The following is a 108,233-nucleotide window of genomic DNA, read 5'->3' on the forward strand; positions in this document are numbered from 1 at the left end:
GCTTTAACCAATGAATATTTATAAAACTGCAAGTGGTTACGACTTAACCGTCTCTCAAATATGGGATTTGATATTAAATAGCGGACAATTTTTAATGTCGATTAATTGCTTGTGAAAATCATATATATATTGATAATCCAAATACCTGGATCGCAACAGGTTTGAGGTTTGGTTCGATACTTGTCGGCGAATATGTAGTAAAAATTCAATGTTCCCCATACCTGCCCACATTGTTGTCCCATAATATTTCCAATACAGAAACACGAATGTCATTTCACTTCAAAGCCATTATTCCTAGACTTTCAATTACGAACAAACGCTGTAGAAGATGAAAATCGATTTTGAACTACTTTGATGCCGTCTCGTTTCTTATAAGCTATTGTCCAGCTGGGGACATAGTGATTGCCGAATTAAGCGTTAGAAACGTCAACCATTTCAGTCTCTGGTAGATTGCAATTTAATGTTATATTAATCATCACCACAAAAGCGTCAAGAAAATACCAACATGTCAATATAATCATAATCCAAAACCAAATGCCGTATAACTAGGGAATAAATGAATAAAAGAAAGAAAGATTCTGCTTCATCGACGACACATACCACGCAAAACTTAATACAATATACAACAGCTGAATAACCAGGCAAATTAAGAAGCATTAAACACGTCATGCTTCATATAGAAAAGAAATAGAAAATTTCTGTATGAGAAATACATTTCTTAAACTCGTGATGTTTTGGACCCAGGCACAAAGACAAAGTGGGAACAGTTTGCTGCCGAAGACATGGTCTGGAAACAACGAACACACAACAGTGGAAATCAGTAGACCATAGAGAGCAAAGGGGACTGGTGCAGAGTGAGATCAGAGTTCAGAAAGAGGAGGAAAGGCGGGGGAAATCTGTGGAGATGGCCTGCCATGGCGCGTGGATAAGACGGGACACAAAGGAGAGGCGATTAACTTGGAAGGACATCTGGCGATACCTATCTTTTCACGTGCAGTTCCTTCTGAGGTCAGTCTATGACGTCTTACCATCATCGGCAAATCTCCACAAATGGAGCTGTGCTGACAAGCTGTCAGGCGGCACTAACTCAGGACCGATACACGTATTAGTCGAGTGCCGGGATGCCATCGGAAAGGTGGATTATAAAAAATGTTAGACAAATGGACAATGGAAGTTGAAATGAATGGCATATGGTCTTTCCTTCTCATTGTCCAGATAGCTCTCAGACTAGACACAGTAATGTGGTCCAAGGAGAGGACGACTGGTAGAGCTGATTGTAACTTGGGAGAAGAGGAGTGGAAAAGCCAATGAGGGGGAAACGTGCCAAGCACGAAGACCTGTTGACAGAGTGTAGGGAGCATGGATGGCATAAATGGAACGTCCCTGTGGATGACGTTGGGTGCAGGGGGTTTCCCTGCACAATCAGTATGGTGAATGTTCATCACCCTAAGAGGTAAGGGAAGGAGAGGAAAGGAACAGTACATAGATTGAACGTGCCTCCAGATGAATGTGGATGAAGAGAAAGGATAGTGACTGACCGCTACTTTGGACACACTATCCAGATAGTGTTTCTAGTTAGGGGTTGAAACATTCAGAGAAGGACGGACTCGGCTGACGACTCCAATGGACCGGCAGTGCCAACTACTACTAATGGCATCTGAAATGGAATTCAGCAAATAAACAAACATGTGAAAATTAATTATTTTCTGTAGCAAATATGTTGACGCCTGAACCAATTAACACATTACTTTATTGCTTGTAAATAACATTCTAAAATCTAACCTTTCATCCAATAATGTTATCCATATTTGCGGATTCTTTAACATTTCCTTCTTACAAAACGGACCAGGCTTGCTACAGGACGATGGAAATTCTATCTACATGTTATTCAGCATTTCTAAACAAGATATACTGGCAAATATTTCTTCAGTATAACAATACTATACGTTGCCTATTAGTGGTACAGATATGGGCCTCCTCGTTTATATAGAATTCCTAGATTTTATACGACTTCATATTATTAACGTTTTACTGATGGTTTGTCTTGTTGTTCATCTTGTATAAGCCTCTTACTACAAGTTTTAAACTATTAGTAAACATATGTTGGACTGGTTGTTTGCAGCAAATGAGACAAAGGTAATGAATGATGTGTTCATGACTTATTTATTGATGCACTGAATTGACTTCATTTACTGACTTTGCCAATACTGTTTCCCTTTCATCGAGCCAGGAGTCCTCGAGTCCTTTGAATTATACAAAAAAGTATTCTCGTATACAATCGGTTATTATTTACACTTACATACACATCCTAAACTGACTTTATAGCATCTAAATCTAAGCATATCTGCATTAGATCCTACGATAGAGAAGCGCATGTAGCCTGTCCTGTTCTCAGCAATTATATATTCATATGCGCAGCCCATCATGTGGACAGCGAGTCTATTAGGTTGCCGTAAATGGATCTGAACAGCTATCGTTTGGAATATGTTCCTTTCAGTATCATTAATCTTTAATGACGGTTCGATCAGTAGGAATATGAGAATGAAATGACGTCTGGTTTTTCAGAAATCAGATATACACCTGGGCATCAAATCAAATTGAAGCATAATATTTCATCGTACGTTGTTGCAAATATTAACAAAGCACGAACATCAATTGTCATCATGGTTTTGTTAATGTTTGTAATATGTCCTTGCAATTGATTTCTATGAGATTAGAATAACTTCGGACAAAGTTTTGGTTTTAGTTGCCATGTCAAATTTTGTCATATTAATTCTACCTGAATTATTACATGGATTAAGTAAATGTTTTAAAAAAAAGACCATCTTAAATGATTTTGGGTACAATCAAATCATCATTTTGATGTTATCAGATCTACAGAGTTCACTGAGTCAAAATGAATTAGCTTCGTCCTATTGGTATTTGATGTAGACATGCTTTGCTCAGAAGATATATGGTAATGTGTTACCTTTGTCCTTCTGGGTATTATAATTGAACATATATACCAGTTTAAACCAAGCTATCGGGATACTTCATCGCACAATATCAGGTGTATAATGATGACAAAAATACTTTTAAGATTTGATGATATATTATGTATGTTTCTGGATGAACAAATACCCAATGAGGTTCATTTCAGATTCAGTCCAGAAATTCTCATTTAATTTCTGAAAATCATCCTTCGGATAAATTGATTCTGTTGATGGAATTGTTGTAACCATTTGTACAGCGATCGGAACTGAAATATGCAAACTGTGTAATATCTCAATCATAAAACTGAAATCGTTATATCGTAGAGAGTTACACCAGATAGTGAATTAAGTTGCCTAAACAAAAGTCAAAATTAGGCGGCAGGTTGTTGAATATATGCTAACATGCTTAATATTGGTCAAACGGGAAAAGCACAAGGTGAAAGAGTTCGTATTAAAATAGCAAATACATAAAATTACTTCAAATTCCAGTTTTCTTTAACATGATCAGTGTAAAAACCTTATCACAGAGACATGCATAAGCAGAGAAAATGTTCGTGAATATGATTGGTGCATACAACACACTGTTCTAAACTCGTCTTTCTGATGGTAAACGGACCAGAAAGATATATTGCTTCAGCATGGCCTTGTATGAAGTTGTATGAATGTTTATAAAATCTTTGAAATTCCCATTAGTACATATGTGGAAAGAAAAGAGTTTCGTTTTAAGCTAAAGATGTATAAAGGACTGAATAAGAAAGGGTTGTTTGAACACTGTTCTATATGTCACTTTGGTTTGATGTATAACTTTTATCTCAAACATACATTTTAATGATTAATTTTATGACGAGTTAAAGAGCATATTATAACAGCAAATTTTGAAATCAGAAGAAAGCATTTGCAGACAGTGACACCATAAAGGTATAAAGGTAGGACATCCACTGTCGAAATATGTCATTAAGGAAAGTGAACGTCCAACACGTATCTGAGATAGACTTGGTTTGAAAATGTAATTAGCTCTAACGTGAATTACTTTAAAATTCATACACAAATGATCATGCACTCGAGGACTCCTGGTTCGATAAACGAGAAACAGCATTGTCACAATCAGTAAGTGAAGTCAATTACAAAAAGTGCAGCAATGAATAAGTCATGACCACATATTGCAATATGATTCGACAGCACGTAGACCGTCAATGTTGTTCTAATGAATTATAGTCATATTGTTTGACTCGTGATTGTACTGTAGCTTCAAAGTCAGTGAACGGTAAATCGCCCCTGGATATCCCAGAAATATTGTCAGTTTTCTTGTATTGATGCATGGTGCTTTTGTCAAATATATTTCATAATATTAGCTTGATTTCTTTAAAACAACAACGTTTCTAATGTTATTCATTTTCAGTGTTGCCCCTAACTAATGGTTTTATACATAAATCAATAAACTGGGACGGATAATTTATCGATCAATCAATTCTAATTCTGCTTTTTAATTCAGTATTAGAAGTTCTATATTATGTCCATGGTTATGCTATTTTGTATTGTTCAGCTTTTCAAAAAACAGTAGGAGATACATGAATATACATGCTTCCATTGACACTTTGGGAAACAGAGTTTACAAAAGCAATTCTGTGTGCAATTACAAAAGAACAATAAATGTGAAATTTTGCTGGAAATTTGGATGATGTTATAGAATATTTGGTTTTTATTTTGTAAAGTTAGCTTCCATAATTTACTATTCTGGCGCTGAAGCCCCTCGTGATCTACTTTTACTTCTGTCAGGCTAATTAATCTAATTAGATGTTTATCCCAGTAGGATAAACTGACATTTACAAAATAAATTACAAAAAAACACGTTAATGAGAAACAGAGAATTGTTGTTCCGTTGAGAACATGACATCCAATTATCTAGAAATATATTTAACAAACAATGCACAGAGGTATATAATATTTCTGTAATATTAATGCCAATGTCGGTACTGTTTGTTGCCATATATCATACGCAGGGTATTTTAATTTGCTAATATATCGGAGTTCGTCTATAAATCATTTTTAGCTAGAAAAGATATTACCTCAAGGAAGGTGACCATCAATTAAGGTCATCCATCAGCACCAACAATACCATAAAAATGTAATTAAATATCTGTTTTACAACATACTTATGAAAAACATCCATAAACATATCGCAACAAGTGTTTTCTAATTCAAGACATAATTTTGCCGACATTGTTTGGCAATCCTAATTGAACACTAAATAGATTGACATTCCGGAGTGTTTTCATTAATATATGGTTTACTATAATTGATGTTAAATGTTTTGAATCTTTCTGAGTAAGGCTAAAGTATTCCATGCGTAACTTTTAATGTTTTGTAGTTTCGCCGACAGGGTTGTTATTTTACCAATAACTAAGCAGATTCACTGAAGACAGCTATCCTAGTAAAATCAAAATGCTGCTTCTGTAATCGTCTTTGTCGTGTGTTTGCAAAACGACTGTGAACAACAGAGTATCTATCAATACTAATATCGATCATGTTACCTTCACAAATTGTAGAGAAATGTACACCAGCAAGTGCCTGACACTAAAATGTTTTCATAACTATTTATCTTTAATCATCTTCCACTGGTTGTGTTATAACAACTTTTATTCTAATGCCATAGCAGACCTCTAAAAGGAATGTCTCGGAATATCTTTAATCAGCTCCCCCTCGTTCATCTTAATCATCATGTTAATTTCGTCCATTTCACATTCACTTTACATTGTTTGGATTGATACATTCCTCAATTATGTTATTTTACTTTCTTTTCATTTTGTTCACCTGTTTAATTATATTATAAGCTTTACATTCAAATTGGATCATGAGGTTTAATTTATAGGAAATTTATAAAATCCATCTTACACTAGTCTCATCTGAAATTAAAAAATGTAGCATTTTGACTATTTGACTATTTCTTTTTCAAATATTCGTGGAAATACCTCTTTATTACACTGAAGTGAGATCTAAATTAAAATAATAACTGGCTATTTCCCACACATTTGGTAACCATGGAACTGATGGAAAATGCCAGCCAATCAGAACTTTGCTGTGCATGTGCTATGAGGTCGTCAAAATCCCATTTAACAAAGTAGTTGTTGAAACTAGAACACCGATGAAATATATAATTTTGATCTACGATAAAACAAAAGCGCAAGACTGTCCTTGAGGTCTTTCTGCATTCTATCATAACACAGGTTTTCTATAAAGTGATGTATTGATTGCACTGATATTTTTGTTAGCATGATTCGTAATTCGTGAAAACTTGGAGGTACAGAATTATCCGAAATCATATAATTATGATAGAATAATGAATTATTTTGGTATGCTTTGTAAAATTATATAGTGTAACGTTGTACTTAATCCATCACCTACCTTCTTGTGTTTTTTTTCAAAATTTTGTTGATTGTGATGCCAGTAAATGACGTGAAACGACGAGTTATTCAGCTGACCATACTTAGTCATAGCGACCATGACATGTGTATTTATCGATGATAACAAACGGGATGGAACCTGTATGTACCGAGGTTACTGATAAACGTATCTATAGATAAGGTATAGGTTAATCACCATTTCACGCAGGATATTTAACAACATTTTACTTAGTTTTGACATAGCGAATATACACTTATACCTTACTGAATACCTTGGTGAAATAGAGAACGAGCACTTCTATACTCCAATTTTTAAAACAAAATACCGTGTGTAACGGGAAGTGAAACCTACCTTAGTTGAAATGTATATTCACAGCTTGTTCCGAGAGCAAAATGTCCGCCAACTCATTAGAAAGAAAAGGACCACTATACATTACACTTAGTTATGTATGTATATATATATATATACCGTTACTTTCTGTCACGTGGTCATACCCATAGGACCATTCATGGAAACGGAACAAAACATCGATGTAATATCGGCGCTAATAACTAATGCGTTATACTCAACACACGTTTTGTAAAATCAGTTGTAGTCATACAACACCTATAGTACATGTTTCTTAATTCATCGATTTTATAAACGAGTTTTGCTAAGTACACATTATGAGGAAAATATTTCGTTTGATTGTATTGGCGACTATTAACAAGTACATATTATGAGATAATATGTCTTTTGATTCGCTTATTGTATTGGCGAGTATTGACAAGTACATATTACGTGGAATATATGTGTTTTGATTCACCGTTTGTATAGACTAGAAGCGGTAGAATTCTACGATTTCATATCTCCTGCTAAGTTTGCTCGCTAGTCCGGTTTTTTTCTCATTACAACACCGAATCCTTTCTTCAGGTTTGAGGAACATATTTGTTTTAGCAGGATGAATTCATTAACAGAAAACTTGAATGCAGACAATATTGATGAGAAACAGAAACGGGATTTTAATTTCAGTTTAGATTGAAAACAGATTGATTTATAACAAATAAGGGGCGGTTGATCCACTCCTGAAGTGTTCCAAATGAATGAGCAGAATAAAATGAAACATTTGATGTTTGCATTATTGTCCCGTACGTTTCTGTATTTTTTTCTGTATTCTGTATTCTTCAAAATAATTACGACACTGGGGAGGATATCAAGATACTTTCTTTACCTCACATTTGAGTATAATATCATGAAATAGTGTATTTAGCATATGATAAGTTGGGGCTAGTGTACCTTCAATCTAGGTTTTGACATTCATTTCGACCAATTGATATTTCCCTTGGTCACTTGCAACACACGTCACATTAACTCAGACTCTTAACATAATATTTTCTTAACGAATTTGATACAATTTGTGTCTTTACCATTCGTACATCAACTGTAAAATAGATTTGCATCAACTTTGAAATAAATGTATGTATCAAGTATCGTCACAGAAGGACATGCAGTGGGACTTACTGTACCCAACACTTCTAAGATATTTAAACCCATGACCCACATATTTTATTCAATAATTTTTAATTCCTTAAAACACGAGTCGTTGTCCAGCTAATGATTGCGCTCTTGATCTTTGGGATATTTTCCAGGAAGAATTCAGGTCATCTGCACAGGTAGAAGTCAATGGTGATCTCACATTGTATTGGAATGGTACTCGTTTGCAGCAATCTACAGTCACTCTCTTGCAAGCTTAATTTTGGAGGACGCTATAACGTCATCTCATATGGTTTAGTATTCTAAACATAAGATTTGGTGAGGTATCATGGAAACCGTGAGGCCAAAGCGGGCGAAAATAAACTGTCAACGTTATCTTACTAAGCTCCTACAAACGTACTATCGGAGTGAAGGGTTTGTATTAAAAAAATATAAGCTTTCATGCAGAAATCCTGCCAATTAATTAACCCAACAAAAAGAGCAGTCAACATAACAGGGGGTTTAAACGATATTGCATAACACTTTCATTTAATTACAGGTAAAAAGTCCTGTAGGAAAAGGAGGAAAACTTATAGTTAAATCAACAAACAAGAGAGATGGAGCTAGCTAGGATGGAAGCTTCAGTTTGGATTATCATTCTATTACCATGTCTTTAGTTTCTGTTTGTACTTACAGCTCCACATATCAAGAGAAAATATTTAAGGTTCTAGGACACCCATTTTTTCTTTAAGTTTAAATAATCTAGTCCATTTAAGGAAACTAGCTTCAGAAGTGATGATGTATGTTTTAGTTTGTTTTCTGTCTTTTGTAAACTCCCGGAGATGGACGTCAATGTAAACTATCAATCGCTTTCTCAATCTACTATAAAATAACCTGTCCTTACCTCGTTGTTCTGTTACGGTCTGTTCTCTATAATTGTTCGTTAACCTCTACTCTTAACTTTACACTTCGCGATTTGTAGAGTTTTCATTTACTCTTGATTATATTTGAAGTATTATCTACTCTTTGTGTGATCATTCTTTCAAAAACAAATAAATAACAAATCCGACTCCTCTTCATTCACAATCATCAATTGTTGCATTCATAGTGTGATTGATTGTTTACAATTTTCCATTGTTTACACAATATTTCATTCCTTTTAGTGTTCTCACACTATTCCTAGTCATCAAAACAAACACATGCATATGTCATTGGATACGATACACGGACCCAGATAAATATCATATTATATAAACCTGAATATAATGCATTTCGTCTGAAAACTTATGTCAAATAAATGAGATTTTGCCGAAAAAGGTTTTTGGGATAAATAATGACTCTCTTTTTAGATTTGAAATGCTTATGTATGCAGACCATTACCAATTAAATAAAATATGAACAATATATCCATCAGTGTACGACCACTGGTTCTGATGCAAACTCTGTCTAGATCGTTATTAAATGTGATTGTCATATCTGTCAGCCCTAACGAAATCACCAGGCTATCGACAAACACTTGTATTGTTTCAATATCGACAATTTATATATCTATTGACCGAAATATTGATGGTCTACTTAAAGGTAATTACAGAAGAGTTGCATTTCTGGCATTGCATTAAACTAAAGAGTAGACTGGATGGTCATACCTTAACACAAGTGCAATTAACACATACATTGTGTATATACTAACGGTTGATAACAACATTGTCCTTTATACTACGTTTGTCTTTCGATGCTTTCTCTGACATTGATGACGATTCATACATATCAGAACATACCACTTTAATGACGGTTTTGACCTTGTTGGAAGGGTTTGTGATCTGGAGAATTTTCTGCAAAAACACAAACCGATGGCAATATTATCACTGAAATGATGTTGTATGTGGAACTCAATAGAGTCCTTCCAATGGTTCCAAAGAACCCTCATCGACATGGTAAGTGTAGGTTCTAGAGTGCATGTGATAACGTAAACGCATCATGGACGGCCAGCTGTTGTGGAGCATTATGGCTCGTCAGCACAAATGGCACCAGGCACTAGTAATGGGCGATGAAATGTTCGACCAGAAGCTCAAACATTGCATCTGATCAAAACTGGGAAACATGGAATTTAGACCATCAGAAGTAAGAAGTTTTAAAATCATCATTCGGAATTCCGTGAAAAAAAAATTTCTTCATCAACAAAATGTATTGATTAAATCCGATCGTAAACGTTTTACCTACAATTGTATAAAGAGGATTTTCTTTAAGAATCGATAACTGTGCTGATGTATTTTGGTTTTATCAGCAACTTGTAAACATAATGGAAAATGCAATGTATTTATCAGAGAATGAAGATTGGTTAAGGTTTATATTTAACGTGTAGTGATATTTGAGGAATCTGACACAACTCAAGTAGAATTATAAAGAAAGAATGACGTAGACATCTAGCAATATAATAAGAACACGGATTCAAAGCACGCTGGCAATTTTTATTTCCATTATTCACACCGATCATACTGGTGAATTTCATTTCCCTAACTACATCCACTCTTGCTGTGCTTACAAGCTTTAGATACGTTTGTACTTAAAAATTCTCGAAAATACCGTCAGAAAAAACACTCTAACATAAAAAAACGAGTCTACGAGTAATTGCCAACATCTATAAATTGTGTGAAACCAACGTCAACCCCACGGGACCATATGGTATCAATTGACATATTGATGACAAATGTGTGAATAATATTCAAACACATTTAGTTAAAGATTGCCCGTGTACGATCGTAAATTCTTGACACTAACTTCAAACATCAGTCCTATGCGGACATTATGTAAAAGTATCGACATGTATAATAAATGTATAGCTAAACTCAAGTTCCTCTCATTATGTAGGTATAACGTGAACATACAATGTAACTTTAGTAAATATATTGACATATGTACATCTTATACATATTGTCTAACATACACCCTGTTAACCGACACTTGTAGGCATTTCTACCGTGCATCTCCATCAAGTAAAACCAATGCCTACATTTTATATTTGATCGTACTGACTAACACTTGACGACTAGTAGACAGTTTGTATGTACCAATTTGTATCAAATACTATCTTACTAGTGATCATCTGCACATAAACATTGTGTTCATCATACAAAGTCATCTTTTATTCATCCAGGGTTATGTATTTCTACCTGTCTACGTTACATCATAGCCATGATATGCTGTATACTTTTAACTGACGATTGCAGCACTGTCTAATTGATATGTGACTGCACAAAAGGAAACTGACAAATTGAATAAGAAGTGTCTTTAAGATCAGTCTTGAAATCGACAATTATGGCAAAAAGCAATAGCAACTGTAACATAAAATCCATTATAGCTGTCTGTAAGCAATTAGGAATTTTCGTATCAGTCCGAAATGGACAATGCAACTTGATGGACCCAGGAAAGCTAGCAAATGCAATTTGAGAATGATTCATTCCGGAATTTCAAGAAATTGCGATACCAGTCTGATCTGTCCTAAAGATGGCTCAATATAGACAATGCGTTAGTATGCTTGTTTGTCCCGTGGTTATTTACCCTGTTCTCATTTGAGAACGTGAATTACTTACTTGGATTTTACATGGCGGGTGTTATCGATGAAGCAAAGGACTTCATGTACTTGTTTTTCAGGAGTCTACGTGTAAACCTTTTTCTTTTAATATTTTGCTCTAGTTTTATAGAATTTGATGTTGATAATGTTGATATGCCCATGTTTCTATTTTCTTGTCGTGTTACTCTCAACTAGAGGCAAAGGGACCTACATATGAAATTTGAGATGGATATTTCTATTACTTTTCTAGAAAATGCGCAACAACAGATCACGACTTTCATAATCAAGGATGGCCGTCCGTATCACTCAGATGTGGAGGATAACGCTCTCTATCAACAATATGACAAATAGCACATTGCGTCATTCAAGCATGACAAATATCACACTGTATCACTCTATAAGTCAAATTCCACGCTGAATCATTCATGTATGACAAATAGCACATTGCGTCATTCAAGCATGACAAATATCACACTGTATCGCTCTATATGTCAAATTCGACGCTGAATCACTCATGTATGACAAATAACACATAATTTCATTCCTCAAACATGGCAAACATCACAATGTATCATCAATGTACTATGTTACACAGTCTCAACAACGTATAACCAATGGCACACAGTATAGCTTAACCAATGATCGGTCGTCAAACTGTATTTTTGTCAAGTACCTGCACGATGACACATTTATTTCAGATAAAATCAAATCATAAATGTCTCCCTATTTGTTTTATTCACAGTGAGACCTTCTGAAAATCATACTCAAATGAATGATTAACGTTAAGCTATAAGGTATATTATTTGAGGCAGAGTGTTGATGTTAAGAAGGCCAATATGGCGCAAAAATGACGTCATCTGTTTGTCTTGAAATGTAGGATCTGTTTTATACTTCTATAAAATAAAATTACCTTAACATGTCGTTTATTGGAAGCAAAAATGCTACATCTATGCATTGATGAACAAAAGCATGATATATCATTCAGCTATGGCTACTGATACGCATTTGTCAACGAAGGAAAGTAAATATTGTACACCATTATGGGTTACACGGGGGCAGCTCAGACATACTTAACCTTGGTGACAGATTCAAAACAAATAATCTAACTATATCTTATACAAGGCACACCAGTCGTATTCTGACTTCTGTGAAACTAGAACGTTTCTACAGAACGTTAAGGAATTATAGAGTCTTTCATATGGTTTTATCTGAAGATCAGTATCTGTATGATATCCGTACTTGGTTCACGGACGCTGCAAAATTAGATATTTAAACCACATCAAATATTTGTCAGCAAGGAACTAGAGGTTCATAGCAGAAACACTTCCGTTCGGAACGTTTTCACAAAATCGAAAGCGCACCATCATGAATATACATAACAAAACACAGGATCATGAGAGCTCCGGGTATATACTTATGATAAAAGTCCAAATTTAGTAAAATATTTCAATGAATTTTGAGATATATGTCTACCAGTTAAAGGAGTTATCGAAATTTTTTCTAAGTATGTAGATTTGATTAAATGAAAAATAACTGAAATAGAAGTTCACATTCATTGTAAAACATAGAATGACTAGAACATCCAGTTATGTAAGGAGGATTCGTGTCATTAAATAATGATACACGAATCAGGAAATTACATTAATCCTCGTTCATCACACAAAAATGATAAAAAATCAGGATATCTACTATACAACATAGTATCATTTTGGACTCAGTCGTTATATGATGTTGTTTACTTCTATGAAATTTGACTTTTCTTTCTGTCACTTCTGATTTTTCTACGTCGTCCCATAGGATTAAAAATTTAGGCGCTTAGCATCACTAAAGAGTCCTAGAAGGACAAAACAGGTGTATAACGCAGCTGAATCCATTGTTTGGTTCTATCGTATCTAAATCTTTATTATATGATTATAATAACATGTATATTTAGTATAATTTAAGTGTTTTAGTGTATCTCAACAGCATCTCTGTCCTTAACATATATTAGCATGTTGACAGCAAGATACCAATTTATGCCCTTGCAGTGTGATAGATAATGAGAATAAATAATAAATCAGTACAAATGAGATCTAATCAACGCAAAAACAGCATTTACTTATATTTTGATATATCCTTCACGCATCTGACATGATGATGTATTTTCGCAAAACAAAGTAACGATTCAAAAGAGAATAACTAATAATAAGAGAACAATGCGATATCAAAATAGAATATGACCTGACACCGACTAGTCGTGAATACACACAGACAAGCGACAAGACACAATGTAAAGAATATCAAACATATCGACTGACCATACGTAACATATAGCCGGTGATCTTACAAAAACACAAAACAACATAGAAACATAACAAACAGCCATACACACAAACAAAACACGTACTGCATAATCTTACACCGTAACAAAGATAAGGAACAGTCATACACACAAACAAAACACGTAATGCATAATCTTACACAGTAACAAAGATAACAAACAGTCATACACACAAACAAAACACGTAATGCATAATCTTACACAGTAACAAAGATAACAAACAGTCATACACACAAACAAAACACGTAATGCATAATCTTACACAGTAACAAAGATAACAAACAGTCATACACACAAACAAAACACGTAATGCATAATCTTACACAGTAACAAAGATAACAAACAGTCATACACACAAACAAAACACGTAATGCATAATCTTACACAGTAACAAAGATAAGGAACAGTCATACACACAAACAAAACACGTAATGCATAATCTTACACAGTAATAACACATAAAGAACAGTCATACACACAAACAAAACACGTAATGCATAATCTTACACAGTAACAAAGATAACAAACAGCCATACACACAAACAAAACACGTAATGCATAATCTTACACAGTAACAACACATAAAGAACAGTCATACACACAAACAAAACACGTAATGCATAATCTTACACAGTAACAAAGATATCAAACAGCCATACACACAAACAAAACACGTAATGCCTAATCTTACACAGTAACAAAGATAAGGAATAGTCATACACACAAACAAAACACGTAATGCATAATCTTACACAGTAACAAAGATAAGGAATAGTCATACACACAAACAAAACACGTAATGCATAATCTTACACAGTAACAAAGATAAGGAATAGTCATACACACAAACAAAACACGTAATGCATAATCTTACACAGTAACAAAGATAAGGAACAGTCATACACACAAACAAAACACGTAATGCATAATCTTACACAGTAACAAAGATAAGGAACAGTCATACACACAAACAAAACATGTAATGCATAATCTTACACAGTAACAAAGATAACAAACAGTCATACACACAAATAAAACACGTAATGCATAATCTTACACAGTAACAAAGATAAGGAACAGCCATACACACAAACAAAACACGTAATGCATAATCTTACACAGTAATAACACATAAAGAACAGTCATACACACAAACAAAACACGTAATGCATAATCTTACACAGTAACAAAGATAACAAACAGCCATACACACAAACAAAACACGTAATGCATAATCTTACACAGTAACAAAGATAACAAACAGTCATACACACAAATAAAACACGTAATGCATAATCTTACACAGTAATAACACATAAAGAACAGTCATACACACAAACAAAACACGTAATGCATAATCTTACACAGTAACAACACATAAGGAACAGTCATACACACAAACAAAACACGTAATGCATAATCTTACACAGTAACAAAGATAACGAACAGTCATACACACAAACAAAACACGTAATGCATAATCTTACACAGTAACAAAGATAAGGAACAGCCATACACACAAACAAAACACGTAATGCATAATCTTACACAGTAACAAAGATAACGAACAGTCATACACACAAACAAAACACGTAATGCATAATCTTACACAGTAACAAAGATAAGGAACAGTCATACACACAAACACAACACGTAATGCATAATCTTACACAGTAACAAAGATATCAAACAGCCATACACACAAACAAAACACGTATTGCCTAATCTTACACAGTAACAAAGATAAGGAATAGTCATACACACAAACAAAACACGTAATGCATAATCTTACACAGTAACAAAGATAAGGAACAGTCATACACACAAACACAACACGTAATGCATAATCTTACACAGTAACAAAGATAAGGAACAGTCATACACACAAACAAAACACGTAATGCATAATCTTACACAGTAACAAAGATAACAAACAGTCATACACACAAACAAAACACGTAATGCATAATCTTACACAATAATAACACATAAAGAACAGTCATACACATAGGAAAAACACGTAATTCATAATCCTACAATAACACATATTGACAAGCCATACACATAAACAAAACACGTAATTCATAATCATAAAATAACACATATCGACAAACCATACAAATATACGTAATTTGACACCAGTTTCTATTTGAAATGTATTAAATGAAAACGAATTTGTTTTCAATAAATGATCAAACATGAGGTCAAGGCCGTTCTAGATCTATGGTATCCACTGCGTGTGAAACTATTTTGTAATCTAGAGTGACGACACAATTAACTCCATTACACGTGTGTAATGAGCAAAAATATGACAGGAGTATATTCACCGAATAAAAACGCAAAAAAAAAAAATAATAATAATAATAAATAAAAAATAATACGTATTTCATAGTCACACAAAAGTAAAACACAAAACAGTTTTACACACTAATAAACACCGAAACATAAAACATACAAAGTCATAACACATGACAACTACTCATACACACCAACTCAACATCTAACATATAGTCACACAAACTCATAACACATGACAACTACTCATACACACCAACTCAACATCTAACATATAATCACACAAACTCATAACACAGGACAACTACTCATACACACCAACTCAACATCTAACATATAGTCACACAAACACTTAACACAGGAAAACTACCCGTACACACCAACTCAACATCTAACATATAGTCACACAAACCCATAACACAGGACAACTACTCATACACACCAACTCAACATCTAACATATTGTCACACAAACTCATAACACAGGAAAACTACCCGTACACACCAACTCAACATCTAACATATAGTCACACAAACTCATAACACATGACAACTACTCATACACACCAACTCAACATCTAACATATAGTCACACAAACTCATAACACAGGAAAACTACCCGTACACACCAACTCAACATCTAACATATAGTCACACAAACTCATAACACATGACAACTACTCATACACACCAACTCAACATCTAACATATAGTCACACAAACTCATAACACAGGACAACTACCCGTACAAACCAACTCAACATCTAACATATAGTCACACAAACTCATAACACAGGAAAACTACCCGTACACACCAACTCAACATCTAACATATAGTCACACAAACTCATAACACAGGAAAACTACCCGTACACACCAACTCAACATCTAACATATAGTCACACAAACTCATAACACAGGACAACTACCCGTACAAACCAACTCAACATCTAACATATAGTCACACAAACTCATAACACAGGAAAACTACCCGTACACACCAACTCAACATCTAACATATAGTCACACAAACTCATAACACAGGACAACTACCCGTACAAACCAACTCAACATCTAACATATAATCACACATTATCATAACATATGCCAACTATACAATTATAACACATGACGACTATACAATTATAACACATGACGACTATACAATTATAACACATGACGACTATACAATTATAACACATGACGACTATACAATTATAACACATGACGACTATACAATTATAACACATGACGACTATACAATTATAACACATGACGACTATACAATTATAACACATGACGACTATACAATTATAACACATGACGACTATACAATTATAACACATGACGACTATACAATTATAACACATGACGACTATACAATTATAACACATGACGACTATACAATTATAACACATGACGACTATACAATTATAACACATGACGACTATACAATTATAACACATGACGACTATACAATTATAACACATGACGACTATACAATTATAACACATGACGACTATACTATTATAACACATGACGACTATACAATTATAACACATGACGACTATACAACTATAACACATGACGACTATACAACTATAACACATGACGACTATACAACTATAACACATGACGACTATACAATTATAACACATGACGACTATACAATTATAACACATGACGACTATACAATTATAACACATGACGACTATACAATTATAACACATGACGACTATACAATTATAACACATGACGACTATACTATTATAACACATGACGACTATACAATTATAACACATGACGACTATACAACTATAACACATGACGACTATACAACTATAACACATGACGACTATACAACTATAACACATGACGACTATACAACTATAACACATGACGACTATACTATTATAACACATGACGACTATACAATTATAACACATGACGACTATACAATTATAACACATGACGACTATACAATTATAACACATGACGACTATACAATTATAACACATGACGACTATACAATTATAACACATGACGACTATACTATTATAACACATGACGACTATACAATTATAACACATGACGACTATACAATTATAACACATGACGACTATACAATTATAACACATGACGACTATACAATTATAACACATGACGACTATACAATTATAACACATGACGACTATACAATTATAACACATGACGACTATACAATTATAACACATGACGACTATACAATTATAACACATGACGACTATACAATTATAACACATGACGACTATACAATTATAACACATGACGACTATACAATTATAACACATGACGACTATACAATTATAACACATGACGACTATACAATTATAACACATGACGACTATACAATTATAACACATGACGACTATACAATTATAACACATGACGACTATACAATTATAACACATGACGACTATACAATTATAACACATGACGACTATACAATTATAACACATGACGACTATACAATTATAACACATGACGACTATACAATTATAACACATGACGACTATACAATTATAACACATGACGACTATACAATTATAACACATGACGACTACACGATTACAAGAGGTAACAGATAGTCACACAAAAATATAAAACATAGTAATGGACTAGAAATAACCATATAACAACAAATAATAAACCTTCAAAAATATAACTAAAAAGGGGGCATACAAAAATATAAAACAAAATGACTTATCACACAAAATTAAAACACAAAATTATCACACAAAAGGCCGACTAGTTAGAAAAAAAACCCCATAATACATGTGTCTGTATTACTATAATTATATATGTGGCTTTATGAGATTCCCGATAAAAAGCAAACATATCAATGTTCTGAAATGAATCTAATCAATAGAGGTCTATACAGCACAATCAACAGTATTCATGCAAATAACAGAGTATAAAGTATCTTCGTACATTGTACTGAGTGATGACATAACTTAAATATCAGAAAATAAGAATGCAGTTCTAATATATAACATTTCTTTTAAACACTCCCGAAGCTATATAATAAACCAGATAAATGATTATCAAAGCATGTTCTGGGTCTGTGTGTAAACAGTCATATGGTTTGTATCTATGTGATTGATATTATAATCATCAAACAGAAGCAACACTAATGTATACCGTTAAAAATACATAAACTATGTGCAGTCATCGATCAAGATAAAAAGTCCGTGTTAATGGAAGGGACATAACTCTTCAAGTACAATCTGGAAAACATGAGTTATCTTTCCTGTTTGATGATGTGAAAGACTATTACTATACAGTTAGCTTATAATGTTTCAACATGAACATTATAGATGATAGTGATACAATCATACAATCAATTTATATAAAGACTGATCTCCCTTCTATTCCAACTCCTAACTAGAACAGCATATTTTGTTTGGTGTTGATTGACAAACAAGACATCTGGATGGCAGTTAGTGAAATCAACATGAAGATTACCATGATTTGGTAGTGTTATATTGATGGTAGCAATACGAGAAATTCTACTCTCAGGGATACGTCTACCATAACTGATCGAAGAAGCTGATTGATAAAGTTATGCTGTATGATAAAACATTTTGGCAGTCATTCCTTTGTAAATAAATCTAATGGAAGCAATTCAAATTTAACATGGCAGAATTTTAAGTTTGTTTGTTTTAATTGGGGTAACCCGTCGTTATAATGACTAAAATATTTACATATAGATATAATACAGACATTTAATATGTATTCTTTTCTTGTTGTTACGATTTGTCTCAAACCTAATTGGCATTAGCTCCCTTCATTCACTGAGTTGAATGACTCATATGACAACGGCAACGAACCCCTTAAGTGTGTTTGAGAAACATCGACTACAAGGTGAAGATAATGCCCTTAACAAAGTTGGCCTTCTATCGTCAATGAACGAACACAGACGAAAGTTAAATAAGATAATGATGTGTAGATAATACAATGACGTTCGAGTGTAAGGTTAAAGAAAAATACAATCAATATATTTGAGGCTGGAACTGTTGGCATTATAAAAATAATCTATACATGTATATATGGAACAGTTGATGCAGTCTGATAATACATAAGGACTGCTGTAAAGTGATAATAATTAACGTTATATTCCAAATATCGATATCAATCGAACATCGATGATAAAATCTGACATATTGTTAACTAACCAGAGTTTAACGACACTAAAACATAAAACTGTAGAGAGTACTTTCTTTCGTGGCTAAAGCCGAATGCATTATCTCCATGGTAAAATCTTTCGTGTATTTAACAAAAACTTGTTCTGTCATCTGCATCAAAAAGACAAATCTACACAACGACCACATGGTGTTATTCTGTAGATGGAATGTCCCTATCTATACTGCATACTCAACACTTGTGATTAGATCCTAAAGCTTGGTTTGTTGACGCTGCTGATAGAGTCGATATGGGAGAGACGGATGTATACGTCTGTCCCTATACCCTGCATGGTCTCCAGAGTTATACATCCTCCGAGGAACTCAGCGTAAGCTCTAGCTGTAGGCAATCCGAAACCATACCTGTGACAAAATATAGAAAGCATCGAAAACGTATAGGAAATCTAACTATATGAGATATAGCTTGCATTAGAATTTTTAGTTTCGAATAAATCCGCCCCACTGCTTGTCCTACAAATGAATCCCAAGCCATTTACTACCGACTGTATTTAAGAGTAACACCAACGTTGTACGGATTAACCATGGAATTGATAAGGGCATGTCCACGGCAACTGTATGTGAAATTTCATGAAAATATGCCACTAGACACAATCATTTAATTGATAACAAAAATCAGAAAGAAATACCAACATGGTAACATAATCATAATTCAAACTCAAAATTCCATGAAACGAGGGCAAAATATGAACATAAGAAAGATTTACACGGAGACTCCCGAAGAAGTACACCATATCTCATAACATTCTATCTTGAATAAGTGATTTTACTATCTAACCTTCGTATTTATTCCGCGATATCCCCCATTTCCAAATGACAGACGGCGACAATACATGTAATTCATATTAAAGTAATAATTTAATTAATAAAGACCAACCTACTTTGAAACTTAATCAACACAAGTCCAAGATAAACGCAGCTGTGCTGATTCATTGAAATATTAGATAAAAAACAGCAGCAGGGGTTTAAGACATGTAATAAAAAAAGAATAGACAAAAATAAACAATTGCTTTTTAAACGAATACTTCAATAATAAAGCATATGGTGAGTGTCACCGTTCAAGCGAAAGACCCGTACCCCTCTGGAACATCTGGGCTCTTTATCGTAGATTATGTTCACATTTCGGTAATTTCTTTTGTTGCTTAGAACTTCATTTAAACACTTACCCCTCTAGAACTTTATATAAACACTTACTCCCTAGAACGTTATATAAACACTTACTCCCTAGAACGTTATATAAACACTTACCCCTCTAGAACTTTATATAAACACTTACCCCTCTAGAACTTTATATAAACACTTACTCCCTAGAACGTTATATAAACACTTACTCCCTAGAACTTTATATAAACACTTACCCCTCTAGAACTTTATATAAACACTTACCCCTCTAGAACTTTATATAAACACTTACCCCTCTAGAACTTTATATAAACACTTACCCCCCTCTAGAACGTTATATAAACACTTACTCCCTAGAACTTTATATAAACACTTACTCCCTAGAACTTTATATAAACACTTACTCCCTAGAACGTTATATAAACACTTACCCCTCTAGAACTTTATATAAACACTTACTCCCTAGAACGTTATATAAACACTTACTCCCTAGAACTTTATATAAACACTTACCCCTCTAGAACGTTATATAAACACTTACTCCCTAGAACTTTATATAAACACTTACCCCTCTAGAACGTTATATAAACACTTACCCCTCTAGAACGTTATATAAACACTTACTCCCTAGAACTTTATATACACTTACTCCCTAGAACGTTATATAAACACTTACCCCTCTAGAACTTTATATAAACACTTACCCCTCTAGAACTTTATATAAACACTTACCCCTCTAGAACGTTATATAAACACTTACCCCTCTAGAACGTTATATAAACACTTACTCCCTAGAACGTTATATAAACACTTACTCCCTAGAACTTTATATAAACACTTACCCCTCTAGAACTTTATATAAACACTTACTCCCTAGAACTTTATATAAACACTTACTCCCTAGAACTTCATATAAACACTTACCCCTCTAGAACTTTATATAAACACTTACCACCGAGAACTTTATTTAAACACCTACCCATGCATACGACTTGCAGATTCTCCTCCTCTTCCAGCTGGACTAATCACTTCCCCGAAAATGCCACCAGTTTGCTCCTGATCATCCGTTAGAGAATCAGCAGTTGTATAATTATATCGCCATACCTTGTCAACGATATCGTGTGGAATACCGCCACCCCTGTCAGATATCCTGTATTAACAAACGGAAAACATTCAATGTTATAACGTTTAAAGTTACGTATGTACCAACACTACCACAGAGGTTGTGAAGTATGCTTATGTATGTCTAGTTGTGGTCATAGTGTCATACTAATCCGACAATATTTGATCGTTGGCCGATGGGGTGACTGCTTTTAATTTTGATCGGAAGCGGTCAATACTTAGAAGTCAGTTGCACTCCGTCTTTCGAGAAAAGCCGAAACCTCTGAGAGGAAAGTATGTGTAAGCTTCTTTCGGATTGACATAATTATCAGGTGAACGGTATCAATATCCTAGTCAGATACATATGTAATAGACGTTAGAAACATCACACTGACCTCAATCTTAACTCAGCAAAAATAATCATATTTTCTGCGATATGCAGCACCAGATTCTAGGTCACAATTTTTTTTATTAATAAACACAAAAGAAATAGTACACTATTTGACAACGATGCAGCGTCTACCCAGATTATCAAATCCAACAAAGACATTGCCATCATGTCAACAGAATCTTCATTCAAAAATTAAATTTGACGATAACAGGGCAAAACATCAACAAAAGAGGACTCCTGAACAAGTGAATAACATAGGGATTACCGATGGACACAAGAAATGCAAAGCTCTGGTATAGGTGAATTATTGGTGCAGATTAGCGTCATAATCAGGAAATTGAATGACGAAGTAGTAAAGTGTAAACGATAAACGCATTAACTATGAATGAAGTCAAGTCAAAAGTGCACGATGCTTTATTCATATATGTGTCCACAATGATATGTACATAAAGACACAAGAGAATGAAACAGTCGCATATAACACAATGTATATAACAACACGGGAAATATCCAATATCTTATTTATTGATGTAGTATAACGTTATATATGTCTCGACAATCTCTAACGTAATATTTAGAACTAACCTTACTATATATGAACAATAGAAAACCATTAGAACCAATACATGGGGATGTCTAACCCAATGGGTCAACACATGTACTGCTATATAATTAATTGGGTATAAAGCAGACATTTGCAGTCAGTATCAAATTTCGTGAATGATATTCGTTTAACATGGACTTGGCACCAAGTGACAGGGCACATTTCTACCCTGGACCCCAACAGAGCCGTAGCAGGTAGATTGATTTTGGCAGAAAATCCAGTTGAATGTACACTGTATAGGAAGGAACGATAAGACGGACTATCCATTCTGAACAGAACCACAGGTAAATACTGCATGACAACATTTGATCTAAATTTCCAAAACATTTCATAAATGTTAAATCATATCAAAGTTATTCTGTAGAAAGTGTAATTGTGAAAGGCATACCGCAACAATTACAAGGATATTATCGTTTACAGCATGATGTATTATATAAAAGTCTAAATCTGTATGGAATCAATGACACTCTAGAAAGTGTATAACTGGCATAAAGAGTTTAAGAAAAGGTTTCATTTCACGAGTATGGTACATTTTATGTAATATATAAGAAAACGTTTTACATTATAACAAGAAGGAACAATCTGTTCTTGTACACCATATCAAATATCCATTCCATTGATAATTAACTACAATTCATGCCACCTGATCTAGTCCTATTGTGGTATCGTACATATATCTTCATTCTTATGAACGCAGTCAGTGATACAAATCCTTCCTTGTCATGTTGATCTTACAAATGGTTGACACGTGTACTGTACTTTACCATCGATCCACGCTAGACGTCATAAGTTTTCCTATGTATTGATCGCTTACCAAAAATCTAGTAACTCGATACACATTTCATACCACTTCATTTCAAAAGAGTTTGGGAAATTTCAAATAAGTGAAATACAATGACCTGTATTCTGGTCGCGAATGCATTTTTTGAAAACGCACGATATCATTAATAGCCTACAGTTATTTAATAGGTAACCATAACGAGTTTCTAACATGTAGTTAGGAATGCCTTATTTTCCATTTATGTGTGGTAGCTAAACGATGATTAAAATGTTCGCTGTACGTGCGATAATAATGTAATGCATCTTTTCGCGTATGTATACAAGAGCAGTCATGCGTAACATGTTGTTTATATGTTACCGTCATGACTGACTGCTATTATGCAATGTATATCAGTGGCAGCTTTCTATATCAAATATATTTAATAGAACTGAACTAGTTCAATAAATTATAATCTTAATCTATAAAACACATGTAAGAATCTCTTTAAAGAAAACATCGCAGAATGGTTTCAATCCAAACTGCACTCTCTGTTCGTACTTGTAATTAATGAAATATTTGACTTACTTGAAATATCTTCACATAATCTACAATTAATCTTAAGTATTGGATTGTTTTAATATACAACAAAAAATGCTATATATGTCATGATTGAAAAACGATCGAACGTTTTGTGTGTTATGTTATCGACTACTCATGCCTTTCAGTACTTCCAATAAGAGACTTAATCAACAGAAATATATTTCCAACTTCAAGAACAGTTGCTCAACAAATAGCCCACGAAAAAGCATTAAGTTAGGTAAAAACATGACATTTCATAAGGGGAATGATACAATCGTATACCATCAACGTCTTATAACCAGCCAGTTATGAAAATGACCATATAAAACTTACACTATTTTTCCTTTCCAAAATACTAAACCTTTATTTTTTTGAACTCTAAATACATCCCAAGATGCAGCTACATTCAACAAATAGATTCAATCATGACAAAGAAGCAACCATATTATCTTCTTAAATAATATTTATCTCTAAAAGCTTACGAGATAAATCGCATCCAGCGATAAGCGTCAGTTGTGGTATCGGTGAAATGTTTCTTTTTATAATTATGATGTTGTCACCATTCCACCCCCCCCCCCCCCCACCCCAGTCCAAACTGAGAGAATTTATTATAAAAAGGATGTAAGGAATACTGGGAAATTATACCACGACGGATAACGAAACGGATGTCAAATAGGCACAATTTTCTTCCGGAACACCTGGTTTTATTCTTCATGTACTTTTCCAGGGGTCTGCGTGTAACTATTTCTTTTGTTCACATTTTGTACTAGTTCCGTAAGTTTAATATGTCGTGGTATACTCTCTCAATATCCCTAACATCGATTTCATAATAAATTATCTTATGGAATTTGAGTTTGGATCATAATCATGTTGCAATATTGATATTTTCGTGATGTTTCTTATGTAGGAATCGATGGGGAATTATGTAAACAAGTACCACGTCTAGTTTACTGTACAGGTACCAGTAAATGTGTGTCCTCGAGCGAACAGATCAGTATTCTATCCCATTACTTGTAACAAGTATGATGTCACGAGAAAGTTGTGTGTATATTTTAGTCTTTGTGAAGTTGGTCTTATCTCTTGATCTCGTTTCGTCTGTTTGGTAAAGCTCATAACCACTCGCATACACTTTTTAAATGTCTCCTTCTATATCGGTACTAATCCCCCGAACACCAACCTTGGTATGTATTGAAAACGTAATACGGGGTATTTAAACCCTTTCATTCTTATTATCCTGTGGTCTGCACGCCTCGGGATCTCGAACAATATCAAAAGACTGATATACAGCGTGCAGTTTGTACTGGTAAGGACAAATAATATAACAGTAATATTAGGCTAGTTTCCAACTGTGTTAAACACAGGACCCTCTGAATACCTATACATAGCCTAATACAGAGTATGAATCTGTTGGAACCTAGACGTCAGCGAGGAAATGTATCTCTTTGGCGGTCGGTAGGTTAGCTGTGTGGATACTACACAAATTGATTACCAATGGAAACCTAGGTATGTACAATGCACCTGTAATTACATTTATATATAAGTAACATTTATGCACAGTGTAAATATTTCATTTGTTCATTACACAACGAGAAAATTTACGTTAAAAATAAGGCCATTCACAACGGAATCAAAAGTATATATGCATTCTTCGTAACTGTAAAAGTACAATAGAATGTTGCTACTGGCGTCCTTTGTATTCATCCAATGCAACAACATACTGAATATGTCGGAACTAGGAACAATGCTATAACTTTGTATTGTTATGTTAAATACCAAAATTAGGAATCGTGAATTTTTCAGAATGAAGATTAAAATAAGTACAATATTTATGGATTGGTTAACATAAAAGATGGTTTTATATGTATCATATGTAAAGAAAAAACGTTAATACTAAAAGCTATGACATAGGTAAAAATGTTATTGACAAAGACACAGTAAATTGAATAACAAATTTAATCACAGACAATTGTGATCACAGGTAACATTTCGCAAAACTAGTAAAAAGATACGCCTTTGTTGGCAATAAAATATTGCATACATTTGTATGGGTTTATTGATAAATATGTACCTACCTAGGAATACCGATAAAGACATGGGGTTCAGTGTTAAGATTAAGTACCTCGTGCAATCCAGTGACATTTCTTTTCGATTTATGATAAAAGACCAAAGTACTCATACTAGTTTTTATAAACAAATATTTTATTTCAATTACCAATGTTTAATTGACACAACACTATTTAATTAGATTTTTTGAAATTTTAATTTGTAAGTTTAGAGTTTTCAAAAGTTATTCTTTATTTTGTTTATAATTTGAATTAAATGTCAGTCATGATTAAAGGTATTTTAAAAACAGGAATTTAAACGTTAAAACACATCAGGTGATTGAAATGATACATCTAGAGTTAAACTCCATTAACATTGCTTTAAGTTAAAATGTCGTTTCCTGTAACATTTGGATACATGCAAGGTTCTCGATTCTTATATATATATATATTTGATATGGATATGGATCGATTTTACGATTGAGTATAAAACCACTCTGAATAACGCAAGGTGGGAGGAGTTTGATCAATATAATGATTAATATCATTATGTACGACAGTCAGTTGTGTGTTCTTATTCTCTCTAAACCTTTACGCCAATTATGAAGCAATTATTAACACAAAGAAATCATATCATTCACATTGCACATTACATGCATTTCCTTTTGCCAAAATAATTGGGTATTAACATAAATCACCAGCGAAATAAATACGTGTCTTCATAATAGATAATCTCATCATTTCAGCGTGTGTGTTCGTGTAGAAACCGTGTTAATACCCAGTACTAGAATGAATAAGTGTGTGTCCCCATAATCAATATAATATAATATATATAAATATCAATAATTTTTTCCCAAACAAATCCTGTTTATCTGTTTGGTATCTCTTACATGTAGATATCGGGTCATACAATACATTTCACACTATAATTTGGCAGTAATACATGCACGTCTTTTGTTACTAAGTTATATTTTAGTTGGTTGATAGTTTGAATTATTCTTTTTAATGTTCGCATGTGTTCTGCATCCTCCAAATGTATAGATAATGCAATGCGAGTATTGCATAGGAACTAAATATAGCACAACTACTGTAATAGGGTTGCTTCTAATAAGTTAATCACATCATTTCCAAATACATTTCCAACAAATCCAACAGTCTTAGACAACACTTTTAGGTATGAAAACCTGTTAATAACGGCAGTACAGATATCTCTTGAAGAATATAACGCGTATAAATTACACATGCTACTTGTCTCCCCCCCCCCAAAAAAAAAAGACTTTAGACAATGATATCTGTTAACTAAACAAATACCGCGATCTAAAAATCATCTTGATATTCACTACTTTATGTTATAACTATTTTCTAACTCACGAACAATTCTTATCGTTATTGGGAATATTCCAAACATCTATGTGAATAAGTGTGTTGTCCATAATGTATGAGTCGTGGTTAAGAAATCATATTACTGCTGATCAAGATGCAGTGTCAGCTGAACAGATTAAAAAACAAATAACCATTCTTAGTGAATTAATACTAAACCCCTACAGATTGTCAGTGGAGAAAAGTCTAAATGAATATTTCTGTGGGTCATTACGCGATAAAAGGGCACCAAGTTTCAATAAATTATTACTTAAACTGAAATTAAACAGACGGACACCTGTTGACGTGACAAACGATTTGAAATATTGTAATAAACTAGGTTAAATTATATTGATGTGTGCTGTACTGAAGAGCACCCCTGAAACGCGATTAATTTTCATTTCACTATCTACGAGTTATCGTTTCTAAAATAATGTATAACCCTGACTTTAGTGTATAGTTATATTTATCGAGCACACGTATACCATCCATACTTTCTTTAATCAAATAAAAATTCACGAAAGAAATGTCCATTGATATGTCAAGCTGATTTTCTCACAAGTCTTTAATGCTACCAAGTTCTATACAAACAGCTCACGTTACATGTAGTACAATAGGTAACACAATATACTTTTTCGTAAAAACATTTAACCATAGTCAAACTGTGGTAGTATACCACATAATATAGCAAATAAGGTTATATTTGTATAAATGTATTTAATGGATGTCATATTTTAATAATTCAACATGTTAACAGAATATTGATTCAAACTCAGGTAAGATTTAACTTGGGTAATATTTACAACCCAACCACTGAAAAAGTACAAGGAGAATAAGATCACATCTTCTGGAAGAGCAAACGTCTTCTGCTTCATTCGCGACACCCACCATGTAAATATTGGTCATTATAAGCAATGTCACGTTCTTTTAGGAGAAAGAAGGGAAACAATATCGGAACCACCAGCGACACTGACACGTCCAACTTAATATCTAACACAGAATACAGAAGTATCTGGTTTATTGATCGGCTTCATGTATCTATACGCTATGCAAGTTTAAAAGACTTTCTGAATAGTTTGGTAATGACTGCCTGCAGCAGGTGTGTGACCCATGTTATTCCGAGTGTTAGTAGGGTTGAGTGTACACTGAACAAGTATTTTGCTTTAAATAATGTAATCAAACATATATATCAATCAAGCCTACATTACAAGGTAGTGTATATATATGTTACCACTTAAACTACAATCACATTCGGGAGATCAATAGAGACACCTGTTATCAGAATATTTCTGAACAGTCAACAGTCAACCCTGTATTTAATGCCAATCAACAGAGGTGTTGTCACCGTGTTCTGTGGTACAGATTCAGTTGACACAATTCCCACTGTAATCATGTTGGTAATGACTAAGACACAAGGTATATCTATATGTGGTTATAGACTGGACAGATCAACTGACTAGATATTGATAACCACTAATGACAGTACATAAATAAATAAGTACAGAATGGGTACATACATACCCAACTATTACCTTTATAGATAGAGTAGCTTACAAACATGGTATTTAAAGGAAGGCGAACACATCCATAGAACGAAACGAATATCTGTTAAAAATCGATATTCAATTATTATCACAAGGCATGGAAGATAGATTCACAACATGGTGTGTACACGTTTGTCATTAACTGATTATGATCTATATGCTTTATACATGCTATCTTGTTAGGCACCCTCCCATGTTTGTGTGAACAGGCCAATACGTGTATATCTTACATAGTGTTACAACCGAATTTACCTTTTCAAGATAAATCGAAATGATTTATGCCTTAAAAAACAATATCTCATCAATATTCATCGCGGGATAAAAAAGAACCTTCGACGTTATATACCTTACAATAATCGATAGTCAAATCTCCCTACATTCAAAATGCCATGAATGCAAAGGTAACATGTGTACAAGTTCAGTGAGGTATTCGTAATTAATCGTGGTTTTGTACCTGAAAACTCGTTACAAGTACAAACGAAACGTGATTCGTCAGATTGCGGTGTAAGGCACATTTCTGTTCAGTGAAACTTGTTCTTGTGGCGTATGGCACGGGTACTCTCGAGGTTGATTTGTACTAATCAATAACCACAAATATTATTCGTTGTTTTTTTTTATAAATTTACGATGTCATCATTGATAACACAAGACAAATATTTTTTTATAATCATTATGTAAGAATAAATCAACATAATAAAGCTACTGGTTCCTATTGTGTGAAGGTAACTGAAGGTGTTGTATGGAATTACATTAGTGACAAAAGTAGTTATACTTTAATTAAACCTATTAGTCTTATACATGATGTCAGTCTTGTCTATGTATATTTATGATAGATCTGATATCGGTGGATGCAGTTGCATAGTCCGAAAAAGAATTACAAATAATGAAAAACGTCTTTCAGAATATGTATGTACGACAATGTCAAACTGTACACAAGTAGTGCAATCTGTACGCGTGGGACATAGCAACATGAATCAAACCTTTCTGGATGTATTAACGTATTACCATGAAACAATGGTATAGGTAGATTAATAATTCTATATATTTCTTTGTTTGTAGATTGGAATCAATATCAGCACCTATTATGTGGTTTGACAAATATTGATGGATCCTATGTCGACAGCCAGTGGCTTTGTCAGTGCTTCATTGTCATGAGTCAATGGTGTAAACAAAGAAAACAGAAGCAATTAAACAAGGAAAGAAGAATACGCTGGAGTGCTCGCCCAATACACAACAACAAACACAAGTTATGTCTTTGATGTGATGTTTGCATTGTGGCTGTGCGTCCTACGTGTATACACTTAAAACACCGAGTGGTGCTATACAGGTATATATAACTCATTGTTGCAAAACAAGCACGGTTTATCAGGTGAAGAAATCTGACACCTAAGAGCTGTGGAATGATTGGCAAGTATTGACCCTAATTATGAAGAGGATACTTAATCTGTCTTCAGGGAATCCTTAGGACCGTCTCAACTACGTGCACAATGTTCCTAATTTGGAGTATTTGGAATACCTACCACAATTCTGTTTGTATTCACGGAGATTTGGAAAACAATCGGTGCCCTTCGTACGATAACAGTTGTAACAAGTGAAAGTGTCATTCTGTCTGTATAATTAGAAAGCTCGTTACAGAGTTACAAATAGCCGAGCTAATCAACAGCCGTGTCATAGATACTAGCAAGTGCCGGGATACTGTATCGTTCCAAGTGACCACTGGGAAATATTAATATAACAGGAATTGTCAGTCGACAAACGTTTTCTTCCATTCAGGGAATTCAATAGAAGATCCAGAGCTAAAACAATATTGGTAATACCGGTGGAATAATAGTGAAATGTGCTTGATAAAAATGCATCAGATGTGAGTTCATTTCAGTACGTCTCTCAAGGAGAATGTAAGCTCCCAGTAAAGTGTCTGAAACTGTAAAATTAGAATTACTGTATTGATTCTAGTGTGGTATTGATGACTAGAACAAAACGGACGATTTTGGGAGTGTGATAACTCACATGAGCTTCAAAATAACAAGCATGCATATTTCCAACACTATGAGTGAAACAAGCAAAGATTCCGGATACCAGGAAAATGGGACGGATGCAGACAGAATCCGGGACAATGGAGACTTCATGAAACTGGACAACGTCAATAATTCGTCTCGAAGATCCGTTCATATAGATGCACCTTCAATACATTTATCGGCCGAGACTACAAACACAAATATATCACTACATATGGACTCGGGTGAAGACGAACATGATGAAATGGATGACAAGTCTAGTGTGTGTAGTGTGGAACTCCCAAGCACTGCTATGAATCTGCCCATAAATCATATTGATAATGACAATAACAGAATCCCTATCATGGATACCTCGCGCCAAATGGCTGTTCCGACACCAGTCAATTTGAACTTGCGAGATATCATAGAACCCCTCGAGGAATGGTCGCGAGTGCAGAGTGGTATCCGGGAACGCAAGTACCCAGTACTGCCTAAAATTGGGAAAATGAAAAAAGAGTCCGGACACGACAAACAAAAATATGATATGGTGAATTACAACCAATTAGATTACACGAGAGAGAAGATGGAGAACGAAGCAGATTTTTTCTCAGACTATCGAATAAACACGAGTCGCGTTAAGGAGACTCCACGTCAAAATCCTCTTCCTCCCATCAGACAAAACTCTTCTATGGGAAGCTTGCATTCCAAAAGGTGATTGTGTTAAGTTTGTATTTCCATGAAGATATGCTAGTGTCATACATCATCTATAGGCTGGCTAGAATCTGGGGTGTATATCGCGCACAACTGTGTTATTCTCAACGAGGGAAAACACTGGATATATTGTCCACAGCTCGACACCAGTATGTTTTAGTTGTATAAAGCATTTACTAACGATTCCAAAAACTGCTGTTGACATTACAGTGGAAATTGAACTCCGATTCGACTTCACTGATATCCATTGATTTCATTCAGGTCTTTATCATAACACAATTTGTAATAATATTTCGGAAATTCATACTTTCTTTCGTTTCCAAGTGGACAAAAAACCCCAATCTGAAGATTTTCTTCAGTTCCCGAGGTCAACAACGTGACTAATGAAATAGTCAACTGTTGGGTTAAATAGTGCATTGTCTTCACGTACCATGTACACATCTTGTAAACCATCTAATATCAGTATGTATACAATGTGGTGTTTAATGTTCGCTTATCACGATCAGTTGCCAATAATTCCATGAAATATTAGAATATCATAAAAATCACCAGATTAAAATACATTAGGATTTTATAATACCATATAAACAAATGATTACAGAAAATAATGATCATGGAAATTTCAAGGCATTCTTTTTACTTTTAATAGTATTTAGAGAGCTTTGTAAATAAGGGTTCAGGAAGAATAACTTAATGTCAGCGGTCGTCGATAGACATGTTTCACACAATTGTAGTTAACATATAATGTAAGTATATTTGCTTTATTTTCCTCCAAAAGATGACGAATGTTGAATAAATGAAAAGCTTAAGACACCATATTCATCGAATTTGTGTAACAATATCTACTAATTATTTTAAAACAAGTCAGGTAAGAGCATTTGTTTGTTACATTCCTTTTTAAAAAGATCCAAATCTAGAATTCGTCCAGGTCCCCACTACTGACGGTGCAGCCATTACTGGATAAACATTTCTCTGTAGTGGGCAGGGATTAACATAGATTAAGCTATTGGCCGGATTTAGATTAGAAATATTAATAATTCATTTCATGTCATATTAAGTATTTGTTACAGGTGAAAGGTTAAATAAACATTCAATACCATTATAACTGATTGTTAAGTTTGTATATTCTTTGCTGGTTATATACAATGGAGAAATGTCAGGTACTGGTGTTATAGTATTAACATAATTACTTCTAATTTTACAGTACTATATAGTAACCTCAATTAACGAAGGCAGATAGTCCACGAATTACAGCACATTAGAAGGGGTTATGCACTCGTTTCCTAGTGTTCAAATGTTTTCAGAGACAATTAAGTGAACACCTTGTTTACACACACAAAACAAAACAAGCGAAATTACATATGTACATTTGTATAAATAATGTGTTACTACCATTACTGTTCAATGATAGACTTGTACTCCCTAAAAAGGATTTAAAATGTTAATAATATGGGGTCAAAATTTCAAGCCGAACAAAAACTTTGATGTTTAAATTAAGGTAAATATAGCATCATTTCAGTATAGTTAATTATTGGTAAAACATTGCGTGAGAGAAGCTGGCAACACATGGACAATTTGAAATGCATAGCACCAATGGCATATAACTGGACACCTGTGATATATCCTTATAATCTAGATATCAGTATGTTGCTTTTATATGCAACATGAGAGATTTTAATACACAAATGTACATAAGAGTTAAAAGTGATGAGGAACTACTGTGGCTGTAGCGTTGGTATTTTAGGATGGACCATCCAGAAAGGATCATCATCATCTCGAGTCCAAGGTTTATCAACGGTTTACATGTTTATGCTAGCGAGGTACAAAAGACTATGGATAACCTACCTATCAAACAATTCTGATGTATGTAAGAACGAAAGTAATCCAGGAGCTACACATTTACATATTCCATATCACAGATGTGAGGACTGGAAAACAAGTTGACACATACACCTTTAGTACAATACTTAATAATTGATATAAAACAATATTACAATTGTAACAGGAAACGTAACACAAAATAAAGTTAACCATGATACTCTAATTGTATGTCTCTGCTCTTAAAATCCACAGCCACACAACTTCTCTACTATATATAAATATACTTAATTAACCTGCATCATATGATGCCAGGAATTTTCAATTTTCTTAGATTTAAAAACATAAGATATTGATAACATGAAACAAGCACAACAATGATATGTCTATAGTTAACAAAAGGAGCATTTTCATGAAACAAAGAAAATGACTATAATATCTTACAAACATACCAAATCAGTTTCTCATCAACATGTAAGGACATAAAACCAGTAGATCTGTATTCTAATACTGTGTCAGGGATCATTCTGTCAGCAGTGATCAGGGCAGTTCAGTGTATTGAAGTGACAGACAATACACATTATGTTTATATAAATATTAGTATATTTATATACCACCTGAAGTGATCAAAGGTGAAGACATGTTGATCTTTAATACTGATGTAAATATTTGTCTTATACTTAAGACATCACTGTTATAGAACAGTAACCAACACCGGTAGACACACCTCTCCAGACAAGTAAATATTGACAAACATCTGAAGATAACCTAAAGAAGTTTCTAAAATATGTAAAATAGATACTAGGGTAAAACGATTTAGTGAAGTAATGAAAGGTTGTTATAAAGTGTTTTTTCACTGATATATCAAGTTGTCAGCAGTTTACTGACATGTAACTGTACAATTCATTCGGGGCTGAACTGTATATGATGATATGGGGACACATTGGTACTTAATTAATGATGAAGTCTTGTGTTTTGTTGACATTAAAGTCTGTGATATGTTGCTTAACTTACTTGATGATGAAGACATTTGTTTTGTTAACGATCACGTTTGTGTTAGGTTGCTGTGATTATCTGATGATGAAGTCTGTGTTGTGTTGATGATGAAGACTGTTTTTGTTGAAGACGAAGACTGTGTTGTGTTGATGATGAAGACTGTTTTTTTTTTACGACGAAGACTGTGTTTTGTTGATGATGAAGACTGTGTTGTGTTGATGATGAAGACTGTGTTGTGTTGATGATGAAGTCTGTGTTGTGTTAATGATGAAGTCTGAATTGTGTTGATGATGAAGTCTGTGTTTTGTTGATAATAACGTCTGTGTTGTGTTGATGATAAAGACTATTTTTTATGATGAAGATTGTGTTTTGTTGATGATGAAGACTGTGTTGTGTTGATGATGAAGTCTATGTTGTGTTGATGATGAAGTGATATGTTGCTTAACTTACTTGATGATGAAGACATTTGTTTTGTTAACGATCACGTTTGTGTTAGGTTGCTGTGATTATCTGATGATGAAGTCTGTGTTGTGTTGATGATGAAGACTGTTTTTGTTGAAGACGAAGACTGTGTTGTGTTGATGATGAAGACTGTTTTTTTTGACGACGAAGACTGTGTTTTGTTGATGATGAAGACTGTGTTGTGTTGATGATGAAGACTGTGTTGTGTTGATGATGAAGTCTGTGTTGTGTTAATGATGAAGTCTGAATTGTGTTGATGATGAAGTCTGTGTTTTGTTGATAATAACGTCTGTGTTGTGTTGATGATAAAGACTATTTTTTATGATGAAGATTGTGTTTTGTTGATGATGAAGACTGTGTTGTGTTGATGATGAAGACTGTTTTTGTTGACGACGAAGACTGTGTTTTGTTGACGGTGAAGACTGTATTGTGTTGATGATGAAGACTGTTTTTGTTGATGACGAAGACTGTGTTGTGTTGATGATGAAGTCTGTATTGGTTGATGATGAAGTCTGTGTTGTGTTGATGATGAAGTCTGTGTTGTGTTGATGATGAAGACTGTTTTTGTTGACGACAAAGACTGTGTTTTGTTGATGATGAAGACTGTTTTTTATGATGAAGACTGTGTTTTGTTGATGATGAAGAAACTGTTGTGTTGATGATGAAGTCTGTATTGGTTGATGATGAAGTCTGTGTTGTGTTGATGATGAAGTCCGTTTTTTAGTTGACGACAATGACTGTGTTTTGATGATGATGAAGACTTTTGTTTTGTTAACGATCACGTCTGTGTTTGGTTGCTGTATTTATCTGATGATGAAGTCGGTGTTGTGTTGATGATGAAGACTGTTTTTGCTGACGACGAAGACTGTGCTGTGTTGATGATGAAGTCTGTTTTTTATGATGAAGACTGTGTTTTGTTGATGGTGAAGACACTGTTGTGTTGATGATGAAGTCTGTATTGGTTGATGATGAAGTCTGTGTTGTGTTGATGAAGTCTGTTTTTGTTGACGACAAAGACTGTGTTTTGTTGATGGTGAAGACACTGTTGTGTTGATGATGAAGTCTGTATTGGTTGATGATGAAGTCTGTGTTGTGTTGATGAAGTCTGTTTTTATTGACGACAAAGACTGTGTTTTGTTGATGATGAAGACTGTGTTTTGTTGATGGTGAAGACACTGTTGTGTTGATGATGAAGTCTGTATTGGTTGATGATGAAGTCTGTGTTGTGTTGATGAAGTCTGTTTTTGTTGACGATTGTGTTTTGTTGATGATGAAGACTGCATTGTGTTGATGATGAAGTCTGTGTTTTGTTGATGGTGAAGACACTGTTGTGTTGATGATGAAGTCTGTATTGGTTGATGATGAAGTCTGTGTTGTGTTGATGAAGTCTGTTTTTGTTGACGACAAAGACTGTGTTTTGTTGATGGTGAAGACACTGTTGTGTTGATGATGAAGTCTGTATTGGTTGATGATGAAGTCTGTGTTGTGTTGATGAAGTCTGTTTTTATTGACGACAAAGACTGTGTTTTGTTGATGATGAAGACTGTGTTTTGTTGATGGTGAAGACACTGTTGTGTTGATGATGAAGTCTGTATTGGTTGATGATGAAGTCTGTGTTGTGTTGATGAAGTCTGTTTTTGTTGACGATTGTGTTTTGTTGATGATGAAGACTGCATTGTGTTGATGATGAAGTCTGTGTTGTGTTGATGATGAAGTCTGTGTTTTGTTGATGACGAAGACTGTGTTTTGTTGATGGTGATGAAGACACTGTTGTGTTAATGATGAAGTCTTTGTTTTGTTGATGATGAAGTCTGTGTTGTGTTGATGATGAAGACTGTATTGGTTAATGATGAAGTCTGTGTTGTGTTGATGATGAAGTCTGTATTGGTTAATGATGAAGTCTGTGTTGTGTTGATGATGAAGTCTGTGTTGTGTTGATGATGAAGTCTGTATTGGTTAATGATGAAGTCTTTGTTTTGTTGATGATGAAGTCTGTGTTGTGTTGATGATGAAGTCTGTATTGGTTAATGATGAAGACTGTGTTTTGTTGATGATGAAGACTGCATTGTGTTGATGATGAAGTCTGTGTTGTGTTGATGATGAAGTCTGTGTTTTGTTGATGACGAAGACTGTGTTTTGTTGATGGTGATGAAGACACTGTTGTGTTGATGATGAAGTCTGTATTGGTTAATGATGAAGTCTGTGTTGTGTTGATGATGAAGTCTGTATTGGTTAATGATGAAGTCTGTGTTGTGTTGATGATGAAGACTGTGTTGTGTTGATGATGAAGACTATGTTGTGTTGATGATGAAGTCTGTGTTGTGTTGATGATGAAGTCTGTGTTGTGTTGATGATGAAGTCTGTATTGGTTAATGATGAAGTCTGTGTTGTGTTGATGATGAAGACTGCATTGTGTTGATGATGAAGTCTGTGTTGTGTTGATGATGAAGTCTGTGTTTTGTTGATGACGAAGACTGTGTTTTGTTGATGGTGATGAAGACACTGTTGTGTTGATGATGAAGTCTGTATTGGTTAATGATGAAGTCTGTGTTGTGTTGATGATGAAGTCTGTATTGGTTAATGATGAAGTCTGTGTTGTGTTGATGATGAAGTCTGTATTGGTTAATGATGAAGTCTGTGTTGTGTTGATGATGAAGTCTGTATTGGTTAATGATGAAGTCTGTGTTGTGTTGATGATGAAGTCTGTATTGGTTAATGATGAAGTCTATGTTGTGTTGATGATGAAGTCTATGTTGTGTTGATGATGAAGTCTGTGTTGTGTTGATGATGAAGTCTGTATTGGTTAATGATGAAGACACTGTTGTGTTGATGATGAAGTCTGTATTGGTTAATGATGAAGACTGTGTTGTGTTGATGATGAAGTCTATGTTGTGTTGATGATGAAGTCTATGTTGTGTTGATGATGAAGTCTTTGTTGTGTTGATGATGAAGTCTGTGTTGTGTTGATGATGAAGTCTGTGTTGTGTTGATGATGAAGTCTGTGTTGTGTTGATGATGAAGTCTGTATTGGTTAATGATGAAGTCTGTGTTGTGTTGATGATGAAGTCTGTTTTTGTTAACGATCCCGTCTGTGTTGGGTTGCTGTATTTATCTGATGATGAAGTTTGTGTTGTGTTGATGATGAAGACTGTGTTTTGTTCATGATGAAGTCTGTGTTGTGTTGATGATGAAGACTGTTTTTGTTGACGACGAAGACTGTGCTGTGTTGATGATGAAGTCTGTGTTTTGTTGATGATGAAGTCTTTGCTGTGTTGATGAAGTCTGTGTTGTGTTGATGATGAAGACTGTTTTTGTTGACGACGAAGACTGTGCTGTGTTGATGATGAAGTCTGTGTTTTGTTGATGATGAAGTCTTTGCTGTGTTGATGATGAAGTCTGTGTTGTGTTGATGATGAAGACTGACTTTTTATGATGAAGACTGTGTTTTGTTGATGATGAAGACTCTGTTGTGTTGATGATAAAGTCTGTGTTGTATTGATGATGAAGTCTGTGTTGTGTTGATGATGAAGTCTGTGTTGTGTTGATGATGAAGACTGTGTTGGTTAATGATGAAGTCTGTGTTGTGTTGATGATGAAGTCTGTATTGTGTTGATGATGAAGTCTGTGTTTTGTTGATGATTAAGTCTGTGTTGTGTTGATGATGAAGACTGACTTTTTATGATGAAGACTGTGTTTTGTTGATGATGAAGACTCTGTTGTGTTGATGATAAAGTCTGTGTTGTATTGATGATGAAGTCTGTGTTGTGTTGATGATGAAGTCTGTGTTTTGTTGATGACGAAGACTGTGTTTTGTTGATGATGAAGACACTGTTGTGTTGATGATGAAGTCTGTGTTGTGTTGATGATGAAGTCTATGTTGTGTTGATGATGAAGACTGTTTTTGTTGATGAAGAAGACTGTGTTTTGTTGATGATGAAGACTGCCTTTTATCTATGGTGAAAACTGTATTTTGTTACTATACTTACTTGATGATGAAGTCTGTTTTTGTTGACGACGAAGACTGTGTTTTTTTGATGATGAAGACACTGTTGTGTTGATGATGAAGTCTGTGTTGTGTTGATGATGAAGACTGTTTTTGTTTACGACGAAGACTGTGTTTTGTTGATGATGATGATGGTGAAAACTGTATTTTGTTACTATACTTACTTGATGATGAAGTCTGTATTATTGTTGGCTAATGTAACAGCGATGTCTGGTATATTACTGTAGTTCCGTAGGTTATTCTCCACATTCGCTCTAAAGAAAAGATAAGTTAATCTTCATATTGACACATATGAACAAATTACAAAATCCTTTATTATTGTTTGGCTTAATTGTTTACATCTTGTTCTATGTGGACACCTGATTTCATGGATATATATAGATTTACTTATATACATTTACTACAGGATATAATGCACTATTTCTGGACATTTACTACAGGATATATTGCATTATTTCAGGACATTTACTACAGGGTACATTGCATTATTTCAGGACATTTACTACAGGGTATACGGCATTATTTCAGGACATTTACTACAGGGAATATTGCACTATTTCAGGACATTTACTACAGGGTATATTTGTACTTGGTCTTCATTTTGAACAGCCAAAAACTTTACAAATCCCTGTTAAAAGTGATACACTGCTGATATATGGACATTGTTGATTAAATGTTTAATGTCTGGGACATCTTATATATAATGTGTTTCTTGTAGTACATTTAAATGAAACAAGCACTTGAAATGCATTGACCATTTCTGAACAAAATATCCATCACTGTACATGACAAATGATTTAAGTAATACAAGTAACGACTTCTAAATAACAAAACTAAATTTTTCACACAAGCTCTGTTCATGACCTAAAACTTTAAGCCAGTTTCTTTTATGATCTAAAAGCTTGAAGTCAAACTCTTTTATCATCCAACTCTCAGACTCAAACTCTGTTCAGGATCTAAAGCTCAGAGTCAAATTTGTTTATGATCAAAAGCATGGAGTCAAACTTCATCATTATCCAACATTTTAAGTCAATCTGTGTTCATAATTTAAAACTTCCAGTCAATTTATTTTTATGCTCTTAAACTTGGAGTCAAACTCTTTTATCATCCATCATTTTGAGTCAAATTATGTATACAGAAGTTTTCAGATAAAACTCTAAAAATCTAGATTTACCATTAGAGCAACTCATAGCAGATAAAACAGATTGAAATAAAATACACAGGCAATTTGTCAATGACAGACAATACAGTCTACATACCTCATTGCATTTTTCATCACCTCCCCTACAATATATTCCACTGGTTGGGGCATGTAAGGAAACTTGACTGACATGTGGCCCTGCAGCTGTACATTAGGGGCACATCCATATCTGTCCTTACACAATGTTCTGTCAACACAAAAGGTTGATTCAAACACTTTTCTCATAAGTTGTTTCTTATTTAAGTGTAGGTGGTTAACAAGGACAGATTTTGGAGTTCTCACTATAAATATCTTTTTAGTAACTGTGTAATTAAGGATGCTTTCAACTCATATGAATTCTTTATCAAAACAAAATGAAAAATATTAACTTGAAACAGTTATCTCCCTTACACCACATGAACCCATTAACCATTTTCAAACTAGCATTAACTAATACAATGAGACAGAATCAATCAGGACTGTCTGATACAAGTTCTGGTCAATTGCATCATCACGTCAATACCAGTCCTTCAGTGTCAGATCATATTTGAGGGATTTCTGCAAAATTCACCACACATTTATGTGATAGTACAATGGTAAGACGATCATGTGAAATGAAATTATACAAATATCCACTTTACCCTGCATACAATGTATGTCCAATAAAAAGGATTTGTATTGTGTTTCTATTGTACCTTTCTTTGATTCTAATTATTTCGGTACAAAACCATAGAGTGGTTTCCTGGCAATAAGAGCAGTCAGACAAGTTTGGATAAGAAAATCTTATCATTGATATACACCAAACATATTAGGCCATTACTAGTTCAAGATAAGTCAGCACATTATACATGTAACAACAGAAGGATCTGTCTGGTTTAAGCCCTACTTAAATTTTTTGTACAAACAGCACGTACAACCAAATACAAGGACCAACATGTTGATGGAGACGGCAGAGTCCTGAGCCTCGGAAAATGTCAGCGATGTCAGGTCAATCACAAAACGAAATAGGATTGACAAGGAAATCTACAGGATAAGAGGGGATACAGAAAATTTCCACAAGGAACGTGTCACTAGTCATATCACTGTATAAGGTTATGGGGAGGGTGATGATAGAGGTTTTGGCACCACTATATCTATATATATATATATTATATACCTAACGTACCTATATTTACACTGTGGTCATATTGTCCAAAGTGTCTATACGAACCCAAATTGGCAGACATACAAGTAAACCTATAAATCTATCACAGAATTCGTTTTAGTAAACAATATAGGGAAAATAAACTGTGTTGATCTACCATGCACCAGTCAGCTTGTAATGTTGTGTGTACTAGGATAAGACTTCAGATCTGAATGTTATCAGTTAACATACATGTACCTCCTGGGCAGCAGAAAATTTCTACTGCAAAAAGTTTTCTATATCATGTACATCAAAGTATTTCTTAATTATTGGACTACTTACTGAAGTAGTGGATTTATCCTAAAATATATATATATATGTCAGGTGTCCATTGCAATATATTTGATGTTTATGACAATCATGTCTCATTTCAGTACATTTCCATAGTCATACATTACAATACGCTAAAATAATATCCAACATCACTTTCCTTCTTTAAAGGTTTCTGTATTTATCACTTACAGTTGAAATAATGAGATGTGTATAATTCTATTTGTAATCTATACAGACTATATATAGTTAGTGTCTTGTGATATCACTTTGGCAAAGGTGAAAAAGGCAAAATTGGCAGACCATTTTTTCTGTCAGTCCTGAACCTAAATGCAGCTTTATGACATTGATCACTATGTATTCTATTTATCCTTTTACAAAGATTGAAACTTGAACAGTTTACCTGTATTTACCTGTATTTACCTGACAATGACACTATGCTGAATTAGGCCAGATATTGTGTGCCCAAATAACTAACCTAAACGGAAAGTAGTTCCAAACTCCCATGAAAATAAAGAAATTTAGTTCAATTTTGTACATAAACTTACTAATTATTATAAATAAAATCACTTAACAAAACAGTTACACACACTATTTAAATGTAATATTGAAGTAAATCAGACAGTACTGACAAACCATGCTTGTGCTACAGGTAAAATTCTGTGTATTCTGACAACCACAGTGCCAGTTACAGTGTGACATCATTTAGACTTTCAATGAAATCATATTGAGAATATCTAGCAGGTTTCATGTATAGTAAATTATTAGAAATATGCAGCAATGTGAAAATATGAAAAAGTGAGAAAAGGCAGGTAAAAACTTGACAAACATCTCATTTTATTTTGAAATTTAAACTTCATACCTTTATACTTTAACTCTGTTGTCACAAGTGTTTTTACCTTAAAAACTCTGCACTATTTTCAAGTAGAGTGCGTGGACTGAAGCATACGTCGATGATTCCCACATGGTTTGGCTAAAAACAGGAAAAAAGAAATGGTAAGGTTTGGCTGGAATCAGGAAAGATGGATTTACAACAGATATAGGTTATGACAAGAGATCCCAGAGGGATCTTGGCGCCCATCATTTGAGGATCTGTTTTCAGTTCTTGAAGTTTGTTTATTTTTTTTTGTTTGTTACAGGTGTTGTAAATGTTCATGAACTGGTCTTCATTGAATGTACTCAATGATGGCACAAGATATTTTTATTAAGCACCTATTAGCAAATATCATTTGAAAAAAATCCCAAAGTATTATTAGATAGCAGTCAGTTACAGGTGGATAATGGACAATATGCTTGTGCTGTATTACTGTCGACATCCAAGATGGCTGCCTGTGGGCCACCTTGATTTCAAATCAGTCCAAAAAAGGTACAATGCACAACTAGGGACCAAGGGAAACCAATATCTATGAAATATCAGAAGGATCCATCCAGTACTTCCTCAGATATAGCAGTAACAAGAAAGATCCATCCAGTATTTTTTACTCTCAAAATCCAAGATGGCTGCCTGTCAGCCATCTTGATTTCGGATCAGTCCAAAAAGGTATAATGCACAACTTGGAACCAAAGGGAACCTGCATATGAAATTTGAGAAAGATCCATCCAGTACTTTCCAAGAAATAGCAGTAACAAACTTTTACTTCCAAAATCCAAGATGGCCACCTGTCTGCCATCTTGAATTCGAATCAGTCCAAAAAAGGTACAATGCACAACTAGAGACTAAGGGGAAACTGCATATGAAATTTGAGAAAGATCCATCCAGTACTTTCCAAGAAATAGCAGTAACAAACTTTTACTTCCAAAATCCAAGATGGCCACCTGTCTGCCATCTTGAATTCGAATCAGTCCAAAAAAGGTACATTGCACAACTAGAGACTAAGGGGAAACTGCATATGAAATTTGAGAAAAATCCATCCAGTACTTTCCAAGAAATAGCAGTAACAAACTTTTACTTCCAAAATCAAAGATGGCTGCCTGACAGATACCTTCAATAATACTAAATAAGACAGAAAAAAAGAGACAGAGGAGGTATTGTAGATTTATTGGCTGATTCCAGTACTCATACAGTGTAGATCTCTCCTAGTATCCAGAATTTTAAGTTGAAAAGCATAACAGGATTTATTTCTTTTAATCCACCTGGAGTACTTGAAACATGATATGTTTGTATGAAGGCACCTTAATCTAAAGTAAAACTTTAGAATCATACTACATACATAGTGTTGGACTAATTACCTGCTCTTTGTGCATTGCCAGGTGATGCTGGGCTAGAACACGTATTCCCAGTCGTGACTTCAATGTTCTGTCCAAGAATGCTTGAATTATCTGTTCCTCCTAAAATGTCAGTAAACAATTCATTATTGATGAAAAAGATCATTGTATTCCGTCACGTTTAACACTGAACAGTCAATGCTACATTTCTAACTGAATATAGTTTGTTTTAGATCTGGGGTAAAATGACTGCAATCATGGAAAAATTAAGGTATCAATCTGAGCAGATCTCCAGTAAATCCACAACAATCTCACATGTTTAATGAAAAAGATATAGGAAAAAAATACTTTTTGTTAATCTTCACAAAAAACTTAAACTGACCTCACAGGCAGGAAACTTCACAAACCCTAAATAACACTTATACTGTACATACTCAAGCTAGGAGTAATATTCACACAGCATAAGCTTCTACCCATGATCTCTGACTACTTTTCTGCTAATCAGAAAGTGCACTGCTATAATCCTAATGACCTTGATGTAGTGACCCCAATAAAAATAACAAGTGATTACTAGAAAACCTGTAGGGGCATTGTCACTAGATAAGACTTAAGGGGCCACTCATAAAATCAGACATCATATACTTATTATTTCATCAAACTGTAATCAGAGTTATTTCCCCTTGAACATCGTACATAATGTATAATGACATGGATTGAACAAATGAGCATTTTTCTCAAGTAAAGTCTTAAGACAAACAATACGAGCCTCGGGCAAACCTTCTTATATTTTATCCTCTCTTGAAAAAGAAAAAAAGAAAAAATGATGACTTGAAGAGTTAGTGAGATCACCAAGAATACTACATGTAAATAGGGACCCCCAATATTTTAAGTGATATTCCTACAAAGGATCAGAAACAACAGATATATATGTACTGACATGTGCAGTAACCTTTAGTATCTAAGTTACATAACTGACTCTCTATGATAACCAAACATGTATTAGCTGATGTTTTTAAGTATATATTAAGTAATGTACATGTACTCATCGACCTGTCTGTGCATCAACTGAAGGACGGTCAGCTCCTATACTATATCATTTATCTCACTGTCCTGTCTGTGCTTCCATTTGTACAGTTGACCTCTCTGTACCAGTATTTAAATAAAGGTCTGTCAGCTCTCACACTGTATTACTTACCTTTATGTGTTTCCTACTTTCAGAAAAGCCCTGTGCCAGCAGTGTGATGACATCTTTGTGCTGATCCAGCAGCCTCTCTAAAGTATCAGAGTATTTCTGTTCTGACTCCATGTCTTTCACCTTTCACAATAGAGATAGTAATGGATTAGCAGATTTAGTTCAACATGTTCAAAAGATCTGAATCTGATCAATTTACTAAAACAACTTAATAAGATTTTTTGCAATTACAACAGAACAATATAAGCCCCTCTTGATATTATCGTGTTTAAGATTTTTGATACAAGTATAAAACTAGAGTGAGACAGTTACAACTGTGATACCATAAGTGTTTTGATATATTTTACTGATACTGAGAGTTGATATTATCAATAGATCTGAGAGGCCAAACAAGATAATTAATGCATCGCTAGCTATAGAGAAATACAACATGGGAGACAACACAGCATCATGCTATTATACCACCAAGTTAGAAAGAATTCAGCTTAAAACTGACATAGCAAGGTCAAGTTGGAACATTTTCCTTATTTTCTATTCCTTTCTCTATTTTTGTCTTAATTACATGAAATTTGATTATTCCCTTCAGAAATAAGGATAATAAAACTTATCTTTAACTAACAAATACAAGACGGTTACCTGTAAACCATGTTCTTTTTCTGAGCAGTCACAAAATAAATTCAGCATAACAAGAGACCAAGGGGAGCCTACAGATGACATTTAAGGCATTTCTCAAGATCTAGTGATAACAAATGTTCATTGTCAGAAACCAAGATGTCACCTGTGTTAGCCAATTTGTTTCTGAGATTTCTTTTTCTGTAGAAGAAGATTTAAAGACATAACACAAGTTAGAACTAGGCAGCTGGTGGATAGACAATACCATACCAAAATACATCAGGGTATACGGACGGCCAGACAATACCATACCAAAATACATCAGGGTATACGGACGGCCACACAATACCATACCAAAATACATCAGGGTATACGGATGGCCACACAATACCATACCAAAATACATCAGGGTATACGGACAGCCAGACAATACCATACCAAAATACATCAGGGTATACGGACAGCCAGACAATACCATACCAAAATACATCAGGGTATACGGACGGCCACACAATACCATACCAAAATACATCAGGGTATATGGACAGCCAGACAATACCATACCAAAATACATCAGGGTATAGCAATGTTTATAAGATTCTTACCTTTTCATGGTACAGGGTGTGGAAAGACTTAATACCATACAGAAAAAGTAAATATATATAAGGGTTTACGAATGGACAGACCATATCAGAATGTATCAAGCCATTTTAACAGGCATTCAGGTTTCCATCAGAACAGTTACATACAGGAGATTTAACTTGGTAGCAATGTTTATAAGATTCTTACCTTTTCATGATCGTACAGGGTGTGGAAAGCCCTTATATACATCTCATGCTGGAACAGAAAAAGTAAATACAACACATCTTCAAATAGAGAAGCATTTCTTACCAGTCTATACAGAATAAGCATACACACAGACCTATCAGGAAAGATGACACATACAAAGACACAGTCTACAGAGAATAAGTCTATACACAGACCTATCAGGAAAGATGACACATACAAAGACACAGTCTACAGAGAATAAGTATACACACAGACCTATCAGGAAAGATGACACATACAAAGACACAGTCTACAGAGAATAAGTCTACACACAGATGTATCAGGAAAGATGACACATACAAAAACACAGTCTACAGAGAATAAGTCTACACACAGACCTATCAGGAAAGATGACACATACAAAGACACAGTCTACAGAGAATAAGTCTACACACAGACCTATCAGGAAAGATGACACATACAAAGACACAGTCTACAGAGAATAAGTATACACACAGATGTATCAGGAAAGATGACACATACAAAGACACAGTCTATATAGAATAAGTATACACACAGATGTATCAGGAAAGATGACACATACAAAGACACAGTCTACAGAGAATAAGTCTACACACAGACCTATCAGGAAAGATGACACATACAAAGACACAGTCTATATAGAATAAGTATACACACAGATGTATCAGGAAAGATGACACATACAAAGACACAGTCTATATAGAATAAGTCTACACACAGATGTATCAGGAAAGATGACACATACAAAGACACAGTCTACAGAGAATAAGTATACACACAGATGTATCAGGAAAGATGACACATACAAAAACACAGTCTACAGAGAATAAGTCTACACACAGATGTATCAGGAAAGATGACACATACAAAGACACAGTCTACAGAGAATAAGTATACACACAGATGTATCAGGAAAGATGACACATACAAAGACACAGTCTACAGAGAATAAGTATACACACAGATGTATCAGGAAAGATGACACATACAAAGACACAGTCTACAGAGAATAAGTATACACACAGACCTATCAGGAAAGATGACACATACAAAGACACAGTCTACGGAGAATAAGTATACACACAGATGTATCAGGAAAGATGACACATACAAAGACACAGTCTATATAGAATAAGTATACACACAGATGTATCAGGAAAGATGACACATACAAAGACACAGTCTACGGAGAATAAGTATACACACAGATGTATCAGGAAAGATGACACATACAAAGACACAGTACACACTACGGAGAATAGAGAATAATACACACAGATGTATCAGGAAAGATGACACATACAAAGACACAGTCTACAGAGAATAAGTCTATACACAGACCTATCAGGAAAGATGACACATACAAAGACACAGTCTACGGAGAATAAGTATACACACAGATGTATCAGGAAAGATGACACATACAAAGACACAGTCTACAGAGAATAAGTATACACACAGATGTATCAGGAAAGATGACACATACAAAGACACAGTCTACAGAGAATAAGTCTGCACACAGTTCCACTTAAAAGGAATTCTCACAGAATATCTAAGTTCAATCTTATTAGAATCTCCACATTATAAGATAAGCACCCAATGATTTGAGTATAAAGACCAGGTAGTGACATTGTAATCACTTAACATATATACACAACTTCTTTATCTCAAAGTAGACAATTAAACAGGTAGGGATATTTCCATGTGTTTTTACTCACCACTTTTAAAATTGTTGAGTTACATCCGACAATGAAAGGGAGATTCCTGAATGCCTCTATCCTATGTGCTAATCTCACAGGTAACTCATTATACAGGTACTGGGCACTTCTCTGAAGACAAAGGGATGGCATTTATTTGTAAAAATGAAAATAAAAGATTGAAGCTTTCTTGTTTGATAATTAACAATATTTAATCTGTGTAGGGCATTTATTAACAAATGTATTAATGTTTTGGAAATAGGAGACAAATGACATTGGGGAACACAAATGTGCCACTTAACCATCAGTTTGGAAATACCGACCCGAACAAACCTATACCCAAACCTCACATTTAAATACATTAAATAAAGGTAGTCATATACTGTTACAATATCAACAATCATGGTTACTGACAATTACCTTAATTATCATTCTAGGAACTGGGAATAATAATGACGGACCACAAAGTGTTGATTATCAAAGGAAAAATATAATATTTATCAGATTGTATACAAACTATGTCTACAGGTAAAACATATTCCATACCTATGTTGTTTATCAACTGCTTCCTACTTAGTGCACTTATCAGTCATAAGTTGTTTGTTAAATATAAATTACATTAAAACATTCAAAATTTATTTTATTCTTTGTTGTTTTTATCTTCAACCTATCTTTATGACTGACGACTCTAAATATAACTATGTGAAGGGAGGTAATCCAATATGGCGGACAGAAAACTTGAGAATGATAACCTCCTAGAATGGCATGTTCCTGCGTATAGTACACACGCTCTTTTTGACACGACAGTTTTTGCCTAAGAAAGTGTACACTATACATGTAAATTGACAGTACTAACCTTTACAAACATCATCTGACATGCGATAGAGAGCTATAGTAACATTAGGTTTATCATGATATGTTGACTGAAATATTACCAACTTTAACCATCATATCCCTTAAAAATGAAAACACCTAAAATCAATTAAAATTGAGGACCAGTAATTCACTTTAATAATAGATAATTCATGACAATATTTTATCATGAAAATGTCTTCCAAGATAACATAAGACTACTCGACAATATCCTCTATAGTACAATTTGTGTTAATAACTTGTTGCCATGTTAACTAGTAACACACCCAATGGCAGATTACAAAATAATGTATGTAAAGAGGCTGGTAGCTATATAGACAGACAAGTAGATGGAGAGAAAGACAGATACGTCCAAAAAATTATTCATCCTCTTGGCCTTCCTACACTCATTGTAAAGGGGAAAACACTACATATGTAATATGAGGGAGTAATGAAAAACACCTTGCCACTGCTGGGGGTCCAACTGATTACCTTATGTCTCCATTTAGATGCTCTACCACTCAACTAAAGGGAATTCAAACTGGCCAAGGGAAGCCAGGCAACCTGTACTCTCAACTTCTACACTCCCTTCTTCACAAAGTCTTTGACCCCAAAAGACAATGACAACCCAATATCTCCAAGGAAGCATTTCAATCTACTATCAGCTTCTACCCTTGTAGTGATCAATGGCTAATAAGGAGTTATGAAATACGATGTCATTGCTGGGGTAAGAACAAGAGACCCTTCAGTCTTCAGTTGGACACTCTACGGATTGACTGCTGAGATTTGGGATCAAAGCCAGTGGACTGGCTATTTGATGCGAAAGAGTGAAAAATTTTATTGACAGAAATATAGATGGACAGTTTAACCGTTTTTGAGCTTACTAACGAATATTAATACTGTATTATGTGAGTTGGGTGTTGGATAAAACTTACCAGTATATGGCTTTTGTCATGACTGTGTCCCCCATACAGCAGACTTGAGGGTGTTAGTCGAACAGAGGGCTGTAGAAGAAAATTTCTTAGAGAGTTGAAATAAGTTACAGAAAAGATCACTTAACAATGAACAACAAATCAAATAGGTGCCCACATGACCTTGTGTGTCATCACAGATCGTGGTATTACATAGACATACTGTTGACTGACATGTATAGTCTTGTACGTGCTTCGCCCACACTTAGCCCACGTCTGTGATGGACAAGTGGAGAGTGCAAAATTTGCATTAGATGTACCATATGCATGCATTATCAATTATATCTTGTAAAAAATAGGCAATGAATGAAAAAGAAATTTAAAAATTGTAACTTAGATGATTATAATCCATCATATTGTAGGGGCACTAAAGACACATGAAGTAAACTGAGACACATGAGGTAAACTGAGACCTCCAGAATATCTATTTAAGTAAGGAAGAGGCTGTCATACATGTTTCAAGACTTTAAACAATAAACTTGGACCTTGCTGGTAAGCACTGATGTACGCCATTAAAAATGAAAATTTTTACTTGCCACCCGGCCAGCCATTTTGTCCAATCAGAAAATGGACATCACCATTGTGTTTCGGATGTCATGACTACACTTCATGCCAAATATCATTAAAATAAAACAATATCTTAATTTCAAACAATAAGGAGCCTCCATTTAGCAGTAACAATGTAATTTATTAATATACACCTTATACCTTGTTCTTTAGATTAGTGAAGATTCAACTTAAAGTTTTGGAGCAAAGTGTCAGAAACCTTTACGGCGGGAAAGTGAAAGAAAAGGAAAGAATGATGATAATATAATGATAAAAAATAACACTCAGGATAAAATCAGCAAGTTCCAATCTATGTTTGGTGAACTTAATAACCTACCAGCCACATTTTATTATTCTAGACCTTTTGATAATAATAATTAGAAATTTGAGGTTTCTAATGAATTTGACCCCTGTGCTTTAGAATATGGCTCATGGTTATTTCTTTGTACAATCTTAGTCATCCTTTATTCATGGAATCTCTTCTCAACAATTATCATGACTCTACACCAAACAGTTCTTAATAAGAAGTTGTTTAAAGAACAAAATATCCAATGGACCTGAATATCACTCTCCTGTTCTTCACCTGACATTTGTCTATTCAATCAGTCATTTTCTGCAAACTTGAGAGTCAATTTCCCAAGTATGCTATTTAACAAATACCATGACTGAATGCCTAATGGTTCTTGAAAAGAAGAAGTGGAACAAGATCAGTCATAGTTGGCAGCCATTCATCATAGCATGCTACAGGAATACCAGTAACCCCCATCATCCAGTTAATAGGAAAATGCTCAAAAATTGTACAATGTAACATATTTGAACCTGACCCTTGTGATAGAGTGCTTCATTGAACAAACTTGGCAGCATATCAGCATCCTGAACATTTGCTTATTGAGAAGAAGAATTTTAACATAAAAAACCCCCATTAATAATGAAGCTGGTTCAAGGTCATACATCTGAACAAAGGTGGTAGCCCTTAATTCATCCTAGCATTCTACAGGCTCTATATATGTATCAATACCCTGGGCTGTTTGGTTCTTGAGAAAAAGTTGTTTAAAAGGAAAGTTTGACATCAGAGCCTGGTTGTACAAAGACTGGACAGAGATAAACAGTGGTTAGTAAAAATGTTCAAGTGAGAATAAAACAAAATTGCAAACACTATCATTTCACTGCTATGAATGGATGACAGTGATCAAATTGATATTTTTGAGTGTCAAGTTTGCTTTGCTAAGTCCTTGTTTCTTTTAATTGCCAACAATTTGACATTTTCACTAACTATTATTTGATATGGAGCAACATTTAAGCAAACACAGCCAGATTTTTAGATTACACATCAAAAAGGATAAAAAATGACACAATGTATTGTTGTTTTGCTGCTTTTCATGTATATATGAATACAATAATTTACATACAAATGTATAATTCATAGATATATTTTTATATATATGTCAGCTGTCAACTGCTGCCTTAATAAACACCTGTAATTGTATACAATACTCACCCTACTGATTTTTTAGCTTTTATTTGTTTTTGTTTTCCTGTTTACTTGTATATTCTACTATACACCTGTCTCCATCTCACCTAAAATCTTGGGTCAAAGGGATCAGAGAAGATAACTTAATATAATTGCTGGGCCAGGGATCTCCAGAGGGGTCTTGCTCCATATACATACATTTACTATTCTATCACACAGATGTACACACTATGTGATATTCTATCACACAGATGTACACACCGTGTGACATTCTATCACACAGATGTGTACACATCGTGTGACATTCCATCACACAGGTGTACACACAATGTGACATTCTATCACACAGTTGCACACACAATGTGACATTCTATCACACAGATGTACACACAATGTGACATTCTATCACACAGATGTACACACTATGTGACATTCTATCACACAGATGTACACACAATATGACATTCTATCACACAGATGTGTACACACTATGTGACATTCTATCACACAGATGTGTACACACCATGTGACATTCTATCACACAGATGTACAATTCTATGGTGGTTGATATGAATTTTGAAAAGAGTTAAAGCTTGATTTGGGATAGGGTTTACTTATCTGTAAAATGTATGATAGTATAGCTAACCTTATTTCCTTACAAGGTCATAAATATAAAGGTTAAACACCTGTAGATCTATCACATACAGATTGAATAGTGATACACCTGTATTTACATATTATAGTGTTTTGTTTAAAAGTAAATTATGATTGATGTCCAGTCTTAGTGTGCAGCCACTCATTATATAAATGTTATATAATTAAACATTAAACCGACGTCTCTTTTTGTCTCAGTGTAACAAGGTCAAAATTATCAAGTTATTATATTGATTGCCAAATTCTGTTGTATATGTTGTACAATATACTGAATAGGTTGTTTTTTAATATTATTTGTAAAACTCGCGTTACCTTTTGCCTGTTAATGTATACCGGTACATATACACATTTTGTACCAGGTATAGCGCAAGTACATATTTTTGCTTGCGCTTTGTACATATGTATGTGTGCTGTACGTGAGTTGTGATCAGCTACGGACTGGACATGTGACACTTGACAGACTTTGACGAAGTTGTTAAATTGGTTGAAAGTTTCTGTCGTGTGGGTTTCTTTTACTGTCCTTAGAACTTTGGTACATTTGAATTGTTTCTCTTCAAGTGAACGGTTGAATTCTTCTGTCAGTAAGACTGTCTCTGAATATTTCTGGAATCTCTCTCTCTCTATTTTAATAAAAGTAAACAATTCAAACCCAGCGGCTTTGTTATGATCATACCGCTACATCAGCAATGAATCATTTTAAATCTCATGCAATCAGAAAGGAAATTTTTTAGTGCAAATTATATTCTCAAGTAAATTCTAAGTCTTGTCTTTTTTAGTAACGAGACCTAGCTGGTATGGATACAGACCTTTCACTTATACAGGAGATTTTTGTTGCCCGAGGCTCACCACTCACCACTCTCTGAGGTGTGAACTTATACATCAAAAAGACTAATTAATATGTCATTTCAAAAACTTTTTAGTCATAACTACTTAAGATTTCCGTTGACTTTGCCTAAAAGTAGTCAACAATTTTTACTAAACTGCACAAAATGTGCAACCTATTGCACAGTTGTGCACTAGTTACTGTAGTGCATGTGTGCAGATGAGATATGCATGACATATGTGTGAACAATACGTTTTTGGCGCGTTGTGTTTTATCACAACTGTATATCTTTATGGGATCAAATAGGTTGATTGGTGAGTTCAAGTACTCTTTAAGCCAATCACGATTTTACTTCCTTACAATGACCTGTGATATACTGACCTTAGCTGCTACATGGTCTATGGCACTTTGGTCGTAGAAAGTCGTAACCGATGACGTTCTCTCCCGGTACTCCTTCGACCTGAAGTAAGCCTCGTCCCTCATTCCACGTGTAAGGGGCGTGGTAGGTTGAAGCCGATATATAAGGTTCGTACATCGAAAACACGTGCGTTGTTGCTTGCATAGTGAAAAAGCCATAGCGATAATTAGCTGATAATGTCAACACGTTAGACAGCTGAATAATTCGATCAGCTTCCGCCCTCGTCACAACAAGAAAAAATGTCTTACATTCGATGTAATAGTCTTACCATATATGAAGTTATATGTTTCTACAAAACCCATCTCAGTTCTCACAGAAGTCAGGAATGTTTTACTTGCTCTCAGGTCCAGCTGTGTCTCTCAACACTGGGGATCACCCTTTTGGGATTCCCTTCTATAAATAGACTATGTAATCACGAAAGCTGCCATCTTTATTTCATGTTTCGTTTCGGATTTACAAATGCATGAATGGACTGGTGGTTTAATATAAGAAAAGAGAATATATAGCACACAAACAAAACATATAGCATATAATGAAAATGTTATGTCAGATTTCATGTTCGACCACATTTAAAATACTTTAGAGTTGTCTCTCTTGGAGTGTCATGTAGAAGTTGACGCCAGTTTTCGAATTAAACGTATAGACGGACCTGAAGGGAAACGTGTGAATATCAAGTAAGATACGTTACCACGGACTTTATTGTCACAAAGAAAAACACTTTCCATAATGTTCATTTCTATTAAAAACAGTTAAATCACATAACAGGAACTGTTTCATTTATTCTCCTTGAAACCATAGCAACAAAAACACATTCATAAAGGCACCTTTAAAAGACATAAGTTTTATTGAGGGGTAACTCGCCCCAAAGATAAAACGGTCGCCAATGACAGAAAAAGAATAAAACAATACATTCATATTATGTAATCTAAATGATTTCTGTAAATACATACAATTTATCAAAAGTCCTTGAAACTTAATTAATTGTCACCCTATATTTGGTCGACCTAGTAGATCCTGACTTTAAGCAGGTCACTATGTACTCCTAATCCTGACCCCCTATATATTGTCTTTATCACTCCTGTTTTATTTCACTAACTGGATTGACAGGTCATTAACAGGTGATATACCACTTGCGAGTTCAGTACTTGCCGTTTGCCAATCCACTGCCATTTGGCATTTGTTCAGAACTCAGTGTCTCCGTTGATTCTTTGTGTTACGAAAAGAAAAAAAAAATAAGAAAAGAAAAAAATATGCCGAAGACGAATTCGCCTTTATTCTGAAATACCCCTCCTTCAGTGTACTAAGATATAAAGGTATAAATCAGATTATGCTGCTAAGGACTCTGTCTACAAATTAATCAAACTGTTATCCACCAGTAATATCAAAGGATTAACTAACCTGGGTAAGGTCATATACCATGCTTGTTTACTACTGTCTACTTTTACTGGTTTCTAATTAGTATGATTTACAAGCTGGTCGTACATACAGCACACGTATTTAAGTTACTAGTTTCCTTGGTTGATCGTATCTTACAACCTGTTCTGATTTAGAATTTATCGATGAGATGAATATTCACAATATGAAGTGACGAATAGAACAGTACGGAACTGTGACTTCTGTCTAACTGTTCAAACTTTTAAATACAGAACGTTACTGCTGATGTGGTATCTGTGACACCACTAAGGATCATTTGGTCTCGCTGGTTTCGTTAATTATCAGTAAACTAGAGATATCTAAAACTGTTACACGTTCGAATAGGATCAGTGATCGGTATGATGTTAATTCTGACTAGAATGACACTCAATGACTTTTATTTCCTCAAATGGTAATTTTACTATCATTGGCATGTCAAAGCGGCAGTTATCTACAAAGCAGTGCCAATCAAATATAGGTCATAATTTGTTCTATTTATTGACGGTGTTCTACAATTAATGACCTTTAGGCTTGCCATGTTATGACGTCGCCTTGTGAATTAAAATACTTCATTACGAAATCTATAGGATACAACACGGACTACTTGGATATAGATGGCCGATATGTATAATATCTGATATGGAAGGTGATTATATACACAGAACATATTGCTACTTTTATTGGTTCACACGGTAAACTTACAGAGGTTGAGGCATGAGTTAGTTGTAACTTCAGATTACAGCAGTGAACAGAGTTCGACTGTTCGTGAACACAATTGAGCAGTTATAATTGGGTGTTACATGTAACGAATATACATATGACATTTAATTACGAAACCAGCGTGTTATACAGCAGTACTGACTGTTTACAAACCAAGTGTTATATAACTATATTAGGTTTCATACCTGGTGCTTTATAACCGTCATCTTTGCCCTATTGATGATGTGTACAGAGCGCAAAAGTAAATGAAAGCGACATTTAGTTTTTAATGTTCTAGAAACAACACACTTACGGCATATATACCCCAATGTACGGACAATCGCACCTAGAAAGTCTTTCAGTCTTATGTATTGTTCAACGTTAAGAAATAGCAGTTGGAGTCTCGTTGAAAGTCTCGCAGTGACGAGGCTGCATCATAAATACATATATAGGTTAACACTAATGAAAGTTCAATAGATTTTTATTTCCAACAGAGATATGCTTTTAAAAGTCTAACCACAATACGATTGCGTTTTGGACGAAAATGTCAAAAACATTTCACACAGTAACGCTTTATTTGCTTAGCTGCAGTCACAGAATGCGAAAATGGAGGTACATTGTACGTCAGCATCCTCGAAGATAGAAAGTTATTGACGTATTTATTATCTGGATAAGTAATTAACGAATGAGTGAATGTCGTGTAACTGCGTGCGTGGGTCAGTCCGAAAGTTTACATCATCACAATCACCTTCTGGTTTTCATCTGCAAAAGGGAATTTTCGAACAGTATATCAGTCATAGGCATGGTTATTTGATCGTGATTTTTTTCTGTAAATCATATTCCGTGTTTTCCCTTAGGCGAATTATAATCTAATTATAAATATCAAAAACATCGATTGCTACAATAAAATATAACAATTCAAACACGTGATTCTTGCGTTGTATTTTCCAGTAGATCCAGTTAAAGAGAATAAATCTCTTCAGTATGTTCCTTTATCATGTCTTCGAATGACATCATATCTTCTATATCATCGTCATCGATGACGTCATCACTGAATATGTCGAAGCCATGCAACTCCTCGGGTAGGAACACGTGTGTCAGCCAGAAAAGATACAGGGCATACGTGAGAGAGATGATGGACGCAGTCGCTTTACAGATCCGAGCAGATGTCAGACAGTTTAACATTGTACAAACTCTGACCCTTGACGCATGCATGCGTGACCTGCAGGATAAAGGAAAATGCCATTACCTATCTAAAATGCAGATGCTTTATCTATCATTGTGTGGTGATATATCATGATTTACATGATGGGTGTCGTCGACGAAGTAGAAGACCATAGTCTTCCGGAACACATGGTCTTTTCTCCTTGTACTTTTCCAGAAACATTTCGTTTGTTAATATTTTGCCCTTGTTTTATGGAATTCGAGTTTGAATTATGATTGTGTTGGTATTTTGGTATTTTCGTGTTGTTTTTTCTTTGTTTATCCAAAAAGAAGTGGAATTCGGTTTGTTTAAGGTATTGTTTGATACAGGTAAAAGTGATATCGTTTATCAATGCAATGGAACCGTTAATTTTCTTAACGTTTGAATATATTTGGAAATTCACAACATGCATTTACAATCAAACGAAAATCGATAGAAAAAATTACAGATATGAGGAAAGGAAGGGATCAATAAATAGCGAAGCTACCAGAATTATTATAAATAGTCTTCATCAGCTTGTTCTCTCGATATCTCATGTTGTAATGTATCCGTCGGCTGTCACGTAGGTCGTGATTTTGAATACAACCATTATTTATCGAATAAACGTCTATCAAGCACACAGTGAAATATAAACTATAGGTGTTCTGGAAGCTGGTAGGTTCTATGTTACTGTTCAGAAATGGGTAATTCACAAGAAGAGAAAAGCTTATAACAAAGTAGAAAGTTACACATCTCTGTTGATGATGTTGCACTCGTAATGATTGAAGTAATTCATATGCTGTATCTTTAATTATAAAAATCCACGGTCGACGTTGCCGTGAGCTACTAGCAGATAGAATAATAATAGTAAATCACTATTTAGATAAAAGCATGCCGATATGTTCTTGGTTAGAAATTAATGTTAAAAGTTCAGAGTTTAACTTTTGTTATTGGTTCAATAAGTGAATCCCATAGTTTATGTTAACCATATACAGGATGTAAATAGAATTAAATCCACCAACAATAAACTTACCTGGTCTAGGTCGCTCAGAACTCCCAAACGGTACAACTTCTGTACGATTCAATCTGTAGTCATATTTATGTTTTTAACAATACCTGTGCACCGCTTCCGTACTCCCGTCAGAGCATACACAGGAATAAAGAAATGGAATTGATATTTTGTTGTATTTACTATTGATAAAGTCGTACCAGGCGACGCCAGTGTACCATGTAATGGCGCACATACACTAAATCGCTGCTGTGATTCTTGATTATAAATAAACATCACTTACATACTGTACATGTACTACACTAAAATATTGTACTATCTATTTGTGACATCAGTTGCAAAGGAACTTGTGTGTTTAAAGAAAGAGAGATCTGAATAATAAAACAACATATAATACGTCTGTGTGAGCTATCATTTAAAGTTCAAAAGAAACATATACAGCAGACTGCAAAACCACGCAAGCCTTTATCGAGTTTAAAGCCTTGTCAGCTGAAATAGGAAACCGGTTTTCAGTTTTTCAAGAGAAAATGGTAAAATCAGATTCTAAATGTGTTTGTATCAAATTCGCATCCTTATAGTTATCTCTTAATTAAAGTGTTTCGGAAGTGTTTCCTGATAATTACTGGAGACGGCTTGTTGACGACTAGAATAATATCCAGTATGCTAACGAGAGTAGAGGCTTGCTATGTATGTGATATTGTACAACTAAACCACGTGCCTAAGAAACGTCTCTATTTGTAGTATAATGAGTAACAGGTTGTTAGTGTCTAAGGAAGTCCGCCATCAAAATGGCAGCTTTAGCAACCCCCAACCCAAAGCTCCCCCCCAAGCTTTAGCAACCCCCAACCCAAAGCCCCCCCCCCCCCCCAAGCTTTAGCAACCCCCAACCCAAAGCCCCCCCCCCAAGCTTTAACGACCCCCAACCCAAAGCCCCCCACCCCCCAAGCTTTAGCAACCCCCAACCCAAAGCCCACCCTCCCCCCACTCTATCCCGTTATCATCATTGGAGTGGATGACGTCATCGTTTTTGTTCACTTATCGTCATTGAAGTGGGTGACGTCATCGTTTTTGTTCACTTATCATCATTGGAGTGTGGCATCACTTGTATCTGTATGTTTTCCAGCAGCGGATTCTATGTATTACAACATGGATTGATTGCTTGAGAGAATATGAATTCAAGTGTACATTTTAACTAAATTAAAAACTAATATTGTTAATTTTTTGTCTTTGTATTTATTCTACTTCGAGGTCTAGACGATTGACAGACAGCGTGTATCTAACTGAAGGAATTGGTGAATTTTTGAAAAGACACACATCTGGTACATTAGTTAAAATAAATGTTTACCTTTTCTTTTCTCAGATTTCCTGTTGCGCTTTATATAGACGGTTTGGATGTATTTCCACAAATTTCGCCTGTCCAAATTGACCACAGGAGAGATACTCTGATGTGGACAACAGTTTCAGAACGAGTTCTGAAAAGGTAAAAAATTGCCAGAAATTTTACCGCTTGTGCGGAATATCCATTTAAAACTTTTTTTAAAAATGTAATTCTCACACAAGACGTTACATCTACATTTGCATATACATTCAAACGTTCAGCTAGAATTAGCATTAATCGAGCTGCCAGTGTCACATTGGCGTCGGTATGGTGATGATACAGGTCATGAAATACGCTGTTAGTAGACAAATACTTCGTCTTTAAAGTCAGGGAATATTCAGGTTTTTTCAATCAAATTAGAATGTATTTACATCAAATGTGAATGAAATGTTATTGTAATCACCTGGCTGTTTGAAGTGACATTTAGAGTCAACATGAATGACACAATCAAATGTGTGCCTACGTATTACCATAAATTGTTAATTCAATCCTAAGTGAACTTTTACATGCTCAGACAGCGAACCAATATTACATTCCTGACGGAGTGTGACACGTTAAAACACTTGATTTTAATGTAATTAAAGAAAATATTTCATTTTGCTTCAACATGAATTTTGATCCTTTTCCAGTCAACGTTTTGATAAGCAATCCCTATATATTTAGAAACATGGGAATACAAGCTTTTTGAATCTTGTGACAAAAATTATATTTTACCAACAATAACGTTACCATGGCTGTGAATAATTTGAATATTTGAAAAAAAATTCAATTTCCTGGCATTAGCGAATGGTTTCGATGATGGAAGTGAATATAGAAAAAAAAATAAAGAACTTTATAGTATTATGTACTACTGGAGTAAGAACCTAAACTAATACTCACACCATAAATAAACTGATTGTTGCCATGGTAACAAGCTCGTTTTTAGAAATTTCATGTAGAATTAGAAAATTTTGTTTTTTTTTCTGCCTAAATTGTATTGCATTAGAAAAGGTTTTTATTAAAGAATGGAAAGCTTAGACAACCACATGAATATGTAATAGGACACCGAAGAAAACATCTGTTAACATTTTAAAGCAAATATTACTTTTCACATCATAAACCTTTAAAAGTTGCCAAGCCAATCAAAATTTGATATATTGATATATTGTTGTTTTATAAACATATGTTCTGAACTATTGAATAAGTGTTCGAAATGCGGTTGAATATCTATTTTCAGTTGTCATAGTAGATAACTCACTAATTTTCAAAAAATCATTTACATGCATTTCTTTTGTAGTGATGATACCCGCGCCTATATTCCTCCAAAGAATGACATAGAAAGTGATGACCTTGGTCAGCAGAACGACATCCACTGCATGTAGTAGAAATGTACAATTAATTATCTAACACGTTTATTTCATGTGATGACCAATAAGGTAAATATGTTGGTCGTTTGTTTGTCATTTCTACTTCACTGGTAGTGTTTCATTACCTGTGTAAAAGTGGTATCGATGATCATAACCGACAGGGGTCAGAATAATTGTGTTAGAATATTACTAACAATTAGGCCCAGCAATGCTCAATTTGTGCTCATTGTAGCCAGGTTCTTATCAAAGTGGTAACACATCTGTACAATTCTATGAAAACACTTTGTCTCGCAAAGTAATAATATTATTGCTGAAACCATGAAGATTTTTCCAAAACTAGCTACTTGTATCATATCGAAGCTTATAATGGTAGCACTAACTAGCAGTAAAAAACAATAATGTAATACATAATTCAGATGAAATCATTATGATATTTCATAATCCTCCATACAAATATATGGTGATGAAGAATTTCCTTGCTCTGGTGACACGGAATAGTTGGGATGTTCCAGTATCATCACACTTGATGTACCTGGAGTGATCAGACTGAGAAAATTGTTTCTATAGATATCCTTTTGTTCACTAATCAATCTTAATTAATATTTCATTTAAAATAGTTGGATGTTTATTGAAATAACAATGCAATGTCCATGTCAAAAGCTGCATCATATCAGTAATGCAAACAAATGTGTTGACGGAATTAATTTAGAAATGTTGATATCAAAATCATGTAATATTAGAAGTCATATCCTATATCAATGTCAATATTTACAAGTATAGATTATACAAAACAAAAGTTTGCAGAATGTCAAGCAATAAACAGTTTCACCATTATTATATTCCAATGCTATGTTTATCGAAGTGTGGACCAGACCACTTCCTAATTATAGAGGTTTCCAGTTTATAGCAGTTGATGCATCTTGACATTCAGAATATAATGTAGAAGGTAACTATTATATGTTGTTATTAGTGTTTCAATGTATTCAAATGATTTAATAAATGTGACCTGTCCTATGTCGTCTTTCACTTAAATAATTAGGCTTATAGATGATAAATGTAGTTCCATACTTTAGCGGATAAAACAACACCTTTTGAATGTTCGTCAATAAGCTTGATCATTATAACAGATAAAATCGCCTATGTAAACGGCTATTCATATTTTTCAAATGTTTAGTCTAAATCAAAACGTGACTTTGTCGAATAAATGCACGTGCTAAACACTTGAACAGCTGTTTTCGGTCACTTCTAAATACATCGAAAATATATATAGTAGGCATATTCCGACAACAGTGTTTCCACTTGGTGGATGTAATTGTATATTATAACCCTAACACTGTGTTGTAGAATAAGTTACTGTTCTTTTAAACTTATACCAAGTCTCGTTCTGATATATCTGATGAAAATAAAGAATAATAGAAGAAAAACAAACTGAAAAAAACTCTCACGAAGAGATGCCGTAAACGTGGAATTTTACGCGTGGAAGTAATGTACACTAAATCGAGTTAATTTTATCTACTGGTATGAATTGATGACATATTACGTACACATTAAACTATTATTTGTATATGTGAAGGTACATGAATGGCGAAAATAAAACTGTATGTATAATATATGATTCAGTAACATGGTACTGAAACACCATTAAACCTATATATCCTCTAGTTTCTCTTTATAGGTTATAACGTTGTTTTCATGGAGTTTGCGTTGTACGTAACGGCGCCACACACTAAAGACCCATTTTTCCTCTCAGAATAAGCATAATACATAAGACTAGGCAAGGCCGGATGGTAGGAATAAATTCATGACTGTAATAAACATTAAGGGCATTTTCTCTATAGGTTTTTAGTTAGAATATAATCTTGAAAAGAAATGTTTAGAAATGCTCTATCGAAGTCAGTAATACGATCAGAGAATGGAAAATATTTAGAACTTGACATTTTACAGTAAAAGGCGACACCACATAACGGTAATGATTTCTAAGGAGAAATTTACTATTTTATTCAAACGTTATCTAGCTTTTGAATGACTTGGATTACCTTGGATAAATACACTGAATGTATTAGTATATGTGAAGATGCTGACTTGATTACAACATTTGAATAATTTGAATCCATTCGTGGAATAAGTCTAACGTTGTCTTTATGAAACTGACATTGAATTTGAGAAGCGCTTTATGAATATAAACGAAGCCTGTAAAACACAGAGTTTTAGTTATAAATTATTTCATTTATGAATATTTCGCTTCTTTTAACACCCAAATAAGATATAACAGATGCTTATTACATGTTTCTCCTACATTCACCAGGACAGCTCTTAATTCTATTTAGCCATCAGTATTTACACTGTAGAACCATACAAGTGTCCATACAATGCATGTTACAACTTCGTACATTATATTGACATGTAGGTATTTGTCGTGTTGTTTCGTTAAAACAGAAATGCATATTATTACGTTATTGAAGAGAACATTCTGCATAGCGGTTAAATTCATGGAGTTTAAAGTTCGCTCAAATTTGTGGATTTAAAACGTTAAAACAAATGTTATTGAATCTAGATGTTCTGGTTTTTTACGACATTCGCCCTCAGAAACCATTGCAGTCCCTACTTGCATGTAATACATATACATTTGATCATCTCAGTAGATCTGATCAATGCACTGTACCACGTAATCAAACAAAACTTACTCGGTCCTATGTTAATGATACATGACTACATTGACATAAAATAAAGTCAAATTTCTTTCTTTAGTTTGGTATACATGTTTCCTTCGTTCTATTTTTACGGTTCATCGTGAGTCATAATAGTACTACCTGTTATGTATTAAATATTTATGCGTAGTTCTTCACGAAGTGACATGTTTACAAAAAGTCACGCATTGTGTTTCGCCTTTCAGGCACAAAAGTCGAGGCATTCAATTGGTGTGTTTACAGCAGATACAAAATAAGTGTTATATAAGGCAGTGGCGTTATTTAATGACAAATCCACGTCTAATCGAAATAAAATCAAATTTTAACTATATAATCAAAGGTATCAACGATATATTGAAAAGATATAGGGAATATACTGTAGTAATTAGTTGTGAGAGATTTAATTAGTTTGAAAACGACATGGCCTTGGGGATTTTCAAGGTTAACCCTATGTTGTTGTCCTTGTGTTTGGTCAACCATGTCCAGATACAGGTAAGTACACATACGTCACAGTGTCCACTTATCTGTTTGTAAATAAGACCACATGGTCGATTGTCATAAACAGTATGATTCATAGAAACACAATAGTTGTCCGTGAGTGTGTAATTATGAAGATAGGTCATAAAATTGTAAGAAAAAAATAGTCTCCAAATGTAGATTTGACCTGCATAGCATGTATGTTTTCATCCTCTAAAATTGCCCAATATTGAAAATTATTTACTTTCTGTTTGATTTGTACTTTGGCTGTTCCACTTTTTTGTGTACATTTATTGTGTCCTATTAAAGTTTTTGCCCACTACCAAGTTTCAATCTTTAAAGCCCTCAGTATCATTGGTGTGTAATAGAAACACGAATCAACTGTATGATTCCTTATATAATTTATTATTAAGCTCTACTACATCTAACATTAGATTTGTGCTTAATGATACCATTCACTATGTCATGAAAACCCGAGAGGCTGCTTAGAAATAACAGTTTTAATTATATATATTTATAACAAATATGTGGTCACAGTTTTAATCATATATGTTCATAATAAATATGTTGTCACAGTTTTAATTATATAAATTATATATGTGGTCACAGTTTTAATCATACATCATTATTATAAATATGTTGTCACAGTTTTAATTATATAACGTTATTATAAATATGTGGTCACAGTTTTAATTATATAAATTATATATCACAGTTTTAATCATACATCATTATTATAAATATGTTGTCACAGTTTTAATCATACATCATTATTATAAATATGTTGTCACACTTTTAATTATATAACGTTATTATAAATATGTGGTCACAGTTATATAATTATATAAATATCACAGTTTTAATTATATAACGTTATTATAAATATGTTGTCACAGTTTTAATCATACATCATTATTATAAATATGTTGTCACACTTTTAATTATATAACGTTATTATAAATATGTTGTCACAGTTTTAATTATATATCGTTATTATAAATATGTTGTCAGAGGTTTAATTATATATTTTTATAATGAATGTGTTGTCACATTTTTTATTATACATTGTTCTGACATATAGGAGGTCAGGGTTTCCATGTACTTAACACTTAATCTCTATAAAGAATAGCATATAGACAAAGGTTATAAAGATTTATACCATAACTTGTAATATAAAGGAATGTTAATGTCTATAGATATAATATTATAAAATATCTTGTTATTTCAAAATTTATCGTGATATACAGAGAAATTATTGACTAATAAATACACACATTTAGTAAAACATCATTTGTGTAAGAGAAAGGTCAAGGGTCTTCGGGAATCGTAACAGATACACCAGTTGTTTATTTCCATGTGTTTCCCAACCGGATACACTCGGCAGATTTACAGAATAATACTCGATTAGTAAACATGACTCACGTTGAACTATCATCCAAACACTTTTGCTTCCAGGCATTCTCTACAAGTATTTAAATGCCTGTAAATAGACAGCACCCGTCAATACAAGATATACCTTTAGACAGCCGATACTAAACAGCCGGCGAATACTCCACAAACGTCTTTATAGCTGAACAACTGCATCGACAAGCAATATACATACATTTTAGTAGGTGAGTAGATATTTTTCCTTTATTTTCGGTACTTTTTTTTTCTAAACATTTTACCTAAAGTTTTCTTTACATCTATTTTTTGCAGGCGATTATGCCCTCTTTTAATTTGCTGATACTTGATAACAAGTGGTTGGTAAAAATGTGTAGGAATTGTTTTAAAGAGTTACATGTAGATGAGTGTAGTACCCCTGGGTATACACCTTATATGTTAATTCTTCGTCCCTTTCCGGACCACGTTGATTCGTCAACAGTGATGCTGTATTTTGCTTCGTTTTAGTATCAATATGACCTCTTCCTCAGGTGCCACTGTACGTAACTTTTATACATAATCTTTTGTTATATAAAAGTACTTCTTTTTTATTATCATTTTCTATATTTATCACCACTTCATACAGAAAAGCATGGTGTTACACTTACAAGCTGTGAATACCAATTTAGGAAAACCAAGAAAAAGAAAAGCTTGCCTTTGCTTTCAAATAAAAAGACATTTGATAAAACTGATGTAAAGATGGCTCTCTGTCATTAAATTGATATTATTTCAAAATGATATATATTATAAAAAAACTGTATCCTGAATATGACAGGCTTACAATTAATCAAAACAATAGGCCGACATGAGTAAAAATAAAATAGTTAAACTGACGGAAGAATGTATTTTAACCAACATTTCTGTAGGATTAGGTTATTTACTAGTCGGGTTCATTTCGCCTCACTGTTAGAAATCAGTGTTGTTTAACAAGAGAAGGTTTTGTCTTTTGTCTTCTTCAAGGAAATGTTCTTGTTCTTGTTATTCTCGTCTTGTTTTCGCGGGTACTTCGATGTATACCAAATTGTAATAACAACTGATTGTGGAATAGAATATCACACAATGATAAAATGGCATACAAAATACGCATGGAATATTTTTCTTTCTCATACAGTGATGGTGTTCGGCGTTCTCCTCCTTTTGACTGTCATTATAGATGTGGCAGTCTCCATTCAGGAGGCTACTATTACAAATGCTATTCCAAGAGGACTTCGGTTTAAAGTACCAGGTAAAACTATCTTGATGCGTCTTCCAAGTTTCCATTCAGCTTCAATATATGTTAGCCATCTTTAAATCTTTAGTTTGGGGCCAGTACGATATAGGAAACATGTTAAGACAGACACATAAAATTGCAGAAATCCTTATATGAACTGCAAGTTAGGATGCGGACAAACGCTACTGACAAACTGTTACCATATTTATTACCCTCACACAGTGGTACAGACATTAAAAGAGAATTCCTAAATAACAACTGGCGAGCAGAACAATAACACAGTCAATAAAACTCACTGTCCGTTTTTTATTGGCGTCAAATACACACGAAGATCCATTTTGTCGAACAGACATTACAAAGTAAGCATGGGAAGATAATTAGCCGCAGATATAAAGGTTCACAAATGATTATATGTATTCACTGAATTTGTATGGAGTACGGACATAAATAAAATATACAATGTATATATGCTAAAAAATCGGATTTATTTAATAAGAAAGATAAGAGAAAAATGGAAATCTGATGAAAAGCAACACATGAAAATGTGTATGTATGTTTATTGTTGTTTAACAATATTATATAATTAATTTCTTTTTTGGAAGTGCCCTACCCGGTTAATTTCCAAAGATGTCTACTATTTCAAGAAGGACCCACACACAAACAAAACCACATAATATTAAATGTTGATTATTTGTTATACAAGTTATGACTACGCACACCGCTAAGGTAAAGTATTGATGATATGTGATATATACAGATAACTCACAATTTTCGTTTTAGATGAAGGGTTCACATTGGTAGCCTTACACTTCAGCATCAACAAACCAGTACCAGGTACTCAGGCGGGCGATGTCAACGTGGACATTAACTCTCCAACAAGTATGTACAATCATACTGTATGTTGATTCCTATCGACTATAACCCATCTATTTTTATCTATAAAGATAATGAAATATTCAATACTAGTCAATACATAATGATGTACTAGTGTATGTAACGATATAGAATACACATGCTCTATACTTGCAGACGGATTTTTCGTGTATACAAACACAGGATTTACTGTGAATCCTGGAGATGTGGTGAACTATTGGGTTTATGGTCTAAAGAATGGAAATGGGGAACAGAAACTAGATCTCTCCTATACAGTACCAGGTAAATTTTTTTATGTTTTTACGTAACAAGAAATAAGCGATTTTATGTTAAATTATTTTCATTCTAGCATTCCCATTCAAAATAATTGAATATGAACATTTATCCGTAACGAATGTAAACAGGAACAGGCACGGGAACGGGCAATGGCACAGGAACAGGTACCGGAACAGGGACCGGGACAGGCACGGGAACAGGAAATGGCACAGGAAATGGCACAGGAACAGGTACCGGGACAGGAAATGGCACAGGATCAGGAAACGACACAGGATCAGGAACAGGAAGTGGAACAGGCACCGGAACAGGAAGTAGGTTAACAAATTTTGTGAGATTCTGGATTTCTTTTTAGTCAGTGTTAACTAATGCATTAATTAGACCCTTTTCAATCTGATCGTCTAGTACATGAATTCTGATATTGTTTAACATATCAATGACCCTTTCGTTTGAGATACAGTTAACGAATCTTCTATCGGTATGGATATCTTTTTATCACACATTGCTTTTTCGAAAAATAGCATTTCTCTTCTACATGCGTCGACATTTTTCATTTTGTAATGTTTATCAAATCCTTAGTTTTGTCGATTTCGATACTTTTGTAGATTACATATTCCATTATTTGTTTTTCCCGTTATCAACTAATATGAATTAGACAGTTTTTGTTTTAATGATGACGTTCATGTGATCACAGGGGTGTAAATCATTATTCAGTCTTTAATAATATTCAATGTTCTCCAGGTAGGACTTGCACGCCAACACAGCCCTGTTTGGTACTGGAAGACAACTTTGACACTCTTGACCACGAAGTGTGGGAACACGAGGTCACCGCAGGAGGAGGTGGGGTATGTTGTTTTCCACATCTTTATATAAAGCCACGGTAAAAAATAATAATACGATTGCTATGCCTTCACACAATGCTACATACGCACTGCCCATAGCATGGTAGGTAGGATGTCAAAGTTGCTCACATGTATTTCTTCATTCAAATCATCTCTGATTAAACTCGGTCTTTCATGTTCTGGTTTATGTCTAATTAAGGAGTATTACGTATGATTAGTCTGTATATACGTACATGTATATATTCCTTCACACAATATATCATTGTTTCTATATTTTCGATGCCGTTGTGACATACATCGAACTTTCAAAATGAAATGTTGTAAACGTTGTATTCGCTTGTGCATTTCCGTTGTAATTCTTATAATACTTTATTGATGAGAAGAAATCTTCTTTATCATCTGTTGTTAGATACTTTACACTGTTTTGTTTTACTCTTTACTATGACAGAATTGGGAGTTTCAGTACTACCATAACAACAGGTCCAATAGCTACGTCAGAAACGGAGTACTCTACATTAAGCCAGTAAGTGATATCATACAAATAGTTTTACCAATATCAATGGAAGATATTTCAAACTCTTGACTTTTTGTTTTTGTCCCACAAACTCATCATTTCTGTATCGATTTTAATTTGAGTTTGTTTTAATCAGAGTTTAATCAATTTCGTTGTTAGCGTTCGACAAGCTTACATACAAACCACAACGTAAACTCCCGTAATATAGGAAGTTTTATTTAATTTCTGTTACTTTCTGCTTTTCAGACGTTAACTTCAGACCGGTTTGGAGAGAGTTTCCTGACTTCTGGGACTCTAGATCTTTGGGGTAGGTTCTCTGACAAAACGGAAGTATTATTGCGTCATGCATATCACGTAGTTGATAAACCTGAAATCCTGGCGACGCTAGACCTAATAACTAACAGAGTTAACAGTAAAATCTTAAATATTGGAATGCTTTGGGGACGTTACTACTTTTGTTGATGTCGACAAAGATGATATAGCATTCCAGACGTAGCGTTTTCCTTGGCGAATGTTGGAATCAAACGTACTGATTATCAACAAAAAGATATTTAGCATAATATCAGAATTGAAATGATGAGGAATATTCTACAAGTATCAATATGTTAACAGTTCTGAGGTAATAAAACTAGACTTCCTGAATGATGCCTTTGTATAGCTTACTTTCCATTGTTATGCCGACAATTGCAAACACATTATGTTATTTGTGACATTGTTCATTCACTTTATATTGTGAAATATATCTCTAAGGTCAGAAATCTCCTTGTTTTTTAAAGGAAAACCAAGCATTGTGTTACCACATAGTGTAGTGGATATATGGAATCCGTGAAATGTACTTCTAATTTTTGGGGAAAAAAAATCTTGTTAATCACTTTATGTATGACCGAAATTCAGCGAAAACACAACCGGCAGATTTTTCAGATAAACTATATGTAAAACTTTATGCCCAAAATCGCTCTAGCAAAACTCAAGATTTCTTCATAGTGGAAGAAAGTATCTTACTTTTAAATTCGTCATTGTGATCTCATTGAGAGGTATTCTTTTTCTTTGTGCGACATGAGGCTGGGCGTGCTTGATGGTCATTAGTTTGCCAATTGGTTCTGTTGTTGTCTCATTTGAGGACTCGGCATTCCCCACTTAGATTGACCAAGAAGCAGAAGGCGCTTACTCTTCCGGAACACCTAGTCTTCTCCTTTGCAGGAGTCTCAGCGTTAATTTTTCTATTTGTTCATATTTTGTCCTAATTTTATTGAAAGTGATTTTGGAGTATGATTATTTTATCATGTTGGTATTTTCTTGCAGGTCAATGTACTAATAATGCTTGGTATGGATGTAGTCGTACCGGATCCCCCAACAATATCATCAATCCAATACAGTCAGCCAGACTCCGCAGCTCTAGGGGCTTTAACTTCAAGTATGGCAAGGTCGAAGTCAGGGCCATGATGCCCGTTGGTGATTGGATATGGCCTGGTAAGTGTATAAAACAAGATAAAACATCACAAAGGAAACATGTAGGTTTATATTAACATTTGTCGAGTAATTACATATACAGGTATGTGTGTTTGTGCATCAGTGTATGCTCTGTTACAGCCAAAACCTTTTTATGTTCAATATCTTGAAATAATTACGTGCCCACGTAATAATTACTGTCCTCCCAATGACTAAATATCCTGGGAATGATTAAGTGACCTCGCAATTATTAAGTGTCCTTGCAACAATTTTGTGTCCTCACAATTATTAAATGTCTTCGAAATTATCATACGTCCTCCTAATGACTAAATGTACTCACAACAATGAAGTGTCTTCGCAATAAATGATTGTGTTCTGGTTACAATCAAGTGTCTTCACAATGATTAAGTGTCTATACAATGGTAAGTGTACCCTATGTGAAACATTCTGGTTTCCAGTATCATTGTATCAGCGGTAGAGGTGTTTTATACCCAGTCATTAACAGAGTTGATATTGTTTCCTTCAGCGATATGGATGCTGCCAACAAGGAACGCGTATGGGACATGGCCTGCTTCCGGTGAAATTGATATCGTAGAGAGTCGAGGTAAGTTAATCCTTTAGTTTTGTTAGGACATGATAAACGTTTAGATTGCCCAGTTATCAAAACATGGACGGACAGAAAGCATCAATAGTGTGCAAAATTTGTTAGTTGACAAGTATCGACACACCCATGTATCATATATGCATGTTCATGACTTCCGTTACATTTCAAGACGAAATTTGAAATTCTACATTAAATGTGTAAGAACGCAATTTTTATTTTCGGTTTTTATAGCGTATCATACTTGGAATGAGTTCTTGTATTATTATTTTATATATCTGAATTATAATCTTATCTATGTTCTGTCTTTTACTTCAATGATATAACATTGTTCAGTTTGATGATGGTTTATTGTGTTCACGACACACAGAAAACGGTCGTCTATGATAGGAAATATCTTTACTCGCTTTACATGTTCCTGAATCGTTGAGTTTAATCTGTGATAGACAGGACATTACACATCGTGTATTGCGCACTTTGGGATAACATATCATGTGTAATCCATGTAGGACATACGCAATAGTTGTAATATCTTATGTTTAAATTGTTATAATTACATAGATTGTTAAGTTCTAAATATATTATAGCATGTCGTAATATGTATAAAAACGATGTCTGGAATAACAAACAAGCTATCGATCGTAATGTGATAGTATATATATAGTGTGATGATATATTTGACAGGTAATCGAAACTTAAGGAATTCTAGGGGTGATAGCAAAGGTGTGGACAGCTTCGGCAGTACTCTTCACTACGGGCCAAGTCCAGCTTACAACCGCTGGTACACAACACATGTTTCAAGGTCGGTTTCTTTTCCCTCAAATAATTATTTTATCTATGTGACTTTTTTACGTAATTTCTCAAAAGTAGTAAAAGATATTACTTTGGCTACGAACGAGCACCATTTTACAAATTATAATTTTATCTGGTTTACATTTACATATACCCTATATGAATTAATAAACGTTGCTGTGTATGAGTGAGCACTATACTGAACTAGTTCTGTAGAAGATGTATTTTTTCGAAACTGTCATTATTATTTTCTATGTTGACAGAACAATTAGCAATGGACACTTGGGTGATAATTTCCACACATACGGAATGGAATGGACAGCTGACCACATTAAGTATGTAAACTCCATGACATATAATTAGTCTTGTAACAATCAATTCCTTCACGACATGTGTCGATAAATTGCAACATAATTTTAGAAACCCAATATTTTTATGTCGACAGGTTTTACTTCGACGGCGTTGAAACATTAGATATTTCCCCGCAAGCTAATGGAGGGTTCTGGAAATACGGTAATCTCGACCAGACAGGCGTCGAGAACCCTTGGAGGGCCAATAGCAAGATGGCACCATTTGACCAGAAAGTAAGTGTACCGTTGACTTAAGAAGTTAATTTATTCTCTCTCTTCGCATTAAATTTGCTACGGGAACATTAACAATATGAAATATAGGATCCCGTTTAAAGACATGATATTATGACACAGTATGGTGATAGCATGTTTAACATAAAACACAGCACAGAGTCAACTCTCAAACCGAAATCACAATTATATGAAAAAGATGTCGTAAAAAAATTAACGAAGCCAAATTTAATTTATCAACGGTTTAGAACAAACAATGGACATTTAATTGTTGATGTATAATCCTATTTTTTTCTAGTTTCACTTGATCATGAATGTTGCCGTGGGAGGTGTGACTGGCTTCTTCACGGATGGCTCTATCAACTCTCCACATCCTAAACCGTGGATGAATTCGTCCCCTCGTGCCTCCCTAGATTTCTGGAACGCTAAAAATAACTGGTATCCAACCTGGAACCCCTACCAACGTAACGGTGAGGATGCAGCTATGAAAGTAGACTATGTTAAAGTGTGGCAATTAGACGGAACTGTGTAACGTCAGTTTGTCTGTGTGGACTATGTTAAAGTGTGGCAATTAGACGGAACTGTGTAGTGTCTGTATGTTTGTGTGGACTATGTTAAAGTGTGGCAATTAGAACTGTTTAGTCACCAATGTATGAAAACTATTTAGATTATGAATAAAAGATAAACTTTGATTGATCTTACTGGTTTTAAATATGAAGAAATAGGCTCGTCAAACTCACTGATATTCATGAGATGATGACGTTAAAATATTTATGACGTCATCAAAATTTAAGAGGCTGCAAGCATAAAAACAGGGGGTAGGAAGGGATGGAAATTTTTGTGTCTTTATTTTTTGACTCTGTATTCAATATTAGATGTTTAGGCAAAATAAAACTTAGTTTCTTTTCATTTGTAAAATAATATATATGCAGTTTAATGCACAAGTATGAAAATTTATGCTTTTTATTCGACAATTGCACTTGTTAAGTATTATTCAAAATAAATTCGTCAATCACCTTTACATTTGAACTGTGTTAGACTTTTTTACAACTTTACAGGCGCTTATTGTGATAGCCCCTCTGAGGTTCTCTTATACAGTAGCAAACTAAATATTATTGGGAAAAGGGTTGATCGATGACATTAGTTGCAGAATGATTTTTTCCCCATATTATCATTCCTTTAATTATAAGTATAGTAACCCCGCTGCTGAACCCTTCAACTTTCGAGCACGAATGCGTTTTTAATCATTATCAAAAAACCTTTAAAATTGCTTCTTCTTCGGTATTTTTTCCGTAAACTGAAAATATCGAGTCGGTTCTGTAAATCATGTGATATTTGCCGTTCACGAAGAATGTAAACCCAGTAATATCCAAAGACATCGAAAACGCTGATATCGTGCCATTTTGTAACATGACGACAAATATTATATAGAACTTACCGCTTCAGTTTTGCGATTCACGTGGGAACATAATGGTTATTTCATATCAATGCATACGGAACGATGTCATGTTTAATAACTGACCAGTGATAATGATCCCGGTCCCGTTAGTTTTAAGAATGCATCCGTGTACTGTTCTTTATAGTATATTCAAAGCAAATATGACGGATATGCAAATTTACCTGCCGTATGAGCTTTATCTTCCGTTACCTTTCCTTTGTTCTATATAGTATATCAGCAGTTTTGTTAGGGTGACATTTCCAGCAGAAAAGACTGGGGCTCCATGTGGAAGCAAGCCGTTAAATTTACTATTGCATGGCATTGCTACAGAGTACATTTACAAAAATTAGTTGTGCATTACCAGCTCATGAACGACCATCGACGTATTGCAAGTAATGAAAGTCACCCCTCTTTCAACAAGATGAAAATTAAGAAATAAGCACTGAGCCACGTATATTTGGCATCTCCGGGCTTTATGAATGTTAGATAGAGTCAAATTCAACATAGCTTATAACACAGCAAATAGAAGCGTATAATGTGACGTTCCGATGACAAAGCGCTCACTTTCATCAGACAAATAACCAGTGTGGAGCGCACTAGAATTGACAAATATAGTGAGTGTACGAAACGGTATGAAATCGACCAACTTTTTCGGCTGTACTATAACCCTATGTATACTAAGATCGAAAATAGTGTGAGGATATGGTAAAAAGATTATAGACCAAAAGATGGTAACAGTGTACTGTAGTCAATTCGGCTACGCTTTGTTTAAAACTTGGTCACAGAGAATTTGGCCCCTCTCGTTCCTGCCTAGTACTGGCTGCGGTATATTTAGATCATCAGCTGCCTGAAAAGGCTGCTTTCATTGCCAACAATTTTCAAAATCTCCTACTTCTTGGTATGACATTTTGTGCGGAATGATCTGCGAGTGCTGATTAATTGATCTAGGAGTTCGAACGTTTTCGCTCTGATCTAGCGAATTTTTCGTATTATTGGGTTTCCGCATCTTTCTGCTATTCATCAAGTCGGACTCCGAATTCCTGCCTGTTTCTCAGATATATGAGGTTTTGCATACGCACTCTGCGATATTCTCTTTTGGTGCTTATCCTTACGATAGTACTAGGATATTTGAGAGAGTCATGTAAGGTTTCGTGGCTGTTGCGATACTATGACCACGGTAAATACTCTGAATGGTGTCTGACAGACCTTATATCTAAGGAACGAATACATGCCCTTTCGTGTTATTCTTATTTTTTTTCCCTCGTTTTGTTCTTTTCTGCTTTTATCAAATTCCTTGTTAACTTCCTTGTTAACTCACATGTTTTCATGGCGCTATGGGTTTAGTTTTGTTCTGGCTTCTTGTCATGTTCTTCTATGACAATCGTTTCACATCTGTTGAGCAAGGTTCGTACAACCCCCAATTTCTGGTGTTAGGGGTAGTCGATCGGAAGTTGAGGTTTTTGTCTGTGTGCTTTTTTTCATTTGACCAATGCTTTGATAGTATCGTCATCTTTCGTCATTAGGAGGATGTCCATCAATGTCATAGTGTCGCCGATTTCTTACTTACAGATGCATTTGATGTTGTCGAGGGTATCAGTCAAATCCCTCTGGGATCCCATATTTTACTATTTCCAATATGTCATCAAGATACCGCTGGCATTTTTTCTGCTGAAGGTGAATCTTCTACTGGTTGTATTATAGAAACCTCTATTCTATTACCTTCTAAAACGAAATATTCCGAAATTCTATATTCGTAATGATGCACTACTTTGTCGTTTTCTGTTTTCATTTTTTACTTTTTGTTTGTTTCTGGTTTTCCTTTTTATTATTCATTTTCTCTCTAAAAATCATGGCAACACTCAAACAAATGGTATATTCACATACTATAATTCCACCTACGTGTAGCTCTACGCAACGAGATAAATATCAAATATGTCATTGTCCGTATTAATGTTTGAGACATCTGTATTAATTGAAGAAATTAGAGAATGGTCACAAAACTCAAAACAGAGAAAGAGGTCATAATTTTGCTTTCCATTATTTTTCCATTTTTTCATCATTCATTTGATGCTATACAAGTGTATATATTGTTAGATACATCACAAGACAGCTGAGAGAAAGATTGAGTTTAACAAAATCAAGATTATCTCAAATCGTATTGGTATGAGACTAAGATCACGATCGGCTATAAGATAAGCTAATACAAAGAATAATTAGTCGTTTAGTCAATAAAAAACAGCATCACTTTCTACAAGAAACAATGGACTTTTGTGATTTCTTCACAAACTGCTAATGCCATATAATAGAAACACATACATCAGCTCGAGTTAGTGGTAAAAGTATAATGCTTTGTATGTCTTGTTCACTTCTTAAGAATGTCATCAACTATAGCCACATGATTTCGTTAATCTAACACTGAGACAGATATCTCCTAGTCCAGTATCGTAGGACTGTAAATTCATCTGTAACTACATAGCTGTAGTCGTAGTGCAGGTAAATCCAGAACTAGATACTGGACTCATTATTACGTCGTTACGTATTACAACTTGATCTTGGTTTCTTCTGTAATGTAGCAAACTTATAACGAACGGTAATTTTTTTTTACAGCAATCCAACAAATAAATCAACAATGAGTAATACTAAATCTATGTAGCAGAAAGTAGGGTTTATGAAATTGTACAAGAGATACACAAGCGAACAGCACATTTTAATAGAGGTAGATACAGTAGAGTAAAACTATGAATCACGTTCTGCATGATACAGTTGTTTAAGAAATGTGTGTAAATAAACAAATAAGTTGATAAGCCCAGACCTAACTGGCGTTTTATTTTGTGACTGCACATTACAATATATCTTGTCTCAAGGTGTTGTGAAGAAAATATCTGTTGGAGAAATAGAGATAAAGACAGGAAACAAACCTTCTACTTGAGTATGGTTATCAATATCATACCCATTTCACCCTCCAACCACAGTCTTTTTTCAAGGAAATATTATGATTTCCGCTGTGATAAGTAGATGATTTGTTAGTCGTCCCAGCAGCATATGACTAGGACAAACATTTTTGAGCATAAGTTCTCTCTACTTGTCAGACGTTCACGTGTAAACGTTTCCTTTACTCATGATTCTCCCGTGACAATTTTACAGCTTTATTTCGGTTATGTCTATAAACCCATTTCAGACATATTTCTTAACATTGACTTTTAAAAAAAATCAAGAAGTTAACAAGAGACTGTATTTGACAGAATACATTCTTGAACACCAGTGAAATCAGGAAAATGTACTGAATTTGCAGGTTCATCCTCGGATCTACCTCACTATACACCTGGAACATGCCCAGAGTACACAACTTGAACACCTTGACATACTGGCACAGATGTACCAACATCGTTACATTCCACAATCTCTACCTTAGTCCTAAATATCACCATATACATGTACCTTGCTTTATATAAAAGGAGGCAGCAGTCAGTGCCTACGTATAACACCTGACAGAAGAGCGACGAAAGGTGAGTAAAACCTAAGCAAATGAAATACATCTTAAGGTTTCTCATCTTCAATCTAAATACACTAGGTTTTGTGACGACTTTTGTCAATACGTGGGTATTTAGACATTTGTACAGATTCTATATTTGATTTCTGGTGCATTTATATATATAGATGAAGCTTCTCGGTGTTTGCCTAGTTTTCGCGATTCTGAACGCTGCATTGTGTATCCAACAAGCCAAAATAACCAGCTTACAGCCGCATGGAATTAGGTTTGAAATTCCAGGTAAGTACGAAGTCGGTTTTTGGGGGAGTTGTAGACGGTTTGAACCACTGTTGTCAGCAAGCTATTTTTGAGAAAATAGAAAACGTTAAATCATGCAAATAATCGGTCATGGAATGTTACAATATATAAAAATCGACTAGAGACAATAAAAGTCTGACATGTGGTCAATTCGGAGTAAACGATAGTGTTTCTACGTGGTATCTAAATAACATTAAATATTAATTGTAAACAAAAGGACCTTTAGAAAGACCATCACCACTACATTAACCTTTAATTAAATGTTATGTATCGCAGTGGCAGTGATGTTCACTCGTTCTCATATATATTTTAGCGCCAATATTCACTCTACACTAAGACTGGATGGATCAGAAAGGCCTGAAAACGTTTAACATCATTTTGAATGAGACATTACTTCTGTACGTAATCCTTTATCATGACGTTGATGACGGAATTAAGCTAAAACAAGTTGTGACTTTGTTACAGATGAAGGGTTTAGTTTTGTCGGTCTTCACTACAGTGTGAATAAGCCTGTTGCCGGGGTAGCTGCAGGGGACATCAACGTCGATATAAGATCTAAAATCGGTAAGTTTGTGACATCAATGTCGATATTAGATTTAAAACCGGTAAGTTTGTGACAACAACGTCGATATTAGATCTAAAACCGGTAAGTTTGTGACAACAACGTCAATATTAGATCTAAAACCGGTATGTGTACGCCGATAACCCGTGAATTGGCTACACAAGAACCCACTTACTTGAGATTTTGTGTAATAAGCTTTTCCAATGCCAATTGATTAAAAACATGTTTTTCGGTTCGTTAGGGCCTTGTATCTTTTTTTTGGTTTCTGTACAGTATCTCAAATTCTGTTGGGCCAATGGTACTCATACTTTATGCTAAGCCTCCTGGAAGGAAGTGCTTGCTTGGGGTATGTAACTTTTTGTCAAGGGCAAAGGTCACGGTTACTGTTACTATCAATAAAAATCAGTTTCAATGTCATAACTTAATGTTTTACAGTGCAATCAAACTCAAACTTGGTTCAATTTCAAAAATGGCTTACATTGGATTGCTTACAAGTCCAAGGGTTAACGGTCCAGATTACTGCTACTCTAAGTAGACAATTTTCTTCCGTGATATTACTAAGGTTCCCTTGGGACGATCAAATTTAAACTTCATACGATGCTTTCGTACTGACAGTACTGGCGAGGTATTACTTTTAGACACAGAGGTCAAAGGTTGAGGTTTTTGTTGTTATAATGGAAAATCCATTTTGTGGAATTACTCAAGTTTGCTGTAGCCAATCTAACTTGATGCAACGCTTCTTAACCAAAAGTGCTTGTTTTAGATAGATTGCCATTCAGGTACAAAGGTCAAAGTAACTATTAGTTAAAATCAGTTTCTGTGTGATAACTTGAGTTTCCCTCGCTCAATTTAAATCAAACTTCATTTGATGCCGGAGATATTGCATTTTGAATCCCGAAGTTCAGCTGTCAAGTGTCAATGTCACTGTTAGTTTAAATAAAACAACCAGATTGTTGAATGTATTTGTTAGTATGTTTTTTTCACAACAGTCTTTCTTGACTTTTTGTGGCAGAGTGTACTTATGGTCTCGCCAGTTATCAATCAGTCAGAGATTGGTGTGTCTACTAAGAGTTGGTTGGTGGGTGGGTGGAATTCCATCCACATAGCGGGGCCCTTGATGACCTGTCAGTGTTCAAGTTCATAAAGAAAAAAATAAGTTTACTTTAAATGTTCGCTGGGAGAATGCGGTATTGTATGTGTTATTTATATTGATTCGTATACTAACGTACTTCCGTTTCATTTTGAACTTGAAACGGTCACAGTTTAATATATCTTCATTTGTCTTAAAACCAATTACAGACTGAAATATCAGCAATCTGCCTAATAGTTTATTATAGAATTACATATTGACAGCATAATACCAATAATAATTGATATACTAGTTTAGATTTTACGTTACAGGGGACAACTTTGTATACGAACACACGACTGAGGATCTACATCCTGGAGACACTATCAATTACTGGGTCCTTGGTCTGAAAAACGGACGGGGAGAGCAGCTGACAGGGCTGTCTTATACAATACCAGGTACGGGTAAGGAGAACAGCTGATAGGGACGTCTTATACGTGTAAACTCCTTTACTTACGTGTAAACTTCTTTATATAGGTGTAAACTCCTTTATATACGTGTAAACTCCTTTATATATACGTGTAAATTCCTTTATATGCGTGTAAACTCCTTTATATACCTGTAAACTCATATGTGAAGTGTAATTGTCTTGCCGAAATAAGGAGAGGAGCAATGCATTTAAGTACAGCCCTGCGAAAACGAGGAAGGGAAACAAGATGTCTATTATTAAAAATATTTAAGGTTTTAGATACTATGTAGTAGGGGAGATAACTTACTGTTCGTACCAGAAACTTGCAAGAGAGGCAACCTTTCTTCAATGCTGTATCTGTATGTTTTCAACACAGAGTTCTTGCGGACAAGAATGTAATGCATTGAGGAAGGGGAATACATGTTATTTATTGTTGCTTGAGACCATTAACTCAAGCGCTGAAGGACTCAGTTGTGGCACTTTTGACGGTATTCTCGCGAGTTCCAGGCGATCAATTACAGGGGAGTTCTTATCTTCTTCTATTTTTACATCTGGAAGTTTGTATATCCTATTAGGGTTATATGTTTTGTCTATTATATTGCTATAGGAGAAACATATGAATTTTATCGGTAGCAATATTTGTTGTCATGAAGTTTGATTTGGGCAGTGATGGTAATGAGTCAGGCCCAGCTCCTTCAACATGTTTGTTCCACAATCCTTTTCTCTGCGCCTGTAGTTGCCAGTTATGAAGCGTACAGCCTTGTGTTGGACTCTCTCTTGGGTTGTTATACCGTATTGGCAATATGGCCCCAAACGACTCATATAAACTATGTTTACTCCTGTCCTAACTTGACCAAACAATGTAGAGATATGCAGGCAAGAATGCAGTGCTTCAGGTTAAAGATAATGAAGTTCGGGAAACAATGAGCCCTTTTTGACATTCTTTGTACTTCAAGTTTTCATAGATGAAAAATTAAAAAAAAAGTTTGCTTGAGAATCTGATCACTGAGAAGAAAGGTTTCTTACTCTTAAGGGAAATAACAGTACATTTCTTCCGGTTGAACTTAAGGCTGTTATCCAATGTACCAAAGTTGTTGAGATCATTCTGGAGTTGCCATGTGTCTCACAGATGTAATATCTCAGTATATCATCTGTAAAGAGGCGAACTTGTGATGTGATTCGCCAGGCAAGTCGTTTATATAGCAGAGAAACAATAATGGCCCAATTATCGTTCCTTGGGATATTCCAGGGCGCGCTTGTGCGAGGGCTGAATGCGATTTGTACTATAAGATACGGATAAACTATATGCTGTATTGTTTAAAAAAAATCGTATATTATATATGTATTGTTATAATGTAAAACAGACAGATAGTATTGACATTTTGCAGTTCTATTGAAACATATTTTATCCAACGTAAAGCTCCAACTCCCAAACCAACGACAAGACCACCTACAACCACGACGACAACTTTAAAACCAACACCTGCTGTTTCCGGAACTGATTTACATTCATCAGGAACCGGTAGTGGATCTTCAACTGGCGGCTCTTTTTCCACTGACACATCCTCGGGGATAAGTAAACATGACCTCGACTATATAAACAGTCTTTCTGGTCAGACAGGATCCGGAACTAATACTGGTACAAGTGGCGTTCAGAATACAGGAAGTGCAGGTACCGGAAGTTCAACTGGACAGGGAACAACTTCAGGAACAGGAGGATGTTCATGTCAATGTAAGTCAACTTCCTGTTTACCGTTTTACAGTTCCGTGTATAATAACTATAGCTTTCCATAACACTGGTGATATTATACAAGTATGCACGGATGTTACCGATGTGAAGCGATATCCTAATATAATCATCGTTAGCAGTGCAAAGTTTGAACGTGTTTTTATCTGTCTTTATAATACTGACAGAAGAGTAAAAAGCAAGACTATTTTCGGTAGAGGGAATTCCGTTAACAATACAACCATTTTATCGAAACGGTTGATTTCTGTGACTAGACTATATGCTTCTACAAATTAACAGGTCGGTCTGAAACTCATCTACATGACGGATATGTAATTTATCAGCTCGGAAAGATATAAAACTCGCAACATCAAAAATAAAAAATACAATGTCTTTTACTCACAGTCTTAATATGATTCGTATTTCTATCATGAGGACCGTCGCGGTTTCTATTACAAGTTGCAGGTTCCGGAAGTGGTCGAGCAATTCCCAACTGCCAAAGCTATCCATGTTTGATATTTGAAGATAATTTCGACACGCTGGACATGGACACGTGGGAACACGAGATTACTGCCTCAGGTGGAGGGGTTGGTATAAAGCCTCTTTTATAAATATCAAGCAGTGATCTGATAACTTACAAAACTTATAAACGCATAAAAACTATACATTTTTGCCGTATTGAATGACATATACGATGTTACATCATCATCATCATCATCATCATCACCATCATCATCACCATCATCATCATCATCATCATCATCATCATCATCATCATTTTCATCTTTCTTTTCTTACTCCTTGTCAGAACTGGGAGTTCCAGTATTACCTCAACAACAGATCCAATAGTTACGTCAAGGACGGAGTGCTGTACATCAAGCCGGTACGTAGTTATGACGTCACCTCACATTCACGAGGTCACTACAGCCAACTGTTAGATGAAAAACGTCATTAACACGAAACTTTAAGATAACCAGATAGTGGGTGGGAAAAATCACCACAAAAGAACGAGGTGTTACAAGATTTAACTTGTAAGTTAAAAATCACAACACGATCTATACATCACAAAGATGGGTAATAATATTACTACATACGCACTACATTTTTGCACGTCATAAGTCAATGACGTTACAAAGATCGGCAAACTGGCACCTGGAAAAGTAAACGTGATACTACATGTGGACGACGTTTTGCAAGCTATCATACTCTTAACTAACTACGTCACTTCACGTGCTGAGCAAGCTGTCACTGAGATTGGTAATAATGGCTGTATCATAACCATCTAATCTAGTAGATAACCCTCTAACTGGGTAACACTGTGTTTATCCCACAGGGGAGTTGTTATGTTATTTTTAGGAGAGTAATACTTACATCTCAATTAAATAAAAAAAAAAGTGATTTACTGATTCAAGTCGTATCTCTAATCATCTTTTTCCTGGTATGTTTAACTTTTCCTGTCTTCCTTTATCATAAAGTTTAAGACGGATCTGTTTTGGTGTGACGTGATTTAATGAACGAATCTAAAGATTCTTAAATGCAATTCAGTCGATGAGTTTAATACTGAAATCAAATGGAAACGAATGGAAGATATGATTTATCCCATGATCGATTACTCAGGTACAAATGGTATAAAATGGACATTTCCACGTCAAACCGTAAGGTCAACTAGACTGTTTATCTTTGGTTTCCATGTTTACATCACCATGTGATCTGAGAGTATGTGACGTCATTTCAATAGGTCCTGTTACACACGTGTAATACGTAAAAATATTACATGTGTATATTAAACTATATAAAGAGGCAATCACGTGATAAAGCTAGATTCACATTACAGACTCTTACCACGGATCGTTTTGGGCCAGATTTCCTGACAACAGGCACACTGGATTTGTGGGGTAAGCATTGCCATAGCTGTAGTAGTCACCTAGGTGACAGGTCGAATGAAGCTCATTTGTTGTTACATTTCATATGTAAAATATCAATTAAGAAATTAAACAATATATAAGAATCGGGATAGAAATTATTAACAATGAATTGAAGATCAAAGAATATAATACAGAAAAGGATATTAATAACTTGACTTTTATCATAACTTTGTAGATTTCCTAAACTTTCAAATGTTTTATGTACAATGTGACACTAATCAAAATTTACGAAACATATTTTCATTTTCCGGATTAATTGTCGACGTCCCAAATATGTGTTGTGTTTCGATGTATCTACAAATTTTAATGCCAATAGATGGTCAAACGGGTAATGAATGGTCTGATCACTACCAATTCTGCTGCGAGGGAAATATAGATAATCGTACACATTCCTTGTATTGTGCAGGCGGTACTCCTGGGGACACGTGCACGAGTAATCAGTTTTACGGGTGTAAACGTGTTGGGAACGGTGCACACCCTATCAACCCTATACAGTCAGCAAAGCTCCGAAGCTCGAGAGGGTTCAATTTCAAATATGGAAAGATTGAAATTGAAGCAAAAATGCCACTAGGAGACTGGATATGGCCAGGTAAGTAAATAAATAAAGTAATTAAGACAGGTAAAACAGATATGATGAACACCTTGTACAATAGTGAATACAAAATTTAATAACAATTTGTTATCGTTATGTTTTGAAGTTTTGAAACCGGTAAAAATCCACGAAATTACGAAGTAAGAACGCAGTAAAGACTAAGTGGAGCGGTTAATATCTATTTCAGCAATATGGATGTTGCCACTAAGGAATGCCTATGGCCAATGGCCTGCGTCAGGAGAAATCGACATTGTAGAGAGCCGAGGTAAGAAGCAATCAGTGTATGGCTATTATTCTAAAATTTCATTTTCAAATACAGCACTTATTTGATCTTTACACCGGACCCGCTAAATCCTTATTGGTGCATGTAACATCACAATATCGGTTAGAAATAAATAGTTATGTTTGTAATCATTTAAAGGAAATATAACCACACGGCTCTTCATGTCATTTTTTGTCTTCTCTTTTTCTTAACCTGGGGAAGTGTTAAGTTTTCCTCCATCACATCCGTGCCAGAATATCGATGTTTAACCTATATGGATGTCATACGGAACCATATATTCCGAATGGACCAGAACAAGATACTTAAGTACATGTAGCCTAACGACTGCTATCTCATTCCAACACTACAAGTTTATACCATTTTTCAATATTCTCAAAGGCCTCTTTTTTATAAGGCACTTCTCCTTATGTTTCGCCGTGAAGGAAGTTTTTTCCAGTGCCCGACGGATATGCACGAATATCAATTTTCTTCGACCTTGTCTTCGAATGGAATGCGTTCACATCTTCAGATCCCCGTACAATTTTCCTTTCCTTTTTTTTTTCTTTTTTTTTTCTAACAATAAAAATATAGCCTATAAAATCATGTTGTTGATCTTTGAAACACGAAAGCTACGAAACAAGAAAACCCGAGGTTACGGAAGCCCAGCTGGATTTCTTTACCTTTAAACACATATCCAGTTGATAATTGCTTCACTAAATGTATAAGGTTTTATTTCGTTTATTAATCGTTATTGGTTTTTAAATATTTCTCCAATGCATGTTTTTTTCTGTGACAATTTTGTTTTCCTGTTTTTGTACCCTTTGTTTTCGTGGTAAGAACAACTCTACAGAGCTACAGTTGTTTTAAACCCCGACGCTAAATAAAGGTTCTTGTATCCCAGATTCTGAATAGCCCATGCAGTCTATACATTTATCTAAACCTTGATCCAACACACGGTCATTTGTCTAATGATTTAAGAAACTGGGAGACGTTGACTTACGATCGAAACCGTATTGCAATGTAGAAATCGAAATGGTTTCCATTTATTTACATACAATGGTACAAGATCGCCTCCGTCACTTGGTTTTACACAGACACAAGTGTATATTCGTGAAATTTGTTTCTGTAACTTCTCTTCCTTACAAATGATTGTCTACATATCTAGTTTAACATCACTGCTTTTGTTGTCATAGCAAAACTTTATCACCTATGTTATACTGTTCAGATTCAATTACTGAGAACTGCCCTTTTCTTCTTCTAATTCTATTTTGTGTTTGGTTTAGTATTTTTCAGCTGCAGCAGGGTTGTCAATGTTTAACCCTAATAGAAAGTGAATTGGTTTTATTTGTTAGTTTATGACTTATTTTAGAACAACAAATTTCATAAAGAACGCATATTACGTTTTTTTAACATATCAGTCGATCAACAAAGATCACAGTGAAATGACATCTTATTACTGAATCTATTGATTTTCTCAGGAAATCGTCACTACACTGCTTCTGATGGTACCCACAAAGGCGCAGACTCCTTCGGAAGTACTCTACATTTCGGACCCAGTATTCTGGATAAATCTTACGACCCATGGCAGACGGCACACGTTGAAAAGTACTGTTGTCCTAATTTGCACGCGCTAAATTGAATTATCTGTTATATGTTGTTTTGTGCTTGACAAAGTTGGAAACACTCAAATAGATATTGCAGGTGGTTATTTTTTTCAAAAATAAGACTTTTATGTAACAATCGTTTTCGATATTGTAGAACTCTGCCACAGGGAACCCTTGCTGACGACTTTCACAAATATGGAGTAGAATGGACCGAAGACCACATTAAGTAATTAGTTTATTTTTCATCTATTTATTTTTTTTGTAATATTGAGTAATACTGCAATAGTCGCATCAGTGGAACACATACATTATACTTTTAAAACGTAATCTGCCTGGTGTCCAGTAAATTAGCAATTGTAATATTTGAGCGTATATGTCTCTAGTGTGATATACCCTCGACGTTGAGTCATTGGCTGCACCACTCACAAATCAATTGTGATGTCTTTATATAGACAATGACGTAAACGAAAGTGTTGCAACAAAATGGCTGCGTCCGTTTGATTTTGTCCTCAACATGTTTACTTAAAAACCTGTCAAAGTTAGCTTTTCCGTGTTGTTTGATATAAAATATCTTAAATTTGTTTTCGTTTTGCATGACATTTTATGAGTTGTCTCGAAAGTTATGTTTTTGCTCGCAATGGTTCACAAAAATTATAATATTTTAAGATTCGTTTCCTGAAATCCTATGCATAAATCCTATATATAAAGTTGTGTTTGTGTAGGTTCTTGTTCGATGATCAGGAGACATTAACCGTCACTCCACCTGCCCAGGGTGGTTTTTGGAAACATGGAAATCTCGACAAATCAGGGTTTGAAAATCCTTACCGAAATGCCAGTAAAATAGCCCCGTTTGACCAACAGGTATGTAATAAACACTTTATTCTAGTGGTTACTCATTAAAAGACCTTAAAGTTATGTCATGATATTATCAAGGTTTCACAAATAATGGGTGCTTGTAGATAGAAATATTTCCATAAATATTCTTAGGACTTTTACATGTTACAAGATATTATGTGGCCGAGAATATCAGTATAAAGTTAAGATAAGGAGAGGTTTAACCTAGAGTTTCCTCCCCTAGATCCAGTGTCTAGTCACTACTTCCATATCGTTTTTATTCTGTTTGTATATTATTCTATTTTATCTATTTATTTATTTACCTTATTTTCTATCGGGTTAATTAATAAAAGTAAGTAATTTACAAAGTACAAAGAAGTCAGTACAATATAAATAAGATTTGATGGCACTCTTAATAAGCTACGAAACATATTACTATATATCCTTGATAGTAAATTACACCAGAAACCATGAAAATGTCGCGACCTGTTTGATACCTTTAGGAACGATACATACTTTTGGGTATAGCTGGTGCATATTTGAGACTATCCAAAATGCCCGTTTATTTAGCGTAGGGGTTGACATAAAATATGTTGATATTATGTTAGAGCTGAACGTTTACCTGATAAGGAAGCGTTTTCCTGTCACGTGACTTAAAATTTGAAATACATAATCATACATGATAAATGATGAAGAAATCTAGATATAAGGTTAGTACTGCAATTTCGCATGTTAAGTAACACTCGTGTTTTGAGACTTACGCCTTCAAAGGGTCAAAGTTCATACGTTTATCATGATAGATACTGAATAAGACTAAGGAAATAATGAGTAAGTAAAACGTTAATTTACTTAATTTTGATGAAGAATATAACGTAAATGTGTGACATTCCTAACGTGGAGACTACCACACTCTGTTTCATTTTCTAGTTTTACCTGATCATGAACGTTGCTGTGGGAGGCGTCGGCTTTTTTGATGATAAATTAATCAACTCCCCCACTCCAAAACCCTGGCGTGATGACAATGAATTCACCACCCGTGACTTCATCAACGCTAAAACCCAGTGGTACCCCACCTGGAACCCAACAGACCGGAACGGCGAGGACGCCGCCATGAAAGTTAACTACGTCAAGGTGTGGAAACTCAGTCCATGATGGTCAACTATGTCTAGATGTGGAAACCATGATGGGAAACATGCCCTAACTTGGTACATTTTTGTGTTTTGGTCGTTTCTTTTACTAGTGACAAAACATATATTATCCAAATAAAGATACATTTCTAAATAAACACTTTGTGTTGGTATTGCGCTGTTAACATTGCGTTGTTGGTATTGCGCTGTTGGCATTGCGCTGTTGACATTACGCTGTTGGTATTGCGCTGTTGGTATTGCACTGTTAACATTGCGCTGTTGGCATTGCGCTGTTGGCATTGCGCTGTTAACATTGCGCTGTTGGCATTGCGCTGTTGGTATTGCGCTGTTAACATTGCGCTGTTGGCATTGCGCTGTTGGTATTGCGCTGTTGGTATTGCGCTGTTGACATTGCGCTGTTGGTATTGCGCTGTTGACATTGCGCTGTTGGCATTGCGCTGTTGGCATTGCGCTGTTGGTATTGCGCTCTGTAATTCAAACAGGACGTCTGGTATTGTGACGTATACCTTTGTAAAATACGTTAAGATATAATCACGACAAGTTAAAAAGCCTTGCATGATGAACTCTTACACGTGTGTCTATTTTAAATGTTGTTGAATATTGTTATACATATCTAGGTCTTCTTTCTTGTGTGATCGATGGAATTTAATAAATAAGAAGTTTTAATTCAGCAAACATGTTGTGTGAAATGGAAGTGATTTTTGAATTATTTGATCATGCAAGTTAGCAGTTTTTGCAAAAGCCTTTCCCTGAAAAAATCTTTAATATATCTTCTCCATAATAATGCTTTCATAAAACCAGCGTGACGCGATTTCAATATCCTCCGTCATATAAAAGGCACTTAAGCTTGGATATGACAAGGGAGTATTTGTTAACGAAAGGAAATCACGTGACAAAACTAAAAATAAAACAATTACACGCTTTTTAGATTCAGTCTTTAGTCATGGTCACGTCGCGTTAAACTCTGTTCTTTCAGTTCACGGAACCGTTATTTATAAATGAAGACATTGAAGTACAAGGTGCTTTTCTTGTTTCAACAAATTAAATATAGTTGTAAAGATTAAAATCTGAAGCAATGCTATATTTTTTTCGTCAATATTTACCCCTGGCACCGTAGATAGGAAGCACATAGTATTTTATATGAATTTTATAGAAAAAAACTAGGATCCAATGTAAGTCATAGGTTTACCAAATTGTGCTTAAACCTAAAGATTTATGTTTGGAGATAGCCAATAAAATACACATACATTATGTATTATGTAACAGATGTAACGAATTCTAGCCGCTGACAAGTAAATGAGTTCAGAAACTTTCAATTTAGCCACTGGACAATGGTCATTTCCATTTCATTTATTTTTCCGTATTTACCATATACATTGTCCAATAGGAAAAAACAATAACGGAGATGTACGAGAAGTGTCTAATTAAAATTTACTTCTCTCTGGACATACCATATCAGCTAATTGATTATTTCTATTTCAAATGACATTTTACCACATGGAAGTGTAAGATAACGACGTAAATGTGTAAAGTGATAACAGTGTCTGCTGAACCAATGCATGCTATTTAAACACAAACTGAAATGTGAACGTAATGCTGTTGAAGCGTGAATTTCAATTCAGCTTCAGAATCATTCCTAGATATGGCACATGAATCTATTAAAACTTTATAGAATTGACGTCATTCCTCGTTTTCTTGACACCAGATTTCTAGTAATGAAAACAAGAGGCCCATAGGGTTCACCTGACTTTATGTTATCCTAACTAAAGGTAAAGAAATATGAATTCCCAAGCACAAAACACACTATATCTCCATAGGTCGTTACCCCTCAGTCCTCACTGGGTCAGCCAAACAACTGAACCTAGTAAGGTTCATACCAAACTGCGATGGACAGAATTCCAACAGAAGATTTTCGAGGAATTTGCTCTATTTCCAATCGAAAGGGTCCTGCCCCTCCAATCGCAAGGGGCCTAGACCCATCATTTATTAACAAAAACTGATTTCAATTTACTCGAGGATGCGCCAGACTTAATCCGGGCAAAATGCAATCGTTCCTACAGAAGGATTATGACTCTAAATAACTTGCTCTTTTCTACCTCCGAACCCTAGAGACCAAACCCTCCCAACGCTTCTTAACAAATTTGAGCAAAATACAATGACTCCCTTAGGAGGAGTAGAATTTCAAAGAATTTGTTCTGTTTAACTTATCAGGTTCAGCCCTACCTGTCCCTGGAGTCGAGACCTACCGTTTATACAAAGCAATTTCCCTTCACCCAAAAAAATTCACGCGCAATTGGTTCAAAATTTAATGATTCCCTCAGGAACATTAGAATTTTAAAGAGTCTGCCTGTTTTTCTATATTTGGTCCAGCCTCTCAGTCCTCATGGGACCGAGATCCGACGTTTATAAAAAAATGCATTCCCCTTCCGCAGGACAACTGCAAGAAAAAAATTTGGGCAAACTGTTTTCTAATGAATATGTAATATTTTCGTAAGAAAATCTCCTATCCATGTCGTCAGATCAGATTCTGTAAACAACTGAAGAATGAAAAGAGACCACAAAGGAGTAACAATATCTAATGATTTATTGTAAAACGTTCAATGATTATGCTGTATGGCGGTACACGTGTAAACTGAACTATATAGAATTGATGATCCTGTTCCTACGCCTTGTTAAACTTCACCACAGCTACAACTGAACCAAAGGCCATTTTCTGAAAAGATACATACAACAATTTTAATGATAACTGCTCTATCAAAAGGGTCAAAGGCGGCTCGTGGACGTATTTGTGTGTATAATGGTTTCCCGTTTAATATAATAGTTATTTCACGAGTATATACAAATATAGATAAATATCACACATATGTTAGACGAGTGAAAGGTTACGATATATTTTGTCATACATATGATATTCAAAAAAAGACAATAATTTTCTTTCATTAAACATGAAAACATGCAATAAGTTGATCTGAACACAAAGCAAATATTTAGGGAAACATTACTATGCTACTTTCGGCAATTTCTCTAGACGAACAAAAAATTCACCGAATTTTAATGTTCGGAATAGAAACCGACGTTCTGATTGGTCAAACCTCAAAAAGGTACATATATCATCAAGAGATATAACTTGTATATAAATTTTAACGCCAGTAATATTATGTATGTCCGCACAAAACTGGAGTTATCTCCCTTCCTTCGTGTAGTTTAATGCCGAAAATCTGTCATTTGTGCATCAAATATTCGTGCACTTCAGAATATACACGTTTACCCGACTTTCTCTTGAAATTGTGTCATATTGAAAAGGTCGCACAAAAGACATACAAGTGAATACCTTTTTGTAGAAATTTAGTTAGATACAGTGGAACCAGACAATGAATTATCATGGATTTGTTTCTTCGTTCTTGGAATTGTAAATGATAATAATGTCATGGAACCTAGGAGGCGACGTTAGAAAATCCTAAGTGATCTCCAAATCTAGACGGTCAGGCATAGAAGCCCCATGATTGACTATTTTCGTTGTTTTCGTATATTTGTTAACTTCATCTGAACCGGACCAGTATTCCAATGATCGACATGCAGGTTACGGAAAGCCTCGGGAACTTAAATTCTGTCACAATTTTTAATAGTGTTGAATTAGAAACAGTAGAGCCAAACAACTGAAATGCAACCTAGAGCTGTTCGTCTTCCTAAAACTTCCTCTAAGTGCTGATAACTGGTGAATGTCATACTTTATTTCATCGGTTGCCACAAATGCATCAATGATGTAGGCCCTTAGCACCATATACGTGTCCTTAATCACTGACGCCTTTGATTTAATTTTCGATCAACATGTGTGCTTATACCTAATACAAAGTAAAGAATAGCTTTTATCCGACCATTGAAGTCATACCACCATAAGAACTGTCCCTCGTTACCTCGCTAAAATATCGACGTCATTTCAACAAGTTGAATACTTACAGAGATAAGTTCATTTCCTGCTACCTCTCTGGTGATAACGACCTTGACATCTCCAGCCGTCTGCACCTCCGTCATTATATCTCCGTCCATACTCACATTGCACTGTAATTACAGATCAACAAACGATGATTTATACAATACGTGGATATATTTATGTCTTTCTTTGAAAATTACATGACAAGTCAATAGTTTCAAACACGCAATGGAGGAAGGCGACATACCCAACCTATTTTTTTTTTTAACATTTTTTACGTCCTATCGATATTTATTGTCGTTTAAGGGCGGGTTTCCTATGTATTCCAGCTAAATGTGTGTGTTTTGTGTGTTTTTTGGGAGACTACGACATGTTCCTGTAAACTGCCCACCTTAAATTGATACTGTAAGGTAGTAAGATACAAACGCTAAACAAGTCTCGAGCTTTCCTGCAAGACACGTGATCTCCTCCGGGGGTTGAATACTCCAGTACTGATGTATGTTTACATTAATGTTGATGGCTTTGTTTGGTAAAATATATGAACAGCAAGTCACAACTAACGAATTCCCTTATTTTCTTATCTTTATCGTACATTCACATATGTTCAAAACTCGAAAAAGGAAAATGCATTAGCTGTATGAGTTTATCCAGTACATACTGGTATAAAAGTGTCCCTAGCATACCCATAAACCCGATGTAATCTGACGACGTAATGATACCTTAAGATCCTGGCCGGTGAGAGACTTGGATTCGAATTCCTCTCCTATCTTAAATGTTGTGTCCTTCACAGTGTCTCCGACAGTAGTTTTTATGGTCCAACTGTCCCCGGATTGGAGAATATCCATGGATGGTTTACTTTTCCTAGCCACCTCCCGGAGAGCCTCAGGGACACCTGGGACAGGAAATAAGAGCCAGTTATATCTTACTTCATTGCATCCTCAAAACAATGTAACTGAAAAAGTCACGAACTGTGTGATAGCTTGTCAGATCACGTACAGCGTGTGTGTATGTGTGTGTGTGTGTGTGTGTGTACGGATGTGTACGTGTGTTTGTGTGTGTGTGTGTGTGTGTGTGTGTGTGTGTGTAGTGGTGTGTGTGTGTGTGTGTGTGTGTGTACATGTGTGTGTGTGTACGTGTGTATGTGTATGTGTGAGGGTGTGTGTACTTGTGTGTGTGTGTACGACTCTGTGTGTGTGTACGTGTGTGTGTGTATGTGTGAGGGTGTGTGTGTGTGTGTGTATGTGTGTGTGTGTGTGTGTGTGTGTGTGTGTGTGTGTGTGTGTGTGTGTGTGTGTGTGTGTGTTTTATACTATAATTTTAAAAAGAGTATATAAAACACAAACAAGTGAACAGCACCTTTAAATACAAATTTAGAGTTAAATGTGGATACAATAGAACTAACAATCATTAAACTGCATCATACAGCTGTTTCGTTCTGCTACGGCTCCTCAGTGGTGCTACATCATACAGCTGTTTCGTCCTTCTACGGCTCCTCAGTGGAGCTACATCATACAGCTGTTTCGTCTTTCTACGGCTCCTCAGTGGAGCTACATCATACAGCTGTTTCGTCCTTCTACGGCTCCTCAGTGGTGCTACATCATTCAGCTGTTTCGTCCTTCTATGACTCGTCAGTGATGCTACATCATACAGCTGTTTCGTCCTTCTACGGCTCCTCAGTGTTGCTACATCATTCAGCTGTTTCGTCCTTCTATGACTCGTCAGTGATGCTACATCATACAGCTGTTTCGTCCTTCTACGGCTCCTCAGTGTTGCTACATCATACAGCTGTTTTGTCCTTCGAGGTCAGTGATACTTAGAGCCTAAAATTGTAGCTTAGGAGACGTATGAGAAAAATCCAAAGTGATCGAAAGAAAAGTCTAAATGTATTCCGGGAGATGCACTAGCACATTTCGTAATGTTTATACATTAGATAGCTTTTAGAACAATATTAAGTATATGTGTATATTCTGAACTGTGTTACTAATCTGCCATAAGCTTCTATGATGGTTAATGAAACATCAGAGAAAAAACCAACAAGAAAACAGAATCTCGATTCCAATTCAAATTCAATCAAACTGTGGCATAATATGGATAAGAGTACTCCTCAACGGTACCGGAAAATAGGACCAGGTATTTCGGAAGGGTAAGTGTCTTCTGATTCATCAACGACACCTACTATGTAAATCTTAAGGTAAACAACAATGGCATCACCATCCATGCAAGCGAGCATCAAACACGCCCAACTCCATGTTGCGGACATTTCCTTATGAAATCAATACGACACCCTTAAATTTTCCCGATAATCATCATCAATCTGCATCTCTCTAAACCCTGTGTTGTGAGTTTGGCTGTCAGTTGCTGACGACTTGTGAAAATCGTGATATTGGGAAAAAGTCCTCGAATATCGAATCACATCGACATGTAAACGCCAGTAGTTGCCGATACACGGAGGTTTCTATCAGGATATGGAAAATTAACAAGAGGGGAATTGAAATAATCACGCTTAAGATAAAGGTTGTCTGAGAGTTGCCCATGTTTGGTTTTGCTGTAAGAAAAGATCGAGATGAGTGACTGATAAAGAAGAATCTGTAGTTTCCTTGATTTCCAATTTTGTTGGGTATATACGATAGAAATGTGTTAATGAAACATTAGAACGCGGATGTAGTGAACATCCTAATTATCCCACAGTCCGAAATTTTGAAAACAACCATACATCCGTTTTTCTTAACGGCTATTCTAAAACACATATTGTATCCTTATAACTTCTTGCGAGCGTTTACAAAGTCAATACTTGTTTCGGTGAGGTAAGGTGGGCGATGGCGTGTGTTTATTTATTTATTTTTTTTGTGTGTGTAATTTTCCTCAGAGATTTTCCTTCGGAAGGAGATCAGACGGTTTTTAATTTGGCATCGCCTTGATTAGGTATACGAGACAACTTGTCATGAGCTGACAAGATATCGATTGTATACACGCGTGAGTTATGTTTCTCTGTGATTATCTACATTGGACAGGTGCTAGTTTACGTCACTCATTCGATAAGTAATTGAATTCCTGCATGATGTTGTAAACGGCTGAGGTATTAATGGTTTTCTATGGGTCTTACTGATAATAAACCCTTCTAAGAGACATTGTTCCCGAAGGCCTTTTTTGAATCAACTCTTATTTCCATCACAGCCTCCGTTGTAAAATCTGGCAAATAATATGCCAGCTGTATATCACAACTCATGTCCTCTCTCCTCTTTATTGGCACTTTGTTTCCGAGGAAAAAAGGCAAAAATTGTAATTATTATTATCTGCTAATCAATGGGAAGCTTGCTTTTTATCTGTGAAACATATGGAGCTCTATTGCTGTGAACAGTGATGTAAGAATAAATGAAATGATGTTTTATGGTTGTTGTGACACGGACCAAAATTACTGCTTTAAAAGGTGTTCTTTATTTGGTATCATTTGTTTGATATTTTGAACTTTCTGGATGGTAAAAAGGACTGTGCTCAAGTTCCACTTCCATGTTGCATAGTAACGGGTACGTCTTAAACTCGAAACACATCGTCTATATTTCCACATTATATCTGTATCATTGAAGACTCCTAGAATAGCTTTGATACCATGACAACAACCATTGAGCTTACACTGTATATATTAATTGTCAATGTGTACCGCTTATACAATATTTCCTCTTTTGCAGCAAGGAGGAGATATTGTGTTATTGTTTCCGCGGTGTCGAAGTGAACAAAGTTATCATTCACCAAACATTTGAGTGAAGAAAACTGCTGTATTGCTGTACTCACTAGCCGTCACACTTGTTTATTTATTTCCTTCAGAACGGGTCCATCGAACACGCATCTTTTAACAACGACACGTGATCGAATGAAATGTATAATTATCCCTTTCCTAGATTTTTATAGGTAGTAATGTTACTGTTAAAAGTTTTACATGTACTACCTCCTACAGTACGTGTACCCCCTACAATATCCCGCTACAGTGTTACCCGTGCTCCAGTATCGCCCCTCAGTAACCCCCTTCCTTAACTCCCTACAGTACATGTACCCGCTACAGTGTCCCGCTACAGTTTCCCCCACCCTACAATATCCCGCTGGAGTGTTACCAGTGCTACACTATCGCCCCCTACAGTAAATGTATCTCCTTCACTATCGCCCTTCAGTAACCCCCTACCTACACTATCTCCCTTCAGGGCATCCCTACAATTTCCCCCGTACAGTCAACCCCTACAATTTCCCCCTTCAGTATTCCCGTACGGTATCACCTTCAGTGCTCCCCAACAATTCCCCCCGTAGTTAACCCCTACAATTTCTCCCTTTCAGTAGTCCCGTACGGTGTCCCCCTTCAGTGCACCCCTACAATTTCCCCCGTACAGTCAACCCCTACAATTTCTCCCTTTCAGTAGTTCCGTACGGTGTCCCCCTTCAGTGCACCCCTACAATTTCCCCCGTACAGTCAACCCCTACAATATCCCCCTTTCAGTATTTCCCTACAGTGCACCTCTACAATCCCCCCTTCAGTATTCCCCTAGAGTATCCCCTACAGTGCACCCCTACAATCCCCCCTTCAGTATTTCCTTAGAGTATCCCCTACAGTGCACTCCTACAATTTCTCCACTACAGTCAACATCTACAGTTTCCCCCTTCAATACACTCCTGCAATTTCCCCTTTCGGTATTCCCCTACGGTATCCCCTTCAGTGCACCCCTACAATTTCCCCCGTACAGTCAACCCCTACAATTCCCCCCTTCAGTATTCCTGTACGGTATCCCCTTCAGTGCACCCCTACAATTTCCCCCGTACAGTCAACCCCTACAATTCCCCCCTTCAGTATTCCTGTACGGTATCCCCTTCAGTGCACCCCAACAACTTCCCCCGTACAGTCAACCCCTACAATTCCCCCCTTCTGTATTCCTGTACGGTATCCCCTTCAGTGCACCCCTACAATTTCCCCCGTACAGTCAACCCCTACAATTTTCCCCTTCAGTATTCCTGTACGGTATCCCCTTCAGTGCACCCCTACAATTCCCCCTTCAGTATTCCCCTATGGGATCCCCCACCCCACCCCAGTGCACCCCTACACTTTTCCCCTTCAGTATCCCCCTACGGTATCCCCCACCCCAGTGCACCCCTACAATTTCCCCCTCCAGTATTCCCCTACGGTATCCCCCTTCAGTGCACCCCTACAATTTCTCCCTTCATTATTCCCCTACGGTATCCCCCTTCAGTGCACCCCTACAATTCTCCTTTAGTGTCAACTCCTACGGTATTCCCCTTATATTAAAAGCGAATCGTACCTACATGTGGACTTAATGAAAATGAACCACCAATTTTGTAGGAACGAGAATGTCGAAAACACGAAAGGTTGTTGAAACTGTGGTCAGTATAGGTTAGTATGTAATCTACGTTTATATATATTCTGTAGAAGAAAAATAAACAATAGTCGACCTCCTGTGAATATAATGCCATTCTACATCTCCCCTGTCTCTGTGAGTATCTCCAGTCGCTCTACACCCCCTGTCTCTGTGAATATCCCCAGTCGCTCTACATCCCCCGTCTCTGTGAGTATCCCAAGTCGCTCTATATGACCCCGTCTCTTTGAGTATCCCCAGTCGCTCTACATGCCCCGTCTCTGTGAGTATCCCCAGTCGCTCTACATCCCCCGTCTCTGTGACTATCCCCAGTCGCTCTACTTGCCTCAAGTCTCTGTGAGTATTCCCAGTCGCTCTACATGACCCCGTCTCTTTGAGTATCCCCAGTCGCTCTACATCCCCCGTCTCTGTGAGTATCACCAGTCGCACTACATCCCCCGTCTCTGTGACTATCCCCAGTCGCTCTACTTGCCTCAAGTCTCTGTGAGTATCCCAAGTCGCTCTATATGACCCCGTCTCTGTGAGTATCCCCAGTCGCTCTACATGCCCCGTCTCCGTGAGTATCTCCAGTCGCTCTACATGCCCCGTCTCTGTGAGTATCTCCAGTCGCTCTACACCCCTAGTCTGTGTGAGTATCCCCAGTCGCTCTACATCCCCCGTCTCTGTAAGAATTCTCAGTCGCTCTACACCCCTTCTCTGTGAGTATCCCCAGTCGCTCTACATCCCCCGTCTCTGTAAGAATCCCCAGTCGCTCTACATCCCCCGTCTCTGTGAGTATCCCCAGTCGCTCTATATCCCCCGTCTCTGTAAGAATCCCCAGTCGCTCTACATCCCCCGTCTCTGTAAGAATCCCCAGTCGCTCTACATCCCCAGTCTGTGTGAATATCTCCAGTCGCTCTACACCCCTAGTCTGTGTGAGTATCCCCAGTCGCTCTACATGCCCCGTCTCTGTGACTATCCCCAGTCGCTCTACACCCCCGTCTCTGTAAGTATCCCCAGTCGCTCTACATCCCCCGTCTCTGTAAGAATCCCCAGTCGCTCTACATCCCCCTTCTCTGTGAGTATCTCCAGTCGCTCTACATGCCCCGTTTCTGTGAGTATCTCCAGTCGCTCTACATCCCCCGTCTCTGTGAGTATCCCCAGTCGCTCTAACCCCCGTCTCTGTGAGTATTCCCAGCCGCTCTAACCCCCGTCTCTGTGAGTATCCCCAGTCGCTCTAACCCCCGTCTCTGTGAGTATTCCCAGCCGCTCTAACCCCCGTCTCTGTGAGTATCCCCAGTCGCTCTAACTCCCGTCTCTGTGAGTATCCCAGTCGCTCTAACCCCCGTCTCTGTGAGTATTCCCAGCCGCTCTAACCCCCGTCTCTGTGAGTATCCCCAGTCGCTCTAACTCCCGTCTCTGTGAGTATTCCCAGTCACTCTAACCCCCGTCTCTGTGAGTATTCCCAGCCGCTCTAACCCCCGTCTCTGTGAGTATTCCCAGCCGCTCTAACCCCCGTCTCTGTGAGTATTCCCAGTCGCTCTAACCCCCGTCTCTGTGAGTATTCCCAGTCGCTCTAACCCCCGTCTCTGTGAGTATTCCCAGCCGCTCTAACCACCGTCTCTGTGAGTATCCCCAGCGCTAGATGTCATGAACTCGGTGTAATTAGTGTTAGACACATCCTTCCTTTAATTAACACTGTGTGAAATCGTACCCAGTGGATTATCCATTCAATTAGCATATGGCATTTATTTCTCGTTTATGTCCATCTGTTTAGAAAGGCCTCGGCAGGGTGTTGATTGTTGAAACCTTACAGACGATTGAGAGGAGATTCCAGTGGTCGAAATCAATGTCAAAAATTAGACGAGGACATGTAAAGACACTTTACTTCAAAAAATCATAATTTTCAGGGTTGAATCATTTTTTAAATCAAGATAAATATATGTGTATAATATATCGTGCCCCTATTTGCGTGAATTAAAACTAGGCATGCAGGTTTTGACACACTTCGGGGACGGACAGTCATCTGTAATCTCGAAACAAAATGATAACGGTCAGGAAACCACATGCTTTATCTAACACCTTATTTACATTACAGTTAACCTTGAAGCGTACCACTTATTAAGCGGTAAAGTACAAGTCTTGTGAGTCTTGGCGTGCATACAATAACTGCCGAGTCGTGTCCAGTCACCGATAATTACCACGAGATTGTTTATTTACGTAAGACAGTCATCACCATTACAGCCGCTGGATGGCAGGATGCCTTACAGTCCGCTGTTAAGTTAGTAATGTGTAAGGTTACGGCTACAGATCTGATTATCAATACCCCTCTCCATTATCTGATTTGATATCAGTTGGTGGTATATCAAAGTTTGATGGGCCCGTCCATGCATCCGTCCAAGGAGTCTTTACGAGCTACAAATTGAAAACTTCAGTTCATTGATCTCCAAACATGTTTATAGTTAACATCATCAATGAACGACGCAGAAATCTGCGTTTTCTTGTCTTTATAAAATCCAATTAGGAAGTAATTCCTTCTTCACTGTAAGGTCTGATGATATGCCTAAACGTGTTATCATTATACACATATTCTTTTTAGGGAACGTCGATGACGTATGAAATGCTAGTCAATCCGCAATGGCAGACCTTATTAATTTGTTGTGTTATTGAAAAGTCTTCTTTTTTTTTTTTTTTTTTTTAAATATTTCCATTATTTTTATGCTATAGCCCTTTCATTGCTTTTTTTTTTATTGAACTACGGCTTTTTAACATATTGTTATCCTCGTGTTATTTAGCTATACGTTGGTTAGGAGAATTTCGTTTAGATTCCAATGTTTTCTATAATGTCCACTGGGCGAACACGCGCCATCCAGTAATTACTGGGCAATTTTCTCCCTCAGAATTTCTGAAATATAAGCAATTAATGTCCATAGTTTATATATTTATATATAATCGTTTGATATACGTACCCGAAATATCCTGTAATTATGTATGTGTACTTTACATGGAGATGGACGAATCATACAGAGCAGCATCAATGTACTATAGAGAATTTTAACATATCTGACAGCCATAGCTGTATAACAAGGTTTTGGTTTTATCTATAGATTTAATATATACTGAAATATTACACCCTTACAGAGGTCTGGTTTTATCTATACATTTAATATGTACTGAAATATTACACCCTTACAGAGGTCTGGTTTTATCTATACATTTAATGTGTACTGAAATATTACCCTTACCAGGGTCTGGTTTTATCTATACATTTAATATGTACTGAAATATTACACCCTTACAGAGGTCTGGTTTTATCTATACATTTAATGTGTACTGATATATTACCCTTACCAGGGTCTGGTTTTATCTATACATTTAATATGTACTGAAATATTACACCCTTACAGAGGTCTGGTTTTATCTATACATTTAATGTGTACTGATATATTACCCTTACCAGGGTCTGGTTTTATCTATACATTTAATATGTACTGAAATATTACACCCTTATAGAGGTCTGGTTTTATCTATACATTTAATATGTACTGAAATATTACACCCTTACAGAGGTCTGGTTGTATCTATACATTTAATATGTACTGAAATATTACACCCTTACAGTTTTTTTTTCCGAAGCGAAAGACAACAATGTAACTTTCGTCCAGTCTATGTTTTTTAGTATTCATTTTAAAATTTAAATTTAGAGGATAACACAAGAGTTTCAATTTATATGATATTTGTGATAAGAGTCAAGATATTTCGATCTGTGACGGTGGAAAATATTCCCATTGCATTATCACTGCATGTCGTAAGAGATGATAACAGTGTCAGTCCCTGTAGCTCGAGTAGTGGTACATCGACGAACCCAACAACAGAGTCTGCTGTCACCTCGTGTTCTTCGTCAAAGACATTACATGTTCTACATCGTCTCTTTTCCTGTCTCTGTCTCACCTCTTTATCATCAGCACACTCTTTCCTATTACCTATATGTTTATTTTTTACTATTCGTTCCTAATTTACATATTTTGTTGTTTTCACGTGATTCCAGTGTAAAATATTCCTGTATGTATTTATTTAGGAGAGGACGAAATGAATTGATATAACCCGTGTCCAATCCTTTTGTGTATGAACAATGAAATATGATTTAAAAGTAACCATTTCAGAGAACAAGACAGATCTGCTGTCGCCATTACAATACTCGATATCTTGATATTTCTCTATTTTCCTTTCTTTGCCTTCTTACTCTTTCAACTTTTCTGTGTTTTTATATCCAAATTTTGGTGTCCATCTAGATACCTGTCTTCATATGATCCTGGCTGTTATGAGAATGTTAGGCCTCGTTTAAACAAAAACAATCACCTGAAGGCCTATGTCTGACACCTGGATATTTTAGCGTTCGCTTACAAAGATTTCAAATTAACATTTAACGAAATACCTTTATACAAGCAGAATTAAATTTAACTCTTTCTAACACTTCTGTTTCCCATATTGGATCCTGGTTCTCCCCTCAGATCCTTGCTTTACTCATAAGTAAATTCGGTCCTTTTTATCAAAGGAGATTTCACGCCAAATTTGGACAAATTTCATTACATCAGAAGAAAAAACTATTTTTTAAAAAATGCAAAAATGATCTATGTGGGCCCTGCGAGGGACAGTACCTACAGTTTATACATTCCTCTTTACCCTAGGATGCTTAAAACAAAATTTGGACACAATCAGAGTCTAGTCTGTTATACAAAATTAGTTAATCCAATGATATTTCTGACATTTAAGGCAAAACCTTGTCATTTTTGAAGAATTTGCTACCATATCTGGTCCTAAACTAGGGTTGTCAAAATCCGACTTGGTTCCCTTTCCCCCATGAATGCTTCTAACTTGATTTGATGAATATGAAGTCATTGTTTGAGAATAAAAAGGAAAGAATTGACTTTATCTGTCCTATTTGACCCTGCCTGTCAAGCCCCGCGGGTCATACCAAACGGCTGTGGACAACTGATTCCCCCGTATCCAGGGATACCTCACGCCAAATTCCCTGTCATCCTCTAGAAAAAGAAGTTTTTAATAATGTTGCTACATTGCATCTACTTTGCCTCGCCTCTCTGGCGACAAGGATATTAGACCCATAATACTTAATCCACTTTACCTAAGGATGCTACTGATCAAATTCGAAAAAAATAATTCCTAACGAAGACAATAAGGTGTTTGAAGCATTATAAATACCCCCAATTGACATATCCCCTTCCCTCTCCCTTACACCCTTGGGAGCCAAGTCCCTGCATTTAAACAAAAATGGACCCTCTAAAGATGATGTCATTTCTACAGAAGAAGGATTTTAAAGAATTTACCTCAATATCCCTAATTGGGCCCCGCACCTCTGGACCGAGGATGGTCAAACTCTCCATTCACACAAAAATTGAAAATTTAGTACCTCAACCAAAAGATTATTCAGACAACATTTGTACAATTTTCTTCGTAAGAACAGGGATAAACCTACCATTTATACAAATTTGAATCCATCTCGCCCCAAAAAATGTGACGATTTTCAAAATTCTCATATGACACATATGTCAGTTTATAGTTTTCCACCAACATTTCTGTTTAATTAACTTTCCGTTGTTTGTACGCAAAATGCAGCTTTCTGATGAATCGATTTTTCCTTTTCATTTCAGGATAAAAAAATACATGAAGCTACGCCTACTCGATCATGATTTGAGAAGTCAATAGCAACACGCCACCCTGCGGCAGGTCTGTTGGAACTTCTTTTTAGTATGAATGGCGTGTCTGTTAACATTCACTGTTGTGTGGATTGCTGTCAGTCAAATAATGTAAACAAAAAACTGAACGGACGACAGCACCGCAAATAATAAAATATTTTACAATGCACACAACAAATAAATAGCGGATTTATCAGGGGAGAAATGTGTTATCTTATACATATACGTTTGAAATTTGACGGGCCACTCATGAATGAGTTTTGAATGTCTGAAAATGGTGCGAATTAGCTGTCAATGACGTCACGTCATATGACACAAGCTGTTATGAAATGATTCGTCATTAAATTATCATTTTTTTTTTCATTTTTGTGGGTTTTTTCTGAATCCTGTCTAATTATGGTTACAAGCTAGGATAATTAATTCAGTTTACAAAAGCGGTTTTTCTTTCATACCAGCCTGAAGTAAAACTATTCCTTTCAAAGCTGTAAAACGACTGTTATAAAATCTATATCGGTGGTATTTTCGTTCCATGACTTATTATTGGCGGATTTCACAACCATGTATATCACATAGCATCACGTAATGATGAGAGAATAGACACTTTGAGCCAGTCAGTGTTCCGTTAGGTGTAACACGTGTAATAGATGTAAGGGGTTTAAATATAAATTGATTCGTTTGCCGAAGTCTATTGTTCCCGAATAAAAGGACATGTGGGCTATTCTTGGTCAAATGATGATGAGCTTACCTTTTCCTATATCTAACATATATAAAGTATGGTATTCAAGACAGGTTCTATCGGGGCTCATAGCAAAAAGGATTGTCAAACTGGAATAGTTTAGAATATATTTCCATTCTTACAATTACTCAAACTTTATATTAGAGGGTCATCATGTTACAAACTCCTGGCACAAAAACAGCCAAGTTCTAAAGTTTCGAAACAATTATTGTGACACAGAAAGTTTGGTGTCACACCAAAGACAGGTGTGTTGCATTCACAAATGTCCGGTAAAAGCATACGCTATGTATTCCAAGACAATTGTGTTAACAAACCTTGACCGTCATCTTTGTTTTCGGTATGGCTAGCTTAAAGTAATGTTGAACTACCTATAATATGTAATTAAGTGCACGGCTCTCAGGATCATCGTCCATTAATTGTCCTAGTTACGTAGTAAACACCTGTACGCTTTCTGAATTTGACACGTTGCATGACGTGGTGGGTGCAACGACACGACCCAGGACGGTACTTTGCCCTAATCGGCTTTGTGCAAACAGTGTTATCAGACAGACCTCTGTACATTACCTGTATCCCATTAATCATGAGAAGAAAATCCTATCTTCAAGATCAAAATTAAATTAAACAAATTCTGCATTCTTATACTTTTATGGAACATTGTATGATAACCATCCTTTAATACAACACTATGTTCATGAACATTGTACAATAACCATACTTTAATATAACACTATGTTCATGAACATTGTATAATAACCATCCTTTAATACAACACTATGTTCATGAACATTGTATAATAACCATCCTTTAATACAACACTATGTTCATGAACATTATATAATAACCATCCTATAATACAACACTATGTTCATGAACATTGTATAATAACCATCCTTTAATACAACACTATGTTCATGAACATTGTATAATAACCATCCTTTAATACAACACTATGTTCATGAACATTGTATAATAACCATCCTTTAATACAACACTATGTTCATGAACATTGTATAATAACCATCCTTTAATACAACACTATGTTCATGAACATTGTATAATAACCATCCTTTAATACAACACTATGTTCATGAACATTGTATAATAACCATCCTTTAATACAACACTATATTCATGAACATTGTATAATAACCATCCTATAATACAACACTATGTTCATGAACATTGTATAATAACCATCCTTTAATACAACACTATGTTCATGAACATTGTATAATAACCATCCTTTAATACAACACTATGTTCATGAACATTGTATAATAACCATCCTTTAATACAACACTATGTTCATGAACATTGTATAATAACCATCCTTTAACACAACACTATGTTCATGAACATTGTATAATAACCATCCTATAATACAACACTATGTTCATGAACAGGACTTTCTGGATCAATATGCCTACAATGCTGCAGGTGATTAAAACACAGGTGTATCATCTGGAGTGATGTTAAGTTAGCTGTGGTCATCGCCGTCTATTTATCATCATAAATGATGACCAAGATTTCACTATGTACACACTGACATGCTACATTAACCTCCTTTTGAATACGCTGGACACTGGTCAGACTTGACCTCGTACTGGACAGCTTGATTTTATCACCGCCTTAGTCGTAACTGTAAATTGCAACATTGGTGATGACGGCAGGCAGTTTACAATTATAACTTTGATAAGGCGCTCTTTATAAATGATCATAAAAGTTACATATAGTTTAAATGTCCTACTTGTTGGAAACTTATCATATTATGGTTATACTGGTAAACTTTGATATGAACACCAATTATCGCCAACATCCTGTCTCATCTCCATTATTCACCGCTCCTGGTCGAGCCTTTCTCGTTTGGAATGAATTCTATGACATCACAATACACTGTGGTCAAGTTGACAAATAAATGATTGATTCGCCTTACTGACCTTACACCGCACACCCCGGGGCGCACGTAACACTATCACCTTACGTACAGCGGAACTGACCATAGTCACGCCTCCCATTTGGTGAGTGACCTCGTCCATCGTCATTGTATTACATGTATTACGATGCTCCTTGACATTGAATTGACATGACCTACATAAGGATCGGTTTATTTTTGGCACGTGCTTTTCCGTTTTATATCTTGGCATTTGAGAATTTAATTCTATCGATTATGTATATCTTATTGTAATTATCTTTACTATCTTACAACGCACACCCTTCTCTTCATGCTCGTGTAATACAACAATTGATGTGAATCGATATAACCTAAAGATACATTTTAAATCCTAAATATATTGTATGTAGCGCAATAGTGTTAATTTCCTTAATACATTAAAGTTTAACATGCATGTTCCGCACACAAACAAAATTCTTGTATTTTTTGCATAATATGTACTGAAGTATATATCTATAGATTCAATATTCTTACCTGTAGCTTCCATATACTGGTCCAAGTTTTCTGCAGATACAAATTCCCATTTTCCTACAAGGGCCATATTGACTGATGTAAAACAACGATCCACAAACGATAGGCAACTTCACGAAAGTGAGTAAGACTTCAAGGCTCCGACGATCATACACCGTATAATGGTGATTGGCGGAAATTACCGAATGTACCCGACAGATAACGCGCCTCCTCCCGGTGTGTTTTCTCTTACTATCTCTCACTTCCAGTTGTACTTTGTATTATGTATACACCTACATGTACTTTGCACTTGTATGGGATTGACCCCCTGTACGACACGTATTTTGGAAACTGGAGAAGAAAATGGATATAGATATTGCTGTATGATGATATATGTTTACTAAAATACTAAAATGTCCATCCCTGTCACACGGTCTCTCATCATCTACATTGTATCTCTACCAAAGACTGTCAGCTTCAAAATGAGTAACAACCAGCTAACAGCTACTATACATTCAAATTATCTCAATTCGGCAGTTTATTAAAGTGAAATGAAATGGCGTTTTAATCCAATTATGGGCACATGCGTTTCGTACATCACAAGTAAACGTGGGGAAAGTGAGAACCGATATTTATTTTTTAAAAATCCTATTTCTGTTTTGAGACCTCGACTATGTCTCTTTATTCTGTTGAGTGATCGGACTATGATGTAGCTCAAGGTAGCTCAGGCCTGGATTAGAACAGATCGTCAACAGCCGTGATATAATTAACTGTAGCGTCACGTTTTACCTGAGGGGAGGCCGCAACGGATACTTGTAAAACATACTAATTTATATCAAACGAATCTGTTCAATAGCACGAGTGATTTGTAAGCAGCTGATTTTCCATGCCATTCAACTCTCTGATTATGTATCTACAGATCTCCACTTCGCCATGTTAGCAGTACAATACTTGTCAGATGAATTTAGCTAATCAATAACAAATCAGTAAAAACAAAGGAGAATGCAATCAAAGATGTAAGGAAATGAAATTGAATATTTCGGATTTTCATTACGTGCGGAACAACAGCTAAGGAAGATTTCAAAGATACTGTCAAAAACAAACACCATGCAATATCTTAATTCGTATTGGAATCTGATGAAACTGGGGCAAAGCACAGGAAAAAGGATTTGCACAGATACACACTTTATATTTCATGGCAAAATAAGTACAAAAGTTATCCCTGATACTAATGAAAAAGTAGACGGAGAATGATACCAGGTATAAGTGTTCCAGAATGGTAAGCGTCTTCTGCTTCACCAACGACATCGGCAGGT

At 35.4% G+C, this 108,233-nt stretch overlaps 5 protein-coding genes across 5 annotated transcripts; 3 read left to right on the forward strand and 2 right to left on the reverse strand.

The window, feature by feature from the left end:
- Window positions 1–19,931: 19,931 nt before the first annotated feature.
- LOC132553706 (3-methyl-2-oxobutanoate dehydrogenase [lipoamide] kinase, mitochondrial-like) lies at window positions 19,932–54,894 on the reverse strand. The gene is made up of 11 exons (XM_060217975.1): window positions 54,583–54,894; window positions 50,672–50,740; window positions 48,906–49,016; window positions 47,167–47,214; window positions 45,769–45,888; window positions 44,598–44,696; window positions 43,268–43,341; window positions 40,995–41,123; window positions 39,900–39,989; window positions 22,351–22,521; window positions 19,932–20,594 (listed from the first exon to the last, which is right to left on the reverse strand). Exons 1-11 carry the CDS (start codon window positions 54,775–54,777, stop codon window positions 20,438–20,440), a joined length of 1,263 nt encoding a protein of 420 aa, XP_060073958.1. The 5' UTR covers window positions 54,778–54,894; the 3' UTR covers window positions 19,932–20,437.
- LOC132553707 (uncharacterized) lies at window positions 31,759–32,460 on the forward strand. Its single transcript, XM_060217976.1, has one exon. It carries the CDS (start codon window positions 31,759–31,761, stop codon window positions 32,458–32,460), a length of 702 nt encoding a protein of 233 aa, XP_060073959.1.
- A 12,452-nt stretch (window positions 54,895–67,346) lies between the features above and the next one.
- On the forward strand, window positions 67,347–73,900 carry LOC132553665 (beta-1,3-glucan-binding protein-like). The gene is made up of 13 exons (XM_060217925.1): window positions 67,347–67,458; window positions 68,224–68,322; window positions 68,473–68,598; window positions 68,721–68,903; window positions 69,304–69,434; window positions 69,880–69,954; window positions 70,192–70,252; window positions 71,248–71,415; window positions 71,921–71,998; window positions 72,680–72,797; window positions 73,051–73,122; window positions 73,233–73,371; window positions 73,667–73,900. Exons 1-13 carry the CDS (start codon window positions 67,347–67,349, stop codon window positions 73,898–73,900), a joined length of 1,596 nt encoding a protein of 531 aa, XP_060073908.1.
- Window positions 73,901–78,463: 4,563 nt separating this feature from the next.
- On the forward strand, window positions 78,464–88,788 carry LOC132553708 (beta-1,3-glucan-binding protein-like). The gene is made up of 13 exons (XM_060217977.1): window positions 78,464–78,575; window positions 79,059–79,157; window positions 80,557–80,682; window positions 82,114–82,425; window positions 82,879–83,006; window positions 83,228–83,302; window positions 84,254–84,314; window positions 84,751–84,933; window positions 85,124–85,201; window positions 86,677–86,803; window positions 86,957–87,028; window positions 87,525–87,663; window positions 88,564–88,788. The coding sequence occupies exons 1-13, from the start codon at window positions 78,464–78,466 to the stop codon at window positions 88,786–88,788; spliced, it is 1,737 nt and encodes a 578-aa protein (XP_060073960.1).
- Window positions 88,789–91,436: 2,648 nt separating this feature from the next.
- LOC132553719 (fatty acid-binding protein, brain-like) lies at window positions 91,437–107,008 on the reverse strand. Its single transcript, XM_060217992.1, has 4 exons — window positions 106,942–107,008; window positions 93,435–93,607; window positions 92,742–92,843; window positions 91,437–91,497 (listed from the first exon to the last, which is right to left on the reverse strand). Exons 1-4 carry the CDS (start codon window positions 107,006–107,008, stop codon window positions 91,447–91,449), a joined length of 393 nt encoding a protein of 130 aa, XP_060073975.1. The 3' UTR covers window positions 91,437–91,446.
- Window positions 107,009–108,233: the final 1,225 nt, after the last annotated feature.

The sequence above is a fragment of the Ylistrum balloti genome, unplaced genomic scaffold, assembly GCF_031769215.1.
Source record: "Ylistrum balloti isolate Yb309-2 unplaced genomic scaffold, AGI_CSIRO_Ybal_v1 Utg370344, whole genome shotgun sequence".
Classification (NCBI taxonomy): domain Eukaryota; kingdom Metazoa; phylum Mollusca; class Bivalvia; order Pectinida; family Pectinidae; genus Ylistrum; species Ylistrum balloti.

Coding starts and splice junctions, on each gene's coding strand:
- LOC132553708 (XM_060217977.1), top strand. CDS start 78,464: ATGAAGCTTCTCGGTGTTTGCCTAGTTTTCGCGATTCTGAACGCTGCA. Junction 85,202..86,676: donor CGACATTGTAGAGAGCCGAG/GTAAGAAGCAAT, acceptor TGATTTTCTCAG/GAAATCGTCACTACACTGCT. Junction 87,664..88,563: donor TAGCCCCGTTTGACCAACAG/GTATGTAATAAA, acceptor TTCATTTTCTAG/TTTTACCTGATCATGAACGT.
- LOC132553707 (XM_060217976.1), top strand. CDS start 31,759: ATGAGCTTCAAAATAACAAGCATGCATATTTCCAACACTATGAGTGAA.
- LOC132553706 (XM_060217975.1), bottom strand. CDS start 54,777: ATGGCTTTTTCACTATGCAAGCAACAACGCACGTGTTTTCGATGTACG. Junction 47,215..48,905: donor ACTCAACAATTTTAAAAGTG/GTGAGTAAAAAC, acceptor TTTCTGTTCCAG/CATGAGATGTATATAAGGGC. Junction 20,595..22,350: donor TCTGCAAGTCGTATGCATGG/GTAGGTGTTTAA, acceptor ATTTTGTCACAG/GTATGGTTTCGGATTGCCTA.
- LOC132553665 (XM_060217925.1), top strand. CDS start 67,347: ATGGTGTTCGGCGTTCTCCTCCTTTTGACTGTCATTATAGATGTGGCA. Junction 67,459..68,223: donor ACTTCGGTTTAAAGTACCAG/GTAAAACTATCT, acceptor TTTTCGTTTTAG/ATGAAGGGTTCACATTGGTA. Junction 69,435..69,879: donor TCACCGCAGGAGGAGGTGGG/GTATGTTGTTTT, acceptor TTACTATGACAG/AATTGGGAGTTTCAGTACTA.
- LOC132553719 (XM_060217992.1), bottom strand. CDS start 107,008: ATGGCCCTTGTAGGAAAATGGGAATTTGTATCTGCAGAAAACTTGGAC. Junction 92,844..93,434: donor TCACCGGCCAGGATCTTAAG/GTATCATTACGT, acceptor CTGTAATTACAG/TGCAATGTGAGTATGGACGG. Junction 91,498..92,741: donor CAGGAAATGAACTTATCTCT/GTAAGTATTCAA, acceptor GTATCTTTTCAG/AAAATGGCCTTTGGTTCAGT.